Source organism: Macaca thibetana, chromosome 7 (genome assembly GCF_024542745.1).
Source record: "Macaca thibetana thibetana isolate TM-01 chromosome 7, ASM2454274v1, whole genome shotgun sequence".
Lineage (NCBI taxonomy): Eukaryota > Metazoa > Chordata > Mammalia > Primates > Cercopithecidae > Macaca > Macaca thibetana.
In genome coordinates this window covers 96,625,461-96,754,777 of record NC_065584.1, presented here as the reverse complement: position 1 = coordinate 96,754,777, position 129,317 = coordinate 96,625,461, and the positions used below count along the sequence as shown (strand labels likewise).

Below are 129,317 nucleotides of genomic sequence, written 5' to 3'. Positions count from 1 at the left end.
ACCTGTGAGCTAACCTTATCTTGAATGGGAATAACTTGCATGGGCCAGAAAAACTAGGTAAGTGGTTGAGTAAAACACGCCAGTAGTTCACAATTAAACATGTATTTGGAGAAGAGTCCTTATGCAGTGGGACTGTGTAAAAGTAGCACTTCTCAAACATTAACCTGCATCAGAATCAGCTGAAAGTTGGTAAAATGCAGATTTTTTTTGTCTCTACCCCTAAAAATTCTGATTTAGTATGTCTAAGATGGGCCCTAGAACTTGCATTTCTAGCAAGTTCTCAGGTGATGCTGATGCAGCTGGTTCCTCAGCTACTTGGAATGTGAATCACTGATCTCAACCTCATATATTTAGCCTTCAATGGATTCATTGTTTGTTGTTTTCTAAAACCGGTATCTTCTGGAAATATCCAGAACACAGTATAGGAACTACTACTTAACTAGAAAAGTAATTTATGAAGCTTAAGGAACTTAAGGGGCTTTCAGGACTAATTTACCATAATAAAATGTCTATCTCTACAATGAAAAAAGAGACTTTTAAGTACTTGAAAATAAAAATCTTATATTTTAGACTTTTTGTGTGATACTCCTTTCCCCTTGCAACAGACTAGTCAGAAAAACAGTGATTGCCATCTTCCTTCTCTCAGAATAGCATCCTTGCCTACAGACTCTGTGGACATGTTTCAATAACTGGATTAGACCTCTTTCAATATCAAATCCATACGTGGTCAATTTCAACTTGTTCCTGTCCCTTGGGGGTGGTTTGCCATTTCCTGCCTATGATTTAATTCCTGCTTTCTTCTTATCCTCAATAGCTCATGGCATGGACATTCTTGTGTGCTTTGCCCACATCATGACCCTACTATCCATATGGGTAACCTCCACACTTTGTGTTTCCTGCTTTCATATCACACGAGACTCTCAAGGACAGACTTTCAGGATGGGTAAAGCTAAGAAATAAAAACAGAAAAGGTGATGAAAATTGGGTAGGAGAATAGCACAAAGGTTGAAAGAAGAACACATTTATTTTCAAGTGGGGAGTGATCTGTGAAGAAGGACCAGAATCAAGAAGTCTTTCAGAATTCTGGTTTTAATAGTTTCCCAAATTTACTGATTAACATTTACATTAAAGCCAGAGAGAAAAGAAAGGAAGTCATTAAAGATAAAATTGTCACAGGAAGTTCCTATCCAATGGAAATGGCCACCTCTTATTGAGCACTTACCATAGGCTGGGTATATAGGGCAAGAGTCCTTAAGATTAGCTGCATAGCAGAATCACCAGGGGAGCTTTTACAAATCCTGATGCCAGGGCTAACTGCAGACCAATACAGGTGGAATCCAACATATTTAAAGCTACGTAAGTCATTCAATGTGCAGTTAATTTTGAGAGCCACTTTCAATGGTGCTAGAGCCAGCTCTTATTAGCTCACATAAGCCAATTATTAAATTTTCAGGAATTCTGTAAGCGAAACACATTGGCCACAGAGGGAATATTTACACCATGGAAATTTACGAATGCTGCAAATCAGTTTTTTATCTCTCTGGAGAACTAGTTTTTAAATTTTTACAAACACACTGGTGACCCTAAGGGGTAACCATATAACTTGCTATTTAAACCTGGGTAATTTTAAGACACATAGAGGGGTATAACACACACTGGAGCCTGTCAGAGGGTGAGGGGTGGGAGGAGGGAGAGGATCAGGAAGAATAACTAATGGGTACTAGGCTTAATACCTGAGTGATGAAATAATCTGTGTAACAACCCCCCATGACAACACAAGTTTACCTGTGTAACAAACCTGCACGTGTACCCTGAACTTAAAATAAAAGTTATAAAAAGAAAAAGCACAAAACAAGAACAGAAAGAAGACATTTTTAATAATTATGCCAGGACAATCAGCTTGAATCAGAAATTACGATCTCTTTAAGTATATAAGTAGTTAATACAATGCCTGTGAAAGACAGTTATCATAATGTCCATTTAATGATTAGTCAACAGTGTCTTGGGGAATTTAAGTAAGTTTCTCAAATTTCTTTCACACAAATTAGAATTAAAGGAATCAGAATTGAAGTGAATCTGACTACAATAAGCCTACTACTTGTGACAGCCATGGGAAGATACCATTGAGGAGCAGAAATAAGCAGAGACCTGTTGTGTAGTAGGTTATCATTCATTTCAGGTACTTTATGGAGTAGAAATGGCCCAAAATAGTGAGTTTACATAGGATTCATTTGAACATATTTCTGATGACTGTATAATAAGTTAGAAACTTAGAATGTAAAGATGCAGTCGTAAGGCAGAAAAAGTAGAGAATAAATGTTCCACTGAATTGTCTTCTGTGTAACTATGTCGTGTGTGCGATGAAAAATCTATTAATACTTGATGTTTAAGAGAGAACTCAAGAATCACCTGGCTGTTAGGCATTTGTGCTCCAGGTTGGCTGAGAGGTGAGACACAGAGGGAGAGGGAAAGGGAAGGAGGGAGAAAGAAAAGGAAAGAGGAAATGGGAGAGAGTGAGAGAGAGATGGTGACTGAAATGAGACAGATGGATGATTGTGTTATCTTGTTACCTTTTTTTCTTATCACTGACTATTCTACCAAACACAAGGCATATTTAAAACTATCTCCATTCTATACAGTCTCATTCCACACTTCTTTCCCAATTTTCAGCAGCTGAACTTGCCTCCTACTTTAGATTAAAAGTAGAAGCTGTTAGATTGGAAGTATTGATCCTAAACCTACATGCACATCCACTTACACATAACACATTCCATCTTCCTTCTCCCTATTATACTGGCAGAGCTATTTCTCCTCCTGCCTAAAGTCATCTTTTCCTTCTGGCCCTTGAATTCTCCCATCCTCCACATCCACGCACTGTCAGGATCTCTCTAGTACATTTCTCTCGTTCTCCCTCATTTGGATCTACTCCATTGGCCTTTGTCATTGTTTGTTTGCCTTTGAAAACATTTTATTAGAGCTCATAATTTTATGGTCAGGAATTCTGTGGTCAGAAATTCAAGCTCCTTTTGGTTGGCCACGTCTTCTTTTCCACCTCTTTTGACTAAGGTCGCTCCATGGAATTCAGCAGGCAGATGGTCAGGCTGGGAGGTCTGCCATGGCTCTGCTCACATGGCTGATGTGTCACTGGGGATGGCCTTAGCTGGGGTCACTGGCCAGGGTACCTACAGATGGCCTCTCAAGCATGGTGGTACCTGGGTAGTAGCCCTGCTTCTATTTAAATTTTTTTTATTTTTATGATTTTTATCAATATATAATATTTGTACATATTATAGGGTATATGCAGTATTTTGATACATGCATACAATGTGTAATGATCAATCGGGGTTTTTAGGATAGCCATCACCTCAAACATTTACCTTTTCTTTGTGTTAAGAATATTTCAAGTCTTCTAGCTATTTTTTTTTTTTTTTCAAATCTGTGTCCTTTATTCCACCTGGTAGGCGTACCCAAGAACCATATGCTGAGTCCTGTCTCAGGTTGATGGAGGGTTCCCTGGGCCCAAGGCACACAACTACCTGGGCTCTGCTCTCCAGACAGATGATAGGAGGGATGGACAGTGGAGAGAAGCTGAGCCTTGTGACAGAGTCCCCCAGCATGATGGGGAATGGAAAGTTGGAAGAAGTAGGACTATGAAGGAGGAGACAGGGAGGGGCTCAGAAGCATTTGGGGCAGGTTGGGCATTTTGAAGTGAGAGGCATTTCCATGCAGTCCCCCATATCCACTGACAGCCACACCTGGGCTTCAGGTGGAGGTAAGGCTGCTGTTTCCCAGCGGGGCTTCTGGAAGCCCCTTTCCTTCTGCTGTGGCTAGAGCTGTGACCAAGAATGGGAACAGGAGGCTGCTAAAGTCTGGAGAAGCAGGAATCATTTGTCAGAAGAACACAGAAGCCACATGCTGGGCGTTCTGTCTTTTTAGAGATGAGCTGTTTGGGGTTTAGAAATGAGATGGAAGGAAGCAGAAGGCAGAGGGCAAGGGCGGCACAAGGACTAAGGCTGGGGGCCATGTGCAGTAGGGCCAGAAAAGTGTTCAGTGGAATTGTGGGTAGGAGGCTGAGATGCCGCTGGGCCCTGTCCCCACCAAAGATGGAAGAACTGAGGTGGAGGCAACTGGCCACTTGCCTAGGAGAGAACTCAGGCACCAAGTTAAAAAGACTCCCATGAAGAACTGCCACCTTCTCCTCGCTTCAGTCTTGGATGGTTTGCCCACGCAGAAATCAGTGGCCAGGGAGGCAGGGCCTACTGCTGGGATATCAGGGCAAGTGCCCAGTCTAAGAAAGCCACTGTGATGTCCTGTAGGCAGAGCCAGGTCCAGTGGACAGCCTCACTGAGCTGTGTCTTCATGCAGTCCAGGTCACCTCACCTCTGCATGCCTCATGGCAGTGCTCGTGGGTGCTGGCCAGGGCCTCAAGCAAGAGGTGCCACAATGGCAGCAGCACATTCTGGTAGAAAAGCAGGAGCAGCTCTCTCAGAGAGCGGAGCAGCTGATTCAGGAAATCAGGGAGCTGGATCTGTAGCCTCTGAGAGAGGCTGGTGAGGCTGTCACCAAATCAGGCAAGGTGAGAAGCACAGTGGGCAGAAAAGAAGCTGACTGTGGCATTGGTGTGAGCCCAGGCCAGCTGCAAGCTGGGCCGCACCATGGTGAGCAGGTGGGAGCCCGAGACAGGCAGTGTCTTTTCCAGTCAGCTGTATCCTTGCAGTCTGTAGGAGTAGAGCTTGGCACATGCTTGTTGGCTGGCAGGTAAGAAACCAGATGTTCGAAGCAACCGGCCAGTAAGAGAGGCCTGGAAGGAGCTGTGTGACCAGAGGTCATGGCACAGGAAGCCTACAGCAAAGACCGGCAGCAACAGGAGGAGCCGCGTCCAGGGCAGCCAAGGACCCTGAGCCTGCTGCAACAGGCCCTTGCAGGCCATGTCACAGGTGACAACATCTTGGTTGTTACCATTGCCATTCCTCAGCAGCTCCTGGTTGGTAAGCTTGAGGGACTGAATGGTTTCTTGCAAAGACTTCTGTACCTTCTTGGGAATCTGCTCCCAGGAGCTGAGCAAGTGCTCCAGCAGCAGGCTGGACTGTGACAGGTGCTTAGGGTACAGCTGCCTCCAGACACTGGCGCTGAGGGGGTCCACTGTCAGGCACTCGGTCAGGCTGCTCAGGAGCTCTTTCTTCATCTCAGGGGGACAGCTAGGGGTGGCTCTGGACAGGAAAGAAGGGAAGTAGGTATGCAGGGTGGAATCTGGCTTTGCTCTGAATGCCAGCACCTTCAGTCGGGGGTAGAGCTGACATAGCTGCTCCTGCAGGCTGGGTGTCAGGGAATTGTTCGGCATATAGGCAAAGTCCAGAAGTGGGAAGAAGTCCTTGGGGCCAATCATGCCGAAGCCCTTGGTAAGGATGGGATGCATCAGGAGCAGCCGATCCAGGTATGTGATGGCAAAGGGAGACAGAGACTTGATGCCCAGCACAGGCAGCATGATCCCCAGCCACACTTTCAGTCCCTCGGTGAGGTTGGCAAAACCCGCTTGACCCAGGGCCCACATGATGGTCAGACACTTTGCTGGTCGGCTCTGGTGGGACCTCAGTAGTTCCAGGAACTTGCCTAGGTTTGCGGTGGCAATCTTGGGCTTGTCTTGCAGGATGGCCTGGATACAGATGCGGTAACCATGTAGTGACTCCCCTGGTGTCTTATCCGGCACTTGCAGCATGGTGAACAGACAGTGGTCAAAAAAGAGCTCCAGAGCCCCTGCTGCCTTCGCCAACAGCCCTCGGATGATCCCACGCAGCCCTCGGATGATCCCACGCAGCTCCCGGCTCACCAGGCTGTAGAGATAATCATGAGTATGCTGGCTCAGCGTGGGTTCACTTAGAGGAGCTTGTAGCTTGTAGTTGAGATAGCTGGCCAGGTCCTTCAACCATATGGATGGGTTTCCAGAGAACATGCTCTGACTCTTGTCCAGTTCCTTCTGCAGGGCTGCCACATCCAGAGCTTTCAGTGCTTCCTCCAGGCTGCGGAAGCGGCCCTGCTTCTGGTTTTGGTTGGGAAGAGTTGCCATCTTCTTTGGCTACTTCTTGTTCCCTGGTTTCTTAGGCTCCACAGCAGGGGGTGAGACCTGCTCCTTATTCTGCTGCTTCATGATATTCTCAAAGCCCCGCTCATAAAGGGTGCCTGTGGTCTGGATTGGAGGGGTCAGGTCGTATTTCCACACTCCATTTGCTTCCCCGAGCGCCTGGCGGTTCCCGCCGCCGCCTCTGCCGCTGGCGCCGGCCCCAGGCCGCCTGCCCTTCTTCACCACCTACCAGCGCCCCACGCCTGAGGTCTTGGCCGCCATGGCTCGGAGCCCTCCCGCCTCGGCCTCTTCCCCAGCCTTCCCCCTTCTAGCTATTTTAAAATATAAAATATATTGTTAACTAGAATCACTCTACTGTGCTATTGAATACTAGAACTTACCCCTTCCATCAAATTGTATTTCTGTACCCATTAACAAACCTTGCTTCATCCCTCCCGCCACATCCATCTCTCCTACCACAGGCTCTGGTAACCATCATTTTCCTCTCTACCTCCATGAGATCAACTTTTTAGCTCCCACATTGTGAGTAGGGACATGTGGTATTTGTCTTTCTGTGCCTGGCTTATTTCACTTAACATAGTGACCTCCAGTTCCATCTATGTTGCTGCAAATAACAAGATTTTGTCTTTTTAATGGATGAATAGTATTGCATTGTGTGTACAACTCACATTTTCTTTATCTGTTCATCCGTGGATGGACACAGGCTGATTCCCTATCTTGACTATTGCAAATAGCGCTGCAATAAACATGGACGTGCAGACATCCCTGTGATATACTGATTTCCTTTCCTTTGGATGAATTCCCAGTGATGGGATTACTGGATTTTGTGGTAGTTCTATTTTTTCATTTCTTGAAGAAACTCTATACGGTTTTCCAATGGCTGTACTGATTTACATTACCACCAACAGTGTACCAGAGTACCCTTTTCTCTGCATCCTTGCCAACATTTGTTATTTTTGTCCATTGGCTTTTAAGTATTCTTAAATCTCTGCTCAGAAAAAAAAAGAAAGGAAAGAAAAATCTCGCTCCACTTCACACCTCTGTTTCTTCTTTCATTCGCAGCCAAATATCTTGAAAGAGCTACTTATTCTTGCTAATTTCATTTCTGTATCTCCCACTCAATCCTCAATACCTTCTCATCTGACTTTGCTCCCTTCTTGCCCTTATCACTTCACTGAAACAGCTCTCGGTAAGGTCATCAAAACCTGCATTTACATGACCTCTGTCTGATTGATACTTTTTATTCCTAACTTGATTAAATTCGCTAGAATTTGACATGCCTGATCACTTTCTCTCTTTGGTTTCTGGTTTCCATGACTTAACACTCCTGGTTTTCCTCCTAAATTAGTAATTGCTCCTCCTCAATGTCATTTGAAAATTTGCCCTTTTCTACACAGCTACCAAATGCTGCTCAAAACACGGCCTGTGCCCTCTTCTCTCTGCTCTCTCACCTCTCAGTTAGCCAACCTGGAGCACAGAAACCTAACACCCAGGTGATTCTTGAGTTCTCTCTTTTTCAACTGTGGTACTACCAATGCTGTGGGATGGACAATTTCTTGTTATGAAGTGGGGTTCATGATGGTAGCTGTCCTGTGCATTGTAGGTTGTTTAGCAGAACCCCTGACCTCTATCTGATAGAGACACTCCCCTCTCACTCCTCCAAGTTTTGACAACAAAATAATGTCTACACACATTGTCAAATGTTCCACGGGACATTTGAATCACCCTTAGTTAAGAACCACTGTTCCGCTCATTTTAGGTGAGCTCATTTACACTCATGGCTTTAATTTTCCCCTGTCATACAAATAATTAATAAATAACATCTCCATCTCTGAAACCTCTTAGGGGCACCAGATACATGTAACCATTTTCCCTCTTGATATATTAATCATAGAAGACTCAAAGGCGTTTCAAACTGAATGTGGCCAAGAATAAATTTGTAATCTTCCTCCCCTTCCCTAAAACCTAGTGCTCTTGTAGTGTCCTTTTTCTTAGTAGGTAGATTTACCATCCATCCACTTATACAAGCTGTCAGCTGAGAATCCATCTCCAACCCCTCCTTTCTAATGTTGCAAATCAAACCGTCATTGAGTTTTACTTTTTAGTCTTGAGATATAAAAGTTTTCTTAAACATTGGAGTAAAAGTTATATCTATAAAGGGAAATTGATACATTTAACTTCATAAAAAATAAAAACTTTTAAGATAGAAACACAGCAAAAATAAGTAAAAATGATATAATTTATATGAAATAAATAACAAATAAATCACAAGAAGACAAGTGAACAAATAGAAAAGAAGGCAAAGGTGAGGAGCAGGCATTTCTCAAAGGAGTGTCATGAATGGTGATGAACACAGGAAAAAAAAATGTTCATTCTTATTAGTAATCAGAGAAATAGAAAAGAAAATCATATATAACTAAAGCATTATTGTTTGATTTGCATTTGGAATTACTCCCATCCCAATTTGTCTTCCTTTGCTCTTTACCTCTTCCATCACCCCATGTCTTTTAACAGGATTACCTTTTTTAATGTCAGAGGTTCCTCTCTTAATTGTCTAGTACAGTCTGCTGCAGTCTTATATTATTGTTTGTCTGAAAATGTCTTTATTTCAACTTCATTTTTAAGCTGCATTTTCCTGGATCTAGTAATTTAGCAATTATTTTCTTTTGTTTCCTTGAAAATGTCATTCCATTGTTTTCCGGCTATTGTTGCTTTTGAGATATCAGTTGTAATTCTATGGTTTTAATAAAAGTAATGTCTTTTTAAAGAAAATTTCTGTTGCTTTTGAGATTTTTCTCTTTGACTTGATATTCAGCAGTTTCACTCTGATGTATTTAGCTGAATATCTATTTTTATTTATCCTACTGGGTACCACTGAGTTTCTTTAATCTGTAGGTTGAAGCTTTGCCTTGTTAAGGAAAACTCTTGAGTTGTTATGTCTTCAAATATTGCCTCATTTTTAACTTTCTGTTCTTCTGGGACCACAATTTTTCAAGTAAAGGCTAGATCTCGTGGAATCTACTATATCTTTTCATACTACTCTAATTTTTCCACCTTTGTGTCCTTTTTAAGCTATAGTCTAGATAATTTCTTCTGAGTTATCTTCTAGTTTAAAATTTTCCTTATGGCTATATGTAATCTAATGTAAAACCTACTCTTTGAGTAATTGATTTTGATTATTGTACCTTAGGCTTAGAAGTTTAGCTTCATCCTTTAGTTTATAATATGCTATATTATATTTTATCATTTCTTGTTCCCTGTTACATTTTCAAGCTTATCTTTGTTTCTCTACACATAGTACGGTCACTTATTTTAAAGACTGATCACACAAAATCTAAATATTTTGTGGGTCAGCTTCTCTTTTTTGTTGGTTCTTGGTTATGATGTCTTTGGTTTCTCTGTTATCTGGAAATCTTTAACTCTGTACAGTTATTTGTAGAAATAATTTGAATATCTTTGAGTAAATACCTTACTTAAGGGAAGATTTGGATTTGCTTCTGAGAAACTCCTAGGGAAGTACTAGCTCAGATACACCTTAAAACAAATTCAAGGCTGGAGGATCACTGGGAGATCTACAGATGAAACTTGGCTACAATTCCTCCCAAGGACTGGGCTTCCTCTCATTCATTCTTATCCTGACTACATTGCCTTCAACCTTCCTATTGCTCAATTTCTGCATCTGTAAAATAGGCAAAATAATACCTAGCTTGCTGATTTGTTGTACAAATTAAAGGTAGCAAGCATTGATACAGGAAAGTGATTTTTTAGACTATTGTGGATAAATATCAACAGATGTCATGAACTAATTGACTTGAATGTGTTTGATAATATAGGATGCTGTATCTCTTCTAATTTTGTATTTCATTGCTGCTTTAAATTTACTGAGAAACTACTCTTTTCATAGCTTTGACCCTTCTATACACATATTTGTAATCTTGAGCAACCAATATTGATTGATCTCTGCTGTGAGAGAGATGGTCCTTTAAGGAAACTTCATAAATACTTGATTTTGATGTTTGTATTTTTAAAATTTTGCAGTATTCATGGTAACTAGCCAATTTTAAGATATGAATACTATGTCAAGTATTTACTTTTTCTAACATTTAGCACTTGGAGTGGACAGAATCTATTTTAAGAAAAGCTTTATCCGTCTTAGTTGCTCCCCTTTGGCCTGAGGAGAGTGGAACAGGAGTTACACAAATAGAGATGATTGCCTCTCTACCCTGACAAAGTGTGATAAAGACCACCTAAGTGTTGTATGCAAGAAAGCATGGGATGGCTGGGATGAGTGAGCTATATATCCCAGGTTTTATTTAGGCCTCAGCATCCAGTGGTAACTCTGTCAATTATTTGCTCTCTCTGATCATTTGCAAGTATTGGGATGATGACACTATTTTGGGGTTAATTAAAATCATACAGTATTTATCTTTTGTGACTGGTTTATTTCATTGGTATAATATCCTCATGCTTCATCCATGTAGTAGTATATGCCAAAATGTGCTTCCTTTTTAGAGCTGAATATTTCACTGAATGCATATGTCCTATTTGGCTTATCTATTCATCTGTTGATGGGCACTTGAGTTGCTTTCATGTTTTAGGTTTTGTGAATAAAGCTGTTACCAGTGTTGGTGTACAAATATATTGCTGAGATGCTACTTTCAATTCTTTTGGTTATATACTTTGGAGTGGAATTGCAGAATCATATGGTAATTCTATTTTTTAATTTTTTGAGGAACTTCCACACTGTTGCTCTAACTTCTATTATTTCTTTCCTTCTGCTAGCTTTAGGTTTAGTTTATTCTTTTTATGGTATCTTAAAGCATGAAGCTAAGTTATTAACTTGGAATCATCCTTTTTTAAATTGATACATAATATTTTACATGTTTATGGGGTATATGTGGGTACGTTTGTTACATGCATAGAATGTGTAATGGTCGAGTCAGGGTATTGGGAGTGTCCATCGCCTTGAGTATTTATCATTTTTCTGTGTTGGGAACATTTCGAGCCCTCTCTTCTAGCTACTTTAAAATATACAATGCACTGTTGCTAACTATAGTTACCCTGCTCTGCTATCAAACATTAGAATTTATTTATTTTAACTTTATGTTTATACTTATTAAATAATTTCTCTTCATCCTCCCTCCCTCACACTTCCCATCCTCTTGTGTCTAGCATTTTATTAATCACTTCCATGAGTTCTTGTTTTGTTTGTTTGTTTGTTTGTTTGAGATGGAGTCTCTCTGTCACCCAGGCTGGAATGCAATGTCAAGATCTCGGCTCACTGCAACCTCTGCCTCCTGGGTTCAAGCGATTATCCTGCCTCAGTCTCCCAAGTAGCGAGGGTTACAGGCATGTGCCACCATGCCTGGGTCATTTTGTATTTTTAGTAGAGATGGGGTTTCATCACGTTGGTCAGGCTGGTCTTGAACTCCTGACCTCAAGTGATTCACCCACCTCGGCCTCCCAAAGTGCTGGGATTACAGGCGTGAGCCACTGTACCTAGTTGAGTTCTACTTTTTCAGCTCCCATGTATGACAACATATGGTATTTGTCTTTCCTGACCCTGGCTCATTTCATTTAACATAATGACCTCAAGTTTCATCTATATTGCTGAAAATAACATAATTGCATTCTTTTTTATGGCTAAATAGTATTCCATTATGTGTGTGTATATATATAAATAACAACATTTATGTTGTTCCTCTACATGGGTCATATTTCCCTATTTCATTTTATGCCTTATTTTTGTTGTTGTTGTTAACAATTGGGCATTTGAAAAAGCAGACACCTCTCCCCATCTTTGCAAACTGATGTGGAAGACTGTTACTACTTAGTAGGCCCACCTACCCTTGACATTAGCCTGGGTTGAAGTCTTAATGTCTTTTCAGATCTTTTCTGGGTATGCATTCTGTCTGGTGGTCCTCTGTGTGTGTGTGTGTCTCTGTGTGTTTCCTGGCTTCTTTTAAGTGTCTTAATTTCCCAAAATATCTCACTCCAGCTTTTTCTAGGGGGTCCTAAATGTTCTATTGCATTCCTTGGCCTGTAATCTCTTGACTCTAGATGTTCAATGGTCTGAAGTGCCTCTGTGGTTTTCATATACTACAGTGAGTACCACTGCCTTCTGTGAACTGGAGCTTCCTAATCCACCCTCTTGCTGACATCACACTAAATATTCACTTTTGTATCTAAATTTATATTTCAAAATTTGCATCCCTTTTCAAAAAGTAGGCTCTACACCAAAGTGTGTGAGCATTAGGCCCCTGAATCTGAATCCACTTCCGGAAGTGGGAAGAAAGAAGTTTTAACTGTGAAACAAGTTTGAATTTTCGTTATTTAAGTAGATATATAAATTGCAAAAACAAGTCATTTATATCTAAAAGTGATAAAATATTTTATTTTTATATTTTGTTTTATGAAATCAACCCACCTATCCAAAGTAACAGAAATAATCTATTCAGAGTCATGGAAAAAACAGAGTGGGCTGTTGGAATTGGAAAGAAACAAGTATGCGTGTGATCTATCTATCTATCTATCTATGTATCTATCTATCTATTTATCTATCTATCACCTATCTATTATCTATCATTTACTTCATGGCTTAGTGTATGCTCATATATGTCTTTTGAAGGGGGAAATAATAAAATTTAATCTGAGAGCCTATTTATAATTTTGACAAATGTCTGTGGACACTGGTTTTATAGTAAGATAGACTTGAATTTATCCTAGGTCTGTTTTTGTTCACTCAGAAAAGTTGCTTATCCTCTAAATAACCTTGGTTTTCTCTATCTGTAAAATGACATCATAGAACATGTTTTAGGGTTGTGATAAGAACAAAATGAGCTAATTCAAGCAAGGGTTTTAGCATAATGCCTGACATGTAGAAAACACTAGCATTCAAAAAGGAGTCATTATCATCATTTTTACTATTACTTATGAATACATATTTGGAGAAGCAGGTAGCTTGGTACGCTTATATTATCATTGGATAAATTGAGGCCAAAAGTTTAAATATTTTGTTCATAATTACTTAGGAATTGATGACTATACCTTTAGCTTGTAAAATGTAGAAATTATTAACATCTTTGCCTTTCCATCAGTTCATTAAGAACTGCAAATTATAAATGTTTCTGGACTCTGAGCTGAGTATGCAGTATCTTATGAAAACATCAGGCAGGTGGGGTTGGATTTGTTATTTTTTCTAAGAATTTAGTCCCTTTATTGCTCAAATTACTGGAAAATCAATGACTTGTGCCAAACAAATTGTTTTCTTTCTCTAGACAAGAGGCAGATCAGCAAGTTTTCATATTGCACTATTTTTGATGGCTGGAGCATCAACATTTTAGAACAAGAAAAAAATTAAAATTCTTCAACATTTGGAAAAGAAGTGCTTGTAAAACTTTTCACATCCATTCACCATCTGGAAAAGCAAGGTTTTACAGTGAGGCCTGATGATGTCTAGCGTCACCATGCCTCTTGGAAAGTTATTTAAGTTATTTCCTCTATAGGACACCATGATGTTCACCTTTCTACAACTTTACACTTGCTGAGGACATATTGTGGAAAATTAAGAGAAATATACATGGATGGCCAAGGCTGTATATAGATGGCCAAGCCTTTTTTTTTTTTTTTTTTTTTTTGAGACGGAGTCTCGCTGTGTCTCCCAGGCTGGAGTCCAGTGGCGTGATCTCGGCTCACTGCAAGCTCCGCCTCCCGGGTTCACGCCATTCTCCCGCCTCAGCCTCCCAAGTAGCTGAGACTACAGGCGCCCGCCACCACGCCCGGCTAGTTTTTTGTATTTTTAGTAGAGACGGGGTTTTACCATGTTAGCCAGGATAGTCTCCATCTCCTGACCTCGTGATCCACCCGCCTCGGCCTCCCAAAGTGCTGGGATTACAGGCTTGAGCCACCGCGCCCGGCCTGGCCAAGCCTTTTTACTGGGGAATGTTTTCAGAACAAAATGAGTTACAGGTTCAAGAGTAAAACCCAACAAATCGTGGCTCTTTTTTTCTCTACTAAATTCCAAATCAAAAGTATTTATGGAGTGCTTTTAATGTGCCAAGCACTGGGCTAGAGATTCTTAATTTTGGTGGGAATCTGTATTCTCACTCTTTTAGCATGGAAACCTTGCTTGTGTAAGGTCCTCCCAGATCTTATCCTACTTTTTCAAAGCTTGGCCAATGCAACATGTCTTCTCCCCACGTACATGGGTCTCTGTACATGCAGCAAAACGGCCCTTAGATATAGGCTGAAATAGTGCTTAATTTTCCTCATATACGAATGAGATAAAGTCTACTACAAGTAGCCAGGCTTCGATAGGGAGAACACCCAAAAACACTTAAATTAAAACTACACTTTCATTTTTGTAAGCCAAATAATTCTGGAGGAAATTGTGCTAATTATTTTTTTTTATTTTCAGTTTACACGTTGGAGTTTTGACTTCAATATGTAAGTGCATGAAAATGAATGTAGTGCAGCTTTCCTCATATGCTCCACAGTGATGTGAATTGACTGCGTGGCTAGCTGGTCACCTGATAAAGGGCACACAGAGATTCTTGTAGTTCATTAGGGACTACTCTGAGATTGAACACAGGTTTTTCTTTTTCTCGGATATATAGGTAAGACTTGAATTTCAATTTCCTGTATAGTGAATATGGTTTCTATTGTCATAATTGAGCTTTTTTCATTTTAAACACTGAGAGCTTGTTTTGAGTTTGTGGGACACACGCTTTTGGGTAAAGACTGCTTTCTCAAGGCACATATGTTCAGGCCGTGATGCAGTGGTATCATATGGGAGGTGCTCCATGAAAGTTTGCTGCTAAACTTCACCCATCTTCGTCTGAGAGGCCACATCTCTTCCCCTGACTCTGGGGATCATGACACTTTATCCATCAGCTACTATTTTTTTTTCTTTTTTTTTGAGATGGAGTCTCACTCTGTCTCCTAGGCTGGAGTGCAGTGGCATGATTTCGGCTCACTGCAACCTCTGCCTCCCAGATTCAAGCGATTCTTCTAACTCAGCCTCCCAAGTAGCTGGGATTATAGGCACAAGCCACCACACCCAGCTAATTTTTGTATTTTTTTTTTTAGTAGAAACGGGGTTTCACCATGTTGGCCAGGCTAGTCTCGAACTCCTGCCCTCAGGTGATCCACTCGCCTTGGCCTCCCAAAGTGCTGGGATTACAGGCGTGAGCCACTGAGCCAGGCCACATCAGCTACTGCTTAATGAACAGCTTTCCCTGGACAAGAGTGAAATTCAAAGGAATCCAACAGATTCCAACTTAGTCCTGAAGAGAGAAAAGTCTACATGTTAAGCAGAAAGCTGAACCACATAGAATTCAACCTTTGGTGCTGCTAGTGACAAGGAAGGATAGATTTTCTGAGATAGAGTAATAAAGAAAGAGAAATGAGAAACTAGTATATCTCCAAAGGTTCTCAAAGTATTATTCCTGGACCAGTTGCATCAACATTCACTGAAAACATGTTGGAATTAAAGATCTCAGGCTCCACCCAGACTTACTGAATCAGAAATTCTGGGACAGGGTCCACCAATCCTTGTTTTAGTCTTCCAGGTGATTCTGATACACACTCATATTTGAGACCCTCTGTTTAGCTAGACCATGCTCTTTTTACTTCAACTCATTATCCCAACAACATGATGCCATAATATAAGAGATTAGATAGTGTCAGGCTTTGCTTAACTTAGGCTAAGTCTTCAGGTAGGTACAAAAAGGTCATTCAATTAGTGGTACCTATTGGATAGGGCTCTTATACCATCCATTTTGTTCCAGCAGTTGTTAGCTCAGTTCCTGGGACACAATAGATGATTAATAAATAGATAATTAATTATTGAATGAGTGTGGATTGATGAAGTTTGAGTACACACACACACACACACACACACACACACACACAATGTGAGCCATGCGAGGGAATGAATGGGAAAGCAAATTTCTTCTTGAATACTCATAAAATCAGCTTCTAATACCAAATATTATTTCTTTAAGCCATATCCCACTGGAGCCTGTATTGCTACAATAGCATTCTGGAGATTTTCCTCCTTTCTGGTATTGGCCTATCCTAATGTATTACATAACTAGCATTCTGGAAAATATTCCTCGAGGATCACTTGCTTGCATAACTTACTTTAGAAATTCTTCCATGTTCAAGTATTTAGTTCTTTCTGTGCTGTGTGCCTATTGTATTTTGTGAATTCCTGTCTACCAAGGTAAATATCTGTCCACATGTCTCATTCCTTCACTAAACTAAGAAATCACTGTAAAGAAAAATGTGTTAGTCTGTTTTCACACTGGTGATAGAGACACACCCAAGAATGCGCAATTTACAAAAGAAAGAGGTTTATTGGACTTACAGTTCCACGTGGCTGGAGAGGCCTCACAATCATGGCGGAAGGTGAAAGGCACGTCTCACATGGTAGCAGACGAGAGAAGAGAGCTTGCGCAGGGAAACTCCCCTTTTTAAAACTATCAGATCTCATGAGACTTATTCGCTATCATGAGAACAGCATGGGAAAGACCTGTACCCATGATTCAATTACCTCCTACTGGGTCCCTCCCACAACAGGTGGGAATTTAAGATGAGATTTGAGTGGGGACACAACCAAATTATATCAAAAAATAATTTATTAATTACCTTGTATGATTCTTTTTCCTATTCCTGGGATTTAGCACTGTTCCTAAAATGACTTATAAAAATGTTTCATGTGTATTTATGTATAAGTATCACACACTAACAGATTGCCCCACTGGAGCACCCAATTTGTGTTTGTTTAATCCGTGAAAACAATTAGTTCCTGGCCATGGAGTTTATGCTCCTCCCATAATTTTATGCCAGTTTTTCAGCCTTGTACATTTCCTCTTTTACCCATCACCTCAATTATTATTTTTTACAGGTGGAGTCTCACTATGATGCCCAGGCTGTACTTGAACTTCTAGGCTCAACTGATCTTCCCACCTGAACCTCTGAGTAGCTGAGACTACTGGGGTGTGCCACCGTGCCTGGCTTCTCCTCTCACCTTTAGCTCAACAAGTCTTCTTGGAGTCCTCCCCTTACTCAAGCAGTGCTCAAGCCACCACTAGGTCATACTTTACATATCTTAGGGTGGCACTGTATTTGAGGGTTCACATTTAAATGTGCCAAATGCATGCAAAGCCTGGTTTACATTTAGGAGCTTTATAATTTTTTTGGCTTAAGCTCCGGTGTATCTGGTCTATCTGAAAAATAGACTTCTTTTTTTATTGAAAATAGACTTATTCTTTTATTGAAAAAATATATTTCAATAATTTCTGTCATTTTTAATTCCAAGAGGAACCATCACCCAGTTGAAACTGTGAACCTCTCTCACAAAGTCTAAGTGGCCCTTGATTTAAGCTATAGGCACCAGTCTCCACATAATATACTCATAAGCATCGTGGTGTGGAAATTGGCTATGTCTGCCTTCTCCAAATCATTCAATAGAGTTTCAGCTTTTCTCGGGCATTCTGCATATTTATAAAAGTTTAGCTCGATGCAGTATTCCAATAAGACCACCAGTTGTATGCCTTTCAAAGGATGTCACCTTCTGAAGGCGTTCCACATGGCTATAATCTTATTACCTCCGATTGAAGTAGTCACAGACCAAACTAAATGGTGAGTAGAGATTGGTTATAGGGATTCTCTTTTCCCATCAGAGTCAGAGTAAGTGACTGCCCTCTCCCTTGTGGTGTGTATCAGTTCTGACTTGATTGGTGAAGCCACTCCTACAGATTTCAAACTCTGTGCCAGGGTAGGAAAACACAGGTTGGCTTCACTTCATCCTCAGTCTCCTATCTTCTTTTAAGTAACCATGAGATATATTTAGGAACTGCTGGTTTCTGAGCTAATACCCATGAGGCACCAAGGCAAAAAGAAAAAAGAAAAAAAAAGGCAAGTTAAACACACTAAAACTGCTGGCCATCTGCTAATCATTCATTGCACATGTAAATTTCACTTTTTTTTTTTTTTTTTTGCATTTGCTGGCACTATTTTCACTTTTATATCCTAAATTTGTGTGGTAAGAGTTCCTTTTAAAGCATAAGGCAAAGTAGCATAGGGTGGAAAGTTATGGATTTTAGAGAAAAGTAGACATGGTTTTTCAAACTAGCTCTATTATTTGTTACATCAAGAATCCCAGAGAAGTTTCTTCTCTAATATTCCTCAAAGTTCTTATGTGTATGTTAAGGGTAATGATTCCTATCTTACAGTATTAATGAGAATTCGCTGAAGATTCATTCATTCCACAAATGTTTATGTGCCCCTACAGGAACTGGACCAAGGGAAGAGGACACAGAAGGTAAAAGGAAGCAAGACCAGCATGTTCTCCCACTCTAGGGCTCCTACCAAGAGGTTTTGATAAGAAATCACATTTGTTCCCAATGACATTAAAGAAAAAGTGAAGCATCCTGTAGGGATGCATAGCATGACATCTACATAGACTGGGGTCATAGAAGGAAATTGTCACCACATGCAAGTTCAAGGGAAATGTTCGGCCTCCAGGGTAGGCAATCCTTGATTTTTAACTCTTCACCTGTTGCTAGACATTTTGACTGAGTGTGGAATAATAAGTAGTAGATAGCTAGACAGAGAAGCTTTTGGGAGAGAGCAGGAAGGAAGAGAATACAGCGTGAGAAAAGACCTGAAACACTCAAGAAAGCCCAGCAGGGCTATATGGTAAACAGCAGGGGATAGACTTGACCTGAATGCCAGAGGTGTGATATGTTCTCAATTAATGAAAACTATATTCATCATTCAAAAACTGTGTGTTACTTGACTTCTAGAAAGTAGGCAGTGTTCTGGTTAGTAAGTGGTTTGGAACTGATTAAAAAAAATTTTTTTTTTCCTAGAAGATATCTAGCAGAGCCTTCCTGCTGAAGGTAAAACCTATTAAGTATAATATATATATGTGTATGTGTGTGTATATATATAGAGAGAGAGAGAAAGAGAGAGAGCCTGAAATCAGATTGTCATGTATATAGACATACATATATATGTGTATACAGTATATGTGTTACATATATGTGTTACAATATTAATGAGAATTCACCGAAGATTCATTCATTCCACAAATCTGATTGTCCTCAAGCAAACCGTAGCTTTCTTTTTTTGTTTTACTTTTTAGTATTGGCCAACGTCTCCCCTCTCCCCATGGGACACTTGACTCCAATTGTCATTATAAGATGTTAGACCTACTCTCTCTCCAAGACAGGAAAATGCCAGTCACCACGGGCAGGAGCTTTTGGCAGCTTTGCAGCCTTTAAATGCCTCATTTTGAATAAGTAAGGCACTTTCTGCAAAGATTTAAAACCATGTTCTATAAGTTGCAATTAGTGGCTTCCCACAAATTGCATATCACTCCAGCAAGTGAGGCCTCTCCAGAGTGCTTTGCTAACTGGCTTACAAGAGTGTATGTTATTGTTCTTTAGGGAGAAAATAGTTTCTCTTTTCCTTTTATACCCACTCACTTAGATAGGTATGTACTGCAGCGGACTCTAGCTGTGTGTTTACAAGGCGCCCAACTAGGGATTAACAAAAGTAACATGGCATGTCACCTTTCAAAGATATTTTATTTTCTTGGTGGGAATGTTTTTCCATTTCATTTTCAGTATGTAGGTGACTCCTAACCTACACTAGTTTATTCCCTTACATTGAGTAAATAAAGACGCCTGATAGTGAAGAAAACATATTTACAGCCGTTAAATACGACATCGTTGCCAGTGCTGAGCCAAACTGATTTGGGTTCAGACAATAAAAGCAAAGATAGCAAGGAAATATGAGAAGCTGATTGTTGTGGTGGCAAAAACTTTCAATTGCACCTATGCAGTGAATTCATACCTTTGAATTAGGGGAAATTTTGTCAAAGCCTTTTTGCCTTTGCTAAACAGGTTTTGGGAAGACTTTAAGAGAAAAAGTGTTTAGCAAAGGCGAAGTGTGGTTTGATCATTTTAGGAAGATAGCTAGTTGATGTGACATCAGCATTCAGGTGGGAGCTGAGAGTATTTTGATAGGCAACCTCCAAACAGAAGCTGCCCTACTAGTCACCGTCAACTAGGAATCAATTCAGGCATAATGCAAGGGTGTAGGAATAATGACATTTATTGTTTTTTAAAACAACAGACATAATAGATTTAGAAGCCTTGGCCGCTCCCCAGCATTTGGATGTAGACAAATCACTGGAGTGCTTTACGCTTCAATTTCCCTGTCTTTGAAATGAAGGAATTAGAAAATCTTTAGTATCTTTTCTAGTCATAAGACTGCAAATTACATGAATTCAAATCCCAAATTATTCTCTAATTCTGTCTTCAGAATACCATTCACCTTCTGGACCTTAGCGTCCTATATCCTAGAATAACAACAATAAGTTGTGTCTTATAACATTTTTAAATTAATTTAGATAATATATGTGAAAAGCTCTAGCAAAGGGCCAGACACATAGTAAATATCTCAATACATTTCTAGGAGCCTTGTTGATAATGGCTTGATTGAAAAGAAAAAAAAGTTAAGGGAATGATTGGGGGATTTTCCAGTCAAGGATTTCTGTACAGATGTGCCTTGACTTATGATGGGTTTGTGTACCAATAAAGTTGAAAATATCTTAAGTCAAAAATGCATTTAATACACCTCATCTGCCACACATCATAGCTTAGCCTAGACTACCTCAAACATGCTCAGAACATTTCCAATAGCCTACAGTTGAGCAGAATCACTTGGCAACACAGTGCACTTTAGAGCATTGGTTGTTTACCCCTGAGATGGCGCGGCTGACCGGAAGCTGTGCTCACCGCCGCTGCCAGGCATTGAGAGAGAGTTATAGTACTCATATCATTAGCCTGGGAAAGGATCAAAATTAAAAATTTGAAATGTGGTTTCTACTGAATGCCTATCACTTTCCTGCCATTGTAAAGTTGAAAAATTGTACCACAGTATGCCAGGAACCATCTGCATTTTAAATAATTTTGCTTGAAAACAGATTCTGGGTACCAGGCAGACCCTTACCTAAGGAAATATTTTTTCATTACTAACATTTGAACAGGTTAGCAGAGGTGAGAGATCTGAATACAGAAGTGGGATCAACATTAGAAACAGCCTTGGAGGACATCCAGCAGCCCATGCAAGTGGTAGAATGCTCATGGACAAGCCAAGTTTGTAGGGAAACTCCAATTGGACAGACAGGAATTGACTTCCAGATTTGACAGGTGTGGAATCTGTGGACATGATATCATTGGTTTAGAGGGTTTATGCTCCATTTACCCTTACAGAGGAACCCAGGAAAGAGCATAGTGTGAGGGGAAGGTCATGGGATTAAGGTAAGACATTGTGGCAGAGAATCAAAAAATGTGCACTCTTCCTTTCACAGTGTGGAGCATGTACAGGAACGATGCTGCTCACCCAGGACTTATGCTTTTCACCTTTGTGCTCCTCACATATGGCCATGTGCCCGCTACCCCCCACCCCCAAATGGCATGTGTGCAGAGTGATATGCGCCACTTCTGAGCTGGATATTTGCACTGTGGTTACCTTCTGCCCCTGTTCTCTGAATCAGCTGCTGAATGCAGCTCTGCCCAGGCCTTAGGAAAAGGTGAAGCCTCAACTGGCAGGGGCCCAAGTTCCCCATAGGAAGCTGTCCCTGAACCAGAAATACCCATGTTGTACTCTGACATGAACGAGAAATGGATTTATATTATATTAAGCAACAGAAATGTTCAGATATATTAGTTATCCCAGCAGGAAGGATGTATTGATAATAGCAACATGGATGGAGCTCAAAACATCACATTTGATGAAAAAAGAGACTTATGTAAAAAAATTATAGACTATATTATCACATTCAAATGAAGTTCAAGAACAAGCAAAAGTTGTGGGAAAATATCAGAAAACTTGCTTCCGCTGGAGGCGTAGGATGGGATTTGACTGGGAAGAGGCCTAGGGGAACATGCTGGAATGATATTAATATTCTATTTCTTGATGGAGGTTTGGGTTCCACAGGTGTATGCATTTGCAAAAGTTAGCAAATGTAGAGGTAAGGTTTGTGTTCTTCCTTGTACAATACATTTTACACCAAAGGAAAGGCTGTAAACAAATATTGAACTGTAGTTAATGATATGTGTGGAGAAAAACTTAAGGAAAAGACTTATTAATGCCTCAAGTTTACTAAAAAAAAAGCATTGAAAATAAGATTAAACATGTATTTATGGATAAACTACTGAAACTGAGAGATATTAACAGTAATAGTCAAAATCTTCACCATAAGAATGAAATCGAAAGGGATTTGAACGCAGGTCTGTTTCACTGTAAATCCTTGTTCCTGTGCTCTCTCATGTCTGTATTGGAATTCATGGGCAGAAAATTTAAATGATCTGAATCACTATGAGAAGAAAGATACATGAAAAAAAAAATGAGAGGTTAGATTTCCAAAGATAAGCCAGGTAAATATCATGGAGAGTTGCAACAATGTACTGCTAATGAACTCTAATACTTAGAGCTAATGTTGAGTTTTCTGAGGGTTGTGACATTCATACATGACTAATTAACCTACACAGCAAATCCATTTCACTTGCTGCCATGACACAGCCAATCAAGACTGGCTCACTGTTTGCTCATTTGGAAAATGATGAGGATTCCCATTTAGACTTAATTACACTACAAAGATTGACAATTATCTTCTCTATAGAAGCATCAGATGCTTCAATATTAAACTGAACATGTGCCTATAATTATGTCCATAATTTGTCTAGCGGAAAATGTAACCCAGTCATTACCGAGATCTAATGCCTGTAATTAGATATGGAAAAAAAATACCAAATGGGAAAAGTGGGTTGTTGGGATGTTAGGACCATTACAATGTGAGAATCTGTATGAAGCTATTAGTGGGAACTCAGTAGCAACCAACATCTCTTGAATTGCTGCCCTCTATTAAAAATAATTAGGAACTGTAAGAGAGAGGGGAAAATGATGGCTGAGTAAAACCATAGTACAATCACTTTTCCAGTACTTCACTGCAATCATTAAAAATCCCATAGGCACCTCAGATTCAACACATTTGAAACTGACTCATTAGCCACCTTTGCCCCACTATAGCTACTCTTTCTCGTGTGTTTGCTGTCTTAGACAATTGCAAAGCATTGTAGAATCATCTGCAACAACTATTGTCTCACTCCTTTCTCCTAATCAAACCTCCGTGATTCTAATTATTAATGGTTTCCAAGTGTGTTGCTCCTCTCCATGCTGTGACTCTTCCACTGTCTGCCTTCATCATCCTTGTATGGTCAATTTCAAGAGCATGTATAAGAATGGTGCTGCGTCTGCATGTTCTCACTCATAAGTGGGAGTTGAACAATGAGAACACATGGACACAGGGAGGGGAACATCACACACTGGGGCCTGTCAGGGGGTTGGGAGCAAGGGGAGGGAGAGCATTAGAAAAAATACCTAATGCATGCGGGGCTTAAAACCTAGATGACGGGTTGATGGGTACAGCAAACCACTATGGCACATGTATACCTAACTAACAAGCCTGCACGTTCTGCACGTGTATCCCAGAACTTAAAGTATAATAATAATAATAGAAGAATGGTGCTGCTTTCCTCAAGTCCTTCCACTATGTCACTTATCTTCTGAATTTCTCCCAGTGTGATCATCTCTAATCACAAATCTCATTATGCCACTCTGCCATGCAGAAGAGTTGAGAGTGTCCACCTCTTTCCTAACGGCATTTGGCAGAACACAGCAAGTATGTTTTGTTTTTCATTGAATTCTGTGCCAGCTTCATGCTGGCCTGCCCCAGTCTGTAATTTAGGCTAGCTCCATTATATGGTTTACTGATTATGTAATGTGACATGCTCATTATTTCAGTTATCTCTTGCAGGACAACTGGCTACCGCAAAATTTAATAGCTAAAAGCAATCATTTTTATTTTGCTAATGATTTTTGGGGGTAAAATGTAGAAATGGCTCCAAAGGGGGGTCATTTCTGATTGATATTGCATCAGCTGGGGTGGAAGAATCTTCTGCAAAATAGCTTCTTTACTCACACATGGTGCCTTAGAGCTTCTTGACCTCTCTCTCTCTCTTCATGTGGCTTCTCATCCTCCACGCTTTCTTCACTTGGCTTACCTTCTTGCAGCAAGAGTATCTAAAAGAAGTCTCGCTTTTTACATGGAAGCTAGATTCCAAGAGTCAGGCAGTAGAAGCTGCCCAACTAGTTAAAGGCTATAAGAGAAAAAGGCATGGCAACACTTCTACCATAGTCTATTAGTGAAAGCAGTTCCAGAGACCCTCAGATTTAAGAGCACAGAGAAATAGACCCCACATCTAGATGGGAAAATGTCCAGGTCACGTTGAAGAAGAGCACATAGGGCAAGAGACACTGTTGCACCCGTATTTGCAAAAGTAAATCTATATGCATGCTATTTCATTCTTCTAAAATGCTGGATGGCTGTAGCTTTCAATGCTAATCGCTCTGTCTAGCCTACTCAAATGCACTTCGGAACAATTGCTCAACTTTGCATATTCTCTATGCAACCTCTCTCCAAAATACCCCTACAGTACTTAATGTCATCTCTTTAATGTTAGAGTGGAACATCATGTCTATTTACTGACATATTTATCTCTCCCACTAGAATATAAGGATAAGTTTATGTCTTATTTACTTTAGAATACAGTTTGTGTAACACAGATGCTGGTATATAGTAGATATTAAATACACGTTCTATTGATCACAAGCCTAATAAAAGGAATAAATAAATTGTCCTATTCATACATGTATTATCTATGCCTGGTGTACTTCCTGGAACAACTTTAGTACCTGGTGATTATCAGTTTCCTAGATGGCCCCCAATAATCTCCACCTCCTGTATTCACACTCTTTGTAGTTCCTTCCTGCGTTGTGCCAAGGTTGGTCAATGTGACCAACAGGGTATAGTAGAAAGGATGGTATTATGCTATAAAAGACATTCAATTTTTATCTCTTTCTCTCTCATAATTCACCCTGATAGAAACCAGCTGCCTTGTTGCAAGCAGTCCTACGGAGCGGCCCACATGGTGAGAAACTGAGGCCTCCTGCCAATGGCCAGATGAGGGAGGTTGCAACAAGATCCTCCAGTCCCAGCTAAGCCTTCAGGAGACTGTACCCCAGGCAACAGCTTGAGTAAAACCTCACAAGAGGTCCAGAGCTAGAGCCACCCAGCTAAGCTGCTCCCAGATTTCTGACTCTCAGAAACCATGTGAGATAATAAATGCTTGTTGTTTTAAGCTGCTAAATTTTGAGGTAGTTTTTTATACAGCAGGAGCTAACTATTTTATTTACTAATACATATTCGTGAATGCCATCCAACATAGAAAGAATGAAGTGGTTCCATTCTTCTTCTTGGATTTTGAGCTAAAGTATTTTGTTGTTACTAGGATAGACACCTGGGTGGTAATTGCTATTTCAAGCTGGACACCTGGGCTTTTTCTCCAACACAAAGAACCTCTCAGTTACTACCAGAGAAAGTAATGATCTCACTTCTTGGAGTAAGTATTTGTGCTAATTAGCAGCATGACGAAATATAGCATGTCAAGCAAAAAACTATTTGTACTTAATCTTCCAACACATTCTCTTATAGAGAGGACATGATGCCAGATAAATAAACATTAAACTACTGTATACTATCAGACCTTGCAAAGTAGCCTTACTTCGCTAGCTTTTATTTCAATCCCTAGTTACTAAACTGATAAGATTTCTGATTATTTTGGTTGAAAGAAAAATCCCTCCTTTTGTCTCAACAAAATTAGAACATGAAAGAAAAAATAAATATATGAAATGACCTAGAGAAGGTATTATTTATATTTGTTTCTAAGAAATTCAGCAGGGGATTTTTAAAATGCCAGATTAGTAATTTTATAATCTTTTGTATTCAAATATACTTCCATGAAATGTTTGCATTTAAAATAATAGGGAAAATTCTATAAATTACAGACATAACCAAACATCACATTCAGGACTTAAGTAATTCTTTAGTTGGCACTAATCTTTTCAGCCATTCAGCTACTCATCAAACATTTATAGAATGTCAACTGATAACTGGTCAACAGTTAGAATCTTGGAGTGCAAGAAATTCAAAGTGTAGATGTCCAGCATGAATATGGCTGTTTAATCAGAACTTTTTCTTTTCCTCCTAGAAGACATCTAAAAGATATATATATATATATAAAACACAGTACATTGTGTTTAGTGAAACTAGGAGACAAATTTAGTTCTTAGACCTCAAATACATGCACTTGCCATGGAATTGATAAAAATTGTGCCCAAGTATGTTTGATGCAAAGTTTAAAATCTCAAAGAATAATTAATTACTTCTATGAGGAACACTATGAAGCCAAAATGCAAGAATTCAGAGAAGAGATAATAAATTTAGCAGAAGGATATGAAAGGTGAACTGGCAAATTTCAGAGAAAAAATAAAAGGGAAAATAAAACCATTACAGAAATGAAGATATCGTTGAAAGGCACCAAGATAGGATAAACACAGAGAAAGTCACAGTAAAGGCACACAAGATAGAAAGAAGACATCAAACATAAAAAGGAAAATAAAAAGTCTAAAAGGTTTGGAAAGAAAATAATAAACTATACAATATAGACAAAGAATGTCTAGCACGCATAATATTAAAGTCCTTGAAGAAAAAAGCCAAACTGAATAAGACTAACTCTTAAATATATAATTCAAAAATACTTCCTGCCACATAAATACTATGAACCTACATATTGAATAGACACAAAATACACCGGGGAGTAGTTAATAGTGAATACTAGAATATATAGTTGACATTGGTAGTTTTTTACAATAAAAGGAAGAATTTCTCTGGTAAACAAGGTGAAAGGTCAAGTCACACGTAAGAGGAAACAAAAATCAAACTGAGTTCAGATTTATCCTAAGCAATATTCATTGACAGAAAACTGGAAGAAAATCTACAAAATCTTTAAGGAAAGGATTTTATATCAAGTTAAGCTTTCTTAGCTGGCAATTTTGAACATGGAATGTCCAGCAAGTATGTACCCATTATGCCTTCTTGATGAAATTAATAGAAAACAAAACTTCAATGAACCAAGGAATGACTGAGGAGATAAGAGCAAAAGAATTGGAGGTGGTTAATATATTCAATCCATTCTGATTGAGAAAGACTAAAAAAGAAGTGCATATGAGAGTGAGAAAGCATAATGCACACTTCCAATGCCTTGACAATGTGTGATAGAAATGATCCAACAACACAGATTGGGAAGAGAAGAAAGGTTAGAGGTAAAGTAAGTTCACTGATTGCTTCATTAATCATAGCTGGGCTAGAAGTCATTTATTTATTACATGCTGATAGAGCATGTAATAGAAAAGTAAGTATATTTAGGTGTACAAAGTAAAACCAAAGAAAGATAAAATTATGGACTAAAATCTGGCGATAATAAACAGAAAATTTATTATTGCTCATAGCAAGACTAATAGTTGCTATCTAAAGAAACATTAATGTTAGCAAGATAATTGAATTCATCTGTATTTCATGATAAAATGAACAAAAAATAAGCAAAGGTATAGAATATCTAAATACCCTAATTTAAAAAGTACACCTGATTGATATTAATCATGCTTTGTATAATAAGAGAGAACATACCTTGCTGACAGATCACACTCAAAATCTGGTTGTGTATTAATTAAGTCACCAAGTAAACCACAATAAATTCTAAATAATAAATATGCAGACAGCATTATATTATTATAGTTCAATGACTATTAATTGTAATAAAAAACAAATAATCCACCACCTTGGAGATTGATAAATTATTTCTTAATGAATTCTTAGTACAAAGAAAATATAGTGTATAACCTCAGCTTATCCAGACAATTATAAAAATCAAAACAGAACATGGGATACAACTAAAATCAAAAGAAAACTCAAAAGTTTTGCTATTCTTATCTTTAAACACTAAGACTTAGTATCTGATGCAAGAAGTTAGAAAAAGACAGAAAGATGAGCATAAGGAAGACAGAAAGGACAAAGATAAATTAAGAAATTAAAAAGTTAAAAATCAGTCTTAAAAAGAAGTAAAACTAGTCATCTGAAAGCCGATTTTTAATAGATTATCAACTAATCAAGACATAAGAAAAGAAAATGTAAACACATAAAATAAAAACATGGGGGAAGTAACAACAGAAGGAAGAGAAATTTAAAAAGTCACAAGAATGGTACTACTCAACTTTACGTAAATACATCTGAAAATCTTAATGAAATGGAAAATTTTTAGGGAAATTACTAAAGCTTAGTCCAGAGGGACTATAAAATATAAGTCCACTTTCTGTAGAAGGAACAAATAAAAGTTGTTAAAAAAAAAAAAAAAAAAAAAAAGAACTGCCCTGGGGAAAGTATCACTATGGGAATTATATCACCATTTAAAGAATAGATAATTACAATGTTATTTAAATTATTCTATAGTGAAGATGAACAGAAAAATTTTCCAGATATTTCATACGAAATAAGCATTTAATTTTACTAAAGCTTGATAAATGTTACATAGAAAACTACAGAGTGATATGGTTAGGCTTTGTGTCTCCACCCAAATCTCATCTTGAATCGTACCCAATCTCAAGTATTATCTTTATAGCAGTGTGAGAATAGACTAATAAGCAGGCCCTATCTTTTTTTAGGAATAATATCAGTATCATTTCACAGAATATCATAAAATATGTAATATTAACATATTTGTTTATTAACATTAATATTAATAAACAGATTCCTGTAGAGCATTTAAAAATAATACTTAATGATCAAGTAGAGATTATTCCAGAAATGTAATGAGAGTATGATAGTAAAATCAAGAATTCCCATCTGGTTTAAAGTTCTTTACTAAACTTTAACTTGTGGTTGTTATTGGCTAACCTTAATTCACTAATGACACTGTTCTTAGCATGTCACATCTGTTAATTCATTTTATTCTCAAAAACATTCATTTTCCCATTTTATTTTTATTTTATTTTTATTTTTTTTTTTTGAGACGGAGTCTCGCTCTGTCGCCCAGGCTGGAGTGCAGTGGCGCGATCTCGGCTCACTGCAAGCTCCACCTCCCGGGTTCACGCCATTCTCCTGCCTCAGCCTCCCGAGTAGCTGGGACTACAGGCGCCCACAACCGCGCCCGGCTAATTTTTTTTTTTTTTTTTTTGTATTTTTAGTAGAGACGGGGTTTCACCGTGGTCTCGATCTCCTGACCTTGTGATCCGCCCGCCTCGGCCTCCCAAAGTGCTGGGATTACAGGCGTGAGCCACCGCGCCCGGCCCATTTTCCCATTTTATTCATGTAGAATGGAAGGCACAAAGAAGTCAAATTACTTGCCCAAAGTCACCCAGCTAGTAATTGCTGGCGTTGCAACTTGATCCCAAGTCTTCCGGCTCTGGAGACCATAATCTTATGAATTTCTTCACTTCTGTGGGACAAATAAATTAAAGATATTTTTTCCAACTTCCTAATGCTTACGTTACATACAGCACAATCAAACAGAAATGAGTTATCGGGTCAGTGCATAAGAGAAGCTGGTTATGTTTCTGAGTCACCTCAGAGACCATCTGTGGTCTCACTGGCGATGATTCGAGCAAATTGCTTAACACATGCATAGCCATAGTAAGTCCTCTGTAAGTTTTGACTATATCACGATTGTCATGGAAGGATGGAGCAGGATGGTGTCTGCCTGTTGTGGATGTGTACGCTTCTATGCATCATGCATGGTATCACAAGTTCATGAAAAGAAGCCTCAGAATCCCCGAGAAGTAGCCAAAGATCTTTGAGCCAAAGATCTTTATTTCCCCATATTGAGTCTGATACTCTTTTTCATGGCTCAAAAGAATTCAGTCAGGGTGTTTAGAAAAATTAATTATTCTACTAAATAGATGGCAACTCCCCAATAAATGTGTTTTATAAGTACAAGTATGCATGCATTTTTTTTTTTTTTGCAAGATAAACATGTGCAATGTGAAAAAGTCAGAACCTCAGAATTATTAAGGGGTAAAGCAAGCAAGCAACCAACCAAGAGAGCAAGGTGATTAAGAGCAGAGATTGAGCTCGGAGATTCCAGGACTTTCTCAAGGGAAGGCATTTTGTCCTATACTGATCACCCTTCACTGACTCCTAAAGCCTAATTCCAAATCTCATTTTTCTACAGGTGAACGTTTGCACAGAGAGTGATGGAACAAGATTCCCAAAGAAGAAGTGGTTAATCCTTTGCTTTCATGCTCAGGCTCTTGACATTAATACCAGGATGTGTAAACTACATCCTGTCATTCGTGTTCATGTCAGCTTTATTATGTTATTTAGTGCTAATAGATTAGAATTCCAGAGCATTCCTCATTGGCAGTGTTCCTGGGAAGTACTAAAGACAGACAAGCATCTTCACATGCATAAAAAGAAGCTAATTCCTATTTTTGCCTCCTGCTTCCTAGTGAAGAGTAAGCTCTGTCAAGTGTGCCTCTGATGTACAGGGCCGGCACTGTGTGCTTTCTTAGTAAATAGCAATTAGTGGTGACGATGGATGCTAATACCATATTAAAATAAACTTTCAAGGCCAGCCCAACATGGAAGAGCATAGAAACTCCCTCTTGGTATGAGACAGAATGATCGGTAGCTTAAACAACTGCACAGGCCTCAAAATATTACTTATCCAGGAAAATGGAAGGCTAAGTACCAAATATCCATTCTAATATTCTAAATAGAGATATCATTGGGGGAAGATATATATTTTCAAGTTTTGGTTAATAATAAAAGCTAAAAAACAAAGGGATTCCCTCAGTTTTTAACTATTAACTTAATCTATTAACTGGAAAACATTCTCCTTCTTGAAATAGTTGGAGCAGGCAGTGTGGGAGAGTGGCTAACAGTGTGGCATTGGGAGTCAGACTGACATGGCTTTACACCTGACAAGTGGTGAAAGCTTAGTTTGTTGATTCCTGATCTACAGCAAGGATCAACTGAGACAAAAAGGGGCTCTGAACAATGCCTGGCAGATATCTAGTGCTCATCGTGTTTGTTTTTGTTAGCTCTATAGTCTGCATCTAACCAAAAGGTTGCCAGATAATTCTCATCTTTATGGATAATTGGCAATCTATTTCTCCTTTAAAATGTTTTCAGTGTGGTGGCCAGGTGTGGTGGCTCATGCCTGTAATCCCAGCACTTTGGGAGACCACGGCAGGCGGATCACCTGAAGTCGGGAGTTCGAGTCCAGCCTGACCAACATGGAGAAACTCTGTTCCTACTAAAAGTACAAAATTAGTCAGGAACAGTCGTGCACACCTGTAATCCCAGCTACTTGGGAAGCTGAGGCAGGAGGATTGCTTGAACCCAGGAAGCAGAGGTTGCAGTGAGCCGAGATTGCACCACTATACTCCAGCCTGAGCAACAAGAGTGAAACTCCATCTCAAAAAAAAAAAAAAAAAAAAAATTGCTTTCAGCGTCCACTTTCAGAACCTGAGTAAGATCAGATTAAGAGAAGGAAGAGTGAGAATAGCATTCAATATCATGGTATGTTCGCCATGTGTGCTATGCTTAGAGTGGTTGTAGGGGCAGTGGTGATGGTGGTGGTGAGAGGTGTGTGGAAGACATACAATTTGGGGTTGTTTTAGGCAGGGGGCCAATTAAAATTTAAGATGCTGCTGTAAGTCAATTCAAACAGCAGATTGAATTATTTTCTTTCTGATCAGATAGTTTGGGGTCCTGTGTTAACAAGAAGGATGCTCCTCCCTTAGGAAGGAAAAAACAGACTAGAGTAAAAGCCAATGGTACCACCTTTAAAGAAAGTACCGAATTCTTCTTTTTAAAAAAGCTCATTGATGAGATGAGGGAGACCAAACCAAACAAAACATAACAGAACTGTTGCCTCTCTGTTTTGGGAGGAGTGCCAGAGAAGGCTCAATACAATGGACTTTATTGCATCTAAGTTCCATGTCAGGGCTCAGATCATTTTTCTCAGAGCTGTGTAAGCAGGTGTGGCTGCTTTTTGCTGATGGCTCTTCAGAATGGTCCCTTGGTGGCATCATCCCACTGCCTCCTTTTGTCCTGAGCCTTCATCACTCTCTCTTCACTGGGAGAAGAGATAATGTCTGTTTTCAGATCTATTCATGAAATACCAGACTTGGCAGAGCAGCCTCCCTGGAGAACCTGATAATTAAGACAGTTGCTTAATTAGAATGATGATGTGTGTGTCTGCATTGAATGCCAAGCACTATAATTACATTGTGAACCTGAAATGTGGGCCCCAGGCACTTCAGGTCAGCTTTCTAGGTATTTGCTTGCTTCATGGGGAAGCTAGGGCTGCTCAGTGTTCCTAACACATTTTAAACACCTTAGGTGAGTTGGAATGAAGGTGGGTTTTGGAGTCAGATGACCTGTCTTTAACTCACAGATCTGCCACTCACCAATAGTGTGATTTGGGCCAAAATTTTAAAACTCCCTGAAGCTCAATTCTCTTTTCTGTTGCATAGAATTAATTATGTGTATGTCATTGTATTGTTAGAAAGATTACATGAAATTATATTAACACAGTCCTCAGGAAATAGTAGGCCACCCTCATTATTTGGTGTTTTCACCAGTGCAGTTAATTATAAACACTTGGATAAGTTTGCAGAATTTAGCAAATAAAAATATAGATAAATAACAATTTTCTAGCATAAGTGTATCCCAACTGACATGAGTCATACTTACATAAATACTAAAAATGATTTGTTGTCTATCTGTAATTGGAATTGTACTGGGCATCTGTATCTTATCCGGTGACTCTACATTTGAGGGATCTTGAAATCCTCTTTTCGAAATAATCGTTTGTAGAATAACTGGGTGAAAACTATCAAGGCTGTTAGCTCTCTCAAGCCAAACTCTACTCAGAGTGCCCTGGCAGAATACAAACCTCAAACTTTCCAGCTTTGGATATTCAAAACAGGAAAAAATATCCAATGCAAACAGAGCCCTAAAAAGCAAGAACTGTGAGTATAATGTCGTATCATTAAAAAAAAAAAAAAAAAGATTTGTATTAAAAAAATCATTTAGGGATTCCCCAAATCTGAGAAAAGCTCCTTTGACCTGTTTAAACTTGTCAAGAACAATTTATAATTGCCCATTCTGAGCCTCGGGAAGAAATGACAGATTCTTCTCACCTTAGCCAAAGCCCTTAAAGCCCTAAAAGGCCAGAGCTGCACCAGAAATTGGGAAACTGCAGAATGCCTGTGTGTGTCTGCAGAGGGGTTCCTCTCCTTAGTACATTCAGTGAAAGTCTTCCAAGGCAAACAGTTTCCAGGCTTAGACTCAAACACATAGCCGTCTGCTTCTTTCTAAACGAGCATGCAAATTGGTACATCCTCTAAGATTAGGGGTGAGAGGGGACGGCATGAGAGAATGTAAGTATAATAATTGTCTCTCAGAGCTGTGAGAATTCAGGAGATCGAGACCATCCTGGCTAACACGGTGAAACCCCGTCTCTACTAAAAAATACAAAAAAACTAGCCGGGCGAGGTGGCGGGCGCCTGTAGTCCCAGCTACTCGGGAGGCTGAGGCAGGAGAATGGCGTGAACCCGGGAGGCGGAGCTTGCAGTGAGCTGAGATCCGGCCACTGCACTGCAGCCTGGGTGACAGAGCGAGACTCCGTCTCAAAAAAAAAAAAAAAAAAAAAAAAAAAAAAAAAAAAATATATATATATATATATATATATATATATAGTGCATCTTATAGAAAACCTTTAGCACAGTTTCCAGCATATAAATATCACTACTAGAGAAGATCAGAGAAAGGCAGTTGGGAATAGGAAGGTCCTGGAGATGGGATAAGGGGACACTGGAACATCCCCAGATACCTGTTAGGAAGCAAGTTCTGGGAATAAACACAAGGATGGGTTTTTCTTTGCCATACAAAGTTTTGAAAGCTAATGATGAGACACAGAAAGCATTATGTACTAATGCTTGTGTACAAACAAGATAATGAAGAACTAGGGAAGGCAGAGGGCTTTACTAACCCTAATCCTCACTCTGTCCTAAATAAGTATACACTCCACATATACTCTCAATGACCAAAAATAAGGGTAAATTATGATCTATGAATCCATTTAAAAGTACATTGTTAGACAGAAGGAACAAATTCTAGTGTTTGACAGCACAGAAGGTTAACTGTAGTTAACAATATGTTGTATATTTCAAAATGGCTAGAAGAAAAGATATGAAATGTTCTCAACACAAAGAAATGGTAAATGTTCCAGGTGATGTATATCTTAAATACCCTGACTTGGTCATTACACAGTCTATGTGTGTACCAACATTTTACATGTGCCCCATAAATACATGCCAATATTATGTATCAATAAGTAATAAAAATAGTAAAAGGAGTTTTGCCTGAAAACAAGGAAATGATTACAGTATTCTGTATGAACTTTGTAAATATACATATAAAAAGTTTCACTGGACACTATTGGAAAATGTACACTTTTGAAGAATGAGTATTTTTTGAGATGTTCACACTATTTTGCTAAATAAAAATAAACAATTGACAAAAAATTATTGTATAAAACTAAAAGGACAGATATCAAAATGTATGTACCATGATGTCCTAGAGGTAGATGGATTGTGTGTGATTACATAAAGGATCATTTTGTATAACTTTGTGTATTACAGATTTCCTACTCTGAATATTATGTCTTAATTTTTAAATTAGAAAAGATGGCAAATATGAAAAATACCATCAAAATCCATAGATAATACCCCTCCTATATCCCTTCATAAAAATTTAAGATTTTGTTAGGGATTTGCTCATATGAAAAATGATAGACCAATGGACAGACCACTAGCAAGACTAATAAAGAAGAAAAGAGAGAAGAATCAAATAGACGCAATAAAAAATGATAAAGGGGATATCACCACCGACCCCACAGAAATACAAACTACCATCAGAGAATACTATAAACGCCTCTAAGCAAATAAACTAGAAAATCTAGAAGAAATGGATAATTTCCTGGACACTTACACTCTTCCAAGACTAAACCAGGAAGAAGTTGAATCCCTGAATAGACCAATAGCAGGCCCTAAAATTGAGGCAATAATTAATAGCCTACCAACCAAAAAAAGTCCAGGACCAGATGGATTCACAGCTGAATTCTACCAGAGGTACAAGGAGGAGCTGGTACCATTCCTTCTGAAACTATTCCAATCAATAGAAAAAGAGGGAATCCTCCCTAACTCATTTTATGAGGCCAACATCATCCTGGTACCAAAGCCTGGCAGAGACACAACAAAGAAAGAGAATATTAGAGCAATATCCTTGATGAACATCGATGCAAAAATCCTCAATAAAATACTGGCAAACCAGATTCAGCAGCATATCAAAAAGCTTATCCACCATGATCAAGTGGGCTTCATCCCTGGGATGCAAGGCTGGTTCAACATTCACAAATCAATAAACGCAATCCAGCATATAAACAGAACCAAAGACAAAAACCACATGATTATCTCAATAGATGCAGAAAAGGCTTTTGACAAAATTCAACAGCCCTTCATGCTAAAAACGCTCAATAAATTCGGTAATGATGGAACGTACCTCAAAATAATAAGAGCTATTTATGACAAACCCACAGCCAATATCATACTGAATGGGCAAAAACTGGAAAAATTCCCTTTGAAAACTGGCACAAGACAGGGATGCCCTCTCTCACCACTCCTATTCAACGTAGTGTTGGAAGTTCTGGCTAGGGCAATCAGGCAAGAGAAAGAAATCAAGGGTATTCTGTTAGGAAAAGAAGAAGTCAAATTGTCCCTCTTTGCAGATGACATGATTGTATATTTAGAAAACCCCATTGTCTCAGCCCCAAATCTCCTTAAGCTGATAAGCAACTTCAGCAAAGTCTCAGGATACAAAATTAATGTGCAAAAATCACAAGCATTCTTATACACCAGTAACAGACAAACAGAGAGCCAAATCATGAATGAACTTCCATTCACAATTGCTTCAAAGAGAATAAAATACCTAGGAATCCAACTTACAAGGGATGTAAAGGACCTCTTCAAGGAGAACTACGAACCACTGCTCAGTGAAATAAAAGAGGACACAAACAAATGGAAGAACATACCATGCTCATGGATAGGAAGAATCAATATCGTGAAAATGGCCTTACTGCCCAAGGTAATTTATAGATTCAATGCCATCCCCATCAAGCTACCAATGAGTTTCTTCACAGAATTGGAAAAAACTGCCTTAAAGTTCATATGGAACCAAAAAAGAGCCCGCATCTCCAAGACAATCCTAAGTCAAAAGAACAAAGCTGGAGGCATCACGCTACCTGACTTCAAACTATACTACAAGGCTACAGTAACCAAAACAGCATGGTACTGATACCAAAACAGAGATGTAGACCAATGGAACAGAACAGAGTCCTCAGAAATAATACCACACATCTACAGCCATCTGATCTTTGACAAACCTGAGAGAAACAAGAAATGGGGAAAGGATTCCCTATTTAATAAATGGTGCTGGGAAAATTGGCTAGCCATAAGTAGAAAGGTGAAACTGGATCCTTTCCTTACTCCTTACACGAAAATTAATTCAAGATGGATTAGAGACTTAAATGTTAGACCTAATACCATAAAAATCCTAGAGGAAAACCTAGGTAGTACCATTCAGGACATAGGCATGGGCAACGACTTCATGTCTAAAACACCAAAAGCAACGGCAGCAAAAGCCAAAATTGACAAATGGGATCTAATTAAAGTAAAGAGCTTCTGCACAGCAAAAGAAACTACCATCAGAGTGAACAGGCAACCTACAGAATGGGAGAAAATTTTTGCAATCTACTCATCTGACAAAGGGCTAATATCCAGAACCTACAAAGAACTCAAACAAATTTACAAGAAAAAAAACAAACAACCCCATCAAAAAGTGGGCAAAGGATATGAACAGACATTTCTCAAAAGAAGACATTCATACAGCCAACAGACACATGAAAAAATGCTCATCATCACTGGCCATCAGAGAAATGCAAATCAAAACCACAATGAGATACCATCTCACACCAGTTAGAATGGCGATCATTAAAAAGTCAGGAAACAACAGGTGCTGGAGAGGATGTGGAGAAATAGGAACACTTTTACACTGTTGGTGGGATTGTAAACTAGTTCAACCATTATGGAAAACAGTATGGCGATTCCTCAAGGATCTAGAACTAGATGTACCATATGACCCAGCCATCCCATTACTGGGTATATACCCAAAGGATTATAAATCATGCTGCTACAAAGACACATGCACATGTATGTTTATTGCGGTACTATTCACAATAGCAAAGACTTGGAATCAACCCAAATGTCCATCAGTGACAGACTGGATTAAGAAAATGTGGCACCTATACACCATGGAATACTATGCAGCCATCAACAAGGATGAGTTTGTGTCCTTTGTAGGGACATGGATGCAGCTGGAAACCATCCTTCTTAGCAAACTATCACAAGAACAGAAAACCAAACACCGCATGTTCTCACTCATAGGTGGGAACTGAACAATGAGATCACTTGGACTCGGGAAGGGGAACATCACACACCGGGGCCTATCATGGGGAGGGGGGAGGGGGGAGGGATTGCACTGGGAGTTATACCTGATGTAAATGACGAGTTGATGGGTCCTGACGAGTTGATGGGTGCAGCACACCAACATGGCACAAGTATACATATGTAACAAACCTGCACGTTATGCACAGGTACCCTAGAACTTAAAGTATAATAATAATAAAAAATAAATAAATTTTTAAAAAATGACAGACTAAAAAAGTAGGTGAGCTCAGAGCAGTCAGTGATGGAAAGTCAAACATGCCAAGTGGCCAGCATGGAGTAGAGTGTCAGGAAAGGTGGATGGAGGCACAGTGTGGCCAGCACAGCCATCCCTACTCCTTTTTTTTTTTTTTTTTTTTTTTGAGACGGAATCTCACTGTGTCGCCCAGGCTGGAGTGCAATGCCACTATCTTGGCTCCCTGCAACCTCCCCCTTCCGAGTTCAAGCGATTCTCCTGCTTCAGCCTCCCAAGTAGCTGAGAATACAGGCGCACCACCACTCCCGGGTGATTTTTTGTTTGTTTGCTTGTTTTTGTTTTTGTTTTTGTTTTAGGAGAGATAGGGTTTCACCGTGTTAGCCAGGATAGTCTCGATCTCCTGACCTCATGATCTGCCCACCTCGCCCTTCCACAGTGCTGGGATTACAGGCGTGAGCCACCGCGCCCGGCCGCCATCCCTATTCTTTACAGACAGCATCAATCTCACTGGTGGGTCCCTGTGCAGTCCAACTTGCTCCATGTCTGAATGTCAGTCCTAGATACCAAGGAGACAAGTTTAAAGTAGGGAATGTCTTCTTTTTTTCCTTTTACAAAACACAATGATGATAAGACACAATAGTGGAGTTAGGATGAAGGAGAGGTAGATATAAAGATATGGAGGGACATCCCTTGAGGGATAGAAATAGTTTCACTGATGAAATGCCTAAAGGAGAAAGAGGAGAGACAGATGAGACAATTATCTCAAAGGAGGAAAATGGTAAAAAGGCAAAGAATTAATGTGTGTGAACTGGTGCATGGTAAGTACTATAAATATCTTAGTTGTAATACTGTTAGTCAATCAAGGATTTTCAGTTACTGTTCTTACAACGATTTTAACTGTTATTGTAACTACTATCACTGCTATTAAGACAACTACTATAACTATTGTTACAACTACTGTGTCTGCTAGTACAATAACTACTATTATGACTGCTACTATAGCTACTATTACTGCTGTCATGGGATCCTTGAGGTGTCGTTTCATCAGCCAGAAACCTCTGTGGCTGGCGGCACCTTCTGCCTGAGTATTGCTCGTGCCCACTGGGCTTGTTCTGCCCACTTGGCCTGGCAGGCTGTGCTTGGCTCCCGCCACCAGCCCAGATCCCACGCCTGCCCAGGGAGAGCTAGGCGCAGAGTGGCAAGGGGTGTGTGGGTGAGTGAGCGCAGTGTCTGGCAACAGCCAGACATACCGGCTGCTGCAGTGGGGGAGGCAGCTCCAGGCTCCAGCACAGGTGTGGCTCTGCATGAGGCTGCAGCTGGACCAGATGTACTGCATGTGGATTCTGCTGCAGGTACCCGTTTGGATGAGGGGAACACGGTGGCTCCTGGAAGCTTGGAGATGCCAGGAACCACAGAGCCCCAATGAGAGTGTCACAGCCCTGGCTCAGCGAGACCCTAGGTCTGGGCTCCCCAAAGGAACACGGCTCTTCTCTCCTTCTCGTCACCTGCAACGTGGCAAGCAAGGGAGCGTGTTTCAGGCCTGTTTGTGTTACAGCTCTTTGAGTCCCGCCGGGCGCGTCCTGAGTTCTTGTCCTGTGTCCAGGGAGACGAGGTTTGCGGACAAATGGAGGCTGAGCAAGGTGGAGAAGAGCTTTATTGAGTGGCAGAACAGTTCTCAGGAGACCCGAAGTGGGTAGCTCCTTTTTGCAGGCAGGTTGTCCCTCCTTTCCTCAGGAAGGTTGGCCCAACAAGTTGAGGAGACCCACAGTGGGCTTCTCCCTCTCGCAGCCGGTACTCCTGACTTCTGTGTGAGTCTGGCTGGGTCTGGGGGGTTTTATGGGTTCAGAAGGGAGGCAGTGCATGCTGATTGGTCCATGGGTGGCCATGGGTGGGCCTGGAAAAAGAACCGTAAGTGCTCAGTCCAGGCCACAGACTCCGACCGGAACTGACGGCGGGGCCTCCAGGATTGAAGCCATCCCTGGCTTGAAGGTGGGGCTTCACTAGGACCCGTCCCTTTCTGTCCAGTAGCCTGTCTTCCTCTTGCTGCCATCAACATGCCCTTCGCAGCACCCAGGCTGTTCGTGTTGAAGGGTGCCTCTAGGCCTCAACCCAGCAGCCCACAGCGCTTCCTCGCCACTCTCCCGAGCTCATCAGTGCCCAAAGTCCAAAGCGGGCTGGGGAGGCAGGGAGCTGGTGTAACAGCGCCTCCCTGAGCATGCGCACACCTGGCCAGGTTGCAACAGCACCAAGGCTTGGCCATAACTTTGCTCCAAAATTGAAGTGGGCACAGGGAGCAGGCAGAGGCCAGGAATGGGAGCAAGAAGGCACTTCTGAACCTGTGGGTCGGGGCTTCCTGGCCCCCACGAAAGCACAGGGATGCCTAGGTCTGCGGCGGCAGCTCTGCAGCTGTGCCCCAAGCACGGGGCTCCCCACCCTTTAACTCGTTAGGGGGCGAGTGTCCTGCCTGTTCCCAGCTACCCCCGCCCCGCCTCCCACCCACCCTGGCTTTGCTGAGTGCGCAGCTCTGGCGGCACCTCCCCTTCCGCAGCCGTTGTCTTTGCAGCGGCAGCTCCAGACAGGTGGCCGGTGCCATCACTGCTACTACTACAATTACTATCATGACTACTTCTGTAACTATGGTCAATCTATTTTATAGGGTTGTTATGAAAGACACTATATGTAAAGCTTATACATATGTGCTTGGCATACTGTGTGCCCTCAATAACTCTATAGCATGTCTATATGTCTATTTTTATTTATTTTTATTTTATTTCTTCTTCTTTTTCTTCCTTTCTGTTTTTTGTTTTTGTTTGTTTGAGAGATACAGGGTCTCACTTTGTTGCTTGGGTGTCCAGCCTGGAGTGCAGTGGTGTGATTATGGCTCACTTCAGCCTCAACCTCCTGGACTCAAGCAGTCCTCCCACCTCAGCCTCCCAAGTAGCTGGCACTACAGGTGCGATACACCATGCCTGGCTAATTTTTTTTTTTGTTATTTATAGAGATGGGGTCTCACTATGTTGTCCAGGCTGGTCTTGACTCTTGGGCTGAAGCAATTATCCTGCCTCAGCCTCCCAAAGTGCTGGAATTGCAGGTGTGAGACATCACACCTGGCCTGTAGAGCATGTTTAGAGGTGGATTGTTTGAGCCTTATTTTTATGGTAGCATTTATGTACAAGGTTGTAAAGATATATTGGGAGGAAATTGTCTTATGGTCTTGAATGCCAGGGAGTTTGGATTTAAATTTTAAAGGAATCCCTCAAAATTTGTAACTAGGGAGTGAAAACTTACAGACTGCTAGTTGAGGAAGACTAAATCTGGCAGTAAAGTACAGCCTAAAGACAGAAAAAAAGTGAAATAGAAAATTTTATTACAATGCTATTGTACTAGTTCAGGCATAAGCTGATAAAAGCCTGAAATAACACAGGGACCATGGGATTGAAGGGCTTGCATGAATATCAGCAGCAGCATCAAGTTTAGAGACTTTTGTCAGAAAAGGAGAAAACTAAGGTAACTCCAAGTCCTCAAATCTGAGCGCAATAGACACCATTGTCCTTCTTCAACCCCATCAATCTGAATATATCTAGTCACTTGGAGGAAGAGGAACAGTTATTGAGTACATACAATGTGCCAAGCTCTTATGTATGAGCTTTACATACAGCCACTTTCATAACAACCCTAAAAAATAGATTGGTGCTTGTCATATTAGTAGTCATAAGAGTAATTGTAGTGATAGAAGTGATAGTAGTTGTAGTAACAGTCACAATACTAGTTGTAGTAATAATAACTACAAATCCTTGATAGATTAATAATAATATTACAATTAAGATATCAATAACATTTACTATGCACCAGATAGTTCATATACATTATCACAAATTATTATATAAAACTTTAAATGTGAGTATTATTATACCCATTTGTTCAATGAGGACATTCAGAATCAGAGAGATTAAATAACTTTCTACCAATTAGAGAACAGAGAGCTCAGGCTGGGCGCGGTGGCTCACACCTGTAATCCCAGTGCTTTGGGAGGCTGAGGCAGGCAGATCATGAGGTCAGGAGTTCAAGACCAGCCTAGCCAACATGGTGAAATCCCATCTCTACTAAAAACACAAACAATTAGCTGGACATGGTAGCAGGCACCTGTAATCCTAGCTACTCGGGAGGCTGAGGCAGGAGAATTGCTTGAACCCTGGAGGTGAAGGCTGCAGTGAGCCGAGACCACGCCACTGCACTCCAGCCTGGGCAACAGAGCGAGACTCCATCTCAAAAAAATAAAAAATAAAAAATAAGTAAATAAAAGAGAGAGAGAGAGAGAATAGAGAGCTCAAACTATGACAGCCTGGGTCTGAAGTTCATTGTCTTCGCAGCAAGGGATTTGGATACTCCTAGATGAAAGCCCAAGGTTCAGTTTTTGGCTCACTGATTTGCAGTCTAAGGAACTCAATTTTACCAGTTTACCCTGTATCTATTAGGCTTTGAAGTTGTCAGTAGGAATCAAATGACAATAGTCTTGAATAAATTGGAAGAGTCTACATTAAGGTACCCTCAGGATATATCTATTAAGACAACTGGCCTTTATCACTTACTTAAGGAAACCCTTCTGGAAAGCAGGTCAAACTAGAATATGAAATAACAAACCAGAGACCTGCTGGTTGCACCAATAACTAGATAGTAGAAGAAATTGATGTTCTTAAGAAATATCTCCATCACTAAGATTTCTTAATAAATATCTCATGATATTTAGTTCTGTATAATTGAGAGTGATTCCCTACATCTGAGCCCCTTTTCTCCAGCCAGGGCCACTGGAAATGCCTGAAATAAAGCAGTGGCCTTGGGAATAGAAGGGCTACCATGAATAGCAACAGCAGCATCAAGTGTAGAGATTTTCATTAGAAAGGAAAGAGACTGAGATAACTCCAAGTCCTAAAATCTGGGTGTAGTAGACAACGGATATTCCCCTAGATAATCTGAAAGTGTTGGTTATTCTGTTCCAAGGAAATAGAATTTTATTCTGTCATTAACACCAGAACAGAATAGTGTTGATGACAGAATTCCATTTAAAAGATTCTATTCCCTTGGCAGTAGTTTATTGTGAATTTACCATTACTTTCACTTGAGATTCCCTCTCTTGGGATTCCTGAAAGGCAATCCTGTGCTCTATCCTGAAAACACAGTGACTTCAGAATGACAGTTATTGTGATGAAAACATCAGTCCCTCTTCTTCTTTATAAAAGGCAGTGTCCATGTGGATCAGAAGAAAATATGCCCTGAAGTCCTATGTAACTGAACCCCATAGAGATCCCTGGAAAGATTGATTAGACTAAAAATGTATTGCTCCTCCCCTCTACCTAATCCCACATTTCTCAAGTAGATGGAGAGAAGCACACACATGCACAAGCAATGTATGGGAATGAGTTTCTAGCTGATAGATGAAAAAAGAGAAACTACTTGCATTAAGAATATTTGCCTTTTGGACATGTTAAAACACCCATTAATGCAACTTAGAGACTTAAAACCCCTCTAGAGAAGTTTTCTGATTTATGAGGGCAAAGGGGCCTCAATTTGTTATGCAGTTTAAATTCCAAGCAAAATTTCCATCAACAACCTGAATGTCTGAAAGGAACCTCAGGTTATGCATTTGCGGAACAGGATGATTAATACAAATCTTGCTGTTTTAGCACCGACGAGAGACAGACCCAGGACTCTGAAAATTTAGCAGGGAAGAGTCCCTTCTGGGCCCTCTCTAGGGACAGACCCAGGACTCTGAAAATCTAGCAGGATAAGAGTCCATTCCGGGCCCTCTCTAGGGTGACTTTGAAAAGGGATACTGCTGCTGGCTTTCAGAAAGGCAGAAAGGACCGTGGTTCTGTAATCTTCTTCCACTTATTTCAAATGGTTTCGATTTGCAGGGCTGCCTTCTGACTCTCGTTATTTCACATTATAGTCCAAAGAGCAAATTTTCCCTCTTCTACCTCTGTCATCTTTTCTGAATTCTGCATTCCAAAAAACTAAATATAATCTTTATTTCAATAAATTCTCATTTACTATTAAAAAAGAAAATTGGTTATAGTCCTGATTCGATCATTACAAATTGCACCGTTGCTGCTTTACAAAAGTACCCTTCTTGGCCTCAATCATATCATGATTAAAATAAGAAAATAATCTGCCATGACTAATTGATTGTATTTATTATAAAATTTAATGAATTATTGTAGGAAACATTTAATATTACTTCTTTCCACAGTACTTCATTTATAGCACATAGAACGAACTTACTGGTTTATGCATCTATCTGTTCATCAGAAAGAGAGATCTCTATGTCTATTCATTCTTTCATTAGTTAATTATTTCATGCACTTATCAATTGACAACTATGTATCTGCCAGGCACTTTTATAGGCACTGGGGTCTTTTCTAGGCTTCCCTCACTATCAATATAAAAGCTTCCCTGGGGTGATCTCATTACTTTTATTACATGTTAATTGCTCACAAACTTGTATATCCAGCAAAATTTCTCTTCTGTATTATAACCTAAATACTAACTAAGCATGTCCTCTTAACGATCCTTCAGGTAACTGAATCTTATACCTAAAGATGCCTAAAGATGAACAAGGAGTCCCACACCTTTCTCCCCATTTGTTGACATTAAAAACAAACAAAATCCTGAGGTTTATCATTCACTTATTCCCATCTTTCACACAAACTCTCACAATAAGGTCAATTAACCACCCGATGCTGTCAATCTATTGCCTAAATATTTCTTGAATCTATCCATTTTAATTTAGTTTTACTACTGCTATAATGAGGCAGACCGTCATAATTTGTCCCCAATTATACTGTAACAGGTTCCTAATTAATTCCCCCTGCTTCAGCCTTTTCCCCATTTTAATCCATCCTCCTCACAGTAGCCTAAGGAGATTTGCTAATTTGAGTCCTGGGAGACGAGATGGGGAAGATGGGCTGAAGCTGCAACATGAAGGTCTATTATGAGCAGTTGGCACCTCCTACAGTGCCTGCCACTTGGTAAGTTCTCAGTTCGCTTCTTTGTTGTTGTTTCTGAAATACAGGAAAGCATTTTGAAAATGACAGGATTCCACAGAATTATGTTCCATATAACATATTTTAGCCTAAAGGTAATGACATTTACTCCAGTGAAGTGTTTCCCCTTCCTTCCTTCCTGGATTAAGAATGTAAGCCATTACATTGTTATGTATTCTTACCAAAGGAACTTCTAAATGTCAGAGGTAAGTGAAATCCCAAGATATGAATGGAAATGTCACCTTGCAAATTCATTGAAATTTTTATTCTAGTGGAAATTGGATAAATCTTATGAAATATAGAGAAGTGAGGAAGTGTTTGGGAAATGGCAATCTGACCAAGAGAAATCGATTTAAAGTTCATCCTTGTAAGTTGCTACTGATGTGGAAAAATCTCAGCAAAATTGTGGCTGAGGCTGGAGTATTACGACTATAGATGGACATTGACTTTTTATTTAAATTTTTTATGTTTTTATGGATACATAGTAGGTGTATATATTTAAGGGATTTATGAGGTATTTTGATACAGGCGTACAATGTGAATTAATCAAATCAGAGTAAATGAGGTATCCATCAATTCAAGCATTTATTCTCGACTTTGATATTGAACCCTGCAAAGTTATGAGCACTAAAATATCTTGTATGGCCTTCCAGAGATACTTTTCTCTATATTCCAAATGTATTCCCTACACTCAATAATTTATTTGTTTTATTTACTGCTAGTTTATGGAAAGTCTTGAGTTATCAGATGAGACAAATTTTGTTTTGTTTTTTTTTTTTTTTTTTTGAGACGGAGTCTTGCTCTGTCGCCCAGGCTGGAGTGCAGTGGCCGGATCTCAGCTCACTGCAAGCTCCGCCTCCCGGGTTTACGCCATTCTCCTGCCTCAGCCTCCCGAGTAGCTGGGACCACAGGCGCCGCCACCTCGCCCGGCTAATTTTTTGTGTTTTTAGTAGAGACGGGGTTTCGCCGTGTTAGCCAGGATGGTCTCGATCTCCTGACCTCGTGATCTGCCCGTCTCGGCCTCCCAAAGTGCTGGGATTACAGGCTTGAGCGAGACAAATTTTTAAAAAGAGAATTGGCCAGCTGCTACTTGGGAGGCTGAGGCAGGAGAATGGCATGAACCCGGGAGGCGGAGCTTGCAGTGAGCAGAGATCGTGCCACTGTACTCCAGCCTGGGTCACAGAGCCAGACTCCGTCTCAAAAAAAAAAAAAAAAAAAAGTGAATTGAATCAAAACCTCACGTAGAATTTATAAAATCACAGCTTTGTGATGTTTGCTTTTCTGCTTCTGAAATAAAAACATTATCATATTTAAATAACTCATAGTGTGACAAAGGATAAAATTGTCTGTATAGACTGACCTAGAGAGACAGTATTTATGTCTTCAACAGCACAAACCTCAGACATCTTGGCACAAAGTGAATGCTCACTAAATATATGAAGCATAAATGTAAAAAATTCTTATTGCTCAGAACTCATTCCTGTATCTCTTAAAATCACTCCAAATGTGTTAATGAAGGTTCATGAAAAAACAGTATGCACAAACATTTCCTAAACTTCCTCAAAATTCCTAAAAAGCTGAAAGAAATGTACATTTGAATTTCATTTCATTTATTTGCTCAGATGAGCTGTGTTAAGTAAGAACTTAACATCTCTGGACCTCAAGTATTTCATCTGTAAAATGGGAATAATTATAGTACCTATATCACATGAAGTATTTAGCAAAGCGCTGGGCAGTATGTCACTCCTGGCAAGTACTTATGTGTGCCTATGCTGGCAGAATGTCACTTCTTAGATTCTACAAAAAGAGTGTTTGGAACCTGTTTCATCAAAGTGCAGGTTCAATTCTGTGATATAAAACAGCACATCACAAAGCATTTTCACAGATAGCTTGTTTCTAGTTTTTAGGCCTGGATATTCATATTTCCTTATAAGTCCTCAATAGGTTCGGAAACTTTGACGGTGCCAAGCTATCTGTGAAACAAGCTATCTGTGAAAACACTTTGTGATGTGCTGTGTTATCTCACAGAATTGAGCTCAGGCTGTGCCTGAGTTCAACAGGGTGTGAATAAAGAATTACCCTTCCACAACGAGGCTTCGAACAACAAATATTTGTAAAACACTGATGATAACACAATCCACAAGGCCCTTGCACCTGGTGTGCACTTTTCGATCTGGCAAATGCTTTTCTCCTATTCATTCTTACAGTCAGAAAACATCAGAAGTTTACTTTCATCTGACAGGAGCAGAAGTATTCCTTACTTTCTTGTTTCATGGATAAATTGTCTCTAGAGATCTATGTTAAAATATATTCATTGTATCACACGACATCACACTTTTACATTAAATGGGCAAAATCATGCTGATAATTTGTAGGAAACTGGAAATAGCAGGAACATTAGGCACATTAGGCACCCTGCTGAGACACTTGTTTTCCATTGGAAGCAAGATAGAAAAAAAATGAATACACTAAAATCTACCACCTCTGTGAAATGTCTGAGAATCCTGAGAATTGCAGCATATTGGAATAAATTTCCCTTTTCAAGTGAAGAACCAGTAGGCTCGCTTTGCATTCCCTACCTTAAGAGGACAGAAGACACATCTCTCAGTTGCTGTCTTTGGAATTTGTTGGCAGTATTGGAGAGTTTGAAAGCAGCTAAATTAATTTGCCAAGTGGCTTGAAAACCTGCAAATTTGAGATGGAACCTAAGACAGACATATTTCTCTACCTGTACAAATGATTACGTACATTGGCCCTTTGGGCTCAGTAAGAGCAATGATAACTAGAATTTCAGTGGTGGTTCAGAGTGCTTTATGGAATCTATAGTAAGCTCTGTTAGACGAATCACAAAAGAAATATCTAGAATTTGGAAGCAAAGCCCTATTATCATTGGTTAAGTAAGTATTCTGTGTGCAGTGCCTCTTGTTTTACTTCTGGGCTCTGTTAGATTCTAAATTCTTGGGCATAATCCAAACTGTTCCTGATGAATGTGACATTTTCTGATCCAACCATTTGGAGAGTGTCCTTGAAACTACTAAGGGCAGTGATAAAGTTATTGAAACCTCTATTCTATGTTGGGAGAATCACCAAGAACTAAGCTCGGTTATTAATAATTATGGTTTGTATTGGTCTACTTGACAAAGAACTCTGACCAATTGAGAGCTGGCTGAATATCAGGGGGACATAGTATGAGTAATAGGCAGGACCAGTTGTAGAAATAAGTAATGTAGTCTATGCAAATTTTATTTTTTGATTTTTTTAATATTGTGACAAATATTTTATCTTCTCTTTCCATTGTTTCTACTTATACTGGTAGTATTTATGGTGGTTAAAGTTAACATTATTTCAAAGTTTCACAATATTTGAATGGAAAATCAAGAGAGCAAAAGGAAGAGGGAATATCGATCTAGACAGTTCAGACTTTCTGCCAGTTTAAAAAATGTGAGATATTAGATTGTCTCTAGTTATAAGTAGAATCCGTTTTCAAGTGTAATCTCTATAGCGAAAAAATGGAAAGGATGCATGAGTATACTTGATGAAGTTTTATAAATTGAACAAAGTGTATAACCAGCATCCAAATCAAGAAATACATTGTTGCTAGCAACAGTGAAAGGAAGGAGGAGGAAAGGAATGAAGGGAGGTAGTTAAGATGCTGAATAATAAAGGAATGGTTAAAAAGCACACCGATATATTATTGGGTGACAGCATACTATGCTAATCTTATTGTAGAAGAATAATAATGTGTACCATTTAAAGTTTTTTTTTTTTTTTTTTTTTTTTTTTTTTTTTTTTTTTTTTTTTTTTTTTTTTGAGACGGAGTCTCACTCTGTCACCCAGGCTGGAGTGCAGTGGCGCGATCTCGGCTCACTGCAAGCTCCGCCTCCCGGGTTCACGCCATTCTCCCGCCTCAGCCTCCGAGTAGCTGGGACTACAGGCGCCCGCCACCGCGCCCGGCTAGTTTTTTGTATTTTTAGTAGAGACAGGGTTTCACCATGTTAGCCAGGATGGTCTCGATCTCCTGACCTCGTGATCCACCCGCCTCGGCCTCCCAAAGTGCTGGGATTACAGGCTTGAGCCACCGCGCCCGGCCACCATTTAAAGTTTTTGCTGCAAGCAAAGGAAACCAATTCTGACTCTGATAATAAACAGAATGGAGTTGACTGGAAGGATGTTGGCAATTCAAAAATTATGGAGAAATCAAGATGGAATGGTAGGCTTTTTTTGTGTGTAGAAACTACAGAGGTGGGTGGGCACATAGCTGAAATAGTCTAGTTATGGTGCTGCTAGTGGAACTGAATGAACTGCAACCATTTTCATCGTCATTCAGTTCCAGAAATACAACCAGCATAATTCAACTCATCTTTTATAACCATAAATAAAATTGACCCTTTTAGAAGTCAGTAGGGGCTGCTAGCTTGCTTCCTTTTTCCCTCCCTCCCTCTCTTCCTTCCTTCCTATGCAATCCTGTTGAGAATTTTATAACGCACATATCATTTTGCATATTTGTAATAGTTTTTTCAAGAGGATTTTTTAGAATCAGAAGTGCTGAGTAATTATGTGTATATATTTTTTTAAGTTTTTAATGAATGTTCCCAGATTTTCTTTGAGGAAGAATTACCAATTTATGCTTCATCACCACTCTATGACTCTTCAGTTTTCTTCATTTTTGCCCAGACTAGTGGAAACATGTTAGCAATTTTTTTTGTGCATCATTGTATCAACCTCTCTTTTTATTTGAGACAGGCTTTCCTGTGGGGAAAAGAAAGAAAGACCAGACTGTTACTGTGTCTATATAGAAAGAAGCAGACATCAGAGACTCCATTTTGTTCTGTATTTGAGATGCTGTTAATCTGTGACCCTGCCCCCAACCTTGTCCTTGCAAGAGACATGTGCTATGGTGACTCAAGGTTTAAAGGATTTTGGGCTGTGCAGGGTGTGCTTTGTTAAACAAGTGCCTGAAGGCAGCTTGCTGGTTAAAAGTCATCACCATTCTCTTAATCTCAAGTGCCCAGGGATACGCACACTGCCAAAGGTCGCAGGGACCTCTGCCTAGGAAAGCTAGGTATTGTCCAAGGTTTCTCCCCATGTGATAGTCTGAAATATGGCCTCGTGGGAAGGGAAAGACCTGATCGTCCCCCAGCCTGACACCCGTGAAGGGTCTGTGCTGAGGAGGACCAGTACCAGAGGAAAGAAGGCCTCTTGGTGGTTGTTGGCAGTTGAGATAGAGAAAAGCATCTGTCTCCTGCCCATCCCTGGGCAATGAACATCTCGGTATAAAACCCGATTGTATGTTCTGTTTACTGAAAAAGGAGAAAACCGCCTTAGGGTGAAAGGTGGACTTGCTAGCGTAATGCTGCTCTTTGTGCACTAAAAAGGTTTATGGAGATGTTTACATATGCATATCAAGGCACAGCACTTTTCCTTATTCATGTCACAGAGATCTTTATTCCTATGTCTTACTGCTGACTTTCTCCCTACGATGATCCTATTATCCTGCCACTTCCTTTTCTTTAAGATGGTAAAGATAATTATCAATAAATACTAAGGGAACTCAGAGACCGGTGCCGGCATGGGTCCTCGGTATGCTGAGCGCCGGTCCCCTGGGCCCACTTTTTCTTTCTCTATACTTTGTCTCTGTGTCTCATTTCTTTTCTCAAGTCTCTCATTCCACCTAACGAGAAATGCCCACAGGTGTGGAGGGGCAGGCCACCCCTTCACTTTCCCAATAATAAAAATTTATAGCTTGATGAAGAGTGAGCACTGCTGTTGGATAAATCTATATTTTATACTATAAAGACAGTATAATTGACATTTAGTAATAAGTTGTGTGTCATCCATTCAAGATTACCTTTAATGAATTACCTCCTAAATTCGCATGCTAGGTCACTTCATCCTATCTTCTTTCAATAATGTTTGATTTTTATCACTTGATATTATTAGCCACTAATTAGTAAAAGATTATCCTGTTTTCAAGGCAATGATAAAGCTTTCAAAGAAAATAATTTTTCTTTTCTCATGCGAGAGGGGATAAAACATTGTGTTTTACAAAGTTGGCCCCACTACCACATTTTACAATGTCTTGCTCTTCAGATGTTATTTTAAACATGATAGAAAGAGCTCTTAAGTGACCTTCAATTTATCCAACCTCCAGACTGACACTCTGTTCCTTCACAGATGCCCACAGAACATTAAATGCTTAAGTTCTAATAGGCTACACCCTTCTTTTCAAACCAAAAGATAGCTTTTGCTTTTTACTTCCAAGGTTGTTTGTTTCAAGTACATTTGTTATTTTAATTGCATAATTTAAATAAGAATTATTCAAAGCAATATGAGTGTGGAAAGAAATTCATTTTCAAAAGACCAAGTTCAATGACATTGAGCAATGACTTAAATAACTTGATCAAGATAATTGGTTTAAAAATGTTAGCAAATAAGAATGATTGAAGAAAAAAATTACACATCTAGAACAATTTTGCATTCAGATAGCTTTGCATCTGTCTTTAAATTCCAGACATCCTTTAAAGAAACCAAAACTGGAGTTCTTATATAATGAAACATGGGTATAACATACAAAATTGATGACACCGATATTCACGTAGCTGGCTCTATCTATAGTAAACACACACATACACAAATCAGCTCTAGCCCTACATCAAATGGTTTCCAAATGAGCTTACATTAATAGATATTAACTTACAATGTATTCTCTGAGACATGTGCAAACCATTTTTAATAATTTATTACTTTGATTCAATTTTAAAATTAACCAAACAAACTAGGTGCTATATTTTGGATATAATTTGTCTGGCCACACCAGGTCTCATGTTGAAATTGATCCCGTGTTGGAGGTGAGGCCTAGTGGGAGGTGTTTGGGTCTTGGGGGCAGATTCCTCATGGCTTGGTGCCATTCTCCTATTCTTGCAGGAGCGAGTGAGTTCTCAGTCTTAGTTCCTGTGAGAACTGCTTGTGGAAAAGAGGTGGACACCTCCTCCTTTCTCACTTCCTTCCTCTCTTGCCACATGACACCTGCCCCCCTTTGCCTTCCACCATGAGTGGAAGCTTCCAGAGCCCCTCAACAAAAGCAGGTGCTGGTGCCATTCCTCTTGTGTAGCCTGCAGAGCCAGGAACAAAATAAACCTCTTTTCTTTATAAATTACCCAGCCTCAGGTATTCCTTTATAGCAACACAAATGGACCAAGACACCAGATATTGTCCCATTTTGCTTATGTCTCAGGTTTTTCTACAGAATGGAAGATAGGAAGAACACTTCAGTAATAGCACATTATATCTCAGATGTGTCACAACTAATGTCACAAATAATGCCACAGAAAACTATATGCCAATTTTTAATTATCTTTTTTCCTAACACAAGTACAAGGTAACTCAAAATAACGTGGATTTTGTTTTCACTTTATAAAAATCCATATATTTCTTCCTTCTAAATATTTGCCACAGTCTTTGTCCTTCACTCTCTTTGTTCCTTTCGGTTGTTTTTTACACAGATGAAAAACACTCACTGAAATCAAAGTACACTTGCATCTGCATGATGATTAGCAACAGATGAGAACTGATGTGGCTGAAGGGTGATAAAGTCCATTCAAAAATTAAACCATGAGAGACAAATACATAGGTATAGCAAAGGTCATCTGTCTGAGGTGGATATGCATTTCCACTAAGAATATCTGGTTGCTTAGAAGCTGTTTTCCTTTTGGCACACTCTCAATGACACTATCTCAACACTTCTTCAAGTGTTTGTGTAGATTTAAGGTGATGCTTAACATCTCTGCATTTCTCATGTTGCCCACTGGAAATGTATGTGATAAAAATACGTATTATATATGTTCTAAAGGAATGACCACGGATAAGATGATCAAGAATGTTTTGTGATTGCTTTATTGAAACATAGTCTCTCAGAACTGCCTTGATTCTTCTTTACCTTATGTCAATATTCCTTTCACTTTTTGATTGATAATATTTATTATTAAAAATTCAGCTTTTGACTCCTGAGTCCTAAACATAACTGATTTGTTTTATGCGACCACCGGAGCAGGCGCCAGAGATGAGGCAAGTAGGCAAGGTAAAAAAACTTTATTCACTAGCCAATGCGAAGGAGGAAAGGGCAAGTTTCACCGGTCTCCGGCGGTGGAGGCTGAGGAGGTCGCTCCCGCGTTCTCAGGCTCCAGCGTTCTCGGGCGAGGTTCCTAGGTCCGTATATGAGGAGGAGCCCAGGAAGTTCGCGCCGATGTCTTCTGGGAGCGGCCTTTTATGGATGGGGCTTGAGGTGGGCAGGACAGGGGCGGGGGTAAGGGCGTCTTCATAGGTGTGGCTGGGTAAGTTTCGATTTCTTTGTTTTGACGTCACAATGCGCAGGGGCGGACAGTGGGTGTTTTTCCCGGGCGTGGGAAAGTCACTGATGAAGAACCCAGAACTGCGCCATCTTGTTTACCTTCTTTACCTTCTTCCATCTTGTCCTTTCTCCCTCACCCGAACAATAACTTCATTCATAACCTCAGGAGAATTTAATATATAGACTAAAAGATTATTTGTTCTATGTGAGGCTCATATTTTTTACAGTTAATCTAGGATTTGTTGATTAATTTTAAATTTACTTTAAAATTCATAATAGATATTTAATCCCTTCATAATCTGAAGACTCTTTACTCAATATTGTAGTAATATCTCTAGTCCACTAAGGCCTTAGGTGCTCATGCTAGTATTTTACCAGCTCCCTCCTCACCAGACCATGTGAGATTGGGATTGCTTTACTTTTATGAGTATGGTGGTGTGAGGGACTATTAACAAAAGAAGTCTTTTTAAACACAGGAACACTGTATCTCTCAGTACAGCTGGCTCCCAGATTGTCACAGCATCAGAGTGCTGCTTAAAGCACATCTTTTCATGCCATTTACTATTTGTTCACTTCTAGGTTCCATATATGACCTGCAGAATGCACCCAAAAAGGGAGTTCAAGGGCCAATCTTTCATGGGCAATTACATGTAGATTTCTAATTGCTGATCCTAATGATCAGTGGTTTCTCCTTTGGGTCAGATGTATTATTGCTGTAGAACCAGAATGCTGTCACTCAAAGTGATCCTTAGTCATTAACTCATTGGTCAGGCCAAGCGTATAATAACACTGCATTTTCAGAAGCTAGAAAGCAAGTTTGGACAAGCAAGGATGGTCAACTCACCTAAAACTACGTGGTAGCAGCAGCAGCACATGAAAGATAAGGTGTTCACATCTCCACAGACTAGAGAGTATTTAGGGAAACAAAACACCTCTAATTTTTATACTTTGGCTGCGACATTTTCACAGTACTTTTTTGGACTGAGAACAAATAGTATTTCCACAATGACAAAGGCATTGGAAACATCTAGAATAGAACATACCAACCTCTTCTGTGTGAAAGCATGTGCACTTAAAACAAATGGTCTCTTACCGGTAATTGGCACATAGCAGGTGTTCAGAAACTTTGTGCATCAGATTAAATGAGAGAACTGGAGGCACAGCAGGTTCAAGCATTTTCTGAAATACTTGAATATTGGAAGGGTAGAATTCATGAACACAAAACCATTTTATAGTTTTGTTGAAAGGTTTTGTTACATTTAGAAAGTAAAGAAATTTGAAAAGAAATCAAGTCTCCTTAAAATAAGAAAGACCTTGTCAAATGGGTTATATATGGTTCTATGTATTTAAAAAAACACACGGTAGAATGTGGACTAGAAGAAGTGATGTTGGTAGCACACCAATAGTAGACATTCTTCTTCCTGCAAGGAAACAAGAAAAAGAATTTGATATGATATCAGAAATGAGGCCATTTTTATGTCAACTATCAGCAAAGATATAAAAACATTTTAAGATCAGAAATAGAAAAGTTCACAATGAGCCAGTGAACATGGGGTTTTTATATTAAGTTTTCCTAAAGAGCTGAAGTTCTAGAGTTCAAGACTTGTCTCTAGGAGGAGAGATTTGAGACTACAAACCAATTAATTAAAGTTATTCTGAAGCCAGAGACATATTAAAATTTATGAATGAAATTTGGATTAAGTTACACAGTGATTTTGAAGATATATAAGTGATGTATTTTCTGTTAGAATATCTATCTTTATGTTTTGATGTGTTTGGCTAAAATAATTACTAATACAATTTATTACATGCTTATTTTACTTTATACCATGTCATATTTTTTAAGCAATATAAAATTAGTAAGAAAGCAGGTTGAAATTTTGGTACAATTAGGAACAATGATCTTAATTCTCTTTTTCACTTTGATTAATGAGGAGGCAAAGTTCTGGTTTGACATTTAATAATGTTTAAACTCTTAAATCAAATCCGTGTAAGGTTAACAATGTTTACATGGATTTAGGGAGGTTTTTTGCATTGTTTTTTATGCCATTTTATAATTACATGACTACAGTACAAAAACACCAAAAATTGTTCATGGAATATAGCCACCCTAAATCCACAGAACATATTTAAAAGACATATTTAAATGTAGCCATCATACTATTCTAAAGTTTTTGTTTGTTTTTTGTTTGTTTGTTTTTTGTTGTTTTTTATTTTCTAGACAGGGTTTTGCTCTTGTTACCCAGGCTTGAGTGTAATGGCACAATCTTGGCTCACTGCAACCTGCCTCCTGGATTCAAGCAATTCTCCTGCCTCAGCCTCCCAAGTAGCTGGGATGACAGGAATGTGCCATCACACCCAGTTAATTTTTTCTATTTAGTAGAAACAGGGTTTCACTATGTTGGTCAGGCTGGTCTTGAACTCCTGACCTCAGGTGATCCACCAACTTCAACCTCCCAAAGGGCTGGGATTAGAGGCATGAGCCACTGTGCCTGGCCCAAAGTTTTTTTTAACTTAAGGAATTTTATTTTGGTAACTATTATGTGTCTGGAACTATAGTAGTTCTCGTTGGCTGATAATATGCATCTGACAATTCCTGTTCTTGCAGGACATCACACTTTATTTGAGGTTAAAGAATACAAAATATTATATGATTTGTTAGCACTTCAAAGGTTTATGTAGACTGAAAGGTTTAGAGAAATCGTCATAGAACAAGGCTAATTGAATGTGGCCTTGTGGAATATGTAAGAGAATTAGGACAGGTTAGCAAGCAGGGAGAGGAAGAAGAGAAAGGACACTGTTGAAGAGGATATAGCAGAATATTTGGAGATTAGTTTAAGTCTCTGCAATGCAGATGAGAAAGGCTTTTGAAGGATAGAAGTTAGTGTGACCTTGAGATCCCCAGGAAGGATTATGAAAGGTTTGCAAATGAGTTTGTTTTTTGAAGCAGCATCTTCTCTGATGGCTCCATAACAGCAGGGGCAGTGCTGGAAGTGGTGGAACTGGTAGCTGCCCTTTCCAGGGGTGAGTACTTCCTTTCATGGTGACAGAACTTTCTTCTCTCTGGGCAGAGTTCATTGTCAAATAGGGTCCTGAGACTTGTCTAAATACTACCTACTACACAGAAGTCCTGTCATGACTACTGGGAACTAGTAAATTAACATTTGGCATTAGAAAAATGAGTAAGGTGTATTTAGAAAATGAAAATAAACAATCAGAAGTATTTTTCTTTATACTTGAGGATTCTTTGGAAGTTGCAGTAGTTATGTTGTAAAGTGGGCCTCAGTGACTTTTCAACATTTTATATTTGTTTATTCTTTTTTCCTTTTAAAGCAGTAAGACAAAGAAGGAAAAGAATTGGGTTTGGAATAAAATTTACATAAACTTGAATTCTGTCTCTGTTACTAACTAACCAAGTAGATCTGGTCAATCATGTCACTTAACCTCTTTACAGGTGATAATAACAAATCCATAAGTAGCTCTGAATCATAAGTTATTCATATTCACAATAAAACTGGCTCACACTTATTGCATATTTAATATATACCAAATTCCAGTCCATATACTTCCCATGTATTATCACTTTCTTTGAGAATTAAAAGAAATAATATTAATAAAATAATTAGCATGAGGTCATAGATAACATTTTTAATAAATTACTTTTCAGACCTTAAATAAACTATCCAAGTTGGGATAGAAATTGTGGTTTATAATATCTTCTATGCACTTAATATAAAGCTTTGCAGTTCATTCTTTTGCAGAAGGCCACTAACTTCTTGGATTTGCAATTCAATTCCAATTAGCACGATTTTATTTTATTTATTAATTTTTAATTTTAGAGACAGGGTATCACTTGGTCACACAGGCTGGAGTGAATGACACAATTGTAGCTCAGTGTAACCTCGAACTCCTGGTCTCAAGTGATCCTCCTATCTCAGCCTCCCAAGTAGCTGGGACTACAGGCATGCACCACAACTCCTGGCTAATTTTTTAATATTTTTGTAGAGACCGGGTTTTGCTGTGTTGACCACGCTGGTCTTGAACTCCTGACCTCAAGCAATCCTTCTGTCTCAGACTCCCAAAGTGCTGGGATTACATGCATGAACCATCACACTCAGCTGGTTATTTTCAACTTAGCATTAGGTTTTATTTTATTTAAAAATCTTGACATATCAAGTACAGAGACTTGATATTCTTTGGTGTCTTATGGGGATAAAGGGAAAGTAAACTAAATTTAAAAATCTACATTTTCATAGATTTCTTCCAAGGCCTGCTGCTAATCTAGAATAAGACTCATTTGTATACATTATATCTAAGAAAGAGCTAAATATTTGTTATTGTTGTTCCATAACATATATCTCTCTGATGACATTATTGAAAACAAATGATATGAAAGAACTCTAAATTGTAAACCAAAAATAAAATTCTAAGGCCCCCCAACCATCTAAATGGACTTTCTCCTCAGCCAGGGCTCTTAAAATTTAACCTGAAAGACTGATTCAGGCCAAGAAGGGAAGTGGGGGTGGGAACATGCCTCATTATACCTCTCAGGCACTAACATCAACACAGACTTTTCAGTCTGATAAGAAACATTTCTCTCTGCTCTCTCTGAAGCCTGCTAGCTAAAAGCCTCATCTGCATGATAAAACTTTGGTCTCCAGAGCCTCTTATCTCAACCCAAGCATTCCTTTCTATTGATCCCAGGTCTTTAGACATACTCAACCAATCGTCAACCAGAAGATGTTTAAATTTACCTATAGCCTGGAACCCCCACCTCCACTTTGAGTTGTCCCACCTTTCTGGACCAAACCACTGTATTTCTTAAATGTACTTGATTGATGTCTCTTGTCTCCCTAAAATGCTGCACCCCAACTGCCTTGGGCACATGTCATCAGGACTTCCTGAGGCTGTGCCACGGGGCATCCTCAACCTTGGTAAAACATGCTTTCTAAATTAACTAAGCCCTGTCTCAGATTTTGTGGTTTCATAAAATCTACCAGGAAAATAAGTTAAAGATTTGAATTGGCACGAGAAAATAATAAACAAAATAAAAATGGAAAATATATACTAAAATATATAATATTTAGTAAAATATATACTAAAGAAATACAAGTAAGAAAAGCAAGAATAATAATAGTAATATTAGAAGAACATTAGATGCAGGGGAATTACCAAGGGCCAAAACAGTAAATATGAAAATGGGAAATACTTTGTGAAAGAAAATGTCCCATGCAAATAAAACATTATGTGCTAACCATAAGGAAAAAGCTCCTAAAAGGGTAAATAAATGTTGAAAATATGAATTAAATGGAAAGCTTACAGATTCTGTAGGTCAGCAACATATAGTCTTTGACTAATATAACTTTTTACCCATACACAAAAAATATATATTTCCAGAAACATTTACAAAAATCATTCATGGAAGTATCCACAAAGAAAACTTTAATAAACATGTGAAAGTCAAGACTGACAAGGTCACACTTTTTCTTTAATACATTAAAACTAAAATAAACATAAGTAACTGTCAGGCCTCTGAGTCCAAGCCAAGCCTTCGCAACCCCTGTGACTTGCACGTATATGCCCAGATGGCCTGAAGTAACTGAAGAATCACAAAAGAAATGAAAATGCCCTGCCTTGCCTTAACTGATGACATTCCACCACAAAAGAAGTGAAAATGGCCGGTCCTTGCCTTAAGCAATGACATTATCTTGTGCCTGGCTCATCCTGGCCCAAAAAGCTGACCCACTGAGCACCTTGTGACTCCCACTGCTGCCCGCCAGAGAACAACCCCCCTTTGACTGGAATTTTCCTTTACCTACCCAAATCCTATAAAACGGCCCCACACTTATCTCCCTTCACTGACTCTCTTTTCGGACTCAGCCCGCCTGCACCCAGGTAGATTAAAAAGCTTTATTGCTCACACAAAGCCTGTTTGGTGGTCTCTTCACACGACACACATGTCAGAAACCAAGAGAGTATACACATGGAAAATGTGAAACACTTTCTTAAATCAAGATTTGGTTCAATAATGAATTTTTTAATTTAAATAATTAAAAGTAACAAGTAGAAGAGCACTCTATGCTAGAATATTTGGAACACAGCTAAACTGTATTCAGAAACTATGTATAGTCTTAACAATTTTTATTAAAAAAATGACTGAAGACTTCCGAAAAATCTTTAAAAATCCCTTTCTCTATAAAAGCAATAAGAATACTGTTTAAAACTGTCAAAATCAACTTTTTCAGAGCTCTGGAAGTTAATTAAAGGCTTGCAACAATCTGAAAAGATTTATTTAAGAGTAATGGCTAAATATTAGTGGAACAATAAATTATGTGACGTTACAGTTTGACCTAATCTCATCTCTCCTCTCAAGATCCATGGTACATTTGAAAAACAGTAACCTAGTAGCCACTGGAAAGGGCTGAATGGACTTGGAGCTACCCAAATACACCATTCCGTTTATTGTCACTATTTGACCTGTCTGGCAGTACTTTGAAAAGCGTCATTCTTGGGGCTTGTCTTTAACTGACCTGACTCAGCTACTCTGTGTGAAAGGCCTTATTTGCAGTTTATTGGTTGAAAACAACCAGTGGCAATTGTTTAACTTTGCAGCTGCCTGAGGCAGAATTATAGCTGGAGCTAACAAAAGGCTAATCAAAAACTTAAAAGGAAATATGAGGGAATTATAGGGGACTTTGAAAGCTTTGGCATACTCCTGGATATTTAGAAGGTTGCTATATTAGTCAGGGGTCTCTAGAGAAACAGGAGAGATGACAGATAGATAGATAGATAGATAGATAGATAGATAGATAGATAGATAGATGTATTATAAGGTATTGGCTCATGTGATAATGGAAGCTGGGAAGTCCCATGATCTGCCATATGTAAGCTGGTGATCCAAGAAAGCTAGTGGTGTAGTTTGAAGGCATGAGAGTTGGAGAGCTAACAGTGTAGATCCTAGCCCAAGTCTCAAGTCCTGAGAATCAGAAGTGCCAAGTACAAGAGATCAATGTCTCAACACAGGCAATCGCGTTGAATAAAAATTTAAACTTCTTCTGTCTTTTTGTTCTATTCAGTCTTTTGATGGATGAAATGATGGCCACTCACGTTGGGGAGGGCCAGCTGCTTTACTCAGCTCATAAATTCAAATGGTAATCTCTTCTGAAAACATGCTCACAGACATGCCCAGAAGTAATGTCTAACCAGGTATCTAAGTACACTGTAGCCCATTTAAGTTGACACATAGAATTAACCATCATATTCATGTGCTTGCACATGTCCAGGGCTGTATGCATCCCCATAAAGACCTGCAAGCACCCTAATCCCTTATTTCTGTCTGCCTTTAAGACTCTGTGAAAACCAAAAGTGATGGCTAGGATAGAGCTGGGAACTGTCTGCTTGAGTGTTGTAGGCATTCCCTATACCTACACATACAGCCACTTAGCAAAGATTTGGAGAATTATTAACACAAGTAATGTAAGGAAATGTTCATCAATCCATTAGCTGATCACTAAGCTAACTAAGTAGGTATTTCACAGGCTGCACAAGACCAAAACAATACAAATTTTACAAAATTAGTATGAGAAAGTCACTAAATAATTCTAACAAACAGCAACAAGTAAAAAACACTGTAAAAGTAGGGGAGCGTAATCTGAACTCAAGAGTTGCTGTATCATATTATTCCAAATGTTTAGTTTTTAACGACAACAAAGAATTAATGAGACATACAAAGATAAAAGTGTCTGGCACACAAAGAGAAAAAAGTACTCAAGAGAAATAGTACTTCAAGAAGCACAGATGTTATACTGAATAAATAGTTAAAAATTTAAAAGTACAAGGAATTAAAGAAAAATATGTCTAAAAACTTTAAGTAAACTATGAGTATGATGTCTTTCCAAAGAGAGATTATCAGTAGAGAAGGGACCCTAAAAAAGAGCCAGATAGAAACTCTTGAGTTGGAAAGTATAAGAACTAAAATGAAGAATTTACTAGAAGGAATCAACAACATATTGAGCTGGCAGAAGAAACTTGAACAAATGTCACTTGAGATTATGCATTCTGAGGAATAAAAAGGATAAAGAATAAAGAGAAATGAATAGAGAAATTGGTACACTTTAAGCATACCAACATATCTATGATAGAATTTCCAAAAGAAGAGGAAAAAAAGGAGAGGGAAGAATATATGAAGAAATGATGGCCAAGAATTTAGCAATCAATTCAAGTCTAATAAACTCAAAGAGATTTATTCTAAATATGCCATTGTTAAATGGTCTTTTAACAAAGTCAAACTGAGAATCTTCAAAGCAATAAGAGAAAAGTGGCCTATCATATACAAGGGATCCTCACTAAGATTAATAGCTGATTTACCAACAGAAATCATGGAGCAAAGAAGACAGTGGCATGTCATATTTAAAGTACTGAAAGGAAAAGACTTTTAACCAGGAATTAAATATCCAGCAAAACTGTTGTTCAAAAGCAAAGAAGAAATTAAGACATTCTCAGATAAAAAAAAATGAGTAAACTTGTTACTAGCAGACCTGCCAAAAAAAAAAAAAAAGCTAAAATAAGTCTTACAAGATGAATTGAAGAGGCATTAGAGTAATTTGAATACATAAACAAATAAGGAAAACCAAAAAAGATAAATACATAGGTAAACTTTTAAAACAGTATAAATGTACATTTGTTTGAAACTTTTATTGTCTTGTCTGACTTAAAGAAAACTACATAAAGCAGTAACTGTAAAGCTGAGTTGATGAGCTTATAATGAATCAGGATGTTATTTGTGTGATAATAATAATACAAATGCGAGGGGGAGTGAAGTTATACAGAAATGAGTTTTTACATACTATTGAAATTAACTTGGTATTAATCTTACCTAGATTGTTTTAAGATGTTAATTGTAACTCCCAGAGCATCCACTAAGAGAATTACTAAAAATATGTAGCTTAAAAAAAGGAAATTAAAGTGGTATACTAAAAATATCTATACAGTATAAAGAAGACAGTATGGAGAATTAAAGGGAAAAAAAGTAAGATCTTCAGAAATCAAAGAGCAAAATGGAAGACATAAATATTATTTTATCAACTATATATGTAATTATAGACATCTTATAAATTACACATATTCACATATATGTGTATATATTCATATGCATACATATATGTGTATGTGTGTATATAAATATGTACTATGCCTAACAACAAAGTCCCAAAATACATGAAGCAAAAACTGATAGAATTGAAGAGAGAAATAGACAAGTCAAAAACAATTGGAGACTTCAGTATGGGTTTTCAATACTAGGAAAAACAATGAGACAATATCAACAAAGAAGTACAAGACTTAAATAAGACTATAGAGCAATTGGACCCAACAGAATTTTAGAGAAGTCTTCACCCAAAAATGGTAGAGTAAACATTCTTTTTTATTTTTGAGACAAAGTCTTGCTCTGTTGCCCAGGCTGGAGTGTGGTGGTGCGATCTCGGCTCACCACAACCTCCGCCAACTGGGTTCAAGCAATTCTTCTGCCTCAGCCTCCTGAGTAGCTGGGACTACAGGCACACGTCACAATGCACAGCTAATTTTTGTATTTTTAGTAGAGACAGGCTTTCGCTTTGTTGGTCAGGCTGATCTCTATCTCCTGACCTCGGATCCGCCTGCCTCAGCCTCCCAAAGTGCTGGGATTACAGGCATGAGCTACCGTGGCCGGCTTAGAATAAACATTCTTAAATGCACATGGGACATTCTCTAGAATGGACAATCGGCAATATTTTTTTAAAAACTTAATAAATTTTAAAGAATTGAAATAACTAAATGTATGTTCTGTGATACAAATAAAATAAAACTAGAAAGCAGCAACAGAAGGAAATTTACAAATATGTGATAATTTTTAAAAATCATACTCTTAAATAATCAATGGGTCACAGAAAAAAAAAAACATGTAAAATTAGAAAATACTTTGAAAATCAACATTTGAAATGAACAAAATTCAAAAACATAGCATACCACAACTTATTGGGTACAGCTAAAGTAGTACTAAAGGGAGATTTATAACTATGAAGAACTATTTTTTAAGAAAAATCTCAAATTGATCGTGTAATTTCCTACCCTAAGCAACTAGTTTAAAAAGATTAAACTTCTATTTACAAAGCAAATAGAGGAAAGACAACAATAGACTAGAATAAAAATTAATGAACTAATAATGAAATAATGAAAGAAAAAAGTAAATCTACAAAATCAAAAGTTGCTTATTTTAAGGGTAAACATTAAAATATATATATCAAATCAGTAGAATATAGGTGAGCACGTCAAATTAATCTTTCTTCTTTTCCCAGGAAGGCTGTTGCTGGTGAAAAACAACTCCCAAACATGTGATGCTTCTATTTGTTTATACTGTTCTTCAAAAATCTTACAAATTAATAATGTTTTGGTTATTATGTGGAAACTACACCCTTGGAAACTAAACCCTTGGAGAAGGTTTAGTTAGCTCAGGGGACAAAAAGGAAAAGAGCAAAGAAGGTGATTAACTTTTGTATTCACATCTTTGAATTGTCTCACTTATTATAATAAATATGTATTACTTTTATAATTTCAAATAAATTCTGGTATAAAAAATTTAAAAAGAAAATAAAGATAAATATGATATGACATATATTTTAAAAATGGGAATTTTTAAGGTTAAAAAAGCATATCTAAATTTATAAACATACATATTACAACTGTCTTGAATGGAGTATAACAAAATGTTAATAATTGTCATCTCTTAGTGGTGCCATTATTTTTATTGCTTTTTAGAGTTTTATATAATTTGGACTTTTCATAAGGAGTTTTTATTTTTTATAATTATAAAAAAGTCAATGAAGTTATTTTGGGTTTGGAAACAAAAATGTTTTATTGAGGAGAGAGAAGAATGAGGCAGAAGGTTCAGGAAGTGTGGTTGAATGTTAAGGCAATTGAAGGAGTTGAAATGAAACCCAGTCCTCAGACACTCAGGGGAATGTCAATTCAGGGCAGGAGAATGACCATAGCACTCCTTACCATTTATCTCCTACTCATTTTGCTGTGTTTAGTCTTTGAAACTTTTCAGATTAAACTGTCATTTTAACTTCTAATTCATTATATTTATTTAACATCTTTACAAATGACTGTGACTTGATACAGTTATTTACCAGGATTACATTTTCATTGTTGTTGTTTTAAAACGTGAACACTAATGTTATGCCGGTTATTATGTAGAAGAAATTTTTTCAGTGAAATTCAACAAGATGCTATTCTTGCAAGATACCTTCAGTGTAGGTCACAGACTATACTCTGTAGTGAATTTTGAGCTTCAAGAAGGCTTGTTAAGGGCACATGATTTTGGAAAGTGTAGACTCTATTCATAGTCATGCTTAAGTAGGTGGAAAAGAATGAGTGAGGTTGTCATGAATTGGAAAAGAAGGAGCTGTTGAATGTCGTGAGGGGGAGAGAGGTTTAACAAGACTTTTTGCTGTGTGTTGTGTAATGTAATTGTGTGTCTCTGCTTATTTACGAGACCTATATTGTATTATCAAAAATAATTTTTAAATTGATTTTATGTCTTGCAAATGCAACCAAAGACATAAAATGCTGGCCATGCATTAAGGCAGGGCCAATGAGGTAATGTTTCAGAGCCTTCCATAAGGGACTGGGGGCCTAATGTACAGGCTCCAGCATCTCTTCTAGAAGGAAACAGAGAGTACACCTTCACCTTGACAGCCAGGCTGCTGGAAGCATGAACCAATAAAAAATGAGTCCTCTGGTCTTCATGGTTTCAACTCAAGGTGAGAGGGAAATGGTGCCAGCTACTGATAAATTAAATTTACAGTTTTAGGAACAAGGGATCTTAGGGGCTGGATATTTCAGTTGGAACTATGAGCTAAAGGTTTTGTAAATGTATATAATTTGTAAACAGAATAAATGATTTTGTTCTTCAAGGGAAGAAAGTTTTTGTTTTTTGACAAGTGTGTCTCTTCTTGAAAAAAAAAGAGTGATGGAGGATTTTCAGATCATCAGAAACCCAATTTTTAAAAAAGGTTTTGGTGTTCAACATTCTTTAGGAAACACTAACAACTGTGTTTGCTCCTGAACTCTTAAAGGAGAAATGAACTAGACTTTATTATACCCAAGACACAGCAATACTTCTTTTTTTTTTTTTTTTCTTTTTTTGAGACAGGGTCTTACTCTGTCACCCACGCTGGAGTGCAGTGGCACAATCTCGGCTCACCGCAACCTCTGCCTCCCAGGCTCAAGCGATTCTCCTCCCCCTCCGGGGGAGGCATGCTTCAAGTTAAGAGCACAGTCATTTAAAATTATATTGGTCAAGAAAGGGATGCTGACAAGAGGTAGATGCAAATAAGACACCTGTGTGACCTTGGGGATCCCATGCAACCAGAAGGGAAGAAAGACCAAAGCCACTAATAGGTGGCATGAGGCTGTGGGAGGGAGAGAGTTCTAAAGAAGGTGTTTAAGAAGTGTTGCTGGGCCTGGCATGGTGGCTCACGCCTGTAATTCCAGCACTTTGGGAAGCCGAGGCAGGTGGATCATTTGAGGTCAGGAGTTCAAGACCAGCCTGGCCAAAATGGTGAAATCCTGTCTCTACTAAAAATACAAAAATTAGCCAGGTGGTAGTGGTATGCACCTGTAATCCCAGATACTCATGAGGCTGAGGCAGGAGAATCGCTTGAGCCTGGGAGGCAGAGGTTGTGGTGAGCTGAGATTGTGCCACTGCACTCCAGCATGGGTGACAGAGTAAGACCCTGTCTCAAAAAAAAAAAAAAAAGAAGTATTGCTGTGTCTTGGGTATAATAAAGTCTAGTTCATTTCTCCGTTAAGAGTCCAGGAGCAAACACAGTTGTTAGTGTTTCCTAAAGAATGTTGAACACCAAAACCTTTTTTAAAAATTGGGTTTCTGATGATCGAGACTTAAAATGTATGAAATTTCTAATTGGGATTTATCAAAACAGAGAACAAGTTGATGAGAGAATTCTAGAGAGAGAAGACTGTGGACCAGCTTTTTTTTTTTTTTTTTTTTTTTAAATAAAAAACAGCTTTATTAAGGTATAATGAACATACAAAGATCTGCACATATTTAATGCGTACAATTTGATGAGTTTGGATTAAACTCCCGTTGGATACGATCACTACGTTCAGGGTAATGGCACATCCAACATGTCCCAAAGTTTTCTTATGTTGCTTGGTTTATTATTTTGTTTTGTTTTGTGTGTGTATGCGGTAAGATCTAGCCTCTTAACAAATTTTGAAGTGCACGATACCATGTTGTCAACTATAGGCACTATGTTGTACAGCATATCTCTAAAACTTACTCATCTGACATAATTGAGACCTCATACTCATTCAGCAACAACTCCCCATTTCCTTCCTTCTTCTAGCCTGGGGAACCATTTTATTCTCTGATTCTCTGAGTTTCACTTTTATCAATACCTCATATAAATGGAATTATACAATATTTGTCCTTCTGTTACTGGCTTATTTCACTTAGCACAATAACCTCAAGGTTCATCCGTGTCATCACAAATGGCAGAATTTTCTTCTCTTTATGGTTGAATAACATTTTATTATATATATTTACCACATTTTCTCTATCCATTCATCTGTCAATGGGCATTTGGGTTGTTTCTGTATCTTGGTTATTGTGAGTAATGCTTCGTTGAACATGGCATTGCAGGTAACTCTTTGAGATCTTGATTTCTCTTCTTTTGGACATATACCCAGAACTTGGATTGCTAGATTCCATGGTAGCTCTATTTTCAACTTTCTGAATAACTTTCCTACTGTTTTCCATCATCACTGCACAATTTTACGTTCCCACCAACAGTTTACAAGGGTTCCAGTTTCTTCACATCTGACCTACTCATTTTATTTCTTGTTTCGTTTTGTTACAATGGCCATCCTAACAGATGTGAGGTGATATTTCACTATAGACCAGCTTCTTACTGCAGTAAGACAATCTGACATTCAAGTTCATTATAATATGGTTACCACCTATTTTCTGGCCATTTATGCCTCACCATCCCTTCATGCACAGCCTTCCCTCCTGCCATGTTTGATGGCTTGTTCTTCCCTGGCTTTGCTTCCATGGATTCGATCTTGCTTTCCCTGCTGTGGAACACTTATATTTATATTCATGCCCCTCTTCAGAACTGTGGCATGCTGCAGAATGCTTTTTTCCAGACAGCCATGTGCTTCACTTCCTCACTTCTCCCATGTCTCTGTTTCAATGCCATTCACCTGTGGGGCCTTCCTTCCCCAAGCACCCACGCAGAAGAGCACCAGAACCTCCCTACCTCCTGCCCTGCTGTTTTTCCACAACACTGTCATCACAAAATATTTTTGTTTGCTTAGTTTTTGTCTTCTCTCCACCCAGTGAGAATATAAACTCCATGAAACAAGTCCTTCTACCATTTTGCTTTTATACCTCTAGCTTCTGGAACAATGGATACATTTGGTGTTCAGCAAAAGCAAATGGTACTTTAATAAATTAATGAGTGAATCAGTTGTGTCCCCTTTAACTTTGTATTTTCCCAATAACTAGCACAGGGTCAGGACTAGTGTATGATCCCAGAGATTATTTGTTAAACAAATAGCTCCCTGAAGTGGGAGTATTATGGTAGGAGAAAAGTTATCTGATGATAAAATGTACCTATTTTTTTACGGAAGAATTGGTTATATAGAGATAAGAGGTATATGCAGTGAGTGTGAGTTCTTTATCTGATCACTTGGATAAGTTCTGGCTTCCCCTCTTTTCATCTGTGTGACATTCAGCCAGTCAGTTCACCTCTCTGAGTCTCTGCTCCCTCAGATATAAATTAAGCTTTGCTGTGACTATTAAATTAGCACATATCTATAAAGCACTTAGAACACTATGTGACAACACATTGTGAGCACTTAGTAAGCATGAGATATTATTTTTATATGAGAAAACAATTTGAGAGAAAATGAAAGAAATCAGAAGTATAAAAAGTTGATAAAAACTTTAATAACCTCATATAAAGTGGAAAATTGGTACAAAAATATATGAGGTCACTTACATAATACATATACATATATACAGACTAGGAAACAAGAGTATAAATGTTCTCATATGGATTCAAGTGCATAATTTTTTATAGTAGTTATCTTTGGGTGGTAAGACTTTGGGTGGCTTTTTCCATGAATGCTTTAGTGAATTGTCCACATTCTATTTTAATCAAGCAGCGCCTCTATAGTCAGCACGAATAATAAATACTGTAGAAACCGGCTCTTCACTACTTTAAAAAGTATGAAAGAAAATGAGATGCATTTTAGATTTCACTCACCCCCAACCTGGATGCTCAGTTGTTGTCATCCAGGTGAACCCCTAGCAGAATCTGCGGAGTCCGGATGTGACTAACACCTAGCGCATTCCTCAGACCCACCCAGCCAGAGCTGGTGGATTTAGCCACGAGGGACGTTGGCACTGAGCTCAGACTTTCTGGTGGCATTGGGCAGTCACAACCTGAATCTTTGTCCAAATTCAACTACTTGATTAACTTCCATTTAAATAGAAGCTTACTTTTGAAAAGTTAGGTTTTCTTCCTTTTTTTTTTTTTTTTTTTCTCGCACAGCTGTCTTGGCAATATCTGATTCCAGCCAGGGCAGGAAGTATCTGAGTCAGAGATGGGGTGAAACAGTTTTTCTGGTGCTGTTCCCAGCCCTCTGACAAGGACCGTCTCTCCTGGAGCTTTCTGTCTGCTTCTACAAATAGCTTGCAGAGAGCCAGAGGATGTGTGTAACGGGACTCAACCAAAGCAGTCCTCCGGCCCACCCTTGACTGTATTTGAAAGAATGTGAGTCATCAGCATGGGCCCTGTCCTCTTCAGCATCCTCGATGAATTAGCAGTTCCCAGAAAGCTACTCCTGAGGGAATGGGAAGAAAAAGAGACCAGAAGCAAGGAGACTGAATTTGCGCCTACACCAGATGATTTTATAAGATGTGTTTAGATAAATATGGCACATTTCCATCCACCCACCATTTAAAAAAAAAAAAAGAAGCAAAACTTTAGTGCTAGATTCTGAAGGCACATTTTGCTTCCTTAATCTAAATAAGTACCTTCAATGCGAATTGTTCTCTTTTCTTCTCATTCTTTTTTCTTTTCCCTTTATTGTTGGGGTGGTAGAAATTGGAAGTGTTTGAGATGGTCACACAAATACTTATAATCTCTCTTCTGTATTAAAAACATAGGCAATTCCCTATTTCTAAATGAAGAGGAGCTAAATGTGTATATGACCTGAAGAGGACTCACCATAAGATCAACCCAATATTTTTACCCCTGGCTGTCTTTTTAAGGACTTAGACTTACCTGTGAGAGGTCATGAAGCAACTCAACAGATTTGAAGACTGTGACTGGGAAACACTGTGGCTTGGTGAAAACAATATTGGCTACTCAATTTGCTGAACCAGTATCTAAATCTCAACTTTGGCATTTATGAACTGTGTGATGTGGAGATATTTCTTAACTTCTCGGAACCTCAATTTTCTAATTTATAGGAATCATTGTGCTGACGTGAGGGTCAGTTATAATGGACTGAAGTGCCTTTCGCATAATAGATACTATACTATTTGCCTCTATTGAACACACATAATCCTCTCGTATAGACATTAAAATTGCTGTAAATAAAAACAGTGAAAGTAAAATCTACTATGTAGTAGAGATAAGTTAATAATAGTCATAGTTAAGTGTCTAGTGCTCAATTTTGTTTTTAGTAGAATGATATCTAGCGTATATTTAAGTGATGATGTACCTAATGGTTTTAAATGCTATACCTAATAGCTAGATTAACATCTCTCAAAGTGTGGATTGCGACCCATCTCAATAAGGATCACTAAAGATTCGTTCTAAAAGGCAGATTTCTAGGCCTATCTAAAACCCTCTTGAGTGTGAAGCCCTAAAATTTGCATTTTCCTGTGATTTCTATATACATTATAGTTTAAAAACCACAAATTTGATGAAGATTTTTAAAAGACATTTTAAGCCAATTATTTAGTATAGCATTATCTGAAAGATAATCTAGTTTTATCTGACAGAGTATCATAATGTACTCTACTGATATTAATCACATTGTATCATAACTGTAATTTATTTTTGATGAAACTCATTGGAAGTCATGGATCAGAGCAGTTAAAACCCTAGTTTCTGGCCTGGTGCCAATGCCAGCTGACCTGCCTACCAGCTATGAGACTTTGAGAGAATGTTAACCTTTCATTAAGTTCTAGTTTCCCATCTAATTTTCCATCTAGTCTCCGTAATAGTTTCTACCCTATAGGATTGGGATTGTATGAGATAATACACCTATAAGTTTTAGAATGTAGATATTAGAGGTTATCATTGAAAGACTTCATGATGATTGTGTAGTTCAGAAAGACTCTGGTGGAGATTTAAAGAGCATCTTTGATAATGTTTTTTGACTTGAAGCAAAGAGAGGCAAATCTGTATGGTCCTTATTTTCTCCCCCTTTTAGTATTTTAGCAGAAGCTGGCTCAGCAGGCACAAAATAGCTCAAGGAGAGAAAGCTGATTCTAGCTACTGGGTCTCACATAGTCCCTCCTTCTAGCAAGGTAATTTTTCCATAGTTATATAGTCACATAGATATTCTCTGCACACTCCCCCTACAAATATATAGAAAACTTTAGTTGTGGGAGAGAGTATAAACATAACCATTCTACTGGATCATTTGCCATGATGGATCTATTTTAGCTTTATGTAACCTAAACATACCCTTCTATGGGGTGGGAGAACTTGGATTATATGTCCTTTATTGTTTCTCTATCTTTACAGTTTTCCATATAAAACCATATTTTTACAATATCTGTAACACTAAAATATGTGCCCATGACCCCTTTTCGAGATAACTTTTTTTTGATAAAAGGAATTTTGGAGATTAATAAATTAGCATGCAGGAGGTACAATCGAGAGAGTCCCTGGAGGCAGCATCTGTAGTATGGACGGAAGCATAGCAGGATGGGAACAGGGAGATGTGGAGCTGTGTGATGTGTCAGAAGAGACCTCAAGCCCCATAGGAAGCTCTGAAGATGGGATTGCTCATCAGAATTGTGCTAAGTCTGGTCAAGGGGCCAGACCTTTGTACCCTTACCTGTACCAAGTCACTAAATAAGAGCCTTGCTAGGAAAAGGAATTAATCTCAAGCAAGGCACTCCCCATAGGGGTGACAACTAACAACCTGTTGCTGTTATCTGGCCCATCACTTGGTGAAATTAATAGGTCCTTCACTTCAAAAGGGAGACTTGGCTGGGGTATGACCAGATCTATCCTGTAGTCACATCTAGTCATGATATACTTTCTGAGATAGCTAGAGTGGATGTATTCTTCCATTTTATTGATAAAGAGATTTCAAAAGTTCATTGACTTGCCCAAATGCTCACGGTTTATAAGTAGCAGAGCTGAAACTGAAACTTATCTCTTCTGATTTTCAGTTTCTATTTATACATTATTGTTTTAAAATTGCAGAGGTGGATGGAGATATAGTTATGACTATACATGTTTATAAGTCTGAATGTATTTTATGTCAATAAGTAAGATGCATTCATTTAACAAACATTTCCAAATTGCCTTCTATATACAAAGTCCTAGAAGGAATTTTGGTAATATAGAGAAAAAAAGATACAGTTCCTGTTGTTTAAGAACTCCTGAACTAGTGAAAGAAAGAGATAAGTAAGCAACAATTATCACCTTGCCAGGTAAAAGCTGTGATAGACATAGATAGATGTGATAGAGTATGTAAAAACGCACAAAATAGCCACTGCCTTTCAGCCCAGGTTCTCCAGACACTGGTGATACCCAATCTGGGTTCGAAGAGTTATGACAGAAAGGCAGAAATAATCTGAGTAAAGTCTTGAATCTGCAAAACTACAAAAATCCAGCGTAACTATAGTATCAGATGGTATTAAACGGGTGAGAGATAAGGCTGAAGAATTGATCAGGTACTGGAGCTTGAAGGACAATGGAAGGTTTTCAATGCAGTTTGGAATTTCCTTTGAAGACATGAAGAGTCAATGAAGAAATGTTTGCTGTAGAGGGGCAAGATGATATCTGAGTTTTAGGAAGATCACCATGTGGAATGAACCAGAATTGGGGTGAGGCTGGAAGTCGATAAACCAAGTATAATAAAGGAAGCAATAATGTACATGAGACTTAGCAGTGGCCTGAATTTGAGCCTGCTAACTCATATTCACATTGGTTTCTCCTTTTTATTAGGATGCATTAACTAAATTCCCTAGCAAAAATGCAAAGAATCAAGAGCGTTCTGGAGAAAATAAAGTAGAGGAAAATTCCTTTTGGAAAGAAGAAAGGATGGTGAAAGTGAAAGATGTTTAGTTTTAATAACCTTTAAAACTCATAGCCACAGAGGGCTGTGTGGGTCCTCAGATCACTGAGAGGCCTTGGGTGGAGAAATGAGAATAAACGCATAGGATTACCTCTGAGTGATCACACATACACCCCATACAGTGCCATTTCCATGCTTGTGAGGTGTGGGATATGGAAAGCAATAGACATCTGCCCTCTCCTGTTTTGTGTAGTTCTACCAGGCAGGTGTATTCTGCTTGGGGTCCAGCTCACACCTAGGGAAATTTATTTGAATCTGCCTGGAGGGGCATTCCTATGATGCAAACCCAAAATGTGCAAGGATGCAGTAGCATTTACTGAGTACCTCAGACATTCCAGTACGAGGCAATTTAATATATTTTATCCCAATGCGCCCTTGCAAAAGTTCACCTATCCTTATCATAAGTAGCTGGTTCAGAGATGATACCATGTGCCCAAAGAAACACAGTCAGTCCATGCCAAGCTGGGGTTGCTCTGTTAGTCCGCACTGACCCCAATGGACAGGCGCTGCACTGATGTTCAGGGCTGGAGTCTAAGCTTACGTTGTTCCTGGGGTTACCCAATTCTGTATCAAGTAAACATAGGCTTTTCAAGCAGAAGCAGCAGCTGTAAAATGCCTCAAGATGGATGGCAACAGGCAATCCACTTTAGATTGCATAGAGTTAAGAGTACAGGTTCCGGAGTTTGACAAACCTGGGTTCAAATAAAAGTTTCTGGACTTTTTACCTGAGAAAATGTATTTAACTCTAAGGTTCAGTTTTCTCACCTATAGACTAGAATGACCACCTTTATATAGGCTAGAATGACTAGAATGTTGCCTCACAGGATTATTTTGAGAAGTTAATGAGTAATTGACTTAAAACACTTGGTGAAATATCTGGCACATGGTAACCGCTCATGGAGGTGAGCTAATACTAATCCATATTACCTTTTCAATGACTTTTCTTTTTTCTTATTCTACAATGAAAGAATCTGCTCACTGGTGCTGTGAATTTACATCAAGAACTGATGTGATTTTTCAGTTAGATGAAATCATTATTTCTTTGAGAAAAATCACTTGCAAAAAACTAACTTTTGTCTCCAGTGCCTTTTCTCTCCTTTCCTTGCTCCTCTGTTTCTGTAATGAGGAACTGATGGGCATTTTGCTGCTCAATTTATTTGGACTCTGTAATTTTCTTTATTTCCATGCTTTGCCCAATAAACCTTATGAAGTTTTTTCTTTTTACATTTCCACTTCAGGGTGTTTGGTGCCGCGATGATGGAAAATAAAGCCTGAGTTACAATATGATAGGGCAATAACCATAGAGACTTGCTTTAATCTTCCTGAGCCTCAATTTCCTCTTACGTTAAATGAGATCTATCCTACATATCTCACCACTGTAATGAGGATCAAAAGATACAGTGGTGGTAAAATACATTATAAAACTTAAAGTTCTGTAAAAAATGTAAGATTTTTATTTTCTTGCTGTTACACAGCAAGAAAAAATTGCAGATAAAAGTGGTCATGCGCCTATTCTAAGTGCTAGCTCCTACAATAGGGAACTACTGAAGAGCATGTTTTGTCTGAAAGTGACATTCCTTTAAAAGGGGCAAGAGAACGACTTCCTTAAAATTTGTGCTTATGTTTTACAGGAAAGGGAGGCAGAGGGCTGACAATGGTGAGGCTTGGAAACGTAATTGATGAAAGACCCACATACACGTGGTTTGGTTAGGCTTGTGCATGTTTAAATTATGTAATCAAAAGAAGGAGGAGGCCGGGCGCGTTGGCTCATGCCCGTAATCCCAGCACTTTGGGAGGCCGAGGCAGGCAGATCATCTGAGGTTGGGAGTTCGAGACCAGCCTGACCAACATGGAGAAACCCCTTCTCTATTAAAAATACAAAATCAGCTGGGTGTAGTGGCATATGCCTGTAATCCCAGCTACTCGGGAGGCTGAGGCAGGGGAATCGCTTGAACACGGGAGGCGGAGGTTGTGGTGAGCCGAGATCGCGCCATTGCACTCCAGCCTGGGCAACAAGAGCAAAAACTCCATCCCACAAAAAAAAAAAAAAAAAAAAGAAGGAGGGACAGTATTGAGGTGGGCATGGGTTTTATCAGACCAACCCTTCTCAGCAACTGTTAGAAAAAAACAGGAGATGGCATAGAAAGCAGAGGTGACTTCTGTAAAGAAAGGGTTGCAGAAACTCCTGGGGCATTGACATTTTTCACCTCCTCTGATAGTTGTTACTCACTATCACCAGCTTCAGTTTCTTAATACTCACTCACTGTGTGACCTCGGGGAAGACAGTCTCTGAGTCTTACTCAGTTGTGTGCTGGTAAGTGTTTTGAAAATATGTGCACGTATATACACACATGAGTTTATCATAGATTTTACTGATATAGAAGATGGGTAGCATACATTTTATAAATACAATATGCAATACTCTGTAATATAAATTTCCTATGGCCGATTGTTAATTGCAGAATTGTTTCATTGATTTTTGCCTACTTTTACAACCACAGCTAAACTGAGGTTGGGATTGACCGAGTGATTGTAGTTCTGAAATGAATGTTTGTTGCTGTTTAATTTACATTTACAGTAAGATAACGGTGAAACAATAAAGGCACATGTGAGAATTTCACTTATTTATTAGTGAAATAATATCACTAATCACTTAGTGACCTAAGTGATGTTTTTGCCAAATCAAATAATAATTTTTGAGTACTGAAAGAATAGTTTCTGAAAAAATTTTTGTGCTATGCACAATCTAATAGCTGTGAACACATTCTTTTTTTTTTTTTTTTTTTTTGAGGCAAAGATGGGTCTTACTCTGTCGTCCAAGCTGGAGTGTAGTGTTATGATCACAGTTCACTGCAGCCTCGAATTCCTGGGCTCAAACCAGCCTCCCGCCTCAGTCTCCCAAGTAGTTGGGACTGTAGGTGTGTGCCATCATGCCAAGCTAATTTAAATTTCTTCTTCTTTTTTTTTTTTTTACTGAGACAGAGTCTCTCTATGTTCTTCAGGCTAGTCTTGAACTCCTGATTGCTTCAAGCAATCCTCCCGCCTTGGCCTTACAAAGTGCTAGGATAACAAGTATAAGCCACTGCACCTGGCCTCCTTCTCTTAAATGTAATCTGCCTCGTAAGCATTTTCTCCATAATTATCTTAGGTCTAGACAAACAACAAATTAATGAATTAAGCTGTAGTTTACATCATTTGCTGATTTGGGTGGTATAAAAATTCCCTCTGTGGTCTATTTCAAGTGACAGTTTGTCCCCCTGAATGTGAAGGTAAGGAGAGATGTACAGTATTACATCCATCTATAATCTTCGCACCATACAGTAATAATAACTATAAGTAAACTGAAGGACAAAAATATTAGAAAAATGGAAATTGTTAAATTTTGAATATTGCCTTTGTTTTATTATAAGCTATTTAATAGTGAGTTTATATTCTATGTTTTTAAAGTAATTGTTAAGTTCAGCAACTACTTCACAAGATTTCTAGAAATTAAAAATCAGCCATCATGATTTAGTGAAAGTTGACTTGATTTAGTGAAAGTTGACTCCAACACACTACTGGCCTTTAGTGTTCCTTGTTTTGTGAAGAGGATGCCCAGATTTTGAAAATGTACGCAAAATGCTTGGTTTACTCTCTCCAATTTTTAAATGGCCTTTTTTCATTAATTCAGTGTACCTTTTTGTATCTGGATTTTTTAGCATTAGCAAACCTCTTGTGAATTTCTCTGCCATGTAATACCTCGTTGGATTCAAAAGTGGCATACTGAAGTGTTTCCGAATATGAACGCTCAGACATCACGTAAGAGATTTATAGTTACAGAAAATGTAGATTATTACACAATAAGTAAATCCACTTTTCCGATCTCTGTAATACACATTTCTGCAGGCATTAGAAGGCTCTGTCTTTAAAGAACAATCTCAAGAGCATGCTTTTTATCCCCACTTGCCTCATTTCATTTTTCCCATTAGCAGCAATTTAAAAATTCTTCCAGACTGCAGCTCTCATTGTGCCTTTTTGCTTTGCTGCAGAGTAGGTCTTTATTCTCTTTACTCTGAAGCTTTAATATTTGAAATTGGTCTCATAAATTAAAAAAGAACACCCATATGGAAGATTATTTTAAAACTCAATCAAAAAGATTTTTTTTTTCTTATTCTTTTTTGAGGGCAGTGGAAGACTAATGGATAAATGTATAATCAACTCACATAAAATTCGACAAGCGGATATTTTATGATATTGCCTTCTGGGAATCCAAATAGCACACACTTTTTATCATAACAATCTAGTCCAATTCCGTGACCAAGGGAGAAGAGCACAGCACATTTGAGAACCGTTGTAGGGACCAGACCGCGTCTTGCTGCCAACAGCAAAGCTGAAATGCAGAATCCCAGTCTGAAACAGGGACATGGGGCTTTATGAGTTCATACACATGGGGATTTTAATGGGAACAGCTATTTGGACATCCTCTTTCTCTCTCCCATATGCTCAGATGAAGAGCTGGAGAATGAAGTCGTATAAATTTAGAATGTACCAAGTAGCTAAAATCGTTGAGTCACCTGTACACTTTGGCCATCACTTATCTAAGGTAGTTTCTGGCTAAAAAGCCCTTGGAACATCCACTTTGGAGATTTTCAGCAGTCAGAACTGTTTGCAGCTTGTCCAATGAAACATTTGCCAATAGAGATCCAAAGGCTATGTTGGGAGAAGTGTAGTTAGATTTAGTACATTTCCAAATTGGAACACAACAGGTTTATCACAGCTAAACCCAACCTCACAAATGAGGAATGAATTTGCTCCTTTACTTACCAGATTCTGTTTGATGTTGGCATTAAATAAGTAGAGGTAAGAATTGGCAGACCTGTGCAGCAAAAGACATGGCTCAGGAAGCAACAAATTGAAGGGACACATAAGAAAAATTGTGATAGGAATGCCAACTGTAACACGGGATAACATTAAAAAGCAATGGAGGCCAGGCATGGTGGCTCACACCTGTAATCCCAGCTTTGGGAGGCTGAGGTAGGCAGATCACCTGAGGTCAGGAGTTCAAGACCAGCCTGGCCAATGTGGCGAAACCCTGCCTCTACTAAAAATGCAAAAATTAGCCAGGCATGGTGGTGCCCGCCTGTAGTCCCAGCTACTTGGGAGGCTGAGGATGGAGAATCGCTTGAACCCGGGAGGTGGAGGTTTCAGTGAGTCAGGATCCCACCACTGCAGTCTAGCCTGGGTGACAGAGTGAAACTCTGTCTCGACACACACACACACACACACACACACACAGCAATGGAGTGAAGAGGCAGATAAGAGTGCAGGCCTCTTAATTCCAGTAGAAGTTATCCCACTTTAAAATGACAGTAATTATTGAATTTGAAAATCGACCCCTAGAGCCACAATGAAGACAGGAATCAAAAATCAAGTTTTTTCTAGTCCTCTGAAAAATGATGTTGGTAGTTTAAAGAGGAATCATGTTGAAACTGTAGATTGCTTTGGGCAGTATGGCCATTTTAATGTTATTGATTCTTCCAATCCATGAGTGCGGAATGTTTTTCCATTTGTTTGTGTCATCTACTATATCATTTAGCAGTGCTCTTCTTGTAGAGATCTTTTACCTTGGTTAAATGCATTCCTAGGTATTTTATTCTGTTTGTGGCTATTTTAAATGGGGTTGCATTTTTTTCCTTTGGCTCTCAGATTGAATGTAATTGGCATATAGACATGCTACTGATTTTTGTACATTGATTTTGTATGCTGAAATTTTACCAAAGTTGTTGAACAGTTTCTGGAGCCTGGAACTCATGGCTGATGGCTGATTGGTGAAGGCTTTAGGGTTTTCTGGGTATAGATTTATATCATCTGCAAATTAACCAAAATAGCATGGTAGTGGTACAAAAACAGACACACAGAGCAATGAAGGAGAATAGAAAACCCAGAAATAAAGCCACATACCTACAGCCATCTGATGTTCAAAAAAGTCAACAATGTCTCTATTCAATTAATAGTGTTGGGATAGCTGGTCAGCCATATGCAGAAGAGTAAAACTGGACCCCAACCTTTCAATATATGCAAAATTAACTCTAGATTAATTAAAAATTTAAGCTATAAGAATCCCAGAAAAAAAACTAGGAAACACCGTCCTGGACATCAGCCTTGGGAAGTAATTTATGACTAAGTCCTCAAAAGCAATTACGACAAAAACAAAAATTGACAAGTGGGACTCAATTAAAGTAAATAGCTTTTGCACACAAAAGAAAATATTAACAGAGGAAACAAAACCTACAGAAGAGGAGAAAATTTTTGCAAATGTTGCATCTGACAAAGATCTAATATCCAGAATCTATAAGGAACTTAAACAATGAACAAACAAAAAATAAATAACCCCATCAATAAATGGGCAAAAGACATGAACAGACACTTCTCAAAAGAAGTCAAAAGAAGGCTGGGCGCAGTGGCTCACACCTGTAATCTCAGCACGTTTGGAGACTGAGGCGGGAAGTCACGAGGTCAGGAGATCGAGACCATCCTGGCTAACACGGTGAAACCACGTCTCTACTAAAAATACAAAAAAAAAAAAAAAAATTAGCCAGGTGTGGTAGCGGGTGCCTTTAGTCCCAGCTACTTGGGAGGCTGAGACAGGAGAATGGTGTGAACCTGGGAGTGGGAGCTTGCAGTGAGCTGAGATTGCGCCACTGCACTCCAGTCTGGGTGACAGAGCGAGACTCCGTCTCAAAAAAAAAAAAAAAAAAAAAAAGTCATACAAGTGGCCAACAAACATAAAAACAGTTTCATATCACTAATTATCAGAGAAACACAAATCATAACCACCATGAAATATCACCTCATACCGGTCAGAATGGTTACTATTAAAAAGTCAACCAACAACAGGCTTGTGAGGCTGCAGAGAAAAGATAACACATACACTGCTGGTGGGAATGTAAATTAGTTCAGCTTCTGTGGAAAGCAGTTTGGAGATTTCTCAAGGAACTTAAAACAGAACTACCATTGAAGCCAGCAATCCCATTACTGGGTGTATATTCAGAAGAAAACAAATTATTCTACCAAAAAGACATATGCACTTGTATGTTCGTTGCAACACCATTCACAACAGTAAAGTCATGAAATCAACCTAGGTGAATGGATAAAGCACATGTAGCGCATATACACCATGAAACACTACACAGCCATAAAGCCATGTCCCTTGCAGCAACATGGATGCATCAGGAGGCCATTATCCTAAGAGAATTAGTGGAGAAAGAGAAAACCAAGTACTGTGTGTTCTCACTTGTAATTGACAACTAAATATTGGGTACTCATGGACATAAAGATGGAAACAATAGAAACTGGGAACCACTGGAGGTGAGAGGGAGAGAAGGAAAGGGTTTTAAAACTGTTAGGTACTCTGCTAAGTAACTGGGTGACAGGAGCATTCAGACCACTAAACCTCAGCATCACACAATATATTCAGACAACAAACCTGCACATGTATCCCCATATTGAAAATAAAAGTTGAAAGAAATAATTCAGTTAGTCCTGAAATAAATAATTGAAATGTTCTGAATTATAGCAGGACATTTCAGTTTCCATGTCCCATTTACATTTTCTCGTTCAGTGTCTGTGGAGTTGCTTGATTTACCCATCTGATGTCCTTGAATGGGACCACAGACCTGTGCAGAAGAAGTGGGGGTGAACTGATATCTGTTTCAGAGGACAGGCTCATGATGCACAATGTACGGCCAGTCAGCAGAAGCCTCAGGTTTTCCCAGGAGGCACCACGGCAGCCAGAGGCCATCTGAGAAAATCTCCCAGGAGGAGCTTTTTCTCCTGGATGTCCAGAACCTTGCATAAGAAATCAGACCAGAGGTGTAGTTCAAGCTGAGCGGCAGCAAGCACAATGGAAAGTGAGGGGAGCTGGTTTGTTTTTATGGGAGGTATGTAATATATACTATAATGTAATATAAGTTGTCTATTGGGTAATAGATTTCAAACTTTTTTCTCCTTCCCTCTGCCACTTTTTTGAATGTGGAATCTTATTCAGGATTCAATTATCTTTTCATAGATCATAATAAAGCAGAATTATTTGAAACCCTGGTTATCCACCCACTGTCTTCCCCACCTACCCAGGCCTTCCAGAGTATTCTTGTAGAAATCTGGGGATCCTGGAAATACAAGGTGAAAACTGCAGAGCTGGATGGTCCCTAATTTTTGTTACATCATGAGTATTCACGATTTCATGAAGATAACATAGGAAGACTCCAGTTGAGTCTTCCGATTGCCCTCAAATTGGCTCCTTTATTCCTCACTGCCTCCAGCCATGTGTCCACCCACAGCAGTAAAGTCAGTTAAGGCCAAGTTTTCACTCTCAGGAGACACATGACTGAATCTCACAGCCTTGCTTTGGTTTGGAGGAAATGATCTTAGCTTTGGGCTCCCAGTCCAGATTTATAAATGGAAGCTGAGAGTTGGCCCTTTGGGGAGACCTAACAAAACACTCTTCACTTTAGCATTGTTCAGTATCTAGTCATCTGAAAAGCTCTGTCCACGTCTCCATTTTTTATGGTACTCCCTCTTATTTACTTTGTTTCAATCACTATGGTCTTCCTTACTTTGTTTCAATCACTATGGTCTTCCTTCACTCCCTAAAACTAGAATACCTTTGCATCACAAGGCCTTTGCATATGTTGTTCCAGGTGCATGCAACACTCTTTCGTTCACTCTTTACCAAGTTAACATCTTCCTCTTAACTCAAACTTCAGTTCAATTGTTCCTCTCCCAGGAGATACTTCTCTGACCTTTTTGTCCACATGGAACCAGTCTATTGCTCATGCTTACAGTGAAAGGTAGCTCTCATTCATGGCCCTTAAGTCAATTGTGAATTACAACTAGCAAACTTACCATGGCAAATAATCTGTCTGATTATTTGATAAATATTTACTTTCCTTTCTAGACCAGGGATTGGAAAACTATAGCCCTCGGGTCAAATCCAGCTCACCATCTGCTTTTGCAAAATTAAGTGTTACTGGAACATAGCCACGTTAACTCATTTGAATATTGTTCATAGCTGCTTTCACACTGTAACAGCAGTGTTCAGTAGCTGCAACAGAGACAGTATGACCCACAAAACTAAAATACCTGGCTCTTTAGAGAAAAGCTTTGCCAACACTTGCTCAAGACCATAAGCTTCTTAAAAACAGGAAATATGACCATTTTGCTCATCACTTTGTCCCCCTGCAGCTAATCCAGTTCCTGACATATGTTCCTGGCTCAATAACTATATTTTTAGTGAATGAATCAATGAGTGATTCACAAACATCATTAGTTATATATGTGGAATATAGTCAAAATTACACAGTAGAAAATTGCATCAACAATATAGGAAAGAAAGCCCTGTTTTTGAATCGCATTTTTATTTTTTAAATATTCATCATTATCAAAATAAAAAATGAGAAATAGAAAATGTATTGGTGAATGATTTAATATTCAATGATTTTAGAGTTGGACAAATCAAAATAACAACTAATCTTGTGTAGAATTAAAACATAAAGTCATGATCAACCATCCAAAGCAAGTGTTTCCGTGCAACTAATATCTTCAAATTGCCCGCCAACAATTCAGCCTTTTTAAATGAGGCATGTAACTAATAGATTCTATTTTTCAATACTGTTAGAAAATATGACTTGTCTCGGTTGATTTAAAAATATTGTATTTGTTGCACAAATGGCCTAAAATATACATATAAAGCAATCATATTGCAAATATTGCTATTCTGTGAGAAGGGATGCATTTTTTCCTCTAGGGACAAAAAGTACTGTATAAATTGCCTCCTTGGTAGATAATTTCTAGCTTTTGACTATAAATTGATACATTAAATACACAGAGACAAACATACATTTAGAGGGTATTATTTTGCTTCATTTACAACTTAGTTTAAGCATTTATTTTTTGTCGGTTTTATAGAACAGTAATCAATGCACAGATTGGGGGCTGGGATGGGGTGGGGAGCCTTTGATGGTGTATTGACAGTTTCCTGCTTGGCGACATCCTCAGCCTTTCACAAGGCCACAAGTAATTTACGATGGCAATAAAGACCTGAATATTTTTCTGTATTCAAGGTAGTTGCTTGCTTCCAGAAGAAGCATAGCCCTGCTTTTGAATGTGATCCACGTAGTAGATGTGGAAGACAGCCCTTAGAAAGAGAGGCCATTAGATCAGGAAGCAGCTGTCTGGCAGTCCCTGTTCATATTCAGCAGCCATTCCTGAGACGTGACTGTCACTGCTAAGCAATTTCCCAGGGCCTTGTTCATTTGGCGCACTAGACAAAGCCAGTCTTGGCTCGATATGTCTCAAAAGACAGGTCTGTACCATAGCAGATTAGTGCACAGGCTTATCTCAATTCAAAAACTGCTTCTGCCACTGAGTAACTGCTTGGGGCAAGTGCCTGGACCTGGCTGTGCCACAGTTTCTTCATCTGTGCAGGTGGAGGAAATAAGGCCACCTGTAAAGAAAATGGTTGGAACCATCTCAGGCCCACAGTAAGCACTCAATAAAGGAGCTATCATTATTAGCTTTTTTTTTTTTTAGATCAGACATAAATTTTACTTATTTTTAAAAAAATTTTTGGGGTACATAGTAGTTGTATATATTTATGTGGTATATGAGATGTTTTGATACAGGCATGCAATGTGAAAGAAGCACATCATGGAGAATGGGGTATTCATCCCCTCAAGCATTTATCCTTTGTGTGACAAATAATCCTATTATGCTGTTTGTTATTTTAAAATGTACAATGAAGCTATTATTGACTTTAGTCACATTATTCTGCTATCAAATAGTAGGTCTTATTCATTAGTTCTATTTTTTTTTTTTTTTTTGGTATCCATTAACCATCCTGACCTTCCCCCATCCCCCCACTACCCTTCTCAAGCTCTGGTTACTGTCTTTCTACTCTCTAGGTCCATGAGTTCAATTGATTTGACTTTTAGGTACCTCAAATAAGTGAGAACATGTGATGTTTGTCTTTCCCTGCCTGGCTTATTTCACTTAACATCCTGACCTCCAGTTCCACCCATGCTGTTGTGAATCACTGCATCTCATTCATTGTTTGTGGCTGAATAATACTCCATTGTGTATATATACCGCATTTTCTCTATCCATTCTTCTGTTGATGGACTCTTAGGTTGCTTCCAAATCTTAGCTATTGTAAACAGTGCCACAACAAACATAGGAGTGCAGATATCTGTTCAATATACTGATTTCCTTTCTTTGGGATATATACCAAGCAGTGGGATCCCTGGATGATATGGTATCTCAATTTTTAGTTTTTTGAAGAACCTCCAAACTCTTCTCCATAGTGGTTGTACTAATTTACATTCCTGTCAACAGTGTATGAGGGCTCCCTTTTCTCCACACCCTTGTCAGCATTTGTTATTGCCTACCTTTTGGATATAAACCATTTTTTTTTTTTTTTGAGATGGAGTCTCATTCTGCCACCCATGCTGGAGTGCAGTTCACGATCTCGGCTCACTGCAACCTCCGCCTCCTGGGTTCAAAGCAATTCTACTGCCTCAGCCTCCCCAGTAGCTGGGACTACAGGAGTGTGCCACCACGCCCGGCTAATTTTTTGTATTTTTAGTAGAGATGGCGTTTCACTATGTTAGCCAGGATGGTCTCGATCTCCAGACCTCGTGATCCTCCCACCTCGGCCTCCCAAAGTTTACAGGCATTGAGCCTGTAAACATTGGGATTACAGGCATGAGCCACTGCCCCCAGCCAGATGTAAACCATTTTAACAGGGTGAGATGATATCTCATTGTAGTTTTCATTTGCAATTCTCTGATGATCAATGATACTGAGCACATTTTCAAATGTCTGCCATTTGTATGTCTTCTTTTGAGAAATATCTATTCAAATATTTTGCCCATATTTTGATCAGGTTATTAGATCTTTTTTCTGTAAAGTTGTTTGAGCTTCTTACATATTCCAGTTAGCTTTTAAAACAGAATTAAATAAGTCGGGTGTGGTGGCTCACACCTGTAATCCCAGCACTTTGGGAGGCCAAGGCAGGCAGATCACGAGGTCAGGAGATCGAGACCATCCTGGCTAACATGGTGAAATCCCATCTCTACTAAAAATACAAAAAATTAGCCGTTGGCCGGGCGCGGTGGCTCAAGCTTGTAATCCCAGCACTTTGGGAGGCCGAGACGGGCGGATCACGAGGTCAGGAGATCAAGACCATCCTGGCTAACACGGTGAAACCCCGTCTCTACCAAAAAATACAAAAAAAAAAAAAAAAAAAAAAAAAAAAAAATTAGCCAGGCGTGGTGGCAGGATTCTATAGTCCCAGCTACTTGGGAGGCTGAGGCAGGAGAATAGCGTGAACCTGGGAGGCGGAGCTTGCAGTGAGCCGAGATCGGGCCACTGCACTCCAGCCTGGGTGACAGAGAGAGACTCTGGCTCAAAACAAAACAAAACAGAATTAAATAGCTTGAGCTCCTTATATATTCATTGTTAGTTTTTAAACAGAATTTCTGAGACAGCCTTCTTTCCTAACTGAGAAAGCTTATGAGGACAAATGTCTTCTCCCACAAGGTTGGGCTTTCCATTCATATTAGTGCTTATTCATGTTCTAATTCATAGGTTTCATCTAATTATTCAACATGATTAAATAATTCTTCAGCCTTAGGTTATTCTAAGAACTCAATGATGCTCATCTACTCTCCAGTAAGATCTTTGGTACAAAAATGTTTCCATGGTTCAGCTTTCAGGCTGAACCATAGCAAGAATGTACTGCTTCTCTTTACTATAAAAAGGGAAAGAGAAATAGCATTTCTTTGACCACCTAGCTATATGCCAGATGTTCGGTTAACTGATTGCACTTTGCTAATATGATTCATGAAGTCCTCATGATAACCAAACAAAGCAAGGGTTGAAATCTCTCTTTGACATATGGATGAACTGAGGTTTGGGAAGATAAGATATTTTTCTAAGTACTACAACAGGGGCAGAACTCAAACCCTGGTCTATCCTCCCTCAGCTTGTTATCCATGTATATGAGAAGCTAATGATTTATCATGAATTTTCCCTGTTTCACAACATAAGGTTCTTGCAAGCAGGGACAGGACATGTTTAGTTTGTCTAGAAAGTTAACTTGATTGCTGTCTCCAGTTGCCTTATCGGGTATCCCAGAATATTCAGTTCATTCTTAGGCCAGAGACAGACCTGCAAGTGACTTTAAATAGCAAACATGGTTTCTGTTCAGAAATTGGATTGCCAAAAGTTGTTTTAATGTGAAATCCTTTCTCCTCCTACAAGTCCTTCTTTCTTCTACTCTTTCTCTTTCTCCTTCACTGCCTCCTCTGCTTACAGCCAGAATTGATATCCTGTTCCTAGGTGCCTGTTCCAAACACCCGTCACTAAAATTTAGGTAAGAAGGCCTTCCTCCCCAACCCATTGGCTCTGGGATGGGGTGCGGGGAGAGGCCCTGACAGATTCCACAGCTTTCTCTAAAAATCCTCTTTCAAAATTCTCTGTCTTTAACTTCTTCAATGGTTATATAGCCTCAAACTGGACCAGGGGACTCTGTTTGGGGAGTCCAAGAGTTGTGAAACTGGTTCTAGTTCATTTATTTTGGAAATCTGCAACCTCCAGTGAGTGTGCAATGTCTACTGTACCTTGATAGCCAGTGAAGAAATCAACTTTAACATTGTGTCAACACATACAACCCACTTGCAGTTTTGTCATTTGCTTTGACCCTTGTATTTGGAGACCCAGAATCTTCCCTAAGTCCTGTTCTCATTGGAACTTTCAGGTTTTCCTCATCATGGGTGAGGGAGCCACAGGGACGCCTAGCAGGGGCCTCCATGCCTGAGTTCATGCATAGAGCTTTTTCCAAAGACCAAGTGTTTGCCTACAAGGGTAGAGATACTTTAGGCTTAAAGGAAAATGTGTGTCTTAGATTGATTTCCAGACTAGGCCCCCAAGTTTAAGTAGATGACCGGATGGATAGGAAGGCTTGTAATAAAAGAAAATGACAACTGCACAAAAGAGGAATGGCATTACTCTGTGCATAAAGAATGTAAGTATGCACACCCCTGTGTCTCTATGCATCTGTTTGTTGCACTACAACAAATGAGCAGAGGATATTGGGGTGGAGGACCATGAAGGGTCAAAATTCCTCAAATACCTGAAGAGTGGAGCAGCAGCTGGAACCCCTTAATTCCTGAGCAGACAAGCTGGTGTTTGAACTATATCCTGGGGCCCCCCAAGAGGCTGGTGATAAAATCAGAAGAAGGGAAATTGATTACAAGAAAGGTTAGCATCCATAGAACTTGGGAGAAACCTATTGGAACTCCCTGAACAATCTGGGAGGAATTCAAGGGCATCCAGGGTTCACTCTGTTCTACAAGTAGGGGCTGTTCTAGGATAGTAATTGGGACACCATTATGCTAGGTCTGGACCAGGATGCCTGGATAAATAAGAGGTAGATCCATATGCCATTCCCAACCTTCCTCTAAACCTTCTCAAGTCCAATTCACTCCTGCTTCTAGGACCCTCTTTGTGGCAGAGAGAACAGGAAACAACAGCCCACCATGAAGGCCCAGAGCCCCCATTCTTTCAGTCTTTGCACCCCAAGGAACCTGGAGGACACACCCCTTCTACCATCCCTGGTTGCTTGCATAAGAGTCTGACCTCGGCTAATGATGGTTCTTCTAATCCATAAGGACCTGAGGGAGGACCTCCAGCGGACAAGGGCCACTCTTTGAGACAATGGTCAAAGGAAAAATAATAAATAATTGCATTTTCTTAGGTGGGTTTGTCCTGGTGGGTTTAAGCCTACAAGAACCCCCAAACTGAGACTGATTCATCTGGCTATAAAATCATGACAATTCCTACTTCAACATGGCCGTGAGCCACATTCCACTTTATTCTGCAGGTTTGGTGTGTTCTGATTTGGCCCAAACCTGCAGGTTAAGTGAATGTTGTTGTTAGGAGTTAAACAGAGTCAGAGATTGGAATCCCAAGGCTGACGGAGGCTGAAGCTACCATCAGTCCCTCCCAATAAGGCCACCCTTTCTGATAGCTTAGAATTCAAATCATGGAGGCTTCTAACAAGAGGATCTATTTTTTGTCCAAGGTTGCTTAGAGCTTTTCTTATTCATACCTTCATCTAACATATGAGGATACAATTTAGAGGGATAAATTGGCTCATCCACTCTAACGGAGAAGGTTAGGGACAAAGCCACAAGTCCAACACTCTTGGAAACACTGAGCCCACCTTACCACCCTCCAGGAATAGTAGCCGGTACAAAAAGCAAAGGCCTCAGCTACTGTTCCTAAATGGGACTGACTCTTCAAGAACTGCGGGTTTCCCGATGGAGTTTCCAACAGTTCATTTAAAACAAGGAAGAAAAACTCAGCAGAAACAACTTAAAAACAAAGAATGCCCACTCCAAAGCCTCCCAGCCCCAATGCTGAGGCGTGCTTACAGCTTTTAAGGCATCAAAGCAAAACAAAAATATTCCACAACCTCATGTTTGAGAGCTACTTGTTCAGCAGGTCCTGCTCCTTCTCATTTCCAATATCTAAATCTGTGGGATTTGCACTAATTAAACGTGGGCGGCTCAGAGAGTTCTTCTCTGTGGCAGGCTGTTGCACTTCATACAGCTCAGCGCAAAGAGACACTTCCACGTTTAGCTTACATTTTCCCTTCCCTAATTTGTTTTATTACTCCCAGACTCATTTTTTGATACCTGATACTCTGTCCACTTATGTGTTTCCTGTCATTAGCCAGAGCCCCGGGAACTTTCATCACTTTCTCCAGAGCAACGGGGAGTTCGTGTCTCTCCTTCCAATTATTGCTGCGAGTTTGAGGATGTCATCTTTTGCCCTTTTCAGAAGCAGAACTTTCTGCAAAGGACAAGACATTTGTAACAGGATGTCTGGTGCAGAAAAAAACTCATGGGGGACCAGAGTAAAGTGACTTGTGGATGGGGGTGAACATCACCAGGATGGCAGTGCTTTCCTTCTGTACCCCATTCTGTGATTAATGGATATACTCTGTGGACCGATGAGGTGAATACCAAAGGTCAGCCTAAAGTGACATTTTTTTTGGTCACAACTTGAAAGCAAGTTTTATTTAACAAATAATACAAAAATATGCTTTAGTTAAAGCCCTTTCTTTTCTGCCTGATTAGGACAGAAAACATCATGTTTCTGATCACCTTATTTTCTTAGGTACTTAAATTGTTTTCTTTTTTCTTCCTAACAATAGTCATGGCTCAGCCTGTTCCTGTCCCTGAGGGACTCTTAAAGCAACTAGGAAATTATAATTTAAGAATAATCTAATTCAAACTGCAGCCATTACACTTGGCTTAAATAAGGATCTTGCCATCATTACATGTTATAATTATGTCACCACATGCTATATACTTCCAATTAGATGATGATTACATGCCATATATTAACATTAATTGTGTAACTAGACATAACCATATGTTTATATGTGGATTTAATTACCTTCTTTAAAAATCCTATTGAAGAAGATGTATGTGACACATTTTTAAAAGAGGAAAAGTAGCAAGGAAAAACCTGTTCAAGTAAATATATAAAATAAATCATATGGAGGAAATGTAAATAATTGAAATAGCCTTTTAAATTATCATTTGTGTGATTACCCTGGCTTCATGCTTTTGTTTGTAAAAATCATATTATAATATTATGAAAGTTCAAAAGATTCAGGTAGATCGGCCATAAGCTCATCACCAGAACACAATTCCTTTCCTGATCCAGCTCATATCCACATATACGTATGAGTGCCTGCGGTTATAACAACTCACAAAATGTTAGTTCTGCATTTTCACATAACTTTTCATAAATGATTCTCTTCTTATGTGTTGCCTCGTGTCCATCATGCATGCTATTTGCAGCAGTGTGGTGTGTTGATTGAGAAAGCACTGATACCAAAATAAGACACCTTGGTGAGCTGGACACAGTGGCTCATGCCTGTAATTCCAGCACTTTGGGAGGCTGAGGTGGGCAGATCACCTGAGGTCAGGAGTTTGAGACCAACCTGGCTAACATGGCGAAACCCTGTCTCTACTAAAAATACAAAAATTAGCTGGGCATGGTGGTGGGTACCTGTAATCCCAGTTACTTGGGAGGCTGAGGCAGGAGAATTGCTTGAACCTGGGAGGTGGAGGTTGCAATGAGCCGAGATTGCCCCATTGCACTTCAGCCTGGGCGACAAGGGCAAAACTCCGTCTCAAAGGGGGAAAAAAAAGACTCCCTGGCTTGGTGCCTTGATTAATGCACTTGTTTGTGCCTCAATAGTCCCATCTGTTAAATGGCAATAATGAGCATCTACCTCATAAGGTTACTGTGAAAATGAAATATGTTATTACATGCAAAATGCTTAGAAAAATGATGCAAAGGAGAAATTCAGTAAAGGTTAAGTAGGGTTGCGGTGGTGGATGTGTGTAGCCAGTTGAGAACCATAGTTTACTTGATTCATTTCCTATTTGATGGCAACATTAATATCTCCAAATTCTGATATTGTCAGTAAGGCTTGGGTACATGTTTTTGTGCACATAGTTTTCTCTTTCTTTGAACTTCTCTGGGCAAATTATCTGTTGAACATCAGAAATACATCCATGTAAATCTCTTTTAATGTCCCCATCCCAGGACAGTGCCCAGTTTTTAAAAACAATCAGCTCAGCATAGAAAAACAATGGAAATAAATTTAAATGTTTACTGCTTTATTTTTTAAATATTTCTGATAAGCAGCAAAAAACATAACATCTTCTTTGTGAAAACTTCTATTTCTCCCTCCTCATGCACACCCCCACCCCCACCATAACCTCAAAATCTCCTTTCCCACTAAAGCCCTTCTTCTCATTGCCCATATAATTCAGTCCACTGAAGCTTGCGTTATCACCTCCTTCCTTCTTACCAATAACTTTCTGGTCTTTCTAAGTTTAGCAATTACCTTGTTTGCATCTAATATGAGCGTAGGAGATTGTCTACCAAAGGCTCACTGGAGGGGGTCACAGAAGGGGTGGCCTGAGAAGGCTGAGAAGCAAAGGGGTATTCTTCTTGATGCAGCGTAAAAGAGAACAGGAGGATTAATAAATCTGTCATCTATCTATCTATCTATCGATCGATCGATCGTCTATCTATCCCTACCTATATACATGTATATCCATATATCTATATGTATACCTATATCTATCTCTTCATCCATCCCTACCTACATATATCTATATCCATATATCTATGCCTATACCTCTATCTATCTTCTATCTATCTCTACCTATATATATCTATATCCATATATCTATACCTATACTCATATCTGTCTATCTATATCTGTTAATCCATCCCTACCTACATATGTCTATATCCATATATCTATACCTATATCTATCTTTATCTATCTATCCATCCCTACCTACATATATCTATATCTGTATATCTATGCCTATACCTTTATCTATCTTCTATCTATCTATCTCTACCTATACATATCTATATCCATATATCTATACCTATATCAATCAATCAATCTGTCTGTCTATCTATTCATCCTATTTATCCATCCCTACCTACATATATCTATATTCATATATCTATACCTATACCTTTATCTGTCATCTATCTATTCATCCATCGCTATCTACATATATCTATATCCATATATCTATACCTCTATCTATCTAATCTATGTCAGATTGCTATGACAGCCTTATTGCTGTTTTTATATATTCTAAATTGTTTTCCTAAAGTCTTATACCAAGTGTCCAAATTACTAAAAACACTGAGCAAGTCAGTACAGCACAATCCATGCTAGCTACAAATGGCATTATTTAGTGGTCATCAGGCATAGGGTGCAAGTTCTTAGAGAATCTCTCTAAGCATCATACTGAATTCTATTCTCTGATCTCTTCTTTGGGCTTCTCAGAGCAGAATCATCTCACTTGTCCTTGAAGGGATGAAGAGAATTTAATATGGAAAGTTCAGCTCATGTGCTTTTATAATAAGATGTATGTGAGGTTCGTTCATGCAACCCACTGTGCCATTGGGAAGTACAGGAATGGGCATGTAGGACTTTCATAGCTCAGATATGCTCAGGAGCAAGTCATGCAGCACGATTGACTAGTAGGAAACAAAAGGAAGAGGGGATGGTATCAGTAGAATGAGAGATGGGGAAAATACCAACTCCAAGGGATGACTCTTCTAGGGAGCTAAGCTATTCAATAAAGCATGCATTGAGCCCAGATACAGTTTGGGACATGGTTGGTGAAGACCTTGGCCAATGGGTAGCATTACTCTGTCAAACCACATGCAAGGCCTGTGCGTAAAGGGAGAATCTAGCAAGAGATAGATGGATGTTGAGCTCTAGACAAACCGAGCACAGTTTAGAGTAAACCTCTAGTAATAAGAAGAAATTAAAATTTCTGGCATGGAAAAGTTTACATTCTAGTGAAATAGATGCAAACATAAAGCAAACATAAATAAATATAAGTAAACTAAAGAGTAGTTCTCAATGTTATGAAGAAAAGACAAGGATAAGAGTAGTTCCATAGAACTTTCTGCAATAATGGAAATGTTCTATATCTGTGCTTTCCAATCTAGTAGCTAATATCTACAGGAGGCTGTTGAGCACTTAAAATGTTACTTAGTGTGACAGAATAATTTCTTATGATATTTAATTTTGGTAAATTTAAATTCAATAGCCACAGTTGGCTAGTGGTTACTGTATTGAACAGTGTAGCTCTATAGCATCATAAATTTCTCTATGTAAGATTTAATACACATTTATAGTTCTGCATTTATCTCTGTAATTCTTTGTTTAAGGCAAGCATCATTTACATTTTTCCTGTTGTTGATTATCTAATGCATAGTATAGCACCTTGCACATAATAGTTGTTCTATTGGCGGATCACCTGAGGTCAACATGGTGAAATCCCATCTCTACCAAAAGACAACCAACATGGTGAAACCCAATCTCTACTGAAAATACAAAAATTAGCTGGGCGTCATGGCAGGCACCTGTAATCCCAGCTACTCGGGGGGTCGAGGCAGGAGAATGCCTTAAACCCGAGAGGCAGAGGTTGCAGTGAGCCAAGATTGCGCCATTGGACTCTGGCCTGGGGGACAAGAGCAAGAGTTCGTCTCAAAAAAAGAAAGTTAAGTGAATGATTAAAAGTGAAAAACTAGAAGACAAAGTAATATGCCAGTTCCTCAATATATAGAAACAAGAATAGTTCTACATCTTTCAAGACGGTTACTGATTTTCCTACTCTTTTAAACAGTGACTCAAAAACAAAACAGGGCTGGATGGTTTTGATGACTTGGAGGAGAGGCATGGAAAAATGAGAGCCTGGTAATGATCGAGATATTTGGAGCTACACCTGGTGTGTTGGTTTGGAGTGGGGCCAAAGAGCCGGGTTTCCTACATGTATCCAAGGAAGGGAAGAGCTTTGGAGGCAAAGTGGTACCTGGGTCGGAATGTCTAGAAATTCCTTATTCTCTGAGCCGTTTTTTTCTCCCCCAAAAAATGTAAAATATACCTACCTCATTAGGTTGCTCTGTGAGCTGTAAGATATTCATATTGCTTACCATATATTAATAAGCACTGAATAGCTCTGCATGCTTAATAGCTCCTGGCTGCTATTACTTTGATTCACATCTCACAGTGCTCACCCCGACATCTATATTTTCAAAAATTCTTATGGAATACGGAATTCTAAAGGAATATGTGTCACTGACACATAGAATCCTTGCTGAGCTAGATGTATATCTTCACACCATCATATTCACATAGAGAATCTAGAAAGTTGCTTTGTTATTACTGAACAGAATCACAACATATGTAGCAGGCTGGAAATACCATTGCTGATGCATCTATTTTTTTTCTCATATTTTCAATTTCTATCTGAGGAAATGTTTTCAGTCTTTAATCCTCAACAGTAAGAAGTTTAAAAAACACAACCAGGGCAATTCCTTAAGAAGTTTAGATAGTCTTCAATGAATATTCCAATATTTTAAAATAGGATATATTGCAGAAGACACAAAAATACTTCATGGTAATTTTCTTTGACTAGCAAAGAGTGGAACCTTATCCAAATAAGCCAGTCTTTAGTTGTAGATTCTTCACATTTCCAGTCCGGGTCAGTTCTGTAATTATATTTTTCACAGTGTATAAGATGATGTTCATGGATATTTCAATGAAGAGTGAGATATTCCTCATTACAATTATTCCCATGCGATGTTTATTTCATTCTTTATCAGGAGCTGTTTTGCCATCATTTTAAGCAAGAAAGTCATTGTTCAGATTTGACACATTAGTGCCACGTTTCTTTTTAGCGTTTCTCCTTCTTGAATGCCTGGACCTGTTTCTGAAGGCAAAGGCGGATGATTGTTTATCTGCCTGTGTATAAAAGGCAATTGCTTTTGGCACTTCATTTGTACTGTTGTCAGATATGATCATGTTACAGCCTTGACTCCCTTGTTGGTCTGTATATTGGTAAACTGTGTGGCTGTTCCCTGCCTAACCAGCCTGCTGCTTTAAGGTGACCTGTTCTGAAATCCCAGACAAACACATTTGGTGATACAAGTTCTGCCCTCATTTCTATCCCAGAGCTATGTGTCTGGACCCTATAACTCTGCACCCTCTCATAGCTGAAGAGTATTATCAAGAGTAAACACTCAGGATTGATAATGGTCTTTCAAAAGTCTAAAAACATATCCACAGTCCAATGACCTATTGAAAGGAGGATGAGTGGTTCCTTTTAACACAATGACCTATTGAAAGGAGGATTTAACATTGGGCTGCTGGACAGACTTTAGTGAGTGAAAGATTATGCTGCTTATTTACCTGGTGGGTTCTCCTCTGGTCTTCTTAGAGCTCACTCATCCTATGATGGGCTCAGCTCTGTAGGATGAAGGGACAGGTTGCCATGGTTGGGTCTCTCTCCCTGCGCTCTTTTCTTCTAGATTTCTTTATGACATGTTGTCTCAGTGTCCAAAAGATTAGAACAGAAGCTGCATACCTCTTAAATTTAAGGTTTGGAAGTCACACAATATTCATTAATTTTCATTTTCTGGATTAAAGTAAATTCCAAAGTCAGTTCAGATTCCTGGGAGGGGAAAACATTCCTTCCCATTTTTTATGGGAGAAGTGGCAAGATCACATTGCAAAAGAGGTGTGCATACATGGAAAGGTAGAATTATCACAACCACCTTTACAGACAAACTACTAAAACATCTGCTAGCCCCAAGTCACGATTATCTATCTATGCCCATGACTCTGTAGGCAGTGAACAACTAAAGATCAACCAATAGAGGCTGCAGTATCACCCTGTATAGTTCACACAGTCCAGCCTGCCTTTCTCTCGTTTGTTCATTATATCTTGGTCCTTGCTGTGGGTCTCTGCAGTTCTTCATGTAAAGTCAATAGCCTCAACAGCCAGAACCACAGCATCACGGCTTCATGGCACCAGGGTCACAGAGAAATGACTTGCCTCACCTAGTGTCAGATTTTATTATTAGCAGAGGTTAAGACCAGGTGTCCTCATTGCTCATGACAGCTTCTCTTCAATGTAACATAATTATCTGTTTTGCACACATTTATCTGGCCTCTGCAGGAGATTTTTGGAAGTTCAGAAGTAATAAGTTCAGAGAGGAATGAAGATAAATAAAATGAGAAAGTAGGACTGTCCCAATAGTTTACACATAGATAGGTATAGTGGAGAGGTAATGAATATTGGTTCAACTAAATGCACACCCAGATATTGAGATTCAAGAATTACTCCTACTGTTCTGCATTTTGCTTGTTGCTGCTGCAATGCCACTATTCAGATTTGTACTGCTTGGGCATTAAAGTGATAGGGAATTGTACGTGGTTTTACAATGACACTGTGATTTAGCCATCTCAGTTTCAGTCAGGAGCAAGAGACCCATTTGAGATAATAATATTAGCATATACATAGAACTTTTGATCTTCAAACCTCTTTAAAGGCATTAGCAAATTAATTTTCCCAGAACTCTTCAGAAGCAGGTAATTATTTTTACAGTTGGAGAGAATAAATCTGACTATGTATTGACCTGCAGAGGCTACCCGATGAAGCAATGCCAGCTAGAGCTCGAGTCCACCCCCTTGTCTCCTCTTGCTCATCAACACATCCATCACAGGACTCTCAAGCGTTCCCAGATCATTATGATGAGATTAAATATCACCAGCATTTATTGGAAATATTTACTATGGACTCAGCAACTCTTTAGAGTTCCAACTGGGCAGAGAGGAGGGAGAATAAAGAAGATATCATTTCTGATTATAAACACCATTAACCACCCAAAACTACCAGGAATACATGGAGAAATGGCTGGGTCAGGAAAAGGACTGAATGAATGTGGAACATTTTGCTGTGCTGGAAAGCAATGAAGTGCTCAGAGGCTAATGCAGACATGTCAAAAGGAAAAGGAACTAACTTGAAGGGACTCCAGCTGGTCAACGTTAGGGCAATATGTCTATAAAATAGAATAGAGAGAGGTCGATTATAACATATTAAATGAAAAAGAATATAGGTGTCCATAGTGACACTCAAAGAAAATGGAGCTGGGAGTGAGCTTATTTTCATGAAGGATGATAGCCAATGAAGCTGAAGAAGAAATGATAAAATAAGATAGCAAGCATTTGTTAGAAATGGAGCATTCATATAGTATCAAAATATTGCCCCTTAGATTACTTATTAATTATCCACGGAAAAGATATTATCTTAGTTTATTTGGACTGCTATAATAAAATACTGTAGATTGCATAGCTTATGAATAATAGCCACTTATTTCTCACAGTTCTAGAGGTGGGGGAAGTTCAAGATCAAGGTGCCAGCAGATTAAGTGTCTGGTAAGGGCTGCTTTCTGGTTTATGCACATGTTCCCACTGTGTTTTCACATGGTGGAAGGTGCAAACAAGCTCCTTCAGGCTTCTTTTATAAGGGCACTCGTGGCATTCATGAGGGCTCTGTCTTCATGATCTAATTACCCCTCAAGGTCCCACATTCCAGTTTAGAATTTCAACAGATTAATGTGGGGGGAGTCAGAAACATTCAGACCATAGAAGGCGTGTTTACCATGGAGATATCAAAAGACACCACCTGAACCAAGTGACCAACCAAAATAATGAAACAACCTGACATCATAAGCTCCTGACTAGTTGCAATGGGAAAGAATGCAACATCATCTATGTTACTTATTTTTGCTGCTTCATGAAAATATAACTTGTGTACCATAAAATCTACTCAATTTAAGTGTATAATTCCATGAGTTTTAGTAAATTTATATGGAGTTAAACAATCATCATCACAATCTAGTTTTTTAGAACCTTCCTTTATTCCCCAAATATTCTCTACAGCCTGTTTATGGTCAATCCCTACTCCTACAAGCAGCCATAGGCAACCACTACTATGCTTTGTATCTCCATAAATTTGCATTTTCTGAATATTTCATACAAATAGGACATACAATATATGTTTTTAAGCCTAAACTTCGATAGGTATAATAATTGAGGTTTGTACATATTGTAGTATGCATTAATATATTATTCTATTTTACTGAAAAATAATATTCATTGGATGTATGCATCTTATGTTTATCCATTCACCAGTTGATGGATATTTGGATTGTTTCTAGTCTTTGAGTGTTGGAACTCATGTTGCTGTAAACATTTATGTATAAACTTTTGTATAAGCTATTCAAACCTTAAAAATTTGCGTTTGCATCAGTTTTGGTAATTTGTATCTTTGTAGGAACTTGTTTATTTCATCTGAGTTATCTAATTTGATGTCATAGAGTTGTTCATAAAATTCTCTTATAAGAATTTTAATTACTGTAAAGTTGATGGTGATGTCTTCTTCATTTCTGATTTTGGTTAATTTGTGTCTCTTTTTTTTTTTCTTTCTTAATTTCTTTCTTAATTTTCTTTTTTTTCGGTCTAGCTAAAGTCTTGTTAATTTTGTTGATCTTTTCAAATAACTTTTTATTTTGTTGATTTTCTCTATTATTTTTGTTTTCTGTTTCAGTGATTTCTAATATAATATTTATTAGTTCTTTTATTTGTTTTTAAGTTAGTTAGCTGTTTTCTAGTTTCTTATGGTGGAAGCTTACTTTATTGATTTGAAAACTTTCTTTTTTTTCAGATATAAGTGCTTAAAGGTAAACATTTCCCTTCAAGCACTGCTTACCTGAATTCTATAAATTTTAATATACTGAACTTTTACTTTGTGCCATTTCATATATCTTTATATTTCTTTTGTGATTTCTCCTTTAACCTATGGGCTATTTAGAAGTTTGCTTGCTTTCCAAATCTTTGGCATTTTCCTTTTCTGGTTCTATAATAGATATTTAATTTTGATCGGATAAGACACTTCATGTGATAACAGTCTTTTTAAATTTTGTGAGACATCTTCTGACTTTTTTTTCTATCCTGAGAATATTTCATGTGCACTTTAATAAGTGTTCTACAGCCATTTGGTAGAATATTTTGTATATGTTGGTTAGATAAAATGGATTGCTAGAATTGAGTTTTCTGTACACTTGCTGATTTTCTATCTAGCTCTTCTATTAATCTCTGAGATTAGCTTATTTAAATATTTAACTGTTATTGCTAAGTTGTCTAATTCTAATTCTTTTCTCAAGTCTGTAATTTTTTTCTTTATGTATTTTGGAGCTCTGAGGAAGGTATGCATATATTTGCAATTTTTAAATCATTTTAATGTAATGAGCTTTTTATCACTATAAAATAACTCTCTTTGCCTATAGTAATAGTTCTTGTTTTTTTTTATTATTATTTGATAATAGTGTAACCACTCAAGCACTTCTGTGGTCACTGTTTACCTGATATATATTTTTTCATTATTTTCCTTCCAACCTATATTTTAAAATCAAGCATATTTCTTTTTTAGACAGTACATTGTTGAATTTTTAAAACTTCATTCTGACATTCTATGCTATTTCAGTGCAAAGTCTGGTACTTTCACATTTAATGTAATTATTGACATGATTGGATTTATATCAGCTATTTTGCTACTTGTTTTCTATTTATCCCATGTCTTTCTTGTTCCTCTGTTTCTGATTTCTTGCCATCCTTTGTGTTAAATAAATATAATCAGTGTGCCATTTTCATACTTGTCTTGATTTTCTTAGTAGATACTATAAAGACTATAGTGTGCATCTGACCTTATCATAGTATCTTTCAAAATAATACTAACAAATTTCTGATCAACTATTAAAACTTTGCTCTGCTATATCTACTTTTTCCTGTACTTGCTCTTGTGTAATCATCATCACATGTACATAGACAGACAGATAGATATAGATATATTACATATTTAACAATACAGTATTATAAACATACTTTATACAAGCTTATGTCTTTTAAAGAAGTTAAGAAAAAAGAGAAAATACATTGCATTAAGTCTTATATATTTACCTACATATTACAAAATTCCTTTAGTAATTAAAAAAAAATTGGTAAGGCAGGTGTCCAAATGATGAATTATCTTAGTTTTTGTCTGGAGAGGTTTTTATTTCACCTTCATTAAGAAAAAAAAGAAACAAAAAACTTTTTGTTTGTTTGTTTGTTTGTTTAGAATCCCTGATTGACAAAGTTAGCTATTATATCTGTTCTTATTCCCCTGTGTTTTCTCTCACTGCTTTTAAGACTTTCTCTGTCTTTGGCTTTTAACAATTTAACTGTGTTGTATCTAGGTGTGAATCTTTTGCGCTAATTTTTGGGGGATTATCGGTGTTTCTTGTAGATTAATGATTTTTGTCAAATTTGGACAGATTTCAGCCATCACTTCTTGAAACATTTTTCTTCTCCTTTTTTTCTCCTTTGCTGTTAGAAATAACATTACGCCTACATTTTTATGCTCAAAGCTGTTCCACAGGTATTTAGGATTCCCTTTATTTTTCTTCATTTGTTTTTCTCTGTGTTCTTTAGACTTGGTATTTTCTATTGATCTTTTTTCTAGTTTGGTGATTCTTCTGTCGTATCAAATTTCTTATAGAGCCTCTCTACTTAGCTTTTTTTAATACAGTTATAATTTTTATCTAAAGTCTGGTAAAATATGGAAACTCGTATCCACTCCATCTTTTTCCTTCATTCTTCTTTGTGCTATTGATTTCACATGCAGTATTACACGTATATATTCATGTATAAACCCAACAAGGCAGTGCCACAATTATTGCTTTAGATAACCTTACATTGTATCCTTCTGTTGCTCTATACAACCTGTATTTCCAAATGGTTCATTTTTATAACTTCTGTTTCTTTAATGAGACAGCCGAGCCATTAAATAATTATTAACATACTTTCCTTTAATTCTTTAAGTGTATTTTCCTTTAATTCATTGAACACATTGAACCTGTTTTAAAGTCACTGTCTGACAAATCTAATACCGGTGACACTGAAAGACAACTTTTAGTGACAGGTTTTGTCCCTCTAAATATGATCACGCTTTTTTGTCTCTTTGCACGCCTTATAATTTTTGTTTGAATTCGAGACATTCTAGATACTATGTTGTGTCAGTTCTGGATTTTGACTCCTTTTCTCTCTGAGGGTTGTTTGCTTTTGTAACATGCATGAATTAAATCTGTGAATTCTGTCTCCCCTACCTGGTGTGACCATGAATGTCCCCGCTCTGCTTATTTTTAGAAATTATTCACTTATTTGTTCCTTTATTTGTTATTTTCCAGCCTGAATCTTAGTGCTCTGGCAGTGTTCAGTCAACAATTGGTCAGAGATTATGCTCAAACACCTCCAGTTAAGACGATTAACTCCCTGTTGATGATATCTGTATGAAAGTGCAGAAATTCAGAGAAGGAGGAAATTATGGTTTATTCTAGTAGAGAGGAAAGATATTATGGAAGGAGGAGGGCTTGATATTTGTCTCAAATTATTATAGAATTTATTATATACATAGACTGGGTGCAGTGGCTCACGCCTGTAATCCCAGCACTTTGGGAGACCAACACAGGTGGATCGCCTGAGGTCAGGTCAGGAGTTTGAGACCAGCCTGGCCAACATGGTGAAACCCTGCCTCTAGTAAAAAAAAACAACAAACAAACAAAGAAAAAAACGCTGCGCATGGTGGCGGGCTCCTGTAATCCCAGCTACTTAGGAGGCTGAGGCAGGAGAATTGCTTGAACTTGGGAGGCAGAGGTTGCAGTGAGGTGAGATTGCGCCGTTGCACTCCAGCCTGGGCAAGTGTGAAACTCTGTCTCAAAAAAAAAAAAAAAAAAAAAAAATATATATATATATATATATATATATATGTAATATATATGCAGAAAAGAGAAGAGCAAAGTGGAATAATGCTGAAAACATGTGTCAAATCAGAAGTAAGCTTGTATGTTTTTAGGGTGAAGAGGAGACTACATGTCCAGAGTATAAGGTAAATATTGAAAATGTGGAAAATCAAATCTGTGGGGCAGAATAAAGAAAGAACTAAGTTAAAGCATTTCAGATGTTTTCAAATGTGATTATTGAATCCAGAGCCTGATGAGAGAATGGAGAGAAGCAGGAAAAGCACTAACTTTAACGTATTTGGTGGAAAGAGTTCTGGATCGAAAATGAGATCAGTAATCATTTAGAGATGGTGGTACTGATAGGATTTAATACTGACAAGGAAAACGTTCATTAGTTCAAATGTTCATTAGCATAAAGTTCATTAGTCTGCAAACGGGACTGAAAAATGAGAAGAAGGTGTTCATATGGCTTGCTCTTTTCCTTTCCTGCATTTTACCAGAGGAGTAGTGATCTCATGGGTCTATGAAGAATCCAGTGTTCTATTCAGAAATGGAGAAAAAAATAGCTTTAGGGTAAAAAGATATTTGTACATAACAAAGAGAAATTTTAAAACTCACAACAGAAAGTTGATACCTGAAAATTCAGTATCTTGACTATCATTAAAATTCAAATTTTTCAAAACAAATTTAGTTCTTACCCTGTTCTGTATGAATATAATCAATTAACTCAGCTTCCTGTGTGACTTGTCACTTCCTCATTATGTCTCGTTCTTATAGATGGGAATCTCACTCAGTAATGGACTCATATTTCTGTTGTCATGTTCATGAAAACTTTCCCATGTCGAGTTAGAAAACCCTTCTCCAGGCCAAGCCAACAAAGACCACAAAACTCTTTCTTCTGCCAGAAGTTACTTTTTCAGTCTCCCACACATAGGTTTATGGATTGACTATAATGGGAAGGAAAATAGTCTTATATTAGGTAACCATAACAATATATCCAAGATAGTTCTTAAAAGAATTTTACTTTTTTACTATATATATTTTATATATATTACATTTTGCATATGCTGTGTGTTTTATGCAAATATTCTAGTATATGCTTTCTACTCATAAAAAATGATTTGCACAATAAAAATAATGACTCATTCATTGACATTAATAACTCATACCTACCACATATAACTTTTCTTTATCTATTTAATAAATACAATTGCACCAGTCCACAGCTCCTGAGATGATGATCCTTTAAAATAATTTACATTCTAAATTCCTTTTCATCCATAGCTAATGAAAATAGCATTTATTATTCAAATTATTGAGATTTTCCATTGGATAGTTCCGTATTTAATAGAAATGTAATAGAATTCATCTGTCACATCTAGTCAATCCTGCATACTTGCCTTCCAGTAGAAACAATAACCAATTTGCCTGTTGTAGCTTTGCAAATCTAAAACCAACTGGTCACGGAATTTAAGACTTAGTAAGGCAAACCCAGTTAAGTTGCAAAGATTTTTAAAAAGTCAGTTGTAGTTCTTGAGGCACTATAAAATTCTTTTTATGTTCTTAATTTCTAAATTCATCTTTCTCATTGTATTCGCTGAATTTTGTCTTTAAGCCAGTAAAAGTCACTTTAATTCTAGTATAACCTACTTTTCTGAAGTGAGTGGTGCCCCATGTAAGCATTTGAGAATAGAAGTGAGACCTAGGTGTGAGGAATGTTCTCTCAACTATGTCCAGAGCAAGAGCTGTTAATTCGTGTCATTAGCTGCTAGCTTTTAGGTTTGATATTCACTGCCTTGGAGAGATCTGGGAAAAGAAACCTGGGCAGCCCTTTCACTATGATAAATATTTTCCTTTTTAAATTATTTGAGAGAAACAGGGTGTGTTAAAAACTAATAAATTGCTTGGCCAAGAACAAGGTGAAATGGGAGAAGAACAATAGTGAATTCCTATGGATTGTACGCTCTGAGTCCAAAAATGTTTTAGATACCTACACATATATTGACTCATGTAATCATACAGAACCTTGTGATATAAGTATGAATATTATCCCTGTTTTACAGCTTGGGAATGGATTCATGGAGAGGTAAAAATAATAACAACATTTCTTGAGCATTTACTGCATAGCAGGTACCCTGATAATTATAGAATAGGGATTATCTGTAGGCCTCAGAGGAAACATAGTAGTATTACTTTAGTGTCTATTTTATAGACCAGAAAACCTACATGTAGTAAGACTAACTGTCCAAAGGTCAGCCAGCAGTAGAGGCTGAAGCCTCTTGTGAACTAGGAGGTCACAGGGCAAATGTCATGCACGTAACCATTATGCTGTACCCCTGGAAGACAGAGAATAGAATAGAATATTAATGAGAGACTAAAGACAGGTCAAATTAAAGTGAAAAAAAAAATCCGTATCTAGTATATCATTTATGGGACACACAGAAAAGTAGTTTCTGGTTAAAAAAATACATGCTCATATGTATAATTATGTATGCATATATTTTTCCTTATCAGCTTATTATTAGAAGTTTATTTCAATAGTTTTTTTGCTCTCTATTTATGGAGGCCACATTTATATTAAATCTCAAGTAGTAAACACTTGGAATGTGATATTTGCCAACTGAGAATGAAGCTGGCAAAACCTGGGAAAGGGAAGAATGGACGTGTCTGGGTCTTCTGTATCCCCACTGAACAAAAGCATTTCTAGTCTGAAACACAAGCCTGCTGTCCTATCTTTAGCCTACTTGCTAGATGATCAAATCCCAACTAATTATTTAGCCTATCTTTTTCTCACCAAACCATGTGGATTCAATTTTTCTCATATGAGTTTTCTGAAAGCAAAAGCAGAAATCCCAAAGGACTATTCCTGAAACAAAAGATTTATTACTTTTCACTGAAAGGGGATTTGTTATAGTAGGAATTGTATGCGTGTCAGCTGAAAAGACCACAGTTCCATCTGTGGCCTGAAGATTATGTGGCCTCTACAAGCAACTCTCTCTCCTCTCATGGTTCTTTAGTTGTCATAGATCTGGCATCTGACCTCCAGGGTCCCTGTAGGAAAGGACACCCAGAAGAGACCAGAGCTCTGATGGTGAGGTGACAGATATAACTATAGGTCCCGACCCTGGCAACCCCAGCCCGTTCTTTCATAGTCCTACAGCTGTGCAACAGTCTTAGCCTTGTTGCCATTGCTAAGTCCCAGCATGAGGCAGTTTGCTCCTAGTCCTGTCACAATCACCTTTTGAAATAACAGAAAGAAAATTCATGCGTTCCTCAAGCATGATACTTCAAAAATCTATTTTTTATTTTGATAGTTTGGAAAAATCTTAGCTTTATGTTATTTTTTTTAAATTTCACTTTTAAAAAGGCCACTTGTTTTGGATCAGTTTTAAGGTCCCAGTAAAATTGAGAGGAAAGTACAGAGATATCCCATATAGCCCCTGCCTCCACACACACAGAGCCTCCCTGATGATCAACAATCTCCACTAAAGTGGTAGATTTGTTATAACTGATGAACCTACATTAATCCATATTATCACCTAAAGTCTGTGGTTTGCATTAAGGTTCACTTTTGGTATTGTGCATTTTATGGGTTTGGACAAATGTATAATAATATACATTAACCATTATAGTATCATAAAGAATAATTTCGCTGCCCTTAAAAATCCTTTGTGCCTCCCCATTCTTCTCTAACTTCCCCCTGACCTCTGGCAACCACTGATCTTTTTACTGTCACCACAGATTTTCCTTTATCAGAAGATCATGTAGTTGGAACCATATAGTATCTAGCCTTTTCAGATGGGCTTCTTTTACTTTTAATATGGATTTCAGTGTCTTCCGTGTCTTCTTATGGCTCAATAGCTTATTTCCTTTTAGTACTGAATAATATTCCACTGCCTGGGTGTATCATAGTTCATTTATCCATTCACCTATTGAAGAATATATTAGTTGCTTCCAAGTTATGGTGATTATGAGTCAAGCTACTGTAAACATGCAGATTTTGGTAGAGACATAAGTTTTCCACTCCTTTGGGTAAAAACCAAAGCACTATTATTGGATTTTCAAGTAAGTTTTTAGTATTATTGTCAAATTTTAGAAAAGCTATACGGGACCTTTGCACATATACAATTATTTCACTTAAAACGGTAAGTGCAGCTGCATGTGGAAAATAGTGGGAATCTTTTTCTGTGAAAATGTAACATTGAACATTCTCATCCTGATGAAATCTATAGCCCAGGCTTCAGAGGTTTCCTGGTCCAAGGTGATGACCTTGTGTGCATTGTTTTAGCTTTTTCCTACTTCAATTTTTATATCCTTGCAATGATCATAGCAATCCCCATCCTTTCTTTCAACCTAGGAATATTGTTGGAAAAACAAATGAGACTGTGTATGTGTGCACATGCATGTTGTGTGTGTGTGTGTGTGTGTCCTCCTCATTCCACTTTTCCATTTCCTCCTCTTCTTCTTTCTCTTTCATCTCCTGTTAATCATCAGCTAGGGTCGCTGGAATACCAAGAGCATTGTATATTACGTGGCAGCCACAAGAAAATGGCATGAGTGTATGAGTGTGTGTATGTGTGTGTGTGTTTGAGAGAGAGACAGAGAAAGATACACACACACAAAGAGAGAGAGACAGGGGCTGAAATATTCCTGTGTGTTACATATTTTTTGTTGGTTTTGTGGTCTCGCTCTGTTGACTGAGCTGAAGTATAGTGGCATGATCACAGCTCACTGCAGCCTTGACCTCACAGGCTCAAGTGACCCTCCCACCTCAGCCTCTGAAGTAGTGGGGACTATAGGCATGTGCCACCATGCCTGGGTAATTTTTGTATTTTTTTGTAGAGATTTGATTTTGCCATGATGCCCAGGCTGGTCTTGAACTCCCGGCTTCAAACCATCCACCCACTTCAGCCTCCCAAAGTGCTGGGATTACAGGCCTGAGCCACTGAGCCTGGCCTTTTTGTTGTTTTTTGAATACACTCTCATTTTGATGAGGTTCCTTCTGATGTTTTTGAATTCCTCTGCCCCATCTCATTAAGAGATCCTACTTGTCAGACACATTTTACGCTTTTCCATGAGATAATGGCCATAACTTAATTCCATTGCTGGGACTGGTCGGAGAGACACTTTTATTCTCCATAGGATGTTGTAAACTAAACTCTACTACATTTTCATAAGCAATTTTATCTTGACATTTACATTTTGGCTTATCTCCTTTCCTCTCTCAGATGTGAAAGGTATTTTAATCATGAAACTGAAAACTTAGTCAAGAAATTGTTTTATTTTACACTGGGATTCTTTATCTTTAAGCACCATGTTCTGCTATGAATTCATTTGGACATCCATGCCAGGCACCTTGCAGATAGGGAAATGTTTTTTATTTACTTTAGCATTTGTTTTAGTATTTCTTTAGTATTTGTTTCAATTTTTAAAGAAATACGATGTTTTGCAAGGCAAAATTACCCACTGCAAGGCAGTTCTGGGTAATTCTGTCTTTTACTGAAGAATCAGAAGATGGAAAATAGTAAATAATTTATCAATTAATTTACTTATTGATTCAAAAAGGTTTCACGGACCATCTGTTATGGGCAAGTCACCATGACAGGCACCGGAGAGAAAGCATGAAGTAACACATGGGAATCCTTACCTCCAAGACACATAGAGTGAAAAAATGCAAAAGAAGAATCACATGAAGAATGAAGGGGTGGCCTGCCCCTCCACACCTGTGGGTGTTTCTCGTTAGGTGGAACGAGAGACTTGAGAAAAGAAATAAGACACAGAGACAAAGTATAGAGAAAGAAAAGCGGGGCCCAGGGGACTGGCGCTCAGCTTACAGAGGACCCACGCCGGCACCGGCCTCTGAGTTCCCTTAGTATTTATAGATAATTATCTTTACCATCTTAAAGATAAGGGAGTGGCAGGACAATAGGATCATTTTTAGGGAGGAAATTAGCAGTAAGACATAAGAACAAGGATCTGTGACATGAATAAGTTTAAAGGAAAATCCTGTGCCTTGAGATAAACCTTTTAGCAACATTGTTTCATCCTATCACATGGGGATAAACCTTGGACAATACCTAGCTTTTCTAGGAACAAAGTCACACCCTGCACGCCCAAAATCCATTAAACCTTGAGTTACCACAGCACATGTCTCTTGCAAGGACAAGGTTGGGGGTAGGGTCACAGATTAACAGCATCTCAAATACAGAACAACATGGAGTCTCTTATGTCTACTTCTTTCTATATAGACACAGTAACAGGCTGATCTCTTTCTTTTCCCCACAAAGAATGCAATTAATAATTAAATATAGGTTGCTCTCATAGAAAGAAAAACTAAATCAAATGGAGGCATCAGGGAAGACCTCTCAAAGGAGGTGGCAGTGAAACTAAGTTATGAAGAATCTGTAGGAATTGTTTAGATAGGGTCATTCCTGGGGCTAAAAGCAATGACATCTTGGTGACATGAAGTGACTCATAGAAAAGTTCCTGGGTCATCTCCAGGTACATAGTAAGGAGCGAATAAATGTTAGTTTCCTTTTTGCCTGTTAGGCATCCAAATAGGATCTTTGCTGAATTATTTGAATTTTCTAAACCATCTGGTGTTTTGTGGAAATAAATGCCCCAGCTAAATCCACTGGAAAGGTTTTGATGGGCTTTTGGTTCAGCTGCAGTAGCAATCTTCATAAATGGAAATAGAAAAGTAATCTCAACTGTCTGTTAACCGACAAAGGCCCTAATGATGTCCTTGCAGAAGTAATTTGTGATTTGGGTACTGAGAGTGTGCAATCAGAGTAGCAGAGAAAATGCAACAAGGAGTGGCTAAAGGTTTCAGAAAAAATATGATGAAGGTGAAGTAGAAAACAATAAGGATTTGGATAAAGAAATATAAACATGGTGAGGCATGTATCCAATCTAGCAAAACTCTGGCAATCTTGCTGCATCAGAAGACTGAGAAGTAGACCTCTTTTCTTACTTTGATAGCTTTTTAAAATTCGTAATATATTTACACGACTCAAGCACCAAACAGTAAAAAATATGCAATTAGTGGCACATGGTGGTGCATGCCCATAGTCCCAGCTACCTGGGAGGCTGAGGCAGGAGAACCTCTTGCTCCCAGGAGTTCCAGGTTTCACTGGGCTGTGATGTGGGCTGCGTGTCCACTGCACTCCAGCCTGGGTGACAAAGCAAGACCCTGTCTCTTAAAAAATATATATGCATATGTAGTAATAAATCTTGTTTATACACCTTTCACTCTAATCCTAGGGTCCTATTCTAATCTCTGTTGCCTTTTAGAGTATCTTTATACAATTTTAATCAATTGCATGTATAGATGCACACATTTTTATTTTCCATGTACCTGTTTATTCATTTAACAAATATTTATTGAGTGTATACTTTGCCAGATAATGTTCAATCCAGCCAAGGGAGCTAAGGTAATGAACAAAACAGAGAAGTTCCTCCTCTCCCTGACATTCATTCTAGCAAATGGAGACAGATGATAAAAAGTAAGTAAACCATAGGGTGTTAGATTGTCAACCACTAAAGAAAAAAATGAAGCATAATAATGCGGAAAGAACATGCCGGAATGGGAAAGTATTTCACTTTAAAATAAGGGAGTGGTACTTGAGCAAAGACCTGGTGGAGGTGAGGGAGCAAGCCCCATAGAATCTGGGAGGAGATATTCCAGAAATAGAGTATTCCTGATCCCAAAGGCAAGCCCCAGAGATCAGGGTAAGCCTGACACCTTCTAGGAATAGGAAGAAAGCCCGGGTGGCCAGGGTGGAGTGAGCTAGGGACAGAGATGAAATTAGGGACATAGGGAGAGGATAGCATTGGGAAGTAATGGAAATAATTTTGAGCAGAAGTATTTTATCAATCACTCTTGAATTTAAGATGAAGATGAACTGTAGAAAGGGCAGAATCCATAAGACCTGTTACAGATTAGTGAAATGATTCCAGTTAAGTGATGCTGATGACCTGAATCAGGGTAGTCGCTATAGATGGGATGGGATGTGATGTGGCTGATTTGTGGAGAAATGTTTTGTAGGTTGAGCAAATAGTATTTGCATGAGAGAAGTGCAAGAAGGTGGGAAGGGGGGGTGTCCCAGCTAGGAGACTGGAGATGGCATTCATGACCTAGGAAAGATTTCGGGAGGAGCAGGACGGGGGATCAAGTGATAGAGTTCCATCCCTGGACATGCTAAACTTGGAATGCCTGTTAGACAACTTAGTAAATATGTACAGTAGAGAGTTCAAATTAGGGAGAGGTCCTCTTTAAGGATTATAAACTTGGAAGTAATAAGAATATAGACAAAATTTGAAGCCGTGACATGGATGAGCTCACCCAGGGAATTACTGTAGATAGAAGAAAATGAGGCCAAAAATATCATCTCAGGACATTCTACAGATCAAAGGTTAGCAAGACAAATAGAGAAAGAGAAGGTGACTGAGAGGAAGCCAGTGTGAGACAGAAGAAAATCCAGGAGAGAGTGGTGAGTGGAAGAAAGACCTTCGAGATGTGGAGAATGGTGGGCTCTGTCAAAGATGCTGATTGCTAGGTAAGATGAGGACTAGGATTGAACCAACCCATATAGCTGTGACCTTGACAAGAGCATCTTCAGTAGAGTATTGAGGGAAAGTGCTGATTGGAATGAGTTCTAGAGAAAATGAGCTGAGGAAATTAGAAACAGCAAGTAGAGACAAATTGTTAAGTTTTGTTGTAGAGGGGGAGCAGAAGAATGGCACAGTTGTTGAAGGGAGAAGTGGGGCCGGGTGTTTTTTGTTCTGATTTTTTTAATAGAGGAAATAAGGGGAAGGGTCTTAGCTAATAGTCGAGAAGAGAAATGTAAAATAAGTATCCTTATTTCTGTGATATGGGGTCGGGCGGGGGGGGGGTGGGGGGTGTGGGGGGGGTGGGGGGTTCATTGGGGGGGGGGTTGGGGGCCTGGGGTGGGTGTCATGGCGTGAGCGAGCGTGGCGGGCCGGGTGTTTTTTGTTCTGATTTTTTTATAGAGGAAATAAGGGGAAGGGTCTTAGCTAATAGTCGAGAAGAGAAATGTAAAATAAGTATCCTTATTTCTGTGATAATTCGGCTTCAGTTAGGAGCATCAAAATTTCCATCCACGGTAACAGGAGGAAAATCTGAGTCAGGGCTGAGAGCACAAGTGGGCAAGTGTGGTAGAGAGAGAAGTAGAGAAGTTTTCCTCATGGTTTTCTCCACCCTCAGGGAAATAGGAGGCAGAGTCATTAGTTGAGAGTGAAAAGCAGGGAGAGGTGTTGGAGTTTGAGAAAAGGGAAGAAGGTCTGGTATATTTAAATAGAGCTAGTGGGAGAGAAATGGATAGGGGAATGAGTGAGCCTCAGGCATCACTACCTGTCCGCTCAAGAATGGTAATCAAGGATTGGAAATGTCACCAGTAAAGCACTTTTCATTTGCGTTTTTCTTTAACCAGGGTCAACCGCGGAGTGCAGTAAGTATAAAAGGACCAATAGTTAAAGCAATTTTTACAAATGGTAGCACACTGCAGACACGAATATAAAGGTGTTCTTGGTAAGAAAGGTATAATGCTCACGCCTGTAATCCCAGCACCTTGGGAGGCCAAGGCGGGCGGATCACGAGGTCAGGAGATCGAGAATATCCCGGCTTTCACGGTGAAACCCCGTCTCTACTAAAGAAATACAAAAAATTAGCCGGGCGAGGTGGCGGGCGCCTGTAGTCCCAGCTACTCAGGAGGCTGAGGCAGGAGAATGGCGTGAACCCGGGAGGCGGAGCTTGCAGTGAGCCGAGATCTGGCCACTGCACTCCAGCCTGGGCGACAGAGGGAGACCCCGTCTCAAAAAAAAAAAAAAAAAAAGAATGGTATAATGCAGTTGTCGTCACTTGGTGGGTGTATACGCCAGGAGTGTACAGGGGTTTCATAGGAGTTCAGGGTGAGGTATTGAGTTTCTAAATATTTTCATTTTCCCTAATCCTTTAAACATGTCTATTAGGTATGTTTTAATATCCATACCATACTTTAATCACACCTATTTATAATTTTTAAATCAATATATTTACAGATTTGGGTTTGCTTGCTTATAATTTCGCTGTTAGTTTGATTGATCCAAGACATTTAAAGGATTAAGGTTTAAATAGAGAGTAAAGGCTTTTGGAGACAGACCAGGGATCAAATGTCAGCTCTAACACTTACTTGTAGTGTCCTTAAGCAAGCCATTGAGTGCCTCTTAGTCACCATTAGACCATATATTAAAATAAGAACACTTTATTTATATGCTTTGGATAAAGTTTAAATTCAATTATGAATATAAATACTTGGCACAGCTATAGGTATTTATAAAGATTCCTTACAGTCTCTCTACCTTAAAAATAAATTACAATATGGAAATAAGCTATTTTTTTATTGCTACAATTAATATTTATTTTACAAAGTTTTCAAAATGAAATAATCAAAATAAAACAATTTGAAAAATCTGCATTTATGTCTCCCAGAATTCAATATAGTAAATATTTTGGTATGTTTATACAAGTATTATTTATATACAAGTAAATGTAAATAAATAAACACAAATGTGTGTGTGTCCACATACATTGTGCACACACACACACACTACATCTGCTTTATTCCATTTGAAATACATCTGAACCTGTGACTTTTTCTTTTGCTTTTCATATCATTAAAATTTTTCCACAACATTACTTCTGATGGATGTTTCAAGTTCATCAGACAGATGTATGATAATGTGCACACTAATCCTGTAGGGCTGTTCTTCTTTATTAGTTTCAATTTTTATCTAAACTGTGTTAAACAATCCAACTGCTAAATCCTTAGGCTCATCTATGCCTTTTTCTCCTGGGATAAATTTCATTAAGTGAAAATTGCCAAGTAAAAAACTATGTAAATCTTTAAGGGTTGTTGTAAGTATTGTTAATTTGCCCTCCAGAAACGTATCTAGACTCCCAGGTCACTCTCCTACATTGGATAGCAATGTCATCCATATCAACTGGGTACTCCTTTCAGTGCTTGTGTGCCCTGCATATTTTAAAGCCTCAACAACAAATTAATCTTTATTATTGAATAAATAGAAAATCTCATGGTTTTTCTTCAAATATGGGAGTTTTATTTTAGTTTTGTATTTTTACCTTAACCAATGGTTATGAAAGGTTCTTTCTATGTAAGAAATTTCAGCCTTCTGGAAAGAATGTCCCCAGGAATACTACATATGTTTTCATAGGCCGTTAGTGACCTGATTGTTTTAGAGATAGTTTAAGATCCTAGGCTTAACAGGAGAAACACAAAACTAAAAGAAATAATGATATAGAACTCCTGTTACTAATACCATTACTTAGAATACAACTGTCATTTCTCTGGTCTAACAGTGAAAAAAATTTTTAAGTAAAAAGTTTGGGGTTTTTTTTACTTACAATTTACTTCTCTAAAAAATATTTTACTCCACTTATTTGCTCTTTTTTCCATACACAGTTATCATTTTCCATTTATAAGTGTGTGATGGTTTTTACATTTCTTTCTCCTATGAGACTTAAGAAACAAATTTAATTCTACGAAATTCTATTTTAATATGTCAGTTACTATATTGGGGAATGATTAAATCTTCATCTATCAATCTTTTGGAAGAAAACTAGATTCCTGGGCGTATACTGGATTTTCCAGACAGATTTTTTGTGTTCTCATTGTAACCCTGTTTATTTTCCTCTGGTTGGAAAGGCCATGAGTGTCTCTCTTAATTTACAATGTTGAGTTTCCTTTGCTCTCCCCTGGGTCTCATTTCTCCCAAACAATTCCTTCAGCTGCACATCACTGAGCAAGAGGGACACCATGGATAATGGAAAGATCTACGGCAAGGCTGGCTGTCTGCCCTGTTTAAGGAGGTCGTACTGGACCATCCTGCTCTGCACATCCAGATGTGTCCACGAATACATCCATAAAACGATGGCCTGTGGAATCCTATAGGAAAATGATCCAGAGCCTGGGCGGTCAGAAGGAACAAACACTTGATTTACAAAATAAATCTTCTATATTTATGTTTTAAAGACACACAGAGGAAAAACATTTTTGAATTCATGATTTTCTCCCCAGATTTTGACTATTGTAATCTCTTTCTTTCCTGAGACTTAGGCATCTTCATTATAAATCAGAAGATATAACTTGAGATTTTCCCAAGGTTTATATGTTCCATTCTCGTTAGAGTTGGAGACATGAAAATGGCAATTTGGGATGCCTCTTTAGAGTCAAAAACCTTATAAAAATATAATGTACTTTCTCTCTTCATTTCCTCATTTTTCTGGTCATAGCTAGAAGAGTAAGATGTCTTTGAAACTATTAAGATAATTTTTAAGACATGGTATAACTGTGAATTTTATATGGATATAAAATCAACAGGTATCAAAGCCTTTATTAGCTTATTAATTAATAAGGGAATGGGTAAATATTATAATTGGTATAAAAAGCAGAGGCATATGTAGGAAATTAGGAATCTGAAATGAATTTATAAATTGATGATCTATCTACGAGGCAATAATTGGTTGCATTCCACCAGTCACAATTGATTTGCATTTCTATGAACAAGAGATGGATGAGCTAGACAGGATAGTCACTCACTTTTTGTTCTGAGCCCATTTCAGTCTCAGTTGTTTTCCTTACTAAAACATCTATCTCTAATATCCCATTATATATATTAATATCCCATTATATATTATGTTTTATAATATATAATATATCCCATTATAATATATATTATATCCCATTATCCCATATATATTCTTATATATTATATATCATAAAATATATTATATCCCATTATGTATTATATGTTTTGTATATAAGGGATTTCCAAAAGAGTTCTGTATACATTATAAATTAATATCCCATTATATATACATTTACATAAATATATGTAATGGGATATTAATTTTTAATATATATAGAACCCCTTTGGAAATCCCTTTCCACAATTACAAGCAATAGATATTTTGGCAGAGTTTTAGTTACGGGGTGATTAGATTTTCTAGCATGTTGAGATTTAGCGGGTCTTAACCAAAGTCATTTAACCAAAGTAAAATTGAGATTTAAACCCAGATAGGTTCTGATTTCAAAAAGCCATGTTTCTGTCTCCTCCCCAAAAAAATGGGTGAAAAAATGGTGGCTCAGGGTCAGATACAAGCTTTTCACAGGTAAGGGTAAAAGAATTAAGTCATAAATGATTAGAGCTAAATAAACCTCTCTTAACCAATATCTTCCTGAGAAGCACAACAGATGACAGTAAAGCCGAGAAGCACTGGGAAGCTGAGATGCAGATTCTGCACTCTCTCTGTTTGGGCTTCCCCTTGCCTTCTCGGTTATTTCCTTGGCGCCTCTAAGGATCCCCAGCAAACTGTTTCAAATCCCTGAACCCATCCAGTCTTATCAAAGACTCATCTCTGCATTAGAACTGTTATTTGCTTATTCCAAACCCGGCGCTCATCTATGTCGTCTTTACTGCAAATAAGGGTTGGTCTTGAACTAGTATTTAAATTTCAAGTCCAATGCCTGAAACAGGCAGCCATCAGATCTGATTTAGGGACCACATGCCCTCTTGTGGTTCTCTGAGCTCATCTGTCTGGAGTTAAGGAAACCTTTTCCAGATTTCGTTGTAGAGACTCTTCCCAGAGGAGACCATCTTGAAAGAGCTTTATGGAAGAAAGCCAGCCTAAAGTCCCAGTCCAATTTGTCTAGAGATGAAGGCAAGAGGTGGTAAATAGGGTGAGTAAGAGGGTCTTTAATCCAGGAATAAAGATGTAATTGTCAAGATAGAACATCTCTTTGCCTCCTTTATCAATCTGCTGCTGAGTCCTTGGAGTTTGCCACTAATCAGGTATTGCTTTGAAAATGTGAAAGAGTTTCTTAGATACCCCAAACATATTAGCAGTTGCAAGAGCATCAGTTGGAATGGACGAAGTTATGCTGAAAAAGCATACCACCCCCAAATCTCAGTGAATTATACAACAAAATTTAATTCTAAATTTTTCTAGGTATTTATTTTAGTCAGGGTTCTCCAGAGAAACAGAAAAAAATAGGATAGATAGATGATAGATTAGATAAATATGTACATACATATATAGATACATAGATTCATAGATGCATACATACATAGATAGATATAAGAGATTTATTATGAGAATAGGCTCATGTGGTTATGGAGGCTGAGAAGTCTTAAAATATGCCATCTGCAAGCTAGAGAGTCAGTGAAATAGTTTGGCTACTTGTCCCCACTCAAATCTCATGTTGAATTGTAATCCCCAATGTTGGCGGTGGGGCTTAGTGGGAGGTGTTTTGGTCGTGGAGGTAGATTTCTCATGAATGATTTAGCACCATCCTCTTGGTGCTATCTTCAAGACAGTGAGTGAATTCTAACGAGATTTGGTTATTTAAGAGTATGTGGCACCTTCCTCTCTCTCTTGCTAGCTCCTGCTTCACCTTGTGGAATGCTTGCACCCACTTCACCTTCTACCATGATTGTAAGCTTCCTGAGGCCTCCCCAGAAGTTGATGCCGAAGCTATGCTTCCTGTGCAGCCTATAGAATGATAAGCCAATTAAACATTCTTTTCTTTATAAACTACTGAGCCTCAGGTATTTCTTTATAGCAATGCAAGAGTGGCTTAATACAGCCAGAAAAGTTAATAGTATAAATAAGCCCTATTCCAGGGGTCCAAGAACCAGGAAAATCAATGGTATAATTCTCATTCTGTGGCCAAAGATCTGAGAACAGGGACAGTAGGGAGAATGGTTTAAGTCCTGATGTCCAAAGAAGCTCTGATGTCCAAGGGCAGGAGAAGATAGATGCCCCAAGGGGAGAGTGCAAATTCACCCTTTCTTTACCTTTTTGTTCTATTCTGACCATGAATGCATTGGATGGTGCTCACATTGGGGAAGGCAATCTTCTTTACTCATCCTATTGATTGAAATTCTAGTCTCTCCTGGAAACACACTCACAGATGCACCCAGTAATAATGTTTTACCAGCTATATGGGCATGCCTTAGCCCAGTCAAGCTGACACGTGAAATTAACTATCATGACATCTGATGAAGATTGTCAGAGGAGTTTGGCTCACTAGCCATTGTCCCTCCATCATGTGCACTTCATTATAACATGCACTTTCACTATTTCCACAGCAGTAGGAAGAAAATATGGGTCTTAAAAGTTTAGTTCATCATGATGCACATCACTTTAGTCATTTTATTAGCCAAGTCAAATCACATGGCTGTACCTAGCTTCAAAGAAGCAAACAAGCTTTATCCCACCGTGTTCCCAGGAGAACGAGAACATCTGCCAACAGCCTCAAGATCACTGTACCAGGATAAGACTCAGTACAGTAGAACACTGAATTTTCGGGGTATAAAAGTATATACTTTTCTAAGTGTATTAAGCCTTGTGGTTTATCATTCTTCTTTATGCATACATTACTCTTTGTCCCTAATGTTCTTCCCTCTCTCAATATCTCTCATTGTTCTATAGACTCCCTCCCTTACGGCTCCAGTACCATTGAATCCCCTTAGTTAGTCCTGGCCACCTCTTATTGGAATTACTTTACAAGACACTTTGCAGTGTCTTTATCTATTGGCACTGCCTGACTAGGAGATCATTGCCCAGGCCAGGGGCTGCCTGCTGCCCTCTCTCACCCACAAATTGGGACCTATTGGCACTAAATGCATTGAGCCTGGCTTTGCACCACCCTTGGAACATTCACATTTGAATTATTTTGTCAACCCAGCAGAGAAGTTACCCCAGACCCTCAAATGCCCCAACTTCTTTTATTTTACCATTGTCTAGTGTTTAGAACGCTAAATGCCTAATAGCCACATATTTAGCTATGATACCATAGAGATTTATCCTTCTAACTTCCAGGGCTGGTAAACTATATAGCCTTTTACATAAAAAGAAAATACAGTTTGCTAACCTGTTGGATTGGTGATAAACTCTGGAGGGTAGGGAGAAAAGAGTGTCTACTCTGATAACCTCAACTATATCAGTTATTGACTGATAACCTCAACACATTTTCCTGTTTTCCTTCCACCTACTGCTTCCCCCTGCCCTCCTTCACAGTATGTGGGTCACACACAAAAAAAATTATGAACGGATGGGAGAGTCATAGAGAGGAGACAGGATGACTCCCCCACCAAAGGAATACTTCATTTGGATTGACTGTTTTCATTAAATTTTCAAAAATCCCTTGGAAGAATGTTTGAATATTTAAAAATCATCATTCCCTAATTTTCTTATGTTTGGTCAACTCTATTGAGCCACTTCAGAAGACCTTTATTTGAAAAAGATGAAGCACAAAAATTGATTGGTTTGCATGTGGAAAATATACTCTTTCAGATTTGTCACATACAGCCTGTGGTCTAGGGCCTATAGTAACATCTAAAGTGGGAGGATGGCAGAAGAGGAGGTATGTAGAAGTCTTCTCCTTGGGAAGAATCTTGGAATGGTCAGAGTCAGGGGCAGTTCACTGGAGACCCATCCTACCGTACTCCCATCCCCAGTCACTATTTGCCGTTGTCTCTATAGAGGCCATTTTTCTCGGCTGTAGTTTCTTGCATGAAAAGACACAGTATATGGGAAGTCCTCTGGGATCTAATTGTAGTTCACTTACAAATTATGCAAAAAATAGGCAATCACTGAAACTCCCTGAACCTCAGTGTCTTTATCTATTAAAAAGAGATAATGTCTCCTGCCTTGTTTACCTTCACAGTAGTTTACTCTGCTAACATTTAAGGTAATAATTGCCAGCACTTGGTGAACACTGTGTTAAGACTGAATTTTTCTTTCCTTTTCTTTTCTTTCTTTTCCTTCCTTCTTTTCTCCCTCCTTCCCTCCATCTCCATCCCTCCTTTCCTTCCTTCCTTCCTTCCTTCCTTCCTTCCTTCCTTCCTTCCTTCCTTCCTCCCTCCCTCCCTCCCTCCCTCCCTCCCTGCCTTCCTTCCTTCTTTCCCTGCTTCCTCTTGTTTTTCTTTTCTTTCATCTTTCTTGAGATAGAGTCTCCCTATGTTACCCAGGATGCTGGCCTCAAGTGGTCTTCCCTCCCTCAACCACCCAAGGAGCTGGCATGACAGGCATGAGCCACCACACCTGAAGGGTTGGATTTCACTGAGCCTTCTCAACAATACTATATGGTCATTATGATGAGTGGCTCCTTTTTAGAGAAGCAAACTGTGACTCAGTGTAGATAAGTGATCCGTACGGTTAGAGTTGGTAAATGGTTGACCTGGTAAAAGCTGTAAATTATATTCAGTCTGCCTCTGAATCTAAACCCCTCAACTATTACGAATGTCAGCTCAAATAAGCCAACAGACTAGCTTGAAATCATAGGAAAGGCTCCACACAGGCAAACAATGGCTGCTCTCTAGTGCATTCCATCTCAGAAGGCAGGACCTTGGCCACCAGGTTGGTAAGCGCAGGTGCCAGATGAAGCTGGGAAGGAGCAGCAGGATTTAATAGGCTTCTAACTCAAAGAGAACCAATAAAAGTTCCTTCTGGAAGATTCTAAACATGAAGCTGTCATTTTCATTAGTCTGGACTGGTTGTTTGAACTGAGAACTGGTGCACTGTGGAGAGGCTGGTCAGTCAGGAGGAAAAAGTGGTCTGGAAAGGGAGTAAAGATGGGGCAAGCATGGATGAAGCCAGGTAAAAAGAGAAGAAGGATGAAGAAAGCTGCTGCTGGCTTCTACATGTAAGTGCAGCCCCTTTTGAAAAACAGAGTTGCTTCCTGTCCCTCAGCACTATAAACCAGCACCAATCTCTCCCTGTTATTTATGTGAGCTATTTTGAGTGCTTTTGTGTTACTTTATCACAAACTTAACAACATCTTCTCAAAACCTCTCTTCTCTTCATCCCAATACTAATTTACTTAGCCCCCTCTCCTTAGGAAGTTACTGGTCATTTTGGTTAATTATGGAAAAACGTAAAGGGTCTTAACTTTGTTTAAAGTGGTCACAAGGCCAGATGTGGTGGCTTATGCCTGTGGTCCCAGCACTTTGGGAGGCTGAGGTGGGAGGATCGCTTGAGCCCAGTAATTCGAGATCAGCCTGGGCGACATGGGGAGACTCTGTCTCAAAAATTATAAAATTAAAAATAAAAAAAGTGGTTGCTAGTCCCAGCTTTCACTTCAGGGAGACTCACTGTGACTCCAACTCCATTTCTGGCCAGTTGTGTAATCTTGAACAAATTGTCTGTTCTGAGCCTCAATTTCCTAACATGTTCAAAAGAAAACCAATAGTCACTACTTGGTAGGACTGTTAGAAAGAATGAAAGGGAAAACGCACAGCATGGATGGCACAACATTTTATCCGTTGAAGGTCTTCAATAGCTAGTAGCATCAGTGTTGCAATCCATTCTTTCAATTCTAAATGCTCTCTCTGGGTTTTGGTTCTACAAAAGTCACTCCATGTGCCCATTCACCAGCCCTAGGTACGTGGAGACCAATGACATTTTATTTTTTGGCCAATTTCTTCTATTCAAACACTGATCAGAATTCAGTCATATTAGGGTTAAAGAAAAAAAAAAAAAACCCTTGATTATCCTCTGTTCTTGAAAGCACTATCACCCTTGTTGGCTTAAGGCCAACCTGATTTCTGTTCTGAAAGAGCTGCTTTTTGCTTGGAAAAGGCAATGGCTGCCAGCTGCTTCCTCAGATGCTGTCTTCACTGAAGATAGCAATAAACAGCTGCAAGGAATGTGTTAATTGGTCTTGATCAAGATGTCATCTTCTGCGTTATTATTGAGTCAATGCCAAGTAGACAATGCCAGCAAACAGACAACAGTGAAAGTTGTCCTGATGCAGGAAAGTTGTCCTGATTGCAGCGAAAGTTGTCCTGATGTAAGCCTTAGCTTAGCATTCCCACTCAATCTCATTGACAGATTAAAGATCTCCACATATGTTTCAACTGCTAGGTTAATACATGTATGGACGTTACTTAACTGACTTTGTTTATCATCCATCTGCTTAAGAGATGGAAGATAATTTACTGCTTTGAAGAGGTTTATTTAAAAACTACTTCCCAGAGTTGGACAGAGCTGTTCTATGGTGCAACACCTTGGCCAGATCTCTAAATGCTGGTGTGTATGACCACTCCTTCTAGTTCACAGATCTCCCCCTTGCTAAGCCCAAATGCTACAAGCGTGGTCCAGGAATCGATGCATGAGCACATTATCAAGTACTGAGGACCAGGAGCATTGGTGATGGTGCCATGGGCACCCTCTCTACCACTAACGGGCTATGTGACCTGGAACAATTTACTTAACCTTTCTGGGCTTCAGTGTCTCATCCCTAAAATGTGGAGATGGACATTAGTATTTGCTTTGCAGATCTGTGAGGATAAGGGTTATGCATAGCTATCGATAATGACTAATGCATGGTAAGTGCTGATAAGAACATATTTATTGTGATGCTGATGACACTGATGGTGACGCAGGTGAAGTCAAGGAGCTTGGAGTCCTGTACTTGGTGAGACATTTAAAGAACATCTGGCCCTTTTAGCTCAAGGATAGAAATGACTATCTTTTGGCTCCTCTTGCCTTCTTGCCCATACCTGCACCAGTCTGTGCACCTGTGTCTTTATTTATTCTCCTAACATGAGCCCTCCCGACTGAAGTTGCACTCATGATTTCAGTCCTATGCACAGATCTTGACACTTGAATCAGAGACTTCTTTTGTCCTGAATTTTCTTTTTTCTTTTTCTTTTCTTCCTCTTCCTCTTCCTCTTCTTCTTCTTCTTCTTTTTAGAGACCGAATTTCACTCTTTTTGCCCAGGCTGGAGTGCAATGGCGTGATCTCAGCTCCCTGCAACCTCTGCCTCCTGTGTTCAAGTGATTTTCCTGCCTTAGCCTCCTGAGTAGCTAGGATTACAGGCAAGTATCACCACGCCCAGCTAATTTTGTATTTTTAGTAGAGATAGGGTTTCTCCATGTTGGTCAGGCTGGTCTCAAACTCCCGACCTCAGGTGATCTGCCCCCCTTGGCCTCCCAAAGTGCTGGGATTACAGGCATGAGCCACCATGCCCGGCCTTGTCCTGAATTTTCAAACATACTTGATTCTTAGATCCTGACCTAAAACACCCTGCGTGACACCATAATCCTCCAAAACCACTCATACAGGCCCCTGTCAGAACTGCAGAGAAAGAAGCTGGCTGAACAAAGGCCATACATAGATCCTGGTGGCTCCCCCAGGGAGCGCAATAGCCCCTGCAGTCAGCCCAGAGGGGGACCCTGATTAGACTTTCCTATTAAAGCTGCCTCGGGACACTCTGGCTCACCTTGTGTGTTAGCTGGGGAAGAACTCAGGACCCTCAAAGGAGAATTCAAGACAAAAGAGTGGTGTTGCCCCTTCTCTGGAAGCATTTGAATTACTACTATAAGGTAATAATCTTTGTGTTTTAGATTTTCAAATCTCAAACTATAAATACATTGCTTTTAATTATTTTTGGAATACAGCCAAAACAATAGTTACCAAATCACTTTCAGAAGGCCAGCGAGGAAGCCCAAAACACAGCAGCTACACCCACTGATTTCTGTTTTTCTAAGTTGAAAACTGATCCCTCTCTTCGATTGCAGATGATTATGAATAGTTTTGTATGTCCAGCAACATATTGCTAACCTCAGACTTTCTTTCTTAAGCTCATTATTTGCTAATGATTTTCTTGGCCACAAAGCTCATAAAATTCCCTTGAGTTGCTTTAAAAAAATAAAAACCTCTTAGGACATTTGTTCCATTTGTTCAGCATCTGCGCCGGACAACATCTGGAGCCTGAGGAAATTCCACCGCTCAGGGTATGACGCGTAAATGAAATTACTTTTTCATGCACTTCAGAAGAGATTCAAGAGCATCTTTCTGACCAAACAAGCCCTTTTGTTCTCCTCCAGCAAGTGTTTCTCATTAAAAATGTCATCTCCCTAATAAATTGCCTTATTGCCCTTGCAGCTGGGCCTATTGTTTTCATGGTTTTGTGCTCACTCTGATTCTCACAGGGAACAGAAAGCCAGAGAAAAATGGGACTTTTCCCCCATTCTGTCTCCATGAAATGCCTTTATTTCACTCTTTGTGTTTGAGTGAGAACTTGTCTTTCATCGGAGCCCTCTATTCTCCCAATAATCACTGCTTTTGGCCCAATATTCACTGCTTTTGGCAAAATATCCTCAGACACATCCTGTCAGATACACTTTTCCTACCTAGATACTGGATGGTGGCAGCTTGCATCCAGGGATCTCAGCTCAGGCTAAAAAGTGGCATTTTGGGGATTATGTCCTAGTGGTTTATTCTTTGTAAGAAAATATCCAACGTGACCACATCTTTAGTCTCTGCCATAAGAACATACACAACAATTTTAGGGATGGCAAGGATAAAGAGATTAACTTGGGACAAGAATGGGGGATAGGTGTGTGTGTATGTGTGTGTGTGAGAGAGACAGAGAGAGAAAGAGGGAGAGAGAAAGAGAGAGAAAGAGAGGAAGAGGGGGGAAGAGAGAGAGAGAGACATGGGATTATGGGTTCCTATAGAAGCCACAGAAAAGATTTAAAACAATCTTGGAAACATTTGATGCAAGCTATGTCCCTAGAGTTGGGGAGGGGGGTGAAAAAATCTCTCTCTCTCTCTCTCTCTTTTTTTTTTTTTTTGGTATCTCTGGTCAGAATTAACCTCGAATGTGAAAAGTTTGTCTTCCATGAATTTCTTTTCCCCATATCCCTTCTGCCTCTCCTTTTTGCTGACCTCTATTGATAACATTTATTCATTAGGTCAGCAGGAATTTGTACACCCAAACTCATCTTCCCCAGTTATTTAGTCCACTTTCTATCTATGCACAGTGTAAAAAAAAAATAATAAGGAGAAGAAGGGCCTAACTGGAAGAGATAAAAGACATTTCTGGCATGCAAATTGCTTTGCACTGAAAATTATTTTGGAATCTCCAGGCTTCCTTTGACTTTTTCAAAACCTTGAAAGGAAGGGTACAGGAGGCTAGTAGACAGAATTGGCTGGCTGCCATGAGCTGGGTGCTTGGGCTAATTTTGCATACAAGGTCCCTGAATTTTCTTCACTAAATGCAAACATAGGCCACCATTAACATCTGCCCTCTGTGATTCTTTTGCATCAAAGCAGCAGATCCCCCAGGTCAAGGCTGATGAAAGATTTGGGCAGCCGATTCTGTCCTGAGACCTGGAGGCTTTGAATTTGTGATTGAAGAGATCCTGCACAGGCCTCTCCCCCTGTCATATCAGGCATCTGCAAGGCATTCTAAGGACCTCTAGGAGCACAGAGTTCAATCCAGCAACCTCTACTAAGGGTCACAAATGCCTATGTCCAAGTCTATGCTGGCCCGGTCAAAGTCCCATCTCTGCTCTGCCCCCGGGGTCTTACGGGCTACATATGGGACAACGTTTGAAATAGTCGCACATGTTGTGATCATTTAAGTCCAAGTCACAAAAAACAGCAGAAGTAGAAAGTTTTACCTTAGAGTGAAAATCAAGGATGGTGTTGCTACCAGATGGTGCCACTCAGTTCCAGGTTCTTGGTGTCCCAAACAAAGAATTGGACGAGACACATACATTGCAAAGCAAAGCAACGAAAGTGTATGAAGCGCAATATTACAACTCGGAGCAGGAGAGTGAATTGACCTCTGTGAGATGAGATCGGCATCAGTTTGTTGTAGTTTGGGTCTTTTTATGTGTTTTTTCTTCTCTTCCCAAGGCTGCCTAATCTCTAGCCAGTGTCCGCCCTTTAGATTGATAGGTGTGTTGCTTAGTTCCTTTGGCCCCTGTGCTTCTTGTGCGTCACCTCTGTCCCATAATTTTAAGTACATGCATGATATGCAGCCCATAGGCATGAACCTTCAGTGGCTGATTATCATACAAGGTTATGTTAAGGACACTTTTTCTCTCTAATGTGCATGCCCATCTCTGAAGCGCTGCCTCTTACTGGTTTGGTCCCAATCTTGCTGGTCATGGGGTCCTTGCTCACCTTTTTATCTAACTTTTTTTTTGGCTGCTGAACCTCTGCTTTTTATCTCGCTTCCTGTTCACCCATCCCTTCACCTTGCTTCTGTTCTCTGCTTTTACTTGTTCTGCTCTTTATCCAACTTTTAATTCCCTTTGCTCTTCTCCAGCCTCATTTTTCCTATTTTTCTCCTGCCTCAGTGTTACAGTGGAGTTGGTCATTGAGATAGATGTTGATGCGTGAATCAGAGTTCTCAGGGAAAACAAGGTGTGAAACGCTTTTGTTTCAGAGAGGCCAGGCTATAGAGAAGCACAAAGGCATGAGATATCCCTTTATTTGTACAATCATTTGTCCTTTGTTTTTTGTTCAATAACTTAAGACATATTGGATTGACTGAAGCTTGGTACACCCAAACTCATTTTTAGATGAGTAGACACCCTTTTAGGGACTAGTGATACAAGGATGAGTATGACAAGGAGTCTACTAAGTATTTTTTTTCCAGTAGGGGCTACAGACCTATAATAAATATAAAAGTAAATGTATAATATACAAGTGCTACAAAGAAAAATAAATCATAATAAGAGTGAGACTGAATATTAGGAAAAGACCTGAATACAGTGATCTTTAATCTCTCTAAGGAAGAGACTCTTCCGAAGATACATGAATTTCAACAGACACAGTGGTGTGTGTTCCAGGGATCTTAAGTATTTGGTAGTTGTTGAAGCATAAAGTGGCAGGAAGAGAATAAAGCATGATGTCCCTGGGGATGTGTAGAGCTGTATAATGAGGAATATCTGAGGCACATACTAAGCAACATTAATGTAAATAGTGTAGGCAAGATCAGCACAGACATTAAGAGGTTGTAGTTTGGTAGCAGAGTGGGCTGGAGAAGTGGCAAGTGTTTTGGAAATATGACCCAGGTACTAATGTGGACACTGCTTTAGGAGACTCTGGATCCACAAATATTGGGTTACAACTAGTTGTCGAACTAGTTATCAGTATCAGCAACAACAGCATTTATTGAGCTCCTCCTGTATACAAGGAACTGTTCTGAGCACATTAGTAGTATTAACTTTTTAAATTCCTCAATAGTATTATGAGCCAGAAAGTTTCAGTAGCTTGCCCAAAGTGTTCCATCCACCTGGCAGAGCAGGAACACCACCCAAGCAGTCTGGTGAGGTCAGGCACAGAGCCGTAACCACTGTGCTATACAGACTTCCAGCCATCATGAGAGACCATGGGTGCTAGACATGAGGGTAGTTTCCGGGGGGCCTGAAGGGAGGGAAAGCTTTAAGGTGTAGTAGTTGGCAAGACTTCCTTAATTAATTGGGATGTGATCGTGAAAGACAGGAAAGAGTAGAAAATGCTCTGAGGGGACTGATCTTGCTTGGATAGCAATGTGTACCACGATGCCACCAACAGAGACGTGCACTAGTTAAGTGAGTTTCAGCCAGAGGACCCAGTGGGTTACGCAGGAAGCAGCTGGAACTTTCCCACAGATGGGTGACTTGATTAGTTACCCAACACAACCAACTGTTACTTGATTTGGGGGCAGATTACTACATAATATGACAGAACAAACCATGTCTCTCTACTGGTGAGAAATTTTTGATAGCTCCTTAGCAAATTCCAAACTCAGTACAAGTTCCTTTTTCTGGGATTACAGAAAAAAAAAAATCTGTGTAATATAGTTTCAATAACGCTCTTTAGCCTAATCTCTCTTTGTTTTCCTACTAAAAACCCATCTCCAATTAACTGAGCTGAGCACAGGGCTGGGTCCCTGATGAGTGCTCTGTCATTTAGACCCTACATGGTCTATTGGAAATGGCATGGATTTAAATATCAGGAAGATTTGGTTTGAATCTAGGCTGCTGTACTTAGTGTACTTCGGTGAGTCCTTTGATCTCTCTTGCCGTTTCTTGGCTAGCCTGGGATGATCTCTGACCTACCATCTCCTGGAGAGGATCAAACTATAATGACCAACATTTATTGTCCTGTTGCTAGTGCCTTGAATTTTTCTAAGGTCTCTGTAAGCAGTTCTTTTGTTTGATTCCCCGGGAACCAAAACACAAGATACCATTGTACAGATGTAGAAAACTCAAGCACAGAACAGTTAAACCACTTCCCCAAAGTCACACTTGCCAAATTAGGACTGGGTATGGATTAAATCCCAGGTGCTCTAACTCCATCCTATTAATCAATATTGTGATCGATTATAATTAGATTGTGAAATTGACAGATTGCTTATCTAAAGCACCTGGCACATGACAGCCCCTCCACAAAGGGGCATGGCTGTCTTTCAATAAAACTTTATTTACAAAGAGAGGTGGTGGGCCAAGCATAACCAGGAGGCTGATTCTTGACTCTCTGCTGACTCTTGACATAAATTACAGTAAAATATAGAAAATAATTATGTAGTAATGGGTTTTCTTTTTTTTAATGTAATGTAGTTAAATTAATTGTAAGCCTGAATAATTTCATTTTAGATAATGGCTCTGTTTAACAATTGGCTCATGGAGTTTCTGAAAACTTAGCAGCCAGCTCTCCCAGGCTCATGCAAACCTACTTCCTTGTTACAATTACAGTCTCTGCCCAGCTGTGCGAACTGGGGCAGATGATCTCAATTTTTTCACTTGGGAACCAGAAGTGGTTCCTACCCAGCTGTGCTCTGAAATAATTGGAAATAATGTATACAAAGAGCCCAGCAGCTAGAATTCAGTAACTGGTGCCTACAGCAATGAAAGAGGAGCTACATTAATGATTCATATTTCTCTTTGGTTATGGCCTTCAGGCCAGTTCATAAAGCATAAAAGTTGGAAAGAGGGGAGGTGAGATCCAAGGAGATACGACTCGCTTCTTTTAAGTGCCTCATATGTACCAATCACTAGGAAGTGATTCCAATCCTTTATTCACTGAGTCTTCATGGCAAACCTTTGAGTGTACTGTCCACCCTATTTTACAGCTACGACCACAAGATTCAAAGGGGTGGAAAGCATTGGGGGCACTCAGTTGTCAGGGAGCAAAGCAGAGTTCCATCAAGGTCTTCCTGATTTGAAAATGCCCTCCCTATCTTGTGAGTCAATCCTATTAAGGGCAGCCAGGGTTCTGAGATAAGTCAGTGGTAGAAATCAATTTTATTCCAGTTAAACCCTTAGGTTCGAAATCAAATTCAGAGACCCATTTTATTGAATAGCTGGATCAGTTGGTGCTTTACACTGGCAATAAATGCAGGCAGGCTAAATCACTAGGCATATACTGAATACTGAACTAGGAACTAGGGATGTTCAGATAAATGACATAGCCCCTTCTTGAAAGGGCTCATAACCCAGCCAGGGAGACAGACCGACCAAATAATGAGGATAGCGAAGGATTTGATAATGTAGCAGGGCTATGGGGGAGATCATATGAAGTGCAATTAAAGAATAAAGGCTGTCAAGACGTGCTCCTCAAAGGAGAACTTGCAATTCCCAGACAATTCTTGTTTCTTATCTCTCCCACTTTCTGGGCACCTGCATGCATTGATAATGATCCTTCTTGCTCACTGGCACCTGCTTGCTTTGATAATGATCCCTTCTTGCTCACTCTCCTCCTCCCTCACCACGATTTTTCCTACTCCATCCTCTTAATTCCTCAGGACTGGCAGAACTTCTTGTGGAAGCCCTTTCTTGAGGTACACAGGGTGAATTTGGCACCCTCTTGTATGCTTCTCTAGGTTCCTTGGCATGTGTGTTATCGAAGACTTATTACGCTATCCTGCAATGGTGTATTTATGCATTAGTCTCTCCCATTAAATAAGGAGTTCCTTGAAGGCAGAAGCTGTACTATTTGACTTTGTTTATGTAGCAAGAAGCATGACATCTGGTCTAAACTTATGCTCAACAAATGCCAGGAGAATGAACAAAGGAGCAAAGCCTGAGCTGGATCCTCAGGAACATGAGGGACATGACACTGGAAAAAGGTAGGGAATGGGCAAGGAAGATATAAGGTAACAAATGTTCTGGAAAGATTTTACAGCTTGGCACAGTGGTGGCTCACGTCTGTAATCCAGCACTTTGGGAGGCCGAGGAAGGCGGATCATTTGAGGTCATGAGTTCAAGACTAGCCTGCCCAACATGGTGAAACTCTGTCTCTACTAAAAATAAGAAATAAAAAATTAGCCAGACATGGTGGCACGCACCTGTAGTCCCAGCTACTTGGGAGGCTGAGACAGGAGAATCGCTTGAACCTGGGAGGGGGAGGTTGCAGTGAGCTGAGATGGCACCACTGCATGCCAACTTGGGTGACAAAGCGAGACTCTGTCTCAAACAAACAAACAAAAAAACACCTTCAAAAAAAGTCTGAAGATATTATCATTAGCAAATGTTTCTCTCTTTGTCTTTTCCTTACATCTCATAAAAAATAACACTGTCTTTCACTTATGGTATTTTTTTTCCCCCAGAATCTAATTTTTATATCTTTAGTCAATTACAGATGCTTCCTGAATGTGAGTCTGAGACTCACCTAATGCTATTTGGGTAGAGTCTAGCAACCACTGGGAGTGATTAAAACTTGGTTGTTTCTAGCCCTGTTCCCTTAGTTATTCCTTGCCCACCAACTGACCATCTGAGGCAATCTCATGAATGGCTGTATTAAAAATATACTGCAATTCCATGCCAAACACTATTCATTTATCTTCCATCTGTTTAAAAATGTATTAATAGATACAATTTGCTCTCTGGGACCTTTGGCTCCTCCCCAAGTTGCTGATTATTTATTTATACTGACTGGCTGGGAATCCTTTAGGCAGGATGATTATAATAAGACCTATCTTTCTCTTTGCATGGTAGACGACTCATGCTACTTTTCTCTTAGAATCCTCCAGGCCGCATTCTGTCAACTTCAAAATGAGTGTTTCCATTTAAATGTTCTTCCTTCTCACAGTATAATAAATTCTGGAATCAGTGACTTCCTTCCAATTAAGTACAATTCCCATTTGTTTTTGACTTCATGACTGTGGCCTGTGGAGGACAGAAAGGATTAATAATAATTTACAAGTGAGGCAAGAATTTAAACCGAGCACATCAGAGGTGGTCTGATTCTGCTCCACAGCCTCTGAGGCCTCAGCTAGTAAGACTGGAGAACAGCTTGGGTGACAGGGACAGCTGGGAGCGGGAATCATCTGGAGGCTTCCTCACTCACAGGTTGGGGGCTTGGGCTGGGATGACTTGAAGGCTGGGCTTAGCTGGAATTTTCAAGTGGAATGCCTGCATATGGTCTCTCCATGTGTCTTGGGCTTTTTAGAGCATGGTAGCAGGGTTCCAGGAGAGTCCAAGAGACCACGGTAGAATCTGACCCAGCCTTAGAACCCACACTGCTACCTTGTTTTCTTACAAACATGTCA

At 38.9% G+C, this 129,317-nt stretch overlaps 1 long non-coding RNA gene and 1 pseudogene across 2 annotated transcripts; one reads left to right on the top strand and one right to left on the bottom strand.

Moving 5' to 3' along the window:
* Nucleotides 1-4,004: 4,004 nt before the first annotated feature.
* On the bottom strand, nt 4,005-6,340 carry LOC126958216 (transmembrane protein 214-like; annotated as a pseudogene). Its single transcript, XR_007727151.1, has one exon. The product of XR_007727151.1 is annotated as a transmembrane protein 214-like (transcript).
* A 33,451-nt stretch (nt 6,341-39,791) lies between these two features.
* Nucleotides 39,792-113,242, top strand: LOC126957924 (uncharacterized). Its single transcript, XR_007727017.1, has 4 exons — nt 39,792-39,869; nt 44,788-44,905; nt 108,362-108,463; nt 112,765-113,242. It is a non-coding gene; the product is annotated as an uncharacterized LOC126957924 (long non-coding RNA).
* Nucleotides 113,243-129,317: the final 16,075 nt, after the last annotated feature.